Source organism: Somniosus microcephalus, chromosome 34, assembly GCF_052327205.1.
Source record: "Somniosus microcephalus isolate GS21.2 chromosome 34, FLI_Smic_1.0, whole genome shotgun sequence".
NCBI lineage: Eukaryota > Metazoa > Chordata > Chondrichthyes > Squaliformes > Somniosidae > Somniosus > Somniosus microcephalus.
Genome location: NC_141020.1, coordinates 17,438,959 through 17,583,137, shown reverse-complemented (window position 1 = coordinate 17,583,137; position 144,179 = coordinate 17,438,959). Strand labels below are relative to the sequence as shown.

Sequence of the window (144,179 nt, the reverse complement as noted above, 5' to 3'; positions counted from 1 at the left end):
GAGGTTATGCACTTTGGCAGGAAAAATCGTAGAGCAAGTTATTATCTTAATGGCAAGAAACTGGAAAGTACTGAAGTACAAAGGGATCTGGGGGTCCTGGTGCACGAAACTCAAAAAGGTTAGTATGCAGGTACAGCAAGTGATTAAGAAGGCCAATGGAATGTTGGCTTTCATTGCTAGGGGGATAGAATATAAAAATAGGGAGGTATTGCTTCAGTTGTACAAGGTATTGGTGAGACCGCACCTGGAATACTGCATACAGTTTTGGTGTCCATACTTAAAGGACATACTTGCTCTCGAGTCAGTACAAAGGTGGTTCACTCGGTTAATCTCGGGGATGGACATATGAGGAGAGGTTGAGTAGATTGGGACTCTACTCATTGGAGTTCAGAAGAATGAGGGGCGATCTTATTGAAACATATAAAATTGTGAAGAGGTTGGATCGGGTGGATGCGGGGAGGATGTTCCGATTGATGGGTGAAACTAGAACTAGGGGGCATAGTCTTAGAATAAAGGGCTGCTCTTTCAAAACTGAGATGAGGAGGAACTACTTCACTCAGAGGGTGGTAGGTCCATGGAATATGCTGCCCCAAAAAGCTGTAGAAGCTACATCATTACATACATTTAAAACAGAAATACAGTTTCCTAGAAGTAAAGGGAATTAAGGGTTACGGGAGCAGGCAGGAATTTGGACAGGAGTCTAGGTTCGGATTGAACATGGCCCTATGGGTAGCGGAGCAGGCCCAGGGGCCGTGTAGCCTGCTCCTGCTCCGTGTGTCTAATTCTGTTAGATTCAGGAGATGGTTCTGTGATAGTAGATTGGCAGTTAGGATCAGATCAGCCATGATCTTATTGAATGGCAGAGCAGGCTCGAGGGGCCGATTGGCCTACTCCTGCTCCTATTTCTTATGTTCTTATGAACCGCCTCGAGAGCAAGTATATCTTTTCTTAAATATGGAAACCAAAACTGCACGCAGTATTCCAGGTGTGGCCTCACCAATACCCTATATAACTGCAGCAAGACTTCCCTGTTTTTATACTCCATCCCCCTTGCAATAAAAGCCAAGATTCCATTGGCCTTCCTGATCACCTGCATACTAACTTTTTGTGTTTCATGCACCAGGACCCCCAGATCCCTTTGTACTGTAGCACTTTGCAGTTTCTCTCCATTTAGATAATAACTTGCTCTTTGATTTTTTCTGCCAAAATGCATAACCTCACACTTTCCAATATTATATTTCATCTGCCAAATCTCTGCCCACTCACTTAGCCTGTCTATGTCCTTTTGCAGGTTTTTTATGTCCTCGTCACTCACTGCTTTCCCTCCCGTCTTTGTATCGTCGACAAACTTGGATATGTTGCATTCAATACCTTCCTCCAAATCGTTAAGAGATTGTAAAGAGTTGGGGTCCCAGCACTGACCCCTGTGGAACACCACTAGTTACTGATTGCCAACCCGAGAATGAACCATTTATCCCAACTCTGTTTTCTGTTAGATAGCCAATCTTCCACCCATGCCAGTATATTACCCCCAATCCCGTGATTTTTTATCTTGATCAGTAATCTTGTGTGGCACCTTGTCAAATGCCTTTTGGAAGTCCAAATACACTACATCCACTGGTTCCCCTTTATCCACCCTGTATGTTACGTCCTCGAAGAATTCGAGCAAATTTGTCAAACATGACTTCCCCTTCATAAAACCATGCTGACTCTGTCCTATTAAATTATGTTTATCCAAATGCTCTGTTACTGTTTCCTTAATAATGGACTCCAACATTTTGCCAACCACAGATGTTAGGCTAACTGGTCTATAGTTTCCAGCTTTTTGTCTACTTCCCTTCTTAAATAAAGGGTGTTACATTAGCAGTTTTCCAATCTGCCGGGACCTTTCCTGAGTCCAGGGAGTTTTGGAAAATAATCACCAATGCATCCACAATCCCTACCGCCACTTCTCTCAAGACCCTAGGATGTAGGCCATCAGGTCCGGGGGATTTATCCGCCTTAAGTCCCATTATTTTACCGAGTACCATCTCCTTAGTGATTTTAACCGTGTTTAGCTCCACCCCCCCCCCCATTGCCCCGTTTGTCCAGTGTTGGGATATTTTTAGTGTCCTCTACTGTAAAGACTGATAAATATTTGTTCAGTGTCTTTGCCATCTCCATGTTCCCCACCACTAGTTTCCCGGTCCCATCCTCTAAGGGACCAACGTTCACTTTAGCCACCCTTTTTCTTTTTATATAGCTGTAGAAACTCTTGCTATCTGTTTTTATATTTTTTGCTAGTTTACTTTCATAATTATCTTCCCTTTCTTAATTAATCTTTTAGTTATTGTTTGCTGGCTTTTAAATGCTTCCCAATCTTCTATCCTCCCACTAGATTTGGCTACTTTATATGCCCTTGTTTTCAGTCAGATGCCATCCTTTATTACTTTACTAAGCTATGGATGGCTGTCTTTTCTTTTACTCCCTTTTTCCTCAGTGGAATATATTTATCTTGAAAGATGTGAAATATCTCCTTGAATGTAGACCACTGTTCTTGTACCATCTTACACGTTAATCTTTTTTCCCCCCAGTCCACTTTAGTCAATTCTACTCTCATGCCTTCATAGTCTCCTTTATGTAAGCTCAGTACGCTGGTTTGAGATACAACTCTCTCACCCTCAAACTGAATTTGGAATTCAACCATATTATGGTCACTCATTCCAAGGGGATCCTTTACTAGGACATTTTTTATTAATCCTGTCTCATTACACAGGACCAGATCTAAGATTGCCTGCCCCCTGGTTGGTTCAGTTACATACTGCTCAAGGAACCCGTCCCTAATACACTCTATGAACTCTTCCTCAAGGCTGCCATGCCCAATTTGATTAGTCCAGTCAATATGAAAGTTAAAATCCCCCATGATTATAGCTTTTCCCTTATTACAAGCCCCAACTATTTCCTGATTTATACTCCAACCAACAGAGTTGCAACTGTTAGGAGGCCTATAGACTACACCCACTAGTGACTTCTTCCCCTTATTATTCCTCATCTCCACCCAAACTGTTTCACTATCCTGATCCTTTGACCCAATATCATTTCTGACTATTGCAGTGATTCCATCCTTGATTAAAATGGCAACCCCCACCTCCCTTTCCTTCCTAATTGTCAAATACCCTTGTATGTTTAGTTCCCAGTCATGATCATCTTACAGCCATGTTTCCATAATGGCCACCAGATCATACCCATGTGTAGTTATTTGTACCGTCAACTCGTCTATTTTGTTACGAATGCTGTGAGCATTCAGATAAAGAACTGTCAAATATGTTTTTTGACAATTTATTCCTGCTTTTACCCCTTTTACTACTTTAACTTTATTATACATTCTGTCCCTGACACACACTGGTTTTTAATTTCCCCACTGCTACCTTGCTCTATTGCCTTCTCCGGTCATTTTTATTTTTCGCTCTCTTAAAACCTCCCCCCCCACTAATTAGTTTAAAGCCCTCTCTACAGCCCTAGTTATTCAATTCGCCAGGATTCTAGTCCCAGCACTGGCCAAGTGAAGTCCGTCCCAACGGAACAGCTCTCTCCTGTCCCAGTACTGATGCCAGTGTCCCAAGAAGCAAAACCCATTACTCCCACACCAGTCTTTGAGCCACACATTTAACTCTAATTTTATTTACCCTAGCCAAATTTGCACGTGGCTCAGGTAGTAATCCAGAGATTATTACCCTTGTGGTTCTGCTTTATAATTTGGCCCCTAGCTGCTCAAATTCCCTCAGCAGAACCTCTTTCCTTGTCCTATCTATGTCATTGGTACCAACATGGACCACGACAACTGGATCCTCCCCCTCCCACTCCAAGTTTCTCTCCAGCCCAGAGGAGATGTCCTTAACACTGGCACCGGGCAGACAACACAGCCTTTGGGACTCGCACTCTCGGCTGCAACGAACCCTATCTATCCCCCTAACGATACTATCCCCTACCACTACAACATTTCTTCTAACTCCCCCCACTTGAATGGCCCCCCGCTCCACGGTGCTGTGGTCAGGTTGCTCATCCTCCCCGCAGTCCCCGCTTCCATCCTCACAGGGAGTAAGAGCCTCGAACCTGTTGGACAAGAGCAAGGGCTGTGGCTCCTCCAACACTACCTCCTGGATCCCCGTACCTGCCTCACTTCTAGTCACACCATCCTGTCCCTGGCCACGGACTACATCTGAATTAATTAATCTAATTGGTGTGACTACCTCCTGAAACAGAGTCCAGGTAACTCTCCCCCTCCCTGATGTGTCGCAGTGTTTGAAGCTCAGACTCCAGCTCATCAACACGGAGCCGGAGTTCCTCGAGCAGCCAACACTTACTGCAAATGTGGTCACCGTTTACATCAATGGTGTTCACCAGCTCCCACATATTGCAGCAGAAACACATCACCTGCTCTCCCATTCTATGTAATTAATTTCTTCTGAATTCCCCATTTGATTTCTTGGTGACTATCTTATATTGATGCTGTAGTTATGCTCTTCCCCACAAGTGGAAACATCTCTGTATCCACTATCAAAACCTTTCATAATTTTAAAGACCTCTATTAGGTCACCCCTCAGCCTTCTTTCTCCCCACCCCCACCCCCACCCCGCCAGAGAAGAGACCCACCCTGTTCATCCTTTCCTGATATGTATAACTTCACATTTCTAGCATCCCTGTAAATCTTCTCTACACCCTCTCCAGTGCCTCTATCCTTTTTATAATATGGCGACCAGAACTGCACACAGTACTCCAAGTGTGGTCTAACCAAGGTTCGATACAGGTTTAGCATAACTTCCCTACTTTTCAATTCTATACCTCTAGAAATAATCCCTAGTACTTGTTTTGCTTTTTTTTAAATTATAAATGGCCTTGCTAACTTGTGTTGCAACTTAGTGATGTGTGTATTTGTACTCAGAGATCCCTTTGTTACTCTACCCCACCCAGACTCCAAGTAATGTGACCTCCCTATTCTTCCTACCAAAATGTAATACCTCACATTTATCTGTGTTGAACTTCATTTGCCAATATGCCCATTCTGCAAGTTTATTAATGTCCTCCTGTAATTTGTTGCAGTCTTCCTCAGTATTGACTATCCCCCCAAATTTGGTGTCACCTGCAAATTTAGAAATTGTGTTTTTGATTCCAAAGTCTAAATCATTAATGCAAATTGTGAACAGTGGTCCCAGCACTGATCCTTGTGGACCACTACCCACGTTCTGCCACTGAATAGTTACACTTTACCCCTACTCTCTGCTTTCTGTCCTGAAGCCAGCTAGCTATCCATTCTGCCACTTGTCCCCTGACTCTGCATTCTCTGACCTTGTTCATCCATCTATTATGGGGTACCTTATCAAAGGCCTTTTAAAAATCTAGATAAATGACATCTACTGCATTACCATTGTCTACTCTCTCTTACCTCTTCAAAAACTTCAATGAGGTTGGTCAAGCAAGACTTTCCTTTTTGAAATCCATGCCAACTATTCCTTATATTTTTGGTTTCTAGAGGTTCTTCTATTTTCTCCTTTAGTAGGGATTCCATTATTTTTCCTACCACCAATGTTAAGCTGACTGGTCTATAATTCCCTGGACATGTTCCATCCCCCTTCTTGAATATAGGCATTACGTTAGCTATCCGCCAGTCCTCTGGCACTACACCTTTTTCCAACAAATTATTGAATGTGTAGTAATGCCTCTGCTATCTCTTCCCTAGATTCTTTCAAAATGCGTGGATGCAAAAATAGGGGTTTTTATCCTCTGAGCTTGATTAGTTTATTTAATATAACCCCTCTGCTTTTTTTTTGCACTTATTTCATTACTAATCTCATCATCCAATGTCATGTCCACCTGTCCCATCTCCCTGGTAAATACTGAAGCAAAATAATTATTTAATATTTCTGCCAGCTCTCTATCGTTACCTGTGGTATTATCCTGTCTATCCCTTAATGGCCCTAGTCCCATCCCAACCTTCCTTTTTTTTAATGGATGTGCCTGTAAAATATTTTACTATTTTGTTTTATGTTCCTCAATGATTTAATTTCATAGTTCCTCTTTGCTTTCCTAATTGTTTTGACTTCTCTCCTATTCTCTTCATATTAGTGAACCAGATGGGTTTTCACAAGTCCGATGCTAGGTTTTTATTCCAGATTTATTTAACTGAATTTAAATTCCCCAGCTGCTGTGGTGGAAGTTGAACTCTTGGCTCCAGTTAAAGGTTGAAAAACCAGCCCTACTTCTAGTTTAGATCCCTTTCAGTTTCACAGCAAAACCACCAAATACAAAATATTTCACTCAAGTGCACATTTTCCAAAACAGGAGTCACTTCATCTTTTAGGTCTCTAAACAATGATAAAGATAAAAGGTCAAGAACAAGAGACCAACTAGTAATTAAAGTAAGCAAAGTACCTGTAATACTCTTTACTGAAAAGAATGTTAATAACCAAGTAGTACCTCACAGAAGGCTTCCTCTGTCACCTCTGGAGGAGCATTGAAGTAATGTAGGACATTGCTTGGGTGCTGGATTCGGTTCTTGCTGGCTTGCTCGGGAGTGGTGAAGCGATTGTTTCTGGAGCCAGAGAAATCCTTGAAACTGCAAGAGCCATCTTCAAGCTCATATGACTGACCAGCCATTATAGCCTGCTGCTTGGACACGCTGGATAGGAAAAAAACTAGTACATCAGTAAGCACAAACATTTCCAAACACAAGCCCCTTTGCTGCATACAATTGCATCCTCCTTTCATGGAGGACCTGCCTCCCCACACTAAACAGCTGACAATTTTTACCATCTTTAGTGACTGTACCAAGCAGGTACTAGCATTGCAGTTATACCCAGCCCAACAGGCTGAACGATCAAACGCCCTGGCTGAACGGTTCTCGCCAACCTCCCAAAGGGACTTCGCCAGGAATTAGGATGGAAGCCTCAACAAAGCCTCCATACTTGTACTTCAAATCAATCCAATTTGGAAGATACTCTCCAGGTCCTTCACCAGTGCTGACAAGACCTCCATCCCAGATCGCAGAAGGGATCTGATCTTAGTCAACCCAAGGGTTTGCAGTGCCAACCTGCCGCTCAGTTATCCCTTCCACACATTACTTGTAACATCTTAAATATAAGATCAAATTGTCCAAGGTTACTAGCACTTAGCAGATCTCAAAACATGGATCAGACTAGGATCTCCCACTCCCAGCTGGTGGCAGCTCCCAATTTTCACACTTTTGCCTTGAACTATTGTGCAACGACACAACTTTTAACCAAGCACGCATTTTAAAGATAAAATACCACACTCAGCTTCTACAAGGGAATCAAGATAGGAGTGAAACGCCGGAAGGGTTTTGGCAGTCAAAGCACTGATCCAATTCCAGTTATTCCTTGAAGTTATGAGAAGTGATCAGTTGGCCCCAATGTTCCCTCCCCCTCTACTTTCCCATACAAATTTCAGAAGTTGGCACCTACCAAACATTTAATTTTTGGTCAAACATGTAAGTATTATTCAAGTGGCTGATGGCACGATCCACAGCGAATCCATCGCCCATCTCTACCATGGCAGCGCCTGGCTTACTCTTCATGAATTTCACCTGAATAAGCAAGGGGGGGAAAAAAAGTTAGTTACTTTGAAAGCACAGGACTAAAGTCACTTAGCTCAATCACCGTAGACTATCCAGTCAATCCCGTTTTTGTACCAAGATAAATTTGCATTGCCGAGATGAAAGCAGTCATAAACCGAATGGCAAAAAGGCATTTACAGTATCATCTATCCAATGAAATAGGGGAAGTTTATTCACATTAATTACATGGCCTCAACTGAAAATCTGAGGAATAGACATTTACATTCTCTCCCTCTCCCAAAAACCACGTACCTTTTCCACATTTCCGTACAAGCAGAAGATGTTGAATACTCGGTCACAATTCATCCTCGAAGGCTCCAACCCATAAACCATCAGCACTGGACTTTCTGCTTGAGGACCATACTCTGGTGGTGGTGGCGGCGGAGGAGGACCATATTGAGGCCCATAGCGTTGACTGGGTGGGCCCCTGTGAGGACCCCCCACTGGCGGTGGGCCTCCCATCCTACGGCGCTCATAATGGGCAGGTGGACCATAATCATCATCTGGATAGTGACTATATCCTCCTTGTGGGGCTCCTTAGGAGGAAATCAAAGCAGATTTAGGAGGCATGCTCGGTTTGAGAAGTTAGCTCGGTGGAAAACTCTCAGTAACTGATCAAGCTACAACGGAGACCAGGTTTGAGAGATTTCCGCCAAGACATTCTGCATTATATAGTGAGTCATACTGCCGCTCACCAGCTGACAGGAACTGTGCCCACACAAGGTAGGGTAAAGACAGTGGCAATTCTTCAGTGATTGAGGGGGATAGGCTGTTCCCTGTACAAATTCCAGATATACCACAAGGAGTGCTCCCAAGCAAAAACATTCAGCATTACTAACCAGAGCGCTGGTTGACTTCTATCTGATGGCACATGTGCTGAGCTATGCCATGCCATGTCGGATTCCCTGTTCAGTGCCAAGTCAACCAATTCCAGCTGTAGCATTACTATCATTGGCCTGGTCACAAGAACAAAGGAGATGCCAAAAACCAAACTGATCGCCAGTGAATTCACTCCCATTGGCGGCTATCCAGCAACCCTGCTGCGAGTATTGTACCTCAAAACAAGGGCAGGATCAAGTGCACCAGCCAAGGTTACAGGTGAATGGTCACTTGGGCAGCAGACAACATACTAAACGAATCACAAATGGCACCCAACAGAAATCACCACATTAAAGTGGGGAAGGGGGGGGGGAAAAAAAAAATCAAATACTTTTTCTCTGAACCTTTTCCAAAAGGGAGGGAAAAAAAATTAACTATCGAGTAAATCAAGATAGCCTTCATGGTCAGCCAGGCACATCACGCCCCCGCACCAGCTCCAATTCTCACCGTACTCAGATGGATGATCGCCGAGCAAGGCTGGTTGCCGCTGTCGCTTGTTAGGATCTCCTACAAAAGGGGTGCGGGAAAATAAAGTTAAATTCATTTCCCAAGCTACCAATGGCACCCAAAATAAATTACAACAGAAAAGTCACAGAGCAAATATTGAAGAGGAGAATCAGCACTCAGTACATTAAGAGTATTACAAATTTTTTTCCAACAGTACAGAGATACATATTTAAGACTTTGGCTTTGAATTTTATACAACAGTGTAATCTAACAAATCTATTGCCACAAAGGTTCAAGCATAAAAAGGTCTACTTACAGCCAGAGTTAGAGAACAACGTCCATGTGCACAAAATTTCTGCATTTTTTCCTTACCACCCAATGCTTCAACAGCAACTTATTGCAGTTTTGAAAGATGGCGCCCCAAACATATGCTTCAACCCTGCATTACACGTTTTACAGCAATGAATAGAAATTTTTACAAAGGCAGTACTAGCTTCTAACAATTGCATCTAGCAACAATTTCTTAAAACGTTCACAGTTCAGGTAAAAGAGATTCTTCACAGATGTCAAATGGTTCAAGTAAAAAGTTGTGAATATGAAAACCCAGTGTTCCTCCATGTCGCTCTCCTGAAAGTAGTGTTGGATGTGTTGGTCTTGGGCTTTGTGGTAACAAGGCTTACTTGGGAAGGATCTGTGTACATCTCCCACATAGGTGTCCAAAATGAAGTAGTGTACCATTGGTAATGTATCATTTGTGCAGCAAAATGGCTGTACTGATGTGCCTCACACAATGTGTCTCTTATCCCTCCTGTTGAAGCTGCATGTTGCCGAGTATCATCTGTTTATGGCAGATGTCTGAATGTTCTCTGAAATGTAGGAATGTAGAAAACGGGTGTTTCGGCAGGTTGGGTTGACTGGTGGAAGGAACTCGGCATGTACTTCAAGTGCGCTGTATGAATGCACTCGTCTTATGACGAAAACTCCTCTAAAGCAAAGTGAGGGAAAAACCCGAGACAATTCTGTATCAGTTCACATGAGGCAGTGTTTTTGACCTTTTATTTGAAGAAATCTTGAAAATGAAAGCGTTACATCTCTTGCGAATATGCCTCATTTTGTCTGCCTCCATTACCTTCACTTCAGAAGTCTAGGAAAATGGTGGTTTGCCTCACAGTATGTAAGTCATGGCATGTCGTATCGTTGTGGCTGCAGGGTAATCTTGGGTCAATGTATGACACTCGATGTATTGGACCAGGTTTTTGTTCTTGTTCAGTAAGGAAAGAATTCTGCTGGCTTCTCCAGAAAGATCTGCCTATTACTGCTGCAGTGTGTGCCCTTACCCAGCAAATGGTTTGATTATATAATGCAAGAGCAGAGTTTAAAATTAACTTGACTACTAGCACAGTTCAACATTTAACCAAAATAAATCATTCCTGTTTGCTTTATTTCAATCATACACAAATAGCCACAGCTGAACATCTTTAAAGGCTCCGAACGCACCAGATTCACATCAAAAAGATATCTGCAAACTTGCTAGAGTTGCTGTTAATTTTAAGCTATGCATATTTGGTTTCCCCAAATAGTGGGTCACACATGTGTACCCCATTTTTAAAGGCATTATATAATAGCAATTCTGCATTAGATGTGCTCATTACAGGTGAATAGTGCACTGCACGTACAATCTTCATTACACCCAAATAGAACTCTACTGTGCATTAAATGAAGGAATCCCATGAAGTAATTATACAAGATTGGTTAAATACATGCTGCTGCAATTTACAGTCACCATTTGGGCTGCCAAAATCTCAGGTTTGACTTTCCGCTTTTGTTCAATGAAAATGATGAATTACATTGGGGCACTGATTAAAACATACCCATCTTAACATTAAAACCCACGCACATGACCACTGCAATTAGAAGAGAACCATGGGTTGGGCTAAGAAGCCACTTTGCCACGATGTGAACTAGCAGCATGTCTCCCAACCTCACTCAATGGCAACTTCCAACATGCACATCAGGTAATACACTGGGTGGGCAGTCAGTCATTAAAAGTATTCTGTAATTGGCATCGGAGTCAGTAACATAAAATCAGGGTGGATTCAAAAGCTAAAATCAGACGTTAAAACAGCTCGACTTACAAAAAGTCAAGATAGTTAAACACCAAGTTCTATTTTCACTTACTTGGCAATTGGTAACCAAATTAAAAAACCTCATCCCAAAAAACACACCTCCCAGTGACTACTATTGAGAGCAGCCACAGCAGAAATGCTGTTACTCCATATATTGCCCTGCATTGAAGCTTAGTGATTAACTTCATACACAGAAAAATGAGGTTAAATGAAATTTGCTCAACTCTTTAACCCAAGTGCATACAAATGAGGAACAATGCCAAATTAGCAAAATAAAGTCTTCCCGCCCCATCCTTGGGAGAGTGGAGGATTTCCAGGTGCTTCAGTGAGGCAGTGGAAGGCTTTTCACAAACCAAGATGCTCTGTGCTCAACACAAAACACACCCAAAGGCCACTGCTCCTTTAAAGGGCAAAGTAATGGGCAAGATTTATAGCACCAATTTAACAGAAACCATGTCCAGGACATCTGGCTGCAGAAAATGAATACACCTCAGTGCCTGCAGTTTAGAGAAGGATACACAGCGATACGAAGCCAGTTAGCAATTAGCTGGAGCCAGCGGCTTTGCTACAAACTTTGTGGGGGAAATTTTAGGTTCTATCACCTAAATTCAGATCTTTACGTCCATTCCAGAGGTGTTCAGAGAGTCTATGCTTTGGGTGCAGTCCACAAAAAAAAGTCAATGCAGACACTGCAATAACTACGTACACCGCCAGCCCACCAAGTGGAACGGACGTATCGATCGCCAGGAAAGTCAAACCTTGTTATGGGGTGTGCAAAAGATGAAAAACTTCCAGCAACATTCTGCTTTGACACACACAAGTGCAGTCACAGTGTAAGGAGTCAGTTTGAAGTCAGAAAATATTTTAGACACAGGCCCCCTCACCCAGCAAGCACATTATAATTGAAGCTGCATGCCACCACAAACCCTCACTGAAGAGTTTTAAACTCACAGATTACCCATTACAGAAATCCCTCGGGGAAATATGAAAGCTTACACAAGTGGCACGCAGCAGTTATGATCAAGTAGAACATTCAGGGAACACCAAATGTAAATAATGTGTTAAACGGGGGCACAACTCCCAACAGGCCCTTAATTGCCCATTTATAGCTCTGGAACACTGTGCATTGTGCTGGTTGCTTCACACCTGTCCAACCACATTCTAGGTGATCAAGTCACAAGTCACCCTTTCAGAACACACTTTACCGAAGAAAATAAAACTGCTGCAAAGATCAAGTAGTTCTACACAGCAAAGAGCAGAGGGTTGGAGCAAAGCACTTCAATGAAAAGCTGCATTGTCTTGTAATCTGGATTTCATTTGAATAGAATGTCTTCTGCAAAGCAGATTAGAAAAAAAAAGGAAGCTTCATTTGTAAATGGGATGGAGATCAAGGCTTTGATGGGAGGCCATCTTAGATTGGGTTACAAAAACATGCTTCACACCCATTTAAGATTTTACTGGCTTTCAGGGAATAATTCTCCTTCCGTGCATGTGTACGTAGTCATAATAGAACCTCTGATCAGCACTACCACTCTGCCAAAAAGCCCTTTGTGATCAACTAGTTTGTGTTACTGTTAGATGAATGCAGCTTATGGGGCAGCTATTTAGTGCAAAAAGACAAGCTGCATAGATTACTTTAAATTTTGCTGTTTAGCAGCACTTTCTTTATAGGCTTGTTCCGGAAATGTGGACGACACGGTCAAGTCAGGATTTATTGCCCATTCCTAGTTGGCCTGAGACCGAGAGCCATGTGTCTGCTCTCCTAGTCCAGTGCCACAACCACTAGGTTACTATACCCATGGCATATTGGTAAGATTCAAGATCTGGTCTTCATTTTGTCATCCTGGCCATTGGTTTCCACTCATCTCCTTCTGTAGTAACACTTGATGACATTTCAAACCAGCACCAGAAAATAACAAAGTTCCAACCTACACATGTACTTTCAATGATTCCGAAACCTTAATCCAGACAATTCTGAATCATTGATAATATTTTTTAAAAAGACTCAGTCCTGGAACCAGCCGTGTCACTGGGATTTCAAATGGGTTTTTAAAAAATGTACTCGTGTGGATCGAATTTGTTCCATTCAGAGAGGGGGAAGGCCGTAAAAATTAATCCAAAATTCAGCCTTGAATTGCAGCATTGGAGGTTACTTAGAGGTGCTAAATGGGATGGGAAAGGTAAAGGCTTTAAAGTAAATGCCATGGGGACAGAGGCAAACTAGTTAAGAGGCAAATTTAGAGATCGACAGATCAACCACATGGAATGGACACATGGAGAGTAGTGGGAGTGACAACCCCCGTAACCATTTAACAACCCGATGCAGCAATGGAGAGGGTGGTAGAGACACTTAGTTTATACTATCCAGAAAGAACCCAAGATGGGCCAAATAATCTTGCCAATCTGTAATTATCTTGACGTGGAATAGGCAGCTGGAACAACTCCACTGTGAACGTGACCACTACCCAGTGAAGTATAGCAAAAGATACAAAACCAGTGATTCTGCAAGATCTCACTCCCTTCATTTCAAAAAAGCCCCCTCTATTCAAGTTTCAGAAACTCAGTCAAAAATCACATCCTGCAGTGCAATTATCCAATTCTAAAAGCAAGGAGCCCCAATAGCCTCACTAAACATGCTGGCTTCACAACCAGAATATTGAAAGTGCCACCAACTCCTGCTAATCAAACCCAGACCCAACAGCTACATTTTGGGCGAGATGAGGAGCTGTATTAGGTTTTGGCAACAGAAGGAAAAGCAGTTAGCTGCTACAAATATACCACCCTGGAATCACAGTGCAGGTAGCTGCTGGGGATAAAAGCATGTGAATAACCTTGCCTTGCTGATCAAGTTAAAGAAAACCCACGTACACAAGAGGAGACAGTGCATTTCAAGTGGAGAAACGAGTGTGCACTGACTCAAATTTGAGCTTGCTCACGCTCAAGGTGGATCTACACCCAGAAGTCCCATCTAACTGAAAAGCAGGACATCTAAAACACACCCCACCTTTACAGGTGTGCAGCTATCCAAGCCAGGGCCCCACATTTACTGTGCAGTCGTCAAGAACTGCCACCTTCCGCCCCACCCCACCAACCAAATAAAAAAATGTTTAAAAGTGAAAGCTGAAACACAATTTCAGGTTAAAAATAGAAACATTGTGCCATGCAACAAAGCTACCCCAATCATATTAAAACTTGCCGGCAGCCGAATGGATGATTAAAATAGCCAAAATGCACCTAGTCTTGCCCAAGTGCTTGCCAGTTGAGCTAGTCTCAGCTTCCACATCCATCAAATTCACTGGGAATGAAAGCGATACACCAAAGTAGGAGCCCACCACCATAAGACGGGGCAATCAGTTGTTAGAAGTCTATGTGGTGCAGAATTCCAATGTTGCTGGAAGCTTTTCTGAATTTTATTAACTGACAGCACCAAAGTTATAACCGTAAAATATGGTGTAGGGTTAGATGCAAATGCAATTTGCAAACAAAAGTGGGAATGTGTCAAATTTAAAACATTAAGAAATTAATTGTGCATTCATTAAATTTATATTACCTTGTCCGCCCAAATTAGGATTGGTATAGTCCCAAGTGTCCTGATCATTTTTGAAGACATTCAAACGAGTAGGCTATAGAGTGGAATTCAAATTAAATTAGTTCAATGAATTGAGCAAGCAAATATCCGCCTTCCAGTTAACAGCCATGATCCGAGCCAAAAAAACTAATGCAGTGTCCTTGTGCAACATAAAGTAAGCTCAGCATCACCTCCGTGCACACACTGCTGAGTGACAGACCAAACTGCGAACAAATTACTAATACCTGCATACTACAGGTACTCCATATACATATATAATCCTAACCTGCCCTCTTGAGCATCCCTGATTATAATCACTCAACCTTCGGTAGCCGTGCCTTCTGCTGCCTGGGCCCCAAGCTCTGGAATTCCCTGCCTAAACCTCTCCGCCTCTCTCTCCTCCTTTAAGATGCTCCTTAAAACCTACCCCTTTGACCAAGCTTTTGGTCACCTGCCATAATTTATCCTCATGTGGATCGGTGTCAAATTTCTTGTCTTAAAATACTCCTGTGCAGCGCCTTGGGATGTTTTACTACGTTAAAGGCGCTATATAAATACAAGTACAGGAAACTTTGGTTTATCCGGAGGTTATATGTCCGGAAACCTCGATCGAACGGCAGAAATCGGCAGCCGTTTTGGTTAGTTTTTTTTCTTCTCCTAGCATTTTTTAAAAATAAAAACAGTCAGGCTCTGGAAAGCATCTCTGTAGCTTAGCAACAGCTTCAGAGATGTTTACAAGCTGTTGCTAAGCAACAGTGTTTGTTGTCAGATACGGAGATGAAAACCTCCGTATCCTTCAACATTAGCGCTGGTCTGTCCGGAAGTTTTGATAGATCAGCAGCAGCTCGGTCCCGTCGGTGCCGGATATCGCCAAGTTTCCTGTAGTTGTTGTAATATTGCTTTCTCAAAAGATAATTTAAGTAGAGGCTTAAGGCTTTCTAAGCGTGGTACTGCATTTAGATCTCCCCAAATTGCTCTTGCAACACCTTAAGACTTCAGAAATGGCATTTTCAGCATATAACTGAATTTCAGCCTCAACACCTCACTTCACTACAAGTCAGTTCTCTTTAGCACTCATTGGTCAGTATGTTGAATTTGGCAGGCAACTTACCTTTGCATACTCAATCTTCAAAGTACAACATCCAGAGTAAATGTCTGCTCCATTGAGGGATGCTTTTGCTCTCTGAGCACTCTGCACAGAGTCAAATGTGTCTCAAGTTAAGGTAAACAAAGGTTAAATAGAAAGCACGCCAGTTGCCTACCAATCACTAGCGTTTGATCAAAGGATAAGACACTGCAAACACAAGCGTTGATATATCCCATCAGCTGTTACAATGAAGCTATCCCTCTCTTCTACTCCCAGCAAGAACCTATTAAAAGCTTTGTGGCCAGTTACGTTATTGGTATTTAAGAAAGGTTGTACCTTTGATTAGAACTTCAGTAAAACAAAATTAGAAAAACGTCCCAAAGTGCTTCACAGTCAAAGGAGTTATTAGATGGGGTGACCAAAAGCTTGGTGTAAGAGGTGGCCTTGAAAAAGGTTTCAAAGAGAAACGAGAAGCTATGGGGGTGATTGTTGGGGTTCCAAAGAGAGGGGTCTCATCAGCTGATACGCTGGTGCCAATAGTGGAGCGAAGAGGGTGTGTACAAGAGGCCAGTCAGAAGAACAGAGAGTTGAGAGAGGAGGGGGGGGGGGGGGGGGAGAGAGAGAGAGAGAGAGAGGACTGCAGAGATAATATGGGGCATGGCTGCAAGAGGATTTAAACACAAGGATAAGAATTTTAAATGAGGCATTTAGGCATTTGGGGATTAGGAGCCCATGTAGGTCAGCATGGCAGAGGTGATGGATAACTGAGACTTTTGGGGGGGGGGGGGGGGGGCTGCAGTTTTTTGGATGAGCTGGTCTGCAAAGTTCAGCCAAAGGCAGGTGGGCTGAAGCCAAGGTGGAAAGAGGCACGGTTGTGGGAACAGGCAGCCATAAGCTCACCTCAACATCAAATAAGAGGTGGAGGCCGAGAACAGTCTGGTTCAGCCGGAGACAGTGGGCCGGGACTAAGCGGGGGGAGGCCAAAGTCTTTCTTCTTGGCTAAAGAATATTGCTACTCATCCAAGACTGGGATGTTGGACAAGCAGTCAGACGACAGACAGTGAAAGGGTCAAGTAGAACATAGGCCTACATGTGGAATCAGACACCATGTTTCTGAATTTTGGGGGGGGGGGGGGCAGGATAGATCCAGGCCCCTCCCACTTTCCATTCTTCAACCACCCAAATAACTTATCTCCTCACCCCTCAATCCCCTGCTTAAGCTGCAACTCAACAAATACAAACCCAGCATCTGGTGCAGCCAAACTGCTGATCCAGTCACACACTCCAGTTCATTTATTTGCAACTATCACGAGTCAGCCAAATGTGCCTATTAGGGATTTGGTGAAAGCAGAATCTGAATGGAACAGCAAATTCCTTCAAATGCTTTCTACACACATTCCCTCCCATGTTCAGCGTTAGCACTGAAAAGGATATTCCACCATTGCCTGGACTCCATTCTTCCGAAATATTACGATCCTTTGCACAGGTCCACATGGATTGCATATAGTATACAAAACATCCTGAAAGATAAAAAAAAAAATCGATTTGTCACAAGGGGTTTAGAATAATGCATTCACTCAACTTTGCCCCTCCCCCACCAAACCAGCATTTGGGAGAGCAAGGGGGAAAAAGACCCACGACGATAGAAACCCATGTTGAGGCAAAACCCCCAAATCTCTCCTCTCTCTCCCCCCCCCCCCCCCCACTACTTGATTATATCCTTCCCAGCTCTGAGGAATCCTTCAGTGTCATATGGATCAGAGTAAAATACATACAGTAAAGCTCACGCTGACTAAGTGTATTAAAACAGATCATTTTCAGGAAGATTTCACAGTTTATAATCTTCAAAACCAACACTCACTTCACCTTGCTCTGGATTGCCCACACCACACAATGCTGCAATAAATTAAAGTGACGCACCGTTGTAACCGGATAGATGGGGTTCATCACGGTGAAGAGCAATATGTTGTTCACATTTCTGGAATCATCAGAGTCGCCAGGCCTGGAAATTTTCTGACTGGTAGAGTAGTTCACAAAGGCAGGCTGGGCGCCTACGTAGATCTGGCTTTCAACTGCAAAGTTCACGCAGGCACATGCGCCATTCAGATCCTCAAACTCCACCAGCGCCTGCCTCTTCTTGGGCATCATCACCACATAGCTGCAAACCCCCCAAAAAATTGACATTAGCTTTCTGTACAACGTGTGCACTTATCTTTTTAAACAAGGAGCACTCTGCTCGCACTGCATACCAGAGTTCAACATTTTCCAATAGCTTCACCCCTTACCACAGCTTGGAGTCATGATCTATGCAAGCCCAAGATGTAGCAAAACCAAAGTTCTAGAACCGAGTTCAGCTATACCAGAGTGCCATTAAGAGTTAAGCCTGCACAAGTAGGCAGAAACATTTTCCAAGTACTGTGTTAAAAAAAAAAAAAAAAAAAAAATTTTCACACCAGCTTGTACATCCACCATTGCAGTTATCTAGAAAATTAGGACCAACAGCTCCGAAAGCAATGATTAGCAAATCTGGATATTAAACATGAAACAGCAGTTCCTAGGTTTCATATCTCAAAAGGTCAATTATGTAACTGTCTTCCAAGTGTGAATGCCTGAAATGGTGCTGTCCAAGAAATAGGAAACAACTTATGCCAATAATGGAAATTCAAGTAGGAATATACGTTAGCTGACGAGCAAGTGCTCAGAATACTGGGCAGCTAAAAGTGTCGCCACAATTTCAGTGATGTGCAGTGAGTGTCAGTGAAATTTCTGTAGTCAAAAAAGACTTGCATTTCTATAGCGCCTTTCACAACCTCAGGACGACCCAAAGCGCTTTACAGCCAATAAAGTACTTTTGAAGTGGAGTCGCTGTTGTAATGTAGGAAACACGGCAGCCAATTTGTGCACAGCAAGCTCCCACAAACAGCATTGTGATAATAACCAGATAATCCATTTCAGTGATGTTGAGTGAGGGATAAATATTGGCTAGGACACCAGGGACAACTCCCCAGCTCTTCAAAATAGTGCTGTGGGATCTTTTACATCCACCCGAGAGCAGACGGGACCTCGGTTTAACGTCTCATCCGAAAGACGGCACCTCTGACAGTGCAGCGCTCCCACAGCACTGCACTGGGGTGTCAGTCTAGATTTTTGTGCTCGAGTCTCTGGAGTGAGACTTGAATCCACAACATTCCGACTCGAGAGGCGAGAATGCTACTCACTGAGCCACGGCGGACAAGTGATTAAACTGGGTCGACTTTGCTGCTCATTGCTGAAGTTCAATATGAAAGCCACTGGCACAGGTCACAATCACTGAAGGCATACCTGAAACAGAGAACCTACCAACAAAGCACAGCTGCGATACTTGCAATGTGAAGGAAGCTAAATAAATGTGCGTCATTCCTTTCTACTTCAATTTTTTTTTTTTTTTTTTTTTGCAGCTGGCAATTCATATTATTGCCCAGATATTGATTTAATGAGGCTTCTTCCAGTTTACACAACTGTGGCAGTTCCCCCCACTACGCCCTTGTGGCACAGCATTTATGACCAAAGTAAATGTCAATAATTCCTGCATCTAGAGCTTGGTATCAGCTGCCTCTGGCACTCGAGCGTTAAGACTTCAGAACACTCCCCACTCTGAAATTACAGACATCAACCTCTTTGGCATGTGATGGGTAAAAATGCACCCCCATTGCCCATTCTCCTGTAAAGATTGGTAAGGACCTCAAGCAAAAATACTTGCAAGTATTTCAAACAAGAATTCTTTAATCACTTTCTTGAAAACAAGGTTTAAATTTTACATTTGTTACAAACTTTGTACCATTAAGTTCACAGCTTCCTGGAGAAAGCATTAACAGCCAAAAGGACTTTTGTATTGGGGCAATTTAGTCCGTTTTTTTGATGGCGTACTACTTCATTCTTGCTCGCTACTTGGTTCTGCTCCCCATCTTTTCTGTTAACATTTGTTACATTTTATGAATGAGATCTGAGCCAATGGGCTGCAAGAAATTTGCTTACGCATGAGAGTTTCCAGACAAAGCACTGTGCGCGCATGCGTGTAATTGCACTACCCTGTGATTTGCTATTACCAAGGTTAAACATTTGCCTTTTAATTGGACAAGTCATGCGCTAGTTTTTTTTTAGTTTTTTTATAAATGTTACCTGACAAATGAAGCTAGACACAATTGCCTCTGCCTTGGGGGCAATTAGCTGGATTCATGTCAGTAAGCAGAATGTCAATTCTACTTTAAAAAGTTGAGGAAAGACATGTGCATCTGAGAAACTAGGTCAGTGTAGTTCGTACAATGCTCAGAAGGACTGTCTATGGACAAGAGCAGGGAGACAAAAAAACTGCCCGATTTCCAAGATTGCCCGTTCACCAATTTTTCGGTGTTGCCACTGATGCATGCACCTAGTAACCTCTTGCTGCAAGTTGTATGTGTGAGCGAACAGTAGCCAGTTTGAATAAGTACCTCTACAGCAAGAGATCAGTTGCAAACTTTCAAATATTTCCATCAGGCAAATTGCCATCTTGTCTCAACTCGAGCAGCTTACCTGATGGCACCAAACTCCTGCAGCGCCTCGACAAGGTCTGCCTCCATCACGCCATCAGACAGCCCTCTGACATGTACCACAGGGGAAGGGGACGGTTTGTGAGGATCTTCAAGATAGCTGCCATCCTGTTGCTGCAAGGGAAACGTGACGTTAGACACTATTTAGAAACTGCATTTCCCCCCCCCCCCCAATTTGCCAGCGGGAAAGCAAATGTACTTTCAGAATTTGCCCGCAGCCAAGTGAGATGACCTTTCTACCCACCCCTTTAGTTTAGATACACTTTGCTGTGAATCAATTTTTTTCAGAATTCAGAGCAATAAATATCACTGGTACCCTCGGCTTGCTGCCTCTTTGTCCTCTTTTTAGAGCGAGTAACATACTTGAAGCTTAAATTACCACACAATAAAACACAACCCAAGCACCCTGTCGAAGAAAGCAGGGAACCCACAAATTAGAACAGCTTGCAACAGTCAGATTTGAAATTATGCAGCATCGGGTCAGACCCGTGCCGTGTGTGGTTCTTCACCTCAGGAACATGGGAAGCAAAATCAAGGCCAGGATGACGGTGTTAATGTCTTGTGGTTGGTGGCAACAGTCTCATGCATGCGCCGTCTCAATCCAGTTAGGAATGCCATTACAGCACTACTCCCTAATATAACACTGACAGGCAATCTCACCAACAGGTAACAGAATGCTTTACAATAATGGGTTTTAAATGGTTAAAAGTACTGAAGGCACTAAAACAGAATGTAGAATTATATTTTTAAGATAGAAAGGAAGTAACAGATTTTTAAACTAGTTTTGGGATAGTCACAATTATCAATTTTTGCATAAAAACTGCAAAGCAGTGGTAATCTTGATAATTGGGCATACGAGTCAGGTACGCGATTGGCTTAACATTTAAAAGGTTAGAACTGAAATGAGATTGACGAAATGCAGGAGTTCTGGTTATCACAAATGCACAAGAGGCCAGAATTGGAGGAGCGCAGATGTCTTAGAAGGTTGTGGGGCTGAAGGAGATTACAGAGATAGGGAGGGGGGGCGAGGCCAAGGAGGGATTTAAAAACAAGGATGAGAATTTTAAAATCGAGGCATTGCTCAACCAGGAGCCAATGTAGGTCAGAAAGCACAGGGGGTGATGGGCAATGTTCCCCCTAGTCCTGCGCAGGTCGCTGGAAAAGATACAGCGCATGCACAGCCGCACAAATTTAAAAGGGACGACGCATCAAAAAAGAGGGGGAACAATGGTGATGCGTGAATGGGACTTGGTGCGAGTTAAGATACGGGCAGCAGTTTTTGATGAGCTTAACTTTATGGAGGGTGGAAAATGGGAGTCTGACCAGGAGTGCGTTGGAATAGTCAAGTCGAGGGGCAACAACAGGCACGAGAGCTTTAGCAGCAGATGAGCTGAAGCAGGGGCAGAGTCAGGCAATGTTAGGGAGGTATAAGTAGGCGTTTTAGATATTTAAATTGATTGATGATTTTTCCTAGCACAAAATGTCTCCATGTGTTACTTATTACTGAATAATTAGAATTAATATACTGTAGAATCCACAGGTACATCCAAGCAGAATCCACACATCCCAGTCATGGCTGACCTCATTTCAGAAACAATGATTTGCCTAAGGATGCATCCCAACAGGAAAATATTCTACCTATATGGACAGAAAGGGATGTCTGCCCTGAAGACAATTTGAAGAGCAGATATATACGGAGACTCCATTCAAGACAGACAAAATGTCACTGCATAAAATGAAGTTCTTTAAATGCAAAACTGTACACTTACATACCATGCCTTTGTACTGCACAAACGTGAAAATATTGGCTTCTTGGGGTTGGAGAATTTGTCAAGATTTTAAGACTTGATTTTTTTTTTTTAAGAAAATAAAGCCAAAAATAATCAATTACTCCCAGAACAGCCTAATGCAATGCAGAAAACCAGATTTCTCAAATTGTGCTGGGGTAAGAGAAGACAGCAAAAATGAAAGGAGGGTGAAAAGCAAGTTTCAACTTTACTGAAAAGCTCTGACCGCCATCCATTTTTTGGAGTTAACCAAGTATCACAGCACACAGGGAAACCGGTAACCATTACCAAGTCTTGAACTAGAGCCACACAAGCAAAACACCACCTCTCAAACTGCCTAAAGGCAATTACACACAAAATCCCTCACTACAGTTAACAGCCCAGATTATGTAGTGAACCAATCTGTCCTGCTCCACACCATACTCCCCACCCCTCCTACCAAAGTCCTGATGTAGGTTGGCAAGAACCAAGATGTTCCTATATATCCCAGCAACACCTTCCAGACACCACGTAAGTGCATAGGGAGGGACTATAAACATTCTTAATTTCACTCGCATCAAATGAGTGAACAAAAAAAACACACACGTAGACAAAAGCAATTGACAACTCAGCTTGCCTCGCCACGACACATTCAAGACAAAAAAGCCTTGCATTTCTATTGCACCTTCCACATCCTCAGGATGTCCCAAAATGCTTTTGAACTGTAGTCACTGTTGTAATGTAGGAAACATTTGCACACAGCAAGCTCCCACAAACAGCAATGTGATAATGACCTGTTTTAGTCCAGACTCAATATGGAGTTCAACAACTTCAGATCATAACCTCAGCCCCTATTTTATAATTTTTATCCACACTTTTGGTTTGTGACTTTTCCTTTTTTTTCCCTCTCCCACACGGCAGCTGTCTTTCACTCGGCCAGCACATTTCACACTTCATTTAGAGCCAGTTTGTTTCTTTACCTATCCTATTACTATCTCGTCTCACCTTGAATATCTCTTAATCGCTTCTTTCATCCCCTCCCCCATTTCCCAGCCCCCAAGCTGCCTTTTGTTTCATTTCCTGCCTTTTCTCAGTCCTGACGAAGGGTTTCGACCCAAAACGTTGACTATTTCTCTCTCCACGGTTGTTGCCTGGCCTGCTGAGTTTTTCCAGCATTTTCTGCTGTAGTGATGTTGATTGGGGAATAAATTTTTGGCCAGGATACCACAGATAACGCCCCTGCTCTTCTTCAAAATATTGGCCATGGGATCTAGCTGGAGAGCGCAGACGGGGCCTCGGTTTGAGGTCTCATCGGAAAGACAGCACCTCCGACAGTGCAACACTCCCTCAGCACTGCACTGAGAGCGTCAGCCTGGATTTTGGTGCTCAAGTCTCTGGAGTGGGACTATGAATCCACAACCTTCTGACTCAAGAGGTGAGAGCGCACTACCCACTGAGCCACGGGGGACTGACAGACCAACTGATGTATGAGAGATTGGGTCGATTGGGCTTATACTCGCTGGGAGTTTAGAAGAATGAGAGGGAATCTCATTGAAACTTATAAAATTCTAACAGGATTACACAGACTAGATGCAGGAAGGATGCTCCTGATGGCAGGGGAGTCCAGAACCAGGGGTCACAGTCTAAGGATAAGGGGTAAGCCATTTAGGACAGAGATGAGGAGGAATTTCTTCACCCAGAGAGTGGTGAACCTGTGGAATTCTCTACCACAGAAGGCAGTGGAGACCAATTCATTAAATATATTCAAGAAGGAGTTAGATATATTTCTTAAGGTTAAATGGGGAGAAGGCAGGGACAGGGTACTGAGTTTGGATGATCAGCCATGATCTCATTGAATGGCGGAGCAGGCTCGAGGGGCCGAATGGCCTACACCGCCATTCCAACGCCTGGTCTTCCTCAGGAGATTGAAGAAATTTGGAATGGCCCCCCAGATTCTCACCAACTTCTACCGGTGCACCATCGAGAGTATCTTGTCCGGCTGCATCACTACCTGGTATGGCAACTGCACCGCCATAGACCGCAAGACTCTACAGATGGTGGTGAAAGCTGCACAACATACTATAGGAATTAAACTACCTGCTGTGCAGGATATCTACCCCGAGGGGTGCCGTGGGGAAGACCCTGAGAATCATTAAAGACGTGAGCCACCCCAGCCACAACCTCTTCGCCCTGCTCCCGTCCGATAAGAGATACCGAAGCATACGGTCTTGTACCAGCAGGTTTCGAAACAGCTTCTACCCCCAGGCCATAAGACTCGAACGAATAATTTATTATTGTTTTTATTTATTATTACTGTATTTCTATTAGCATTTTTATCATTGCTATGCCATATTTATATTCCAATGTTGGGAGGACGCGTAAAAATCAACATTTCATTTGTGCAGTACACACATTTGCTGCATATATGACAAAAAATTGAATTGAAATATGTTTCTATGCAGAACTGGGGGCGAAGGCACATTAAAACTAAGAGCCCACATGCGGGAGAGCATAGCATGGGCAACCCAAGGTCGAGTGCGAATGCCACGTCCCAGAACACACGCACACACACACTCTGCCGGCAGCATTCGCCTCCTCTCCCTCTCCTCAAACCCCCACCCCAAGTATTGAACCCGGCTAAAGGCTGCGATGAGCCATCCGGCTAACTGCGCAAGGCCCACGCGGTGCTGTGGGCGGGAGGAGAAACCCTAATGGCGGCGAGCGGGAGGCTGGAGGAAAAGGGACCGCCAACCCAACCCCGGGGAAGTGGGGGGGTGGGGAAATCCACCGCCCTCCAGCACCACAAAAAGGCCGACTGGGCCTCAAGGAACCGCCTTTTGCCGTCGTCAGGACAATGGCGGGCGCTGGGAGTAGGCCGCAGGCCTCTCAGTCGAAGTGGCGCTAGTGAGCCATTTTCCCCGCTTCAAACCCCCCGCCGCGGCGGCCTTTCGGTATTTATCGTCCATCAATCCGGGCCGCTTCCGGCCTCCGATCGCTCTTACTCGGTTGGCATCGTTCTCGGTCCGCTGGCGTTTCGGTGCGCGCCCGTCGTACACCTGCTGCCTGGTCGCCATCTTCTCCTCAACTCCGCCACTCGGAGACAACATGGCGCCCGCCAATAAATAGTCCAGCGGTCGCTCCCCTCTGGCCCCGCCCCCCACCCCGGTCCGCGACCATTGGTCAATCCCGACCAAGCGCCCGCCCCTCCACCTCTCGACGTTCTCCACTCCGATTGGCGCTCCAGGACAAAGCGCCGGCTGCGGCTTCGCACCGATTGGCAGCTGCTGACCAACGCCCGCCCGCTCTCGCCTCCGATTGGCGGCTTGGCGACCACCCAGGGCGCGGGCCGCCTTTTCCCGCACGCCGATTGGTGGGCTGCACGTCGCTCAAGGTAACAAAGTTAGCTCTGTTGGAAAGGTCCCGGCGGAGCGCCATGTGGCCCCTGCACAAAAGGCCAGGACCACTGGTTAGAAACATGGAAGATAGGAGCACGTTAGGCCCCGCTCCGCCATTTAATGAGATCATGGCTGATCATCCAAATTCAGTTCCCTGTTACTGGTGACACTGCATTTTTCTACATCTTTTATTTGGTGATTGTCATCCCCAATAAGACATTAAACAACCAATAAACCGCAAATTAAACCAAATTTAAAGGAAATTTTAACAAATCAAATCAATATTTTGGTTGTGGGGGGGACGGGGGTGATGCAGCATTCCAGTCCCTCCGGTGCCCACCGGTCGCGGAAGGCCTCAAGCGTACCGGCAGAAATCCCGTGTGCTCCACCTCCAGGGACACCCGGGCGCGAACATTACCACGGAAGAGAGGCAGACCCCTGGTTCTGGACTCCCCGACCATCGGGAACATCCTTCCTGCATCTAGTCTGTCTAGTCCTGTCAGAATTTTATAAGTTTCAATGAGATCCCCTCTCATTCTTCTAAACTCCAGCGAGTATAAGCCCAATCGACCCAACCTCTCCTCATACGTCATTCCTGCCATCCCAGGTATCAGTCTGGTGAATCTTCGCTGCACTCCCCCCATGGCAAGAACATCCTTCCTCAGATAAGGCGACAAAAACTGCACACAATACGCAAGGTGTGGTCTCACCAAGGCCCTGTACAACTGCAGCAAGACATCCTTGTTCCTGTACTCGAACCCTCTCGCTATGAAGGCCAACATACCATTTGCCTTCTTAACCGCCTGCTGCACCTGCATGCTTACCTTCAGCGACTGGTGCACAAGGACACCCAGGTCTCGTTGCACTTCCCCTTCTCCCAATCTATTGCCGTTCAGATAATAATCTGCCTTCCTGTTTTTGCCACCAAAGTGGATAACCTCGCATTTATCCACATTATACTGCATCTGCCATGCATCTGCCCAATCACCCAACCTGTCCAAATCATACTGGAGTTTCTCGGCATCCTCCTCACAGCACACACGCCCACCCAGCTTTGTGTCGTCTGCAAACTTGGAGATATTACATCTAGTTCCCTCGCCTAGATCATTAATATATATTGTGAATAGCTGGGGTCCTAGGACCAATCCCTGCGGTACCCCACTAGTCACTGCCTGCCCCTCGGAAAAAGAGCCGTTTATTCCAACTCTTTGCTTCCTGTCTGCCAACCAGTTCTCTATCCAAGTCAGTACCTTGCCCCCAATCCCATGTGCCTTAACTTTACATGCTAATCTCTTATGCGAGACCTTATCGAAAGCCTTCTGAAAGTCCAAATACACCACATTCACTGGTTCTCCCTTATCTATTCTACCAGTTACATCCTCAAAAAATTCCAGTAGATTAGTCAAGCACGATTTACCTTTTGTAAATCTATGTTGACTTTGTCCGATCCTGTCACTGTTTTCCAAGTGCTCTGCTATTACATCTTTTATAATGGACTCTAGCATTTGCCCCACTAACGATGTCAGGCTCCTTCAGACCACAGAAATTGCAGGCAGCCCGGCATCCGTGAACCTGTGAATGTCTCTACAAAATGCCACCCCACCACCCCAAGTTGAGGGAAGTTTTATCTTCCCAAGGAGAGTTTTCAAATAAAATATGACACCTAGCCACATAAAAAGATATTAGAGAAGCTAGGATTGTTCTCTTCAGAGCAGAGAAGGTTGAGAGGAGATTTGATCGAGGTGTTCAAAATCATGAGGGGTCTAGACAGAGTAGATCGAGAGAAACTGTTCCCATTGGCGGAAGGGTCGAGAACCAGAGGACACAGATTCAAGGTGATTGGAAAAAGAACCAAAGGCAACGTGAGGAAAACTTATTACGCAATGAGTGGGTAAGATCTGGAATGCATTGCCTGAGAGGGTAGTGGAGGCAGATTCAATCGTGGCTTTCAAAAGGGAATGGGATAAGTACCTGAAGGAAAAAAAATTGCAGGACTGCGGGGAAAGGGCGGGGGGGGGGGCTAGTAGGACTAGCTGAAGTGCTCTTGCAGAGAGCCAGCACGGGCTCGACGGGCCGAATGGCCTCCTTCTGTGCTGTAACCATTCTATGATTCTATGAAAATACTGCAGATGCTTGAAGTTCTCAGTGGGTCAAGCAGCATCTGTGGAGAGGGAAACAAGGTAACATTTAAGGTCGATGACCTTCATCAGAACTGGGAAAAAGTTAGAGATGTAAGAGGTTTTAAGCAAGTGCAGAACCAGGGAAAGAGGGGAGGGGAGGAAAGAACAAAAGGGAAGGTCTGTGATGGGGTGGAAGGCCGGAGTGATTAAATGACAAAAGGGATGATGGTGCAAAGCAAAAGGAGATGGTAATGGCTCAAGTAAAGAAATAAAAGATGGTCAGGGGGAGGTACAAATGGCAACAGCAGAATCATTACCAACAGCTGCTGTCCAAAAAAATGGGGGCAGTGGTTAAGATCTGAAATTGTTGAACTCAGTGTTGAGTCCAGCTGTAACCTGCCTAATCGAAAGATGAGGGTCTGTTCCTCGAGCTTACGTTGAACTTCATTGGAACAGTGTAGGAAGCTGAGGACAGAGAGGTCAGAGTGGGAGTGGGATGGGGAAACCATTTTAAGCAGTATTATGACATTTATTTAATGAAATGATACAGAGTGATAAATACATGCTGTACCAGTTACTGGGTGAGTTTACACATTTTATCAACCTGAAAATGACGCTGCCTCAGATTTCTTAAAATGGATTGAATACTACACCAGCCTTAATGTCTGCTTGCTGCTCCAGTAGCAGACACATACCGTTGAGGTGTCCTGCTTACATCATGCAGGCAGCAGAGCCCACAGTCTGATAGGCCACAATGGAAAAACATGCGACAATCAGTCATCGGAAATGCTGCCCACTTAATTAGCACCTCTGAGTCTGCTGAGACATCAGATACATGAAAATTAAATAAGTATCCTCCTCAAATCATTGAACACTGCATTTTACACTCGGATACCTCACTGCAAGCTGTTTACACTGGTGGCTAAAATTGTATCAATTTTTGGTTGTGCAGGAAGCCGCCTGTACAAATCTGTTAGGAAAATTGCTGCTGTTTTCTTCCCTGACAGGGTTTGGATTTGCGTGATTCACTCTGCTTTACGTTATTCAAGGAAATCTAGCTTTACTAGGTGCTGCAAACAGGTTGGTCTAGTACTGTCCAATCTAAAAATAACATACTCACTACGCAAAACATTCCTCCAGTTTCTCCTAACAAGCACCAACTCTTTTGTGACTTCATCTACACCGTCAAAAAAGCAAGCAGAGCCCAACCACTGCCCAAAACAAACATGAATGAAACACTTGTAGGTATTCATTGGTTCCATGGAGCTCGGAAATACTGGAGATGTGGGCCCTCTCCTGAAGATCAATATGACAGGTTCATGCATATAGACCAGCCTAACGTCCATCCCCCCACCCCATTAAAAGAGGGGGTAGCCAACGCTACTGGAGCAGGGGGTATGGTAGCATAGTGGTTATGTTATTGGACTAATAATCCAAAGGCCTGCACTACTGATCCAGTAGAGGAAAGTTCAAATCCCACCACAGCAGCTGTGAAACTTAAATTCAGTTCATTAAATAAATCTGGAAATAACAAACTAGTATCATGAAACTACTGGATTGTCATAAAAACCCATCTTGTTCACTCATGTCCTTTAGGGAAGGAAATCTGCCACCCTTACCTGGTCTGGCCGATATGTGACTCCAGACCCACAGCTGTGGTTGACTCTTAACTGCCCTCTACAGTTCAAGAAGGCAGTTCACCACCACCTTCTCAAGGGCAATTAGGGATGGGCAATAAATGCCAGCCTTGCCAGCGACACACACATCCCATGAACGAATAAAAAAAAAAGTTAGATAACACCTTGCCTCAGATTCCTACAATGGCTGGGTGAGTGGCAAACATGGCCACACTTTTCTGCCTGCGCAACGCTAGACACATAAACACATTTAATTCAAGAACTTTAGGTCATAACCACGGCTCCCATTTTCTCGGACAGAAAGTGCTGGTAATGGTTCTACTGTTACCATTTGCACCTCCTCTGGCACATCATTTGTTTCTTTATTTGCCCCATTACCACCCCCTTTTGCCTTGCCCCATCATTCCTTTTGTCATTTAATCATTCCAGCCTATCACAGACTGTTTGTTCTTCCCTCCCACCCGCCTTTTCCCTGTCTCCGTACTTGCTTATAAACTGTTATCAAGGGCATAATAGGGGCTGGAGTAGGCCATACGGCCCCTCGAGCCTGCTCCGCCATTCAATAAAATCATGGCTGATCTTCTACATCAACTTGAGGATGTAACTGGTAGAATAGATAAGGGAGAACGAGTGGATGTGGTGTATTTGGACTTTCAGAAGGCTTTCGATAAGGTCCCGCATAAGAGATCAGCGTGTAAGAACATAAGAAATAGGAGCAGGAGTAGGCCAATCGGCCCCTCGAGCCTGCTCCACCATTCAATAAGATCATGGCTGATCTGATCCTAACCTCAAATCTTCTATCACTCTCCATCCCACCCGAACCCATGTGATCTCCCGGGAGAGGCGAAAAACCAGATAAAAAACCCAATGGCCAATTTGGGAGAAAAAATCTGGGAAATTCCTCTCCGACCCATCTAGGCGATCGAAACTCTTCCAGGAGATCACTCTGTCCCTATATTTTCTACAGTACTTACCTTCTGTAAAGGCGATCTCCACCCCAGCCAGGAACAGGAATAAAACCATCTCGTGAAATCTAACACAGAATTAGAACATAAGAAGTAGGAGCAGAAACAGGCTACACGGCCCCTGGGCCCGCTCCACTACCCACAGGGCCATGACCATTCCGAACCTAGACTCATGTCCAATTTCCTGCCCGCTCCCCGTAACCCTTAATTCCCTTTACTTCTAGGAAACTATCTATTTCTGTTTTAAATTTATTTAATGATGTAGCTTCCACAGCTTTCTGGGGCAGCAAATTCCACAAACCTACCACCCTCTGAGTGAAGAAGTTTCTCCTCATCTCAGTTTTGAAAGAGCAGCCCCTTATTTTAAGATTATGCCCCCTAGTTATAGTTTCACCCATCATTGGGAACATCCTCACCGCATCCACCCGATCAAGCCCCTTCACCATCTTATATGTTTCAATAAGATCGCCTCTCATTCTTCTGAACTCCAATGAGTAGAGTCCCAATCTACTCAACCTCTCCTCATATGACCACCCCCTCATCCCCGGGATTAACCGAGTGAACCTTCTTTGTACTGACTCGAGAGCAAGTATGTCTTTTCTTAAGTATGGACACCAAAACTGTATGCAGTATTCCAGGTGCGGTCTCACCAATACCTTGTATAACTGCAGCAATACCTCCCTATTTTTATATTCTATCCCCCTAGCAATAAAAGCCAACATTCCATTGGCCTTCTTGATCACTTGCTGCACCTGCATACTAACTTTTTGAGTTTCGTGCACCAGGACCCCCAGATCCCTTTGTATTACAGTACTTTCCAGTTTCTTGCCATTAAGATAATAACTTGCTCTATGATTTTTCCTGCCAAAGTGCATAACCTCACACTTTCCAGTATTGTATTCCATCTGCCAAATCTCTGCCCACTTACTTAGCCTGTCTATGTCACTTTGCAGGTTTTTTATGTCCTCCTCACTCACTACTTTCCCTCCCACCTTTGTATCATCTGCAAACTTTGATATGTTACACTCGGTCCCCTCCTCCAAATCGTTAATATAGATTGTAAAGAGTTGGGGACCCAGCACTGACCCCTGCGGAACACCACTAGTTACTGATTGCCAGTCTGAGAACGAACCATTTATCCCAACTCTCTGCTTTCTGTTAGAGAGCCAATCCTCCACCCACGCCAGAATATTACCCCCAATCCCGTGATTTTTTATCTTGAGCAATAATCTTTTGTGTGGCACCTTGTCAAATGCCTTTTGGAAGTCTAAATACAATACGTCCACTGGTTCTCCTTTATCCACCCTGTATGTTACTTCCTCAAGGAACTCAAGCAAATTTGTCAAACATGACTTCCCCTTCATGAAACCATGCTGAGTTTGTCCTATTAAATTATGTTTATCCAAATGTCCCGTTACTGTCTCCTTAATAATGGACTCTAACATTTTACCAACCACAGATGTTAGGCTAACAGGTCTATAGTTTCCAGCCTTCTGCCTACTACCCTTTTTAAATAAGGGTGTTACATTAGCAGTTTTCCAATCTGCCGGGACCTTTGCTGAGTCCAGGGAGTTTTGGAAAATTATTACCAATGCATCCACAATCCCTACCGCCACTTCCCTCAAGACCCTAGGATGTAAGCCATCAGGTCCAGGGGATTTATCCAGCTTAAGTCCCTTTATTTTACCAAGTACCACTTCCTTAGTGATTTTAATCGTATTTAGCATCGGCGGCAGTTCAAACCGGCAGCAGTGAGCGAGGAGCAGCCCGACCAGAGCGGGCCTGCATGGGAACACTGAGCATCGGCGGCAGTTCAAACCGGCGGCAGCGAACGAGGCCCGACCAATTCAACAACAGGGGAGAGAGGTAAAAAGTAATCAAAGTGTGACGTCACCAGGAAGCAGGTAAGTGATTGGCTGGTGAGTATTTCTCTCTTTTTTTAAACTTTAACTCTGGTTTATAGTTTCTAAGTTCTCTCTGGTGTAGCAGGGACTGTTGGTAAACCAGTTAACTGTCGTGTAATTAGTGGGATTGATTGATTTAATTTAAATTCAATTAATTAAAGGGTAATTCATGGCAGGACAGACGGGCCCCGTGATCTGCTCCTCCTGCGATATGTGGGAAATCAGGGACACTTCCTGTGTCCCTGACAACTACATGTGCAGGAAGTGCATCCAGCTGCAGCTACTGACAGACCGCATTGCGGCGCTGGAGCTGCGATTGGATGCATACTGGAGCGTTCACGATGCTCAGGACATCGTGAATAGCACATTTACGGAGTTGGACACACCACAGGTAGAGGTTGGACAGGAAGAAAGGGAACGGGTGACCAACAGGCAGAGTACTAGGCGCAGGCAGGTAGTGCAGGGGTCCCCTGTGGCCATCCCCCTCTCCAACAGATACACCACTTTGAGTACTGTTGGGGGGGATGGCTTATCAGAGGAAGGCAGCAGCAGCCAACTTCCTGGCACCAGGGGTGGCTCTGCTGCACAGAATGGGAGGAAAAAGAGGGGTAGAGCTATAGTAATAGGGGATTCAATTGTAAGGGGAATAGATAGGCGTTTCTGCGGCCGCAAACGAGACTCCAGGATGGTGTGTTGCCTCCCTGGTGCAAGGGTCAAGGATGTCTCCGAGCGGCTGCAGAACATCTTGGAAGGGGAGGGTGAACAGCCAGTTGTCGTGGTGCATATAGGCACCAACGATATAGGTAAAAAGCGGGATGAGGTCCTAAAAGCGGAATATAGGGAGTTAGGAGATAAATTAAAAAACAGGACCTCAAAGATAGTAATCTCAGGATTGCTACCAGTGCCACGTGCTAGTCAGAGTAGAAATAGAAGGATACTTCAGATGAATACGTGGCTAGAGGAATGGTGCCAGGGGGAGGGATTCAAGTTCCTGGGACATTGGAACCGGTTCTGGGGGAGGTGGGACCAGTTCAAACCGGACGGTTTGCACCTGGGCAGGGCTGGAACCTATGTCCTAGGGGGAGTGTTTGCTAGTGCTGTGGGGGAGGGTTTAAACTAAAATGGCAGGGGGTTGGGAACCTGAGCAGGGAGACAGAGGAAAGGGAAACAAGGATAAAAGCAAAAGATAGGAAGGAGAAAAACAAAAGTGGCAGTCAGAGAAATCAACGGTTTAAATCAAACATGGCCACAGTAAATAATAATTCTAATAGGTCTAAGAGCGTTAAAAAAACAAGCCTGAAGGCTTTGTGTCTTAATGCGAGGAGCATTTGTAATAAGGTGGATGAATTGGCTGCGCAAATAGAAGTAAACAAATACGATTTAGTTGGGATTACGCAAACGTGGCTCAAGGAAGGCCAGGACTGGGAACTCAACATCCAGGGGTATTCGATATTCAGGAAAGATAGGCAAAAAGGAAAGGGAGGTGGGGTAGCATTACTGGTTAAAGAAGGGATTAACACAATTGTAATGAAGGATATTAGCTCTGATGAGGTGGAATCTGTATGGGTAGAATTGAGAAATACTAAGGGGAAAAAAACGTTAGTGGGAGTGGTTTATAGACCTCCAAACAGTAAGGCGGAGGTTGGGGATGGCATTAAAAGAGAAATTAAAGAAGCGTGCAATCAGGGCACAGCAGTCATCATGGGTGACTTTAATCTACATATAGATTGGGCCAACCAAATGAGTAACAATACTGTGGAGGAGGAATTCCTGGAGTGTTTACGGGATGGTTTCCTGGACCAATAAGTCGAGGAACCAACCAGAGATCAGGCCCTCTTAGACTGGGTATTATGTAATGAGAAAGGATTAATTAGCAATCTTGTTGTACGAGGCCCCTTGGGTCGGAGCGATCATAATATGATCGAATTCTTCATTAAGATGGAGAATGAAGTAGTTGACTCGGAGACTAGGGTCCTCAATTTAAATAAAGGAAACTACGATGGTCTGAGGAGCGAGTTGGGTAGGATTGATTGGGGAATGGCACTCAAAGGGTTGACGGTGGATAGGCAATGGCAAACATTCAAAGACCGAATGGATGAACTACAGAATTTGCTCATCCCAGTTTGGCATAAAAATAAAACAAAAAAGGTGACCCAACTGTGGCTAACAAGGGAAATTAGGGATAGCATAAGGTCCAAGGAGAGGGCATGTAAATTGGCCAGAAAAAGCAATAATCCTGAGGATTGGGAGCAGTTTAGGAGTCAACAAAGGAGGACAAAGGGATTAATTAAGAAAGGGAAAATAGAATATGAGAGTAAGCTTGCAGAGAACATAAAAACTGACTGTAAAAGCTTTTATAGATATGTGAAGAGAAAAAGATTGGTGAAGTCAAGCGTAGGTCCCTTGCAGTCAGAATCGGGGGAATTTATAATGGGGAACAAAGAAATGGCAGACCAACTAAACACATATTTTGGTTCTGTCTTCACAAAGGAGATCACAAATAACCTCCCAGAGATGCCGGGGAACATAGGGTCTGATGAAAGGGTGGAACTGAAAGAAATCAGATTTGTAGGGAAATGGTGTTAGGAAAATTGATGGGACTGAAGGTCGATAAATCCCCAGGGCCTGATAATCTACATCCCAGGGTACTTAAGGAAGTGGCCCTAGAAATAGTAGATGCATTGCTGGTCATCTTCCAGAACTCGATAGACTCTGGAACGGTACCCATGGATTGGCGGGTAGCTAATGTTACCTCACTATTCAAAAAAGGTGGTCGAGAAAAGGCGGGGAATTATAGACCGGTAAGCTTGACATCGGTAGTGGGGAAAATGCTAGAGTCCATTATAAAAGATGTAATGGCAGAGCACTTGGAAAGCAATGACTGGATCGGACAAAGTCAACATGGATTTACAAAAGGTAAATCATGCTTGACTAATCTACTGGAATTTTTTGAGGATGTAACTGGTAAAATAGATAAGGGAGAACCAGTGGATGTGGTGTATTTGGACTTTCAGAAGGCTTTCGATAAGAGATTAGCGTGCAAAATTAAGGCACATGGGATTGGGGGCAAGGTATTGACTTGGATAGAGAACTGGTTGGCGGACAGAAAGCAAAGAGTTGGAATAAACGGGTCGTTTTCCGAGTGGCAGGCAGTGACTAGTGGGGTACCGCAAGGAGCGGTCCTAGGACCCCAGCTGTTCACAATATATATTAATGATCTGGACGAGGGAATTGGATGTAATATCTCCAAATTTGCAGATGACACAAAGCTGGATGGGAGGGTAAGCTGTGAGGAGGATGTCGTGAAACTCCAGCACGATTTGGACAGATTAGGTGATTGGGCAGAAACATGGCAAATGCACTATAATGTGGATAAATGTGAGGTTATCCACTTCGGTGGCAAAAACAGGAAGGCAGATTATTATTTGAATGGCAACAGATTGGGAGAAGGGGAAGTGCAAAGAGACCTGGGTGTTCTTGTACACCATTCGCTGAAGGTAAGCATGCGGGTGCAGCAGGCGGTTAAGAAGGCAAATGGTATGTTGGCCTTCGTAGCAAGAGGGTTCGAGTACAAGAACAAGGATGTCTTGCTGCAGTTGTACAGGGCCTTGGTGAGACCACACCTTGAGTATTGTGTGCAGTTTTGGTCGCCTTACCTGAGGAAGGACGCTCTTGCCATGGAAGGAGTGCAGCGAAGATTCACCAGGCTGATACCTGGGATGGCAGGAATGACGTATGAGGAGAGATTGTGTTGATTGGGCTTATACTCACTGGAGTTTAGTAGATTGAGAGGGGATCTCATCGAAACCTATAAAATTCTGTCAGGCCTGGACAGACTAGATGCAGGAAGGATGTTTCTGATGGCCGGGGAGTCCAGAACCAGGGGTCATAGTCTAAGGATAAGGGGTAAGCCATTTAGGACTGAAATGAGGAGGAATTTCTTCACCCAGAGAGTGGTGAACCTGTGGAATTCTCTGCCACAGAGGGCGGTGGAGGCCAGTTCATTAAGTATATTCAAGAAAGAGTTGGATATATTTCTTAAGGCTAAAGGGATCAAGGGATATGGGGAGAAGGCAGGGACCGGGTACTGAATCTGGATGATCAGCCATGATCTCATTGAATGGCGGAGCAGGCTCGAAGGGCCGAATGGCCTACTCCTGCTCCTATCTTCTATGTTTCTATGTTTCTATGCTCCTCTCCCCCTAGAGCCCCCTGTTTGTCCAGTGTTGGGATATTCTTAGTGTCCTCTACCGTAAAGACTGATACAAAATATTTGTTCAGCGTTTTTGCCATCTCCATGTTTCCCACCATTAATTTCCCGGTCTCATCCTCTAAGGGACCAACATTTACTTTAGCCACCCTTTTTCTTTTTATATAACTATAGAAACTTTTGCTATCTGTTTTTATATTTTTTGCTAATTTACTTTCATAATCTATCTTCCCTTTCTTAATCAATCTTTTAGTTATTTTTTGCTGTCTTTTAAAGACTTCCCAATCTTCTATCCTCCCACTAGATTTGGCTACCTTATATGCCCTTGTTTTTAGTTGGATACTATCCTTAATTACTTTACTTAGCCATGGATGGCTATCTTTTCTTTTACACCCTTTTTTCCTCAGTGGAATATATATTTTTTGGAAGTTGTAAAATAACTCCTTAAATGTACACCACTGATCATGTACCGTCTTACCCTTTAATCTATTTTCCCAGTCCACTCTAATCAATTCCGCTCTCATACCTTCATAGTCTCCTTTATTCAAGCTCAGCACGCTTGTTTGAGATCCAACCTTCTCACCCTCTACTTGAATATGGAATTCAACCATGTTATGGTCACTCATTCCAAGGGGATTCTTTACTAGGACATTTTTAATTAATCCTGTCTCATTACACAGGACCAAATCTAAGGTTGCTTGCCCCCTGGTCAGTTCAGTTACATACTGCTCAAGAAACCCATCCCTAATACACTCAATGAACTCATCCTCAAGGCTGCTCTGCCCAATCTGATTTGTCCAGTTAATATGATAGTTAAAATCCCCCATAATTATAGCTGTTCCCTTATTACAAGCCTCAACTATTTCCTGATTAATACTCCGTCCAACAGAGTTGCAACTGTTCGGAGGCCTATAGACTACGCCCACTAGTGTTTTTTCCCCTTATAATTCCTTATCTCTACCCAAACTGTTTCACTATCCTGCTCCTTTGACCCAATATCATTTCTCTGTATTATAGTGATTCCTTCCTTTATTAACATAGCCACCCCACCTCCCCTCCCTTCCTGCCTGTCCTTCCTGATTGTTAAATAACATGGTATGTTTAATTCCCAGTCATGGTCACCCTGCAGCCATGTTTCTGTAATGGCCACAAGATCATACCCATATGTAGTTATTTGTGCCATTAACTCATTCATTTTGTTATGAATGCTACGTGCATTCAGATAAAGAACTTTCAAATATGTTTTGTGACACTTAGTTCCTGTTTTTTCCCCTTTTACTACTTTACATTTTACTCCATACATAAGAACATAAGAAGTAGGAGCAGGAGTAGGTCATACGGCCCCTCGGGCCTGCTCCACCATTCAATAGGATCATGGCTGATCCGAATCTAGACTCACGTCCACTTCCCTGCCCTCTCCCCGTAACCCCTAATTCCCTTATCTGCTAGGAAACTGTCTATCTCCATTTTAAATTTATTTAATGTTGCAGCTTCCACAGCTCTCTGGGGTAGCAAATTCCATAGATTTACTACCCTCTGAGTGAAGATGTTTCTCCTCATCTCAGTTGTGAAAGGGCAGCCCCTTATTCTTAGATTATGCCCCCTAGTTCTAGTCTCACCCATCAGTGGAAACATCCTCCCCGCATCCACCCGATCAAGCCCCCTCACAATCTTATATGTTTCGATAAGATCGCCTCTCATTCTTCTGAACTCCAATGAGTAGAGTCCCAACCTACTCAACCTTTCCTCATACGTCAACCCCCTCATCTCCGGAATCAACCAAGTGAACCTTCTCTGAACCGCCTCGAGAGCAAGTATATCTTTTCTTAAATATGGAAACCAAAACTGCACGCAGTATTCCAGGTGTGGCCTCACCAATACCCTGTATAACTGCAGTAAGACTTCCCTGTTTTTATACTCCATCCCCCTTGCAATAAAAGCCAAGATTCCATTGGCCTTCCTGATCACCTGCTGCACCTGCATACTAACTTTTTGTGTTTCATGCACCAGGACCCCCAGATCCCTTTGTACTGTAGCACTTTGCAGTTTCTCTCCATTTAGATAATAACTTGCTCTTTGATTTTTTCTGCCAAAGTGCATAACCTCACACTTTCCAACATTATATTGCATCTGCCAAATCTCTGCCCACTCACTTAGCCTGTTTATGTCCCCTTGCAGGTTTTTTATGTCCTCCTCACTCATTGCCTTCCCTCCCATCTTTGTATCGTCGGCAAACTTGGATATGTTGCACTCGGTCCCTTCCTCCAAATCGTTAATATAGATTATAAAGAGTTGGGGTCCCAGCACTGACCCCTGCGGAACACCACTAGTTACTGATTGCCAACCCGAGAATGAACCATTTATCCCAACTCTTTGTTTTCTGTTAGATAGCCAGTCTTCCACCCATGCCAGTATATTACCCCCAATCCCGTGATTTCTTATCTTGATCAGTAATCTTTTGTGTGGAACCTTGTCAAATGCCTTTTGGAAGTCCAAATACACTACATCCACTGGTTCCCCTTTATCCACCCTGTATGTTACATCCTCAAAGAATTCGAGCAAATTTGTCAAACATGACTTCCCCTTCATAAAACCATGCTGACTCTGTCCTATTAAATTATGTTTATCCAAATGCTCTGTTACTGTTTCCTTAATAATGGACTCCAACATTTTGCCAACCACAGATGTTAGGCTAACTGGTCTATAGTTTTCAGCTTTTTGTCTACTTCCCTCTTAAATAAGGGTGTTACATTAGCAGTTTTCCAATCTGCCGGGACCTTTCCTGAGTCCAGGGAGTTCTGGAAAATAATCACCAATGCATCCACAATCCCTACCACCGCTTCTGTCCCTTCCTGACTCGTTCTGTTTTTTAATTTCCCCACTGCTACCTAAGTCTATGACCTTCTCTGTTGTCATTTCTGTTATTTGCTCTCTAGAAACCTCCCCCCCACTAATTAGTTTAAAGCCCTCTCTACAGCCCTAGTTATATGATTTGCCAGGACTCTAGTCCCAGCACTGGCCAAGTGGAGTCCGTCCCAACGGAACAGCTCCCTCCTGTCCCAGTACTGGTGCCAGTGTCCCAAGAAGCAAAACCCATTTCTCCCACACCAGTCTTTGAGCCACGCATTTAACTCTTTAATTTTATTTATCCTAGCCAAATTCGCTCGTGGCTCAGGTAATAATCCAGAGATTATTACCCTTGAGGTTCTGTTTTTTAATTTGACCCCTAGCTGCTCATACTCCTTTAACAGAACCTTCTTCCTTGTCCTATCTACGTCGTTTGTACCAACATGGACCACAACAACTGGATCCTCCCCCTCCCACTCCAAGTTTCTTTCCAGCCCAGAAGAGATGTCCTTAACCCTGGCACCGGGCAGGCAACACAGCCTTCGGGACTCCTGCTCTTGACTGCAGAGAACCCTATCTATCCCCCTAATGATACTATCCCCTACCACTACAACATTTCTTTTTACTCCCTCCACTTGAATGGCCTCCTGTACCACGGTGCTGTGGCCAGGTTGCTCATCCTCCCTGCAGTCCCTGCTCCCGCCCTCACAGGGAGTAAGAACCTCGATCCTGCTTGACAAGAGCAAGGGCTGCGGCTCCTTCAACACTACATCCTGGATCCCTGTACCTTCCTCACTCGTAGTCACACTGTCCTGTCCCTGACCACGGACTATATCTGCAGTAATTAATTTCATAGGTGTGACCACCTCCTGAAACATAGAGTCCAGGAACTTCTCCCCCTCCCTGATGTGTCGCAGTGTCTGAAGCTCGGTCTCAAGCTCTTTAACATGGAACTTGTGATCCTCTAGCAGCAAACACTTATCACAAATGTAATCACCGTGAGCCTCAATGGGGTCCACCAGCTCCCACATTTCGCAACAGTGACACATCACCTGTTCACCCATATCTGTGTGATTAATTAAATTTCTTATTATTAGTTATGAAGACCCTCTGCCCCGATATAGATGATAATATTACACCACTATTTAATAGGACTTACCAACTTAAAGGTATAGAAGAGAAGGAAGAGAACCTACCAACCAGCTGATCACCAACCTCCCTCGTGGAAGCTGTCTGGGGGACCTGTCCGGTTGAATTGTCTCGCTGCTCCGCGTCCGCAGTGTTGGATTAGCCTGAGAGAGGGAAGCAAAACAGAGCAAAAAGCACCCCCTCACCTCCCACTTGCCCGAACTCTGCCACTTACCAAACTCTACTTACACTCAATGCGACCGCACTCAGCGCTAACGAACTAAGCCCGCCCCTTTTTATACCCAGATTCTACTTCCGGTTTAAACTCCCCAACAGCTTAATTTACTCTAAAAAATTAAACTTACTTCAAATAATTCACTTTTTTACTCACTGAAATTCAGTAAATGCACTTAAAAGACTTTTTCTGCCACTTACCAAACTCTACTTACACTCAATGCACATTAAGGCACATGGGATTGGGGGCAAGGTACTGACTTGGATAGAGAACTGGTTGGCAGACAGGAAGCAAAGAGTTGGAATAAACGGATCTTTTTCCGAGTGGCAGGCAGTGACTAGTGGGGTACCGCAGGGATTGGTCCTAGGACCCCAGCTATTCACAATATATATTAATGATCTAGACGTGGGAACTAGATGTAATATCTCCAAGTTTGCAGACGAGAGATTGGGTCAATTGGGCTTATACTCACTGGAGTTTCGAAGAATGAGAGGGGATCTCATTGAAACTTATAAAATTCTAACAGGACTAGACAGACTGGATGCAGGAAGGATGTTCCCGATGGCCGGGGAGTCCAGAACCAGGGGTCACAGTCTAAGGATAAGGGGTAAGCCATTTAGGACTGAGATGAGGAGGAATTTCTTCACCCAGAGAGTGGTGAACCTGTGGAATTCTCTACCACAGAAGGCAGTTGAGGCCAATTCATTAAATATATTCAAAAAGGAGTTAGATATATTTCTTAAGGCTAAAGGGATCAATGGATTTGGGGAGAAGGCAGGGACAGGGTACTGAGTTTGGATGATCGGCCATGATCTCATTGAATGGCGGAGCAGGCTCGAGGGGCCGAATGACCTACTCCTGCTCCTATCCTCTATGTTTCTAACTCCACATGATGCCCTATTTCCATATCCCTTGATTCTGTTAGTGCCCAAAAATCTATCGATCTCAGTCTTGAATATACTCAACGACTGAGCCTCCACAGTCCTCTGGGGTTAGAGAATTCCAAAGATCTCCAGCTTCTTCCAGTTCTAATGAAAGGTCATCGATCTGAAACGTTAACTCTGTTTCTCTCTCCACAGATGCTGCCTGGCCTGCTGAGTGTTTCCAGCATCCGTGGTATTGTGCTTTTGTTTGAGCACAGGATACAATTAATTGAACCACCATTGGCAACCCACCATGACATGTACTGGCATAAGGTACCAGGTGGGCACAATGGAAACCCTATGTAGATGGGTTTAAAAGCTTAAGATTTTACCTTGCCTGCAAAGAAACAAATAAAAGCTTCATGTGTGGTTTTCCCCACTGACAGTGGAGGGTCATTTCAACAACGAGAAGTTGCATTTATATAGCACCTTTAACATAGTAAAATGTCCCAAGGCGCTTCACAGGAGGGTTAGAAACATAGAAACATAGAAACTAGGAGCAGGAGTAGGCCATTCGGCCCTTCGAGCCTGCTCCGCCATTCAACGAGATCATGGCTGATCATCCAAACCCTAGCACCCGGTCCCTACACCGACAGCCATCCCACCCAAGCCCTATCCCCGTAACCCCACATATTTAATCCCCCCTAACACTAAGGGCCAATTTTTATCATGGCCAATCAACCTAACCCGCACATCTTTGGACTGTGGGAGGAAACCGGAGCACCCGGAGGAAACCCACGCAAACACGGGGAGAATGTGCAAACTCCACACAGACAGTCACCCGAGGCCGGATTTGACACCGAGCCATATAAGGGACAGGGGACCAAAAGCTTGATCAAAGAGGTAGGTTTCAAGGAGCATCTTAAAGGAGGTTGAGGGGCGGAGAGGTTGAGGGAGGGTATTCCAGAGCTTAAGGCCAAAGCAGCTGAAGACATGGCCGCCAATGGGGCAGTGAAGAAAATCGGTGATCAACAAGAGGCCAGAATTGGAATAGCCAAGTCTAAAGGTATGGATGAGAGTTTCAGCAGCAGATGTGCTGAGGCAGGGGCAGATACGGGATATGTTACGGAGGTGGTGATGGAGCGGATAGAGGGACGGAAGCTCATCTCAGGGTCAAGGTTGCAAACAATCTGGTTCAGCCTCAGGCAGTGGCCAGGGAGAGGGATGGAATCAATGGCTAAGGAACGTAGTTTGTGGCGAGGACCAAAGACAATAGCTTCGATCTTCCCAAGCAGCGTGACAAATCAAAGGCACTGGAGGAATGTCATTCCATTTGATGCTGGTTGTAATCTACAGTAATAATGTTCTGTGAGATCATTTTTTCCCTTTCATCAGTGTGCGGAATGACACTCACCACAGTAAACTCCCCTTTTGTTTCTCTCTTCTCCCCCATCTCCCGCCCATTATTAATGATCACCACAGCCATATGCCAAGGCTCGATCCTTGGTCCCGCCTCATCATTGTCTACATGTGATTCCTGGTAACATCATCCACAGGTTCAGGTTGCAATGTGCACTGATGATACACAGCAAATTTATTGTCTCTTATCCTGACACAACAGCGCCACATACCAAAAGAAAGTTTGAAACCAGTAATAATCTTAATTGCCTGACTATTGAGAAATATCCATTTTATCTTCAGATACAGACAGTTTTTTGGAGTCCTAGAAAATCGTACAGGGCTGTGGATTTTCCTGTAACCTTTACTTCCCTGCTTTGCATTGCTTATTCCATGTGAGGTGGCTAAGAGGGGGGTGTGCAATGATCATCCCCATAATATCTCATCAAAGAATCTCAATAAAAAGCTTCTGGAAAGAATGCCTAAGCCTTATTATTTTGGAAGAAATAATATTTCGTCAAGGGCTGTAGAATGGTTACAGCACAGAAGGAGGCCATTTGGCCCGTCGAGCCCGTGCCGGCTCTCTGCAAGAGCACTCCAGCTAGTCCCACTCCCCCGCCCTTTCCCCGTAGCCCTGCAAATTTTTTCCTTCAGGTACTTATCCAACTCCCTTTTGAAAGCCATGATTGAGTCTACCTCTGCCACCCTTTCGGGCAGTGCATTCCAGATCCTAGCCACTCGCTGCGTAAAAAAGTTTTTCCTCATGTCGTCTTTGGTTCTTTTGCCAATCACCTTAAATCTCTGTCCTCTGGTTCTTGACCCCTCCGCCAATGGGAACAGTTTCTCTCTATTTACTCTGTCTAGACCCCTCATGATTTCGAACACCTCGATCAAATCTCCTCCACTAAGGCATGGGAGTCAATTATGGAAAAAATTGAAATTTTCAATTGCTGTAGAATATTAATAAACCAGTCCCAAATCAGTAAAAGCCTGCTCCCAAAGTCAAACCCCTCTTCAGTTGAGATCTGAAACTCACACCAATTACATTGACACCTCTTCACTTGCTTAGGGGGTCTAAAGGAGGTTTTGTGATTGACAGCACAGATCACTGGTTCAAATGAACTCCAATTACCGCAGCAACTGGGCTGACAGCCATTGAGAAAACACTGTTACTTTGTTAAATACGATTGGCTCAAAAGGGGCTTATCTTATCTTGAAGGTCATTTAAGTTTTTTTTCACTGGTATTCTAACAGAATAATCAGCACAGTATTCTTGTGTGTAATTATCTTACTTATAAATAAATCTATTAATTTTAGTCTTAACAGCGTGATATATAACTGTTTAAAAGACTTGCATTTATATAGCACCTTTCACAACCTCAGGACATCCCCAAAGCGCTTTACAGCCAATGAAGTATTTCTGAAGTGCAGTCACTGTTGTAATGTAGGAAACGCGGTAGCCAATTTGCACACAGCAAGCTCCCACAAACAGCAATGCAATAATGACCAGATCATTTGTTTTAGTGATGTTGATTGAGGGATAAATATTGGCGAGGACACCGGGGAGAACTCCCCTGCTCTTCTTCGAAATAGTGCCGCGGGATCTTTTACATCCACCCGAGAGAGTAGACGGGGCCTCGGTTTAACGTCTCATCCGAAAGACAGCACCTCCCTCAGCACTGGCACTGGGAGTGTCAGCCTAGATGTTTGTGCTCAAGTCCCTGGAGTGGGACTTGAACCCACAACCTTCTGACTCAGAGGCGAGGGTGCCACCCACTGAGCCACAGCTGACAATTAATTTAATAATGATTTTGCCACGTAATTTTATTTACTTAACCTTTCTAACTGTTGTATCAAGTCTGGTAAGAAGCTAATAATGGAATGCAAACTGGATTGCAATTAACAGTACTGGAAAACAGTCACGCAGTTCTTACGGATAACTGAATGAATTTGTTCTTTGCTTCATTACAATGCAGCATAACACATCTTTTTAAAGAGGCTGTGATACACAAAACTGTTTAGCGATTTCACTCTGAGAATCTTTAGGTCCATTCAGCTTTGCAATTACTTTCAGCTTATCAGCAAGAGAAAGAACCTTCTTCGTTTAGAGGTGGTGTGTTCCCAATACTCTGAGTTTCTACCACAGTTTGTTGCCCAAGTGTGTGAGGTGGATAAGTTATAAGCATGATGACAAAGTTTGAGCATTAACACCCAATAAAGGTAGTTTCACACCTGAACCAAAATGCTTGTCCTACCAATTGCCAAGATGGCTCGAGCCTTAGCACATGATCAGGTGAAAAAGACTCCGAAAATCACCAAATTGGTTACTAGGTGATTGTCACACTTAGATTAAAAAGCGCTTGTACAAAGAGTTGAACGCATCGATTGGCCTTAAAAAGAAAAAGACTTGCATTTCTATAGCGCCTTTCACGACCTCAGGACGTCCCAAAGCGCTTCACAGCCAATGAAGTTCTTTTTGAAATGTAATCATTGTTGTAATGTAGGAAACGCGGCAGCCAATTTGCGCACAGCAAGCTTCCCACAAACAGCAATGTGATAATGACCAGGCAATCTGCTTTTAATGATGTAGATCGAGGGATAAATATTGGCCCAGGACATCGGGGATAACTCCCCGGCTCGTCTTTGAAACAGTGCCACGGGATCTTTTACGTCCACCTGAGAGCGCAGACGGGGCCTCGGTTTAACTTCTTATCTGAAAGACGCCACCTCCGACAGTGCAGCGCTCCCTCAGTATGTTAAGGCTAGATTTTTGTGATCAAGTCTCTAGAATGGGACCTGAACCCACAACCTTCTGATCCAGAGGCAAGTGTGCCACCCACTGAGCCACGACCTTAACATTGGGTAGACCGAGGCAATCCAATGCTTAAGTTAATAAAGGCAGACGGTGGCAATTTATTTATTTCACAGAGACAGCTATCATTAGAATAGAAAAGGGATTTGGGCATGATTTTATTCTCCCAACCTTTTATTTTATCAGTTACTCATTTAAGCGGGCTTACCTGTACCACCTGTCACAACGAACAACAGCACGTGGTGGGAGGTTCTCTAGCAAGTAATCCTGTGGTAATAATCGTTAACCCTGTGCCACACTCTTCCATTCACGACATGCACACAAGGGCAAGGGGGCTCAGTGCGTTCATGGAGACTGCCCTTGGAGTCGCACGCCAGCTACAGTCCCATTTCAAAACAGTAGACCAATTATAGAGGCCTCTGGGTGAAGTTGCTCTCCATTTCTTTGAGGTAGGCGGCTATTTATGTGGCTTTCCAAGACAAGTAGACGTTTGCAATACTCCGGGTATTAACTCCTTGTTATAGTTTCCCAGAGCTGATAGCCATCTTGGATAGAACTCCACACATTTAGGCGTTTGGATTGGAGCTGGCACTGAATCATGAATTCAACTGAGCATAAGAACATAAGCAATAGGAGCAGGAGTCGGCCATTCGAGCCTGCTCCGCCCTTCAATGAGATCATGGCTGATCTTCTGCCTCAACTCCATTCACCGGCCCTATCGCCATATCCCTTGATGCCCTTACTAGTCAGAAATCTATCGACTTCTGTTTTGAATATACCCAATGACTGAGCCTCCACAGCCCTCTGGGGTAGAGAATTCCAAAGATTCACCACCCTCTGTGAAGAAATTTCTTCTCATCTCAGTCCTGAATGGCTGCCCCTTTATCCTGAGGCTGTGGCCCCTGGTTCTGGACGCCCCAGCCAAGGGAAACATTCTCCCAGCATCCACCCTATCGAGCCCTGTAATAATTTTGTAAGCTTCAATGAGATCCCCGGCGTTTGGAGCCTATTGGGTCAGGAAGAATATCCTTTTATTCTGTGCGTGCCATATCCCACACAGCATAACAGATCGACCAACTTGACCTGCAGCACCACCACACAACTAAATTAGACTTTTCTTTAAAAAATAGTTAGATCAAGGCAATAATGGCCAATAAAGAGGTGTGTGGCTTCTTTTTGGGTATCGTGGCCCTTGCTGATTCATACAATTCGTATGGCAGCAGAGACTTGAGAGTCCTGCCCAGTCAACAAAAAACTCACATTTATATAGTGCCTTTCACAACCTCAGAACGTCCCAAAGCACTTTACAATGAATTAAGCATTTTTGAAGTGTCCTCACTGTTGTAATGTAGGAAACGTGGCAGCTAATTTACGCACAGCAAGCTCCCACAAACACCAATGTGATAATGGCCAGATAATCTGTTTTAGTGATGTTGGTTGAGGGATAAATGTTGACCAAGACACCAGCTCTTCTTCAAAATAGTGTCACGGGATCTTTTACATCCACCGGAGAGGGCAAATGGGGCCTCGGTTTAACGTCTCATCTGAAAGACGGCACCTCCGACAGTGCAGCACTCCCTCAGCAGTGCACTGGGAGTGTCAGCCTAGATTTTTGTGCTCAAGTCTCTGGAGCGGGACTTGAACCCACAACCTTCTGACTCAGAGGTGAGAGTGCTACCCACCGAGCCACGGCTAATACCAAGTCCCAAAAAAGAGGTCCTATCGCTTTTTACACAAAACTTGGGACAAGCAGTCTGACAAATCAAACACGAGCAGCAGGTGTATTAGAAGTTGTGATGCTCCATGGGAACCGAGATTTCTGCAATCTGGAGGTAACCGTATTCCATTCAATGGCCAGTTGCCAGAACTTCCCTACTTAATCTGGTTTAGTTAAAAAGTCAGTGTCGCCAGGAACACCTGCTGTTCAGAGAAAGACCAGGGTGAATGTATGGAGGGCATTCTTAGAAGACAGGTGGCAGTGAACCAAACACTAATACAATAGCAAAATACTGCAGATGCTGGAAATCTGAAATAACAGAAAATGCTGGTAACACTCAGCAGGCCAGGCAGCATCCGTGGAGAGAGAAACAGAGTTAACGTTTGTATTAGTGTTTGGTTCCCTGCCACTTCTCTTCTGGGAATGCCCTCTATGCATTCATAAGAACATAAGAAGTAGGAGCAGGAGTAGGCCATACGGCCCCTTGGGCCTGCTCCGCCATTCAATAGGATCATGGCTGATCCGAACCTAGACTCACGTCCACTTCCCTGCCCGCTCCCCGTAACCCCTAATTCCCTTATCAGCTAGGAAACTGTCTATCTCTGTTTTAAATTTATTTAATGTCGCAGCTTCCACAGGTAGCAAATTCCATAGATTTACTACCCTCAGTGAAGAAGTTTCTCATCTCAGTTTTGAAAGGGCAGCCCCTTATTCTAAGATTATGCCCCCTAGTTCTAGTCTCACCCATCAGTGGAAGCATCCTCCCCGCATCCACCCGATCAAGCCCCCTCACAATCTTATATGTTTCGATAAGATCGCCTCTCATTCTTCTGAATTCCAATTAGAGGCCCAACCTTTCCTCATAAGTCAACCCCCTCATCTCCGGAATCAACCAAATGAACCTTCTCTGAACCGCCTCGAGAGCAAGTATATCTTTTCTTAAATATGGAAACCAAAACTGTAGGCAGTATTCCAGGTGTGGCCTCACCAGTACCCTGTATAACTGAAGCAAGACTTCCCTGCTTTTATACTCCATCCCCCTTGCAATAAAAGCCAAGATTCCATTGGCCTTCCTGATCACCTGCTGCACCTGCATACTAACCTTGTTTCATGCACCAGGACCCCCAGACCCCTTTGTACTGTAGCACTTTGCAGTTTCTCTCCATTTAGATAATAACTTTACTCTGGTCTTTCTCTAAACAGCAGGTGTCCCCGGAGACACTGACATTTTATCTAAACCAAATTAAGTAGTGAAGTTCTGGCAACTGGCCATTGAATGGAATAAGGTTAGCCAGAGTTAATGAAGGTATCTGGGTGTGGTAGCAAAATAGTAGCTCTGCATTGTCCCAACAGAAACCGGTTAATCAGCAAGCACAATCATCCCATTTCAGGTCCAGTCTTGAGACAGGATTATGATGAGCAGCTCATCACCTTTACCAATAGTTTCAAGACTCCTGGCATGAGATAATATAATCACTGCATTTATGTTCAGAAACCAACTGTGCTGCAGGGTTAAATACAACAGGCGCTGCTTGTATACCATCAAGAGGCTCCTATTAAACCCAGATCCACTTAGGGCAGGCAAAACTAAATCTGCCACGAGGCTCAGCTGGAGTCTGAACTCCGGACAACAAAGATGGCTGCTATTTTAGGTCGGTCAACCGGTTAGAAATTGAAAAATCCATTGGATTTGAGATCCTGAATCCTTCTCGTCCCCCAAAAGGCAGTGGATGATGGGCCAACTGAAATTTAAGACTGAGATGGATATATTTTTGTCAGGAAAGGGTATCAAGGGATATGGATGAAAGGCGGGTAGAGAGAGTTGAGGTAGAGGTCAGCCATGATTTAATTGAAACCAGGATCCCGCTTGCCTCATCTTTTACATCACCGGCCTCTGCATTCGACAAGTCATCTGCCGCCACCTTCAACACAATTTCGCTGCCAAGCACATGTTCCCCTCCCCATGTTACCTTTGTTCACCCTTCCACTGGCACTTTCAAAGCAACAGCAGGAGCTGCAACACACGTCCATTTACCCTTTCCCACACTGCCACCGAGGGTAACAAACACTTGCTATACGAGAGAGTAATCCACAAATACCTCCTCCAATCTGATGTACATTGTTCATGGTGGGGCTACTTCTAAACTGGGGAGGCCAAATACCGATTTGGTGACCACTTCGCCCAACATCCCTGTTGTCTCCGCAAGTGTGACCTTGATCCCCATGAGGCTTGCCACCTTTAGCTCTCCCTCCCATTCCCACTCCGACCTCACCACCTTTGGCCTCGTACACTGTCCCAACAAAGCTCACCACAAACTTCGGGAGCAGCATCTCATCTTTCAGCTGGGGACTCTGCTGCCCTTTGGTCCGACGACCGGCTCCAGCAACGTTAGCGGTGTCCTCCATTTTCTCAGCAGCGGGGAGCTCGTGATGCGGGGTGGGTCTTTTGGTCCCCAAGGAAAGGGTAAGACTGTTCAAGGTTTGGTGAGGAGAACCTTCAGGAGAACAGAGTGCTGGCCAGGGTGTGGATCTTCTTGGCCCGGGCAGATTCACTGGGTTTCACTTGCACTTTCAGCTTTAATTTCAGACTGGTTTCATTTGAGCTCATTTCATTCCCTTTCCATTCTTTAATTTACATTGTTTGCATTCCCCAGCTCACTGACGATCTTTTACATCATCTAATAGCCTATTCACCCTCCTCTGGTGACTGGCGTATCTGATGTTCACACCTACTCCTTTTCTTTCACCATTTTGGCTGACCTGACAAAAATGCCCATTTATCTTTCAGCCTTTAGTTCTCGTGAAAGGCTTTCATCCAAAATGTCATAACTGGGCCTTTCTCGTTATAGATTCTGACTGGCCCGCATTTCCAGGCTGGGTGCATGCTTGTCTTGAGTGAGCTGTTGCCAAGGTACGTACACACAAGGTACTTTGAACAAACATTACAAGGACTCGCAAAGACTAAAAGAATTGTTTTTATTAATACTTTATAGCTGTAACACAAATAGTGTCGTTTTATGCAGTGCGGGGATCTTCCAATAATTCAACAAGTCCAAGCAGTTGCTCGTACACACTAACCACGAACACATTCCACATTTCACTAACCATTCATTCTTGGGAAAACTAATAAAAAAACTGCCCTTGTACTGGAAAACATACGAATTCCATTTCACGGGTCACCACACGTTACAGCGTTTAAAAAGGAAACAAAAGCAAAAAAACACCTGAAACAAAACCAGATACATCAAAAGCAGTGATCAGCCTTGTTGTGTCCGTTCCCAGCGCAGCATCTTGTTAGGCAGTCGAGAAACACAGCTTCAGTGTGAAGAGGTCAGGCCCATCTGTTAAATTTAAAATTTTCAGAAAATTCAAGGAAAGAAAAATAGAGACACATTCAACATTAGTAGGCAATGTGGCCATCAAATCTTACTGATGCCCAGTTCTGTAACAACACATCTATGTGTGAGTGCATTGACTGAAGTCCAGAACAGTTCCCTAGTGAGTGCGGCACAGTGGGCTAAAGCAGCAGACTGGCTGGAAACATGCCTGAAATTCCCCCCCACAGAGGTTTTTGGCTAATTTTTTTCCCTACTCCTGGCTCGACAGACACCTTTGCACAGGGCCCACTCCTAAGCTGCTCACCACCCCCCTCCAGCTGGCTGCCAGTGCGTACCACAGGACATCCAACCAGACCTCTCCTGCGATCTACTTCTCCCTCTCCATCCCAACAAAGATGCTACAGCCTCTGTGCTGTATCTTCCTGCTCGCTGCAGCTCAGATTAGTAACCGAGTGGATTGCGTCTCCAAACTCCACCCCATCTATCTATCTGGCACACTGAAGCTTAGTCTCAGTGCACACTCACTGCCCTCTCCCCAAACAAGGGAATTTTGTTTTCCATCAGTTTACTCTCCTGAAGACACCGACTGATACACTGGAGTACATTCCATGGGCCCCAGCAGGCCCTTCAAATCCCACCCCTTCGTGAAACTTTACATACAGTTTACAGCACAGAAACATGCCATTCGGCCCAACGCCGGTGTTTATGTTCCACACGAGCCTCCTCCCACTCTCCTTCAGATCTAACCCCATCAGCACATTCTATTCCTTTTTCTCTCAAGTACTTATCTAGCTTCCCTTTAAAGGCTAAATGCTATTCACCTTAATTACTCCCTGTGGTAGCAAGTTCCACATTCTAACCATTCTCTGCTTAAAGAAGTTTCTCCTGAATTCCTGATTGGATTTATTAGTGACTATCTGATATTTATGACCTAGCTTTGTGGAAACATCATCTCTACGTCTACCCTATCACCCCTTCACAATTTTAAAGACTTCTATTGTGTCGCCCCTCAGCCTTCTCTCGGCTAGAGAAAAGAGCCCCAGCCTGTTCAGTCTTTCCCGATAGTTATAACCTCAGTTCTGGTATCATTCCTGTAAATCTTTTTTTGCACCTTTCTAGTGCCCCTCTCATTTTTTAAGCTTAAATACCAACACGCCCTCCCTCTCACCTACCACTGCCTGCAGTCAAATCCCATTACGAAAGTCAGCAGCAGATTACATCAGTCAAAGGGCAAAAATGTGGGATCGGAAATAGGTTGCTTGCCCAATGGTTTAGGTTCCATACATCAACAGATTAGCTATGAATAAGCAGCCCCCAAATAATATTTGCAAGGTTCAGAATCGTTTACAGCGGCTAGGTTAGCACTACTGTACTAATGTTATACTTCATTAAAAACAACATACCGGGATTTTTTAGCCTGTAGTGATTAAGCATAACCAACGCCTCGAAAGCATCGCTCTTCGTTTCATATTCCAGGAGGCCAGAAGAACTCTTCTCACCTACAAAAGGAGAATTTGGGGGCGTTAACATGAACTTTTTTGGTTTCAATTGGATAGATCTAAACTCCATTTCTGACATCTTGTATGGATCAAGAAAAAAGTGTAGCAACATCATAAATCTGCTGCTCCCAATCAGGAACTTACTGCTTTTCAGAAATAATCCAAACGAATACCTGTCCACTAAACATACTGCCACCTAATGCACCAATACAGCCCATTACTTAACACTCAGTGATGGTCTCCATGTAAGTGGACAGCAGCCTTGAGATATCGCAACTGAATTACCCCAAAATGAGGCATTTCCAAGGTTTACACTATGCTTGGAACTCAGTACATTCATTTCAAGTTTCCACTATGGTTCTTCATGGGGGAAATGAGAGAAAACATGCATTTATATAGCGCCTTTAACGTAGTAAAACGTCCCAAGGCGCTTCACAGGAGTGTCATAAAACAAACTTTGACACCGAGCCACATAAGGAGATATTAGGGCAGGTGACCAAAAGCTTGGTCAAAGAGGTCGGTTTGAAGGAGCGTCTTAAAGGAGGAGAGAGAGGTAGAGAGGCGGAGAGGTTTAGGCCGGGAATTCCAGAGCTTAGGGCCCAGGCAACAGAAGGCACGGCCGCCAATGGTGGAGCGATTAAAATCGGGGATGCGCAAGAGGTCAGAATTGGAGGAGCGCAGATATAGAATAGAATCATAGAATAGTTACACGGCACAGGAGGCCATTCAGCCAGTCGAGCCTATGTCGACTTTCTGCAAGAGCATTTCAGCTTGTCCCACTCCCTGCAAATGTTTTTCCTTCAGGCACTTATCCAACTCCCTTTTGAAAGCCGTGATTGAGCCTGCCTCCACCACCCTCTCAGGCCGTGCATTCCAGATCCTAACCACTCGCTGCGTAAAAAAGATTTTCCTCATGCCGCCTTTGGTTCTTCTGCCAATCACCGTAAACCTGTGTCCTCTGGTTCTCGACCCTTCCGCCAATGGGAACAGTTTCTGTCTAGATAGAAACCTCATGATTTTGAACACCTTTGTCAAATCTCCTCTTAACCTTCTCTGCTCCAAGGAGAACCACCCCAGCTTCTCCAGTCTATCCACGTAACTGAAGTCTCTCATCCCTGGAACCATTCTTGTAAATCTTTTCTGCACCCTCTCTAAGGCCTTCACATCCTTCCTGAAGTGCAGTGCTCAGGAATTGGACACAATACTCCAGTTGAGGTCGGACCAGTGTTTTATAAAGTTTCATCATAACGTCCTTGCTTTTGTACTCTATGCCTCTATTTATGAAGCCCAGGATCCCGTATGCTTTTTTAACCGCTTTCTCAACCTGCCCCGCCACCTTCAACGATTTGTGCACATATACCCCCAGGTCTCTCTGTTCCTGCACCCCCTTTAGGATTGTACCCTTTAGTTGAAATTACCTCTCCTCGTTTTTCCTACCAAAATGTATCACTTTGCACTTATCTGCATTAAATTTCATCTGCCACGTTTCCAGCCATTCCACCAGCCTATGTCCTCTTGAAGTCTATCACTATTTTCTCCTCACTATACTTCCAAGTTTTGAAATAGTGCCCTGTACACCCAAGTCCAAGTCATTAATATATATCAAGAAAAGCAGTGGTCCTAGTACCGATCCCCTGGGGAACACCACTGTGCACGTTCCTCCAGTCCGAAAAACAACCGTTCACCACTACTCTCCGTTTCCTGTCACTTAGCCAATTTCGGGGGTTGAGGAGCTGGGGAGATTACAGAAATAGGGAGGGGGGAGACCATGGAGGGATATGAAAAGGATGAGAAATTTAAAATCAAGGTATTGCTTAACCGGGAGCCAATGTAGATCAGCGAGCACAGGATTACGGGTGAACGGGACTTGGTGTGAGTTCGGACACAGGCAACCGAGGCTTGGAAGACCTCAAGTTTACGTAGGGGAGAACGTGGGAGGCCAGCCAGGAGTGCGTTGGAATAGTCAGATGAGCTGAGGCAGAGGTGAAGACGGGCGATGTTACGGAGGTGGAAATAGGCGGTCTTAGTTGTGGCGCGGAAGCTCGTTTTAGGGTTAAATATAACACCAAAGCTGTGAACAGTCCGGTTCAGCCTCAGACAGGTGCTAGGGAGAGGGATGGAGTCAGTGGCTAGGGAATGGAGTTTGTGGTGGCGACCGAAGAAAAAGGAAATCATGTTCAATTTATCTACGGGAAAGCATCTTTTATTTCTTGACTTGTTCCATTACCACCCCCTTTTGCCTTGGACTATCATCCCTTTTGTTATTTAATCACTCTTACCCTCCGCCCCATCGCAAACCTTCCCCTTTGTTCGTTCCTCTCCCCGGCTCTGTACTTGCTTAAAAACCTAATAGCTAACACCTTCCAGTTCTGATGAAAGGTCATCGACTTGCAATGTTAACTGTTTCTCTCTCCACAGATGATGCTTGACCTGCTGAGTGTTTCCAGCATTTTCTGTTTTATTACAAGTAATATGGGTGGCGATTCTGGTTTTTAAAAAAAAAAAGGTTCTCCTTTATCGTAGCATTTACAATGAAAACCGAACACTAACGGAACCGCACAAAAATGACATTTCAGAATAGAATATATCTGTTTGAGCATCAAGGACAAATAAACATTAACGCAGGATACTTCAGCAACTGCCACATCAGTTGTGCCGATTTGTTCTGCTTCCTCACTTTAACCAATTTTTCCTCAAGTTTAAATAAAATAACAGTGTCTCCCCCATACAGGAAAGAAGTGATAACTCTCCCTTTCACACTGAAGAGTTAACGGTATAGTTATTCGCTTCAGGAGATCAATTAAGAGCAGATAAACTAATAGCTCGATAAGCACGTCTTTTATGGAGTGGCGCATACAGATCGAATTCCATGTTTGTGGCAAGTTAAGTGGCCTCAGCTGGCGTGGATGTTAAAGAGCTACTTTTAGCCTGTGTGCCTCCGGCCTGAGTAGGGTAGAAATTAAGACAGGGTTTTTTTTTTTTTTTGCTCGATTGCCAGTGAACTCTTTTGGAAAGCACTCATGTCGATGTCAAGAGGAAAGAAAAAGACTTACATTTATATAGCGCCTTTCAGGATATCCCAAAGCGCTTTACAGCCAAAGAATTACTTTTTGAAGTGTAGTCACTGTTGTAATGTAGGAAACCCGGCAGCCAATTTGCACACAGCAAGCTCCCACAAACAGCAATGTAATAATGACCAGATCATCTGTTTTTTATGCTGTTGATTGAGCGCTAAATATTGGCTAGGGCCCCGGGGATAACACCCCTGCTCTTCTTCGAAATAGTGCCATGGGATCTTTTATGTCCACCTTAGAACTCAGACGGGGCCTCAGTTTAACGTCTCATCCGAAAAACGGCACATCCGACAGTGAAGTTCTCCCTCAGCACTGCGCTGGAACGTCAGCCTGGATTTTTGTGCTCAAGTATCTGGAGTGGGACTTGAACCCACAACCTTCTGACTCAGAGGCGAGCGTGTGCTACCAACTGATCCACGGCCGAAAGGACCAGACACTGGAGTGATGCTCTCCATAGATGAATAGACTGCCAGTGCCAGATACACACAGACTAAAGCACAGCAAGTGTCACTGCGTTTTCGGAGAGAAAGGAAGAATATTGGCTTAAAAAGAGGGGAGGGGATGTGGCCTGCTGTTGGTTGGTACGGACATGGCCTGCTGTTGGTTGGTACGGACATGGCCTGCTGTTGGTTGGTACGGACATGGCCTGCTGTTGGTTGGTACGGACATGGCCTGCTGTTGGTTGGTACGGACATGGCCTGCTGTTGGTTGGTACGGACATGGCCTGCTGTTGGTTGGTACGGACATGGCCTGCTGTTGGTTGGTACGGACATGGCCTGCTGTTGGTTGGTACGGACATGGCCTGCTGTTGGTTGGTACGGACATGGCCTGCTGTTGGTTGGTACGGACATGGCCTGCTGTTGGTTGGTACGGACATGGCCTGCTGTTGGTTGGTACGGACATGGTCTGAATCAGCATCAGCAGCAAAACAGCCTGGGATGTGGGTCTGGTTCTAAATCAGGCTCTGCAACACAGTGTAGCTAGGAGACATTGGCTGGAGGAATGCCAGACAGACTTTCTGTGGGTGCGTTGTGCCTTCTGCAAGTGCGCTACTTTTGGTTACATGTGCATTTTATTCCAGCAATGCTGTTGGTGACAAACTATGACTAAAGATGGAACTGGAGAGCCATGTGCATGAAATGCCGGGTTTGGAGCCGAGTGGTTTTTATTTTGAGTAACATAGCACGGTCTGATCTGACATCCACTGTTCACTAGCTAAATCAAGGCCCACAGAAAACAGGCTGCCATTGTTCCAATGGCTCATTTGTTAAGGAGCATGTACGAGGGTCATGAATCCAAGTTCAGCTCCTGCTTTGTGCCAAGTTAGCCGATGATAGCGGGGATGTTACAACCATGTACCTAAAAAAAAACTGCTACGGTTCCCCATTCCATGTCATGAAAGTGTGCACGTGGACAGCATTGGGCCAGAATGCTCACCACAGTTGAATAACATGCCGAGATGAAGAATGACCACTTGGGATGAGCCCTTATCACTGTTTTGGGGGGGGGGGGGGGGGTTCTGGGCGAGAGGAGGAAGCAGAAGACAACCATGCAGTGTTAACAGCGAGGAAGGCAGGAGCTTCTGACAGTTCCATCTTTAGTCATAGTTTGTCACCAACAGCATTGCTGGAATAAAATGCACATGTAACCAAAAGTAGCGCACTTGCAGAAGGCACAACGCACCCACAGAAGGTGGTTTCAACCCTCACCTCCGACAGCAGGAACACCAGGTGACCTGCCAGAGGTAAAGGCAGTCAAAACACATGCCTTAAACATCCCTGCCTGCCCACGTGCAGGCGAGAGAGAACAGATTTATAAAGGAAAAGGAAGGTGGCACTCAACAGAACAGTCACCGATTTTAAAAGTGCCGAAACACATTTTCATCTCACTGGCTGTTACAGGATCTGCCGGGCAATACCGACAGGGGTGGTTTCCTTCACAAACGTTTCTGTAATCCTAACATTCCACACGGTCATCGACTCGGATCAGCCAGATTGCTCGCAGTTAACGAACTGCCAGACAGATCCCATGAGCTAGCAGAGTCTCTCTCCCTCTAATCAAGACCTTTATTCCTCGATTTTAAAATTCTCATCCTTGTTTTCAAATCCCCGCATGGCGTCGCCCCACCTAATCTCTCTAATCTCCTCCAGCCCTATAATCCCCCCTAGACCTCTGCGCTCCGCCTATTCTGGCCTTTTGAACATCCCCGATTTTAAATGCTCCACCACTGGCGGCCGTGCCTTCAGCTGCCTAGGTCCCAAGCTCTGGAATTCCCTTCCTACATCGCTCCACCTCTCGACTTCTCTTTCCTCCTTTAAGACACTCCTTAAAACTTACCTCTTCGACCAAGCTTTTGGTCATCTGCCCCAACATCTCCTTATATGGCTTGGAGCCAAAAAAAATTGATAACAGAAGATAGGAGCAGGAGTAGGCCATTCAGCCCCTCGAGCCTGCGCCACCATTCAATGAGATCATGGCTGATCATCCAAATTCAGTACCCTGTCCCTGCCTTCTCCCCATATCCCTTGATCCCTTTAGCCTTAAGAAATATATCCAACTCTTTCTTGAATATATTTATTGAATTGGCCTCCACCGCCCTCTGTGGTAGAGAATTCCACAGGTTCACCACTCTCTGGGTGAAGAAATTCCTCCTCATCTCAGTCCTAAATGGCTTACCCCTTATCCTTAGACTATGACCCCTGGTTCTGGACTCCCCGGCCATCAGAAACATCCTTCCTGCATCTAGTCTGTCCAGGCCTGACAGAATTTTATAGGTTTCAATGAGATCCCCTCTCAATCTTCTAAACTCCAGTGAGTATAAGCCCAATCGACCCAATCTCTCCTCATACGTCATTCCTGCCATCCCAGATATCAGCCTGGTGAATCTTCTCTGCACTCCTTCCATGGCAAGAACGTCCTTCCTCAGGTAAGGCGACCAAAACTGCACACAATACTCAAGGTGTGGTCTCACCAAGGCACTGTACAACTGTAGCAAGACATCCTTGTTCCTGTACTCGAACCCTCTTGCTACGAAGGCCAACATACCATTTGCCTTCTTAACCACCTGCTGCACCTGCATGCTTACCTTCAGCGACTGGTGCACAAGAACACCCAGGTCTCTTTGCACTTCCCCTTCTCCCAATCTATTGCCATTCAAATAATAATCTGCCTTCCTGTTTTTGCCACCAAAGTGGATAACCTCACATTTATCCACATTATAGTGCATTTGCCATGTTTCTGCCCAATCACCCAACCTGTCCAAATCGTACTGGAGTTTCACGACATCCTCCTCACAGCTTACCCTCCCACCCAGCTTTGTGTCGCCTGCAAATTTGGAGATATTACATCCAATTCCCTCATCCAGATCATTAATATATATTGTGAACAGCTGGGGTCCAAGGACCGATCCTTGCGGTACCCCACTAGTCACTGCCTGCCACTCGGAAAACGACCAGTTTATTCCAACTCTTTGCTTTCTGTCCGCCAACCAGTTCTCTATCCAAGTCAATACCTTGCCCCCAATCGCATGTGCCTTAATTTTGCACGCTAATCTCTTATGTGGGACCTTATCGAAAGCCTTCTGAAAGTCCAAATACACCACATCCACTGGTTCTCCCTTATCTATTTTATCTGTGAAGCGCCGTGGGACGTTTTATTATGTTAAAGGCGCCATATAAATATAAAGTTGTAAATGCAAATGTAAAATCTTTCATGAGTGACTGAGACAACTCAATCAGGCTAGCAGATTTACTAGGGCGCTGTCTGGTATGAGAAAATACAAGCTTGAAGGCAGACTTGGAAAAACTGGGGCTTTTTTCATTAGCTCAAGTCTTTCTAGTGTTTAAAATGATGGGACAGTGGTAGACAGAAGCAGATTGTTTCCAGTAGTTGATGCGTCTAGAAAAAGAGGCCATAGATACAAGACTAAATACAAGAGGTTAAGAACAAAGCAAAAGAAACTTCACCGCACAGTCGGGAGGCTGTGGAATTCACTTCCGGAGTCAGTACTGTAACTAAGTCAACATTCAAGATTAGATAAGTATTTTTTTTCATGGTCTGATGGAACTTTCAGGGAAATTTTACACAGAATTTACAGCACAGAAACAGGCCATTTGGCCCAACTGACCCGTGCCAGTGTTTATGCTCCACACGAGCCTCCTCCCACTCTACTTCATCTCATCCATCAGAATATCCTTCTATTCCTTTCTCCCTCATTTACTTATCTAGATTTCCCTTAAATGCATCTATATTATTCACCTCACTTACTCCTTGTGGTAGCGAGTTCCACATTCTAACCACTCTCTGGGTAAAGAAGTTTCTCCTGAATTCTTTATTGGATTTATTAGTGAGCGTCATGTATTTGTGAATATAGTTTTGGGCTCCTCCATAGGTAGAAACATCTTCTCTACATCTACCCTATCAAACCCCTTCATAATTATAAAGACCTCGATTAGGTCACCCCTCAGCCTTCTCCTTGCTAGAGAACAGAGCCCCAGCCAGTCAGTCTTCCCTGACGGTTATAACCTCTCAATTCTGGTATCATCCATGTAAAACTTTAGATGAAGGAAAAGGAGCTAAAAGGACATGGCAACAGGATTGGTGAATATGATTAGGGCAATATGCTCATGTAGAGGGTAAAGGCCAACACAGACTGGTTGGGCCAAATGGCATGTTTTCGTGTTGTAACTGCTATATATCTCTATGTCCATAGGCACTGAGTGCATTAGATTGTGATGCACCTCCCCAGCCATTCACTCTCTCTTCTCCGGGCATGAACTCAGAATCAGTCAGTCAGTCACTGGAGCCATGTGGTCCCACATCTCATACAGGAGATCGCAGCCTCGCTGGAGATGACAAACAGGAAGTAGTTCTGACGAGTGAATGCTACCATTCCATGCCAAATAGCGACCTACTTGGGATGAACATTAAGTCCCCCACTGGGGAGTCAATACGAGATGGATCGGGTGCCTGGTACAGAACTAATACTCATGCAGCTTCTCCCCATTGACTCATTGTTACCAATGACATGAAGTCTACTCTCCGCTCACCACTCAGTGAACTGAAATTTAAATGATTAGGCACTAAATGAAGATTTGTTTCATATCCAGTTCTGGCTAAGATTGAGAAGCCAATATTCGTTTTTCTTTTAATTACGGAATTATATTAAGCCTACGTGACTCAGCACAGCTTCAAGCCGACATACACGTGGAGCAGTATCGATCTCCCAGCCACTGGCTGCCGCAATAATTCTCGGACCTAATCTTTAATCTACACAATAGCAGCTATGATTTATTTTGGAGAAATGAACTATCTTGCTAAACACGATTAAAATCACTAAAGAGATGGTACTCGGTAAAATAATGGGACTTAAGGCGGATAAATCCCCCGGACCCGATGGCCTACATCCTAGGGTCTTGAGGGAAGTGGCGGTAGGGATTGTGGATGCATTGGTGATTATTTTCCAAAACTCCCTGGACTCAGGAAAGGTCCCGGCAGATTGGAAAACTGCTAATGTAACACCCTTATTTAAGAAGGGAAGTAGACAAAAAGCTGGAAACTATAGACCAGTTAGCCTAACATCTGTGGTTGGCAAAATATTGGAGTCCATTATTAAGGAAACAGTAACAGAGCATTTGGATAAACATAATTTAATAGGACAGAGTCAGCATGGTTTTATGAAGGGGAAGTCATGTTTGACAAATTTGCTCGAATTCTTTGAGGATGTAACATACAGGGTGGATAAAGGGGAACCAGTGGATGTAGTGTATTTGGGCTTCCAAAAGGCATTTGACAAGGTTCCACACAAAAGATTACTGATCAAGATAAAAAATCACAGGATTGGGGGTAATATACTGGCATGGGTGGAAGATTGGCTATCTAACAGAAAACAAAGAGTTGGGATAAATGGTTCGTTCTCGGGTTGGCAATCAGTAACTAGTGGTGTTCCGCAGGGGTCAGTGCTGGGACCCCAACTCTTTACAATCTATATTAACGATTTGGAGGAAGGGACCGAGTGCAACATATCCAGGTTTGCCGACGATACAAAGGTGGGAGGGAAAGCAGTGAGTGAGGAGGACATAAAAAACCTGCAAAAGGACAGACAGGCTAAGCGAGTGGGCAGATGGAATATAATATTGGAAAGTGTGAGGTTATGCACTTTGGCAGAAAAAATCAAAGAGCAAGTCATTATCTAAATGGAGAGAAACTGCAAAGTGCTACAGTACAAAGGGATCTGGGGGTCCTGGTGCATGAAACACAAAAAGTGAGTGTGCAGCAGGTGATCAGGAAGGCCAATGGAATCTTGGCTTTTATTGCAAGGGGGATGGAGTATAAAAACAGGGAAGTCTTGCTGCAGTTATACAGGGTATTGGTGAGGCCACACCTGGAATACTGCGTACAGTTTTGGTTTCCACATTTAAGAAAAGATATACTTGCTCTCGAGGCGGTTCACTCGGTTGATTCCGGAGATGAGGGGGTTGACGTATGAGGAAAGGTTGAGTAGGTTGGGACTCTACTCATTGGAATTCAGAAGAATGAGAGGCGATCTTATCGAAACATATAAGATTGTGAGGGGGCTTGATCAGGTGGATGCGGGGAGGATGTTTCCACTGATGGGTGAGACTAGAACTAGGGGGCATAATCTAAGAATAAGGGGCTGCCCTTTCAAAACTGAGATGAGGAGAAACTTCTTCACTCAGAGGGTAGTAAATCTATGGAATTTGCTACCCCAGAGAGCTGTGGAAGCTGCAACATTAAATAAATTTAAAAGGGAGATAGACAGTTTCCTAGCTGATAAGGGAATTAGGGGTTACGGGGAGAAGGCAGGGAAGTGGACGCGAGTCTAGATTCGGATCAGCCATGTTCCTATTGAATGGCGGAGCAGGCCCGAGGGGCCGTATGGCCTACTCCTGCTCCTACTTCTTATGTTCTTGTCACTAAATAAAGCCATTATTTTTGCAGCTGGATTAAGCACAGAAATCCCCACATGTTTATAATGTTGAGTTTCTTTCAGCAGTGAGCGGGTCACTGGCTGCTTTTATACTGGGGCTTTTTTTTTTGTTTTTTTTTTTTGAAGAGGGTTCAAGCACCGACTCCTGACACGTGGATCTCAGTCGCAAGCCCGGAGTAAACTCGCTGGATTCGCGAATGCCAGCAACACTGGATTTTAAAACTCACCTCAGTGAATGCACAAGTTTACACTGGGTTTGCCACTGTATATTGAAAGCAACGCTCCCGCTAGGCCGCACAGCGGTCTGGAGATCCCGCGCAGGCCGCTCACCGGCTTTTAAAATGGAAGAAACCGCGCATGCATGAAAATCTGAATGGGCCCACGCAGCCAGTTAAAGGGACCGCACACAAAAAAAGGGAACATTGATTGGAAGCCTGCATATTATTCCCCCCCCACATTAAACCCAACATAAAGGCAGCTATAAAAACACACTGAACTCTTGGCTAAAGGCACTGGCAAACATTTTTGCCATGAAAGAGCAGTCAGTGACAACCAATCGCTAGGAGAGTTTTCAAATCAGTTGGTGTATCGGCAAGGTTGTGTGTATTCATGCTAAAAAGGTGCTATTGAAATTACACAAAGTTGTGCCAGGAAACAGGGTGCCCAGTGCTTTTAGGGGCGGGCAATAAATTCAGCCTGGCCAGTGCCTCACACATTCAAGTAAAGAAAAAACTTACACCGCAGACTAATGCTGATGGCAAACTGGCGCCGTAAATGGCAGCTGCACACCAACAAAAGACAGCTTGGCGCCTTTGACAATAATTCAAACAGCGTGACAACCACACCCAGCCATCCCAATACTGTACAACTGCAGTCAGAGGTGGACACTATTTTGGTCACCAGTGGATGAAGGACTTGCACCTAACCGCCGTACAGCCAGCAAAGTGGCTGCTTGTGTGGATCTTCCCCAACCACCGGGAAAGGGACTGTAGCCAGAAAGCTTGCAGAAAAGGCTCCGCAAAATAAACTTGGAGGTTTCTACAGCATTGGAGCTGGAAGCCAGGGCTGTATTGCTGCATTTTTTCAGTATAAATACAATTCAAATAGCGTGACAACCACACCCAACCATCCCAATACAACTGCACAAAAGACATTTCCCAGCAATCGAGTAATAAAGTAGCTTGAAACTCCATAAATGGCCAACTCACTACAATAAACAAAAGGATCAAAGCCGTAATTCACTCGAAGCCTGCTGGCTTCATAAAATATTTGAACATTGCTTCTGGCTTTAGAAGTAGTTTGGATTACTAAATACTTGTTGCTAAAAGGGCTCCTCTTTCCATTAACAAAATAAACTACACCATAAGCTTACATCCTGCAAAAGGAGTCATTCGGCAGTGATCTTGGGTTAGATGAGTTACAAATATTATGAGCTTTGCTCTTTCGTCTTGGTTGAACCACTCCAGCGAGATTTCAGCCTTGTAATCACATCCAGGTGACCAGTCTCCATTAACAACCATCACCTCGATTGCACTTTTGCCTCCGAGTTAGGTGTAGGTTCAAGCCCCACTCTCGGACTGACAATCGCCCGCGCCTCACACACGGTTAAAAAAGAGATGGCGGCCGCACAAGTCTCTCTCGCTCTCTCCGCCTCGGTTGTTTCCCGCGGGCAGGGGATCGCCAGTTCCACATCAGAGATGGCACAGGCCTCTGAGCAAATAAGAAACCCAACCTCTCAGACGGGAGCAGGAGTTGGAAAACTTACTTATATAGCTATGAGGAAAGATTGGATAGGCTGGGGTTGTTTTCTTTGGACAGAGGAGGCCGAGGGGAGATTTAATTGAGCTGTACAAAATTATGAGGGGCCTAGGTAGAGTGGATAGGAAGCACCTATTTCCCTTAGCAGGGGACATAGATTTAAAGTAATTGGTAGAAGGATTAGAGGGGAGTTGAGGGGAACTTTTTTCACCCAGAGGGTGGTGGGGGTCTGGATCTCACTGCCTGAAAGGGTGGGAGAGGCAGAAACCCTCATCACATTTAAACAGTACTTGGATATGCACTTGAAGTGCCGTAACCTACAGGGCTACGGACCAAGAGCTGGAAAGTGGGGTTAGGCTGGAGAGCTCGTTTTCAGCCGACACAGACACGATGGGCTGAATGGTAAATTTCTATGATTCTATGAAATATGAAAAAAAAAGGAATTCCTCTGAGCGAGACAGTGGCCCTTGGAATCAGAAATCTAATCAGAAATGCAGAGCTGGTTTTAATACAACCAAGTTTTATATGCTCCACAACATTTGTAAACCTCGATCTCCTGTATTATTGCACATGGGGAGTTAATAGAGGATTGGACCAGGAAGTGTAGCTATAATTCAGGCCCCACTTTCAAGTCACAGATTCTATCCTTATTTTCATATCATAGAACAGCACAGCACAGGAGGCGGCCATTCGGCCCTTTGAGTCTGCGCTGGCTCTTTCGAAGAGCAATCCAGTATTCCTGCAATTTTTTCTCCTTCAAGTATTTATCCAATTCGCTTTTGAAGCCTACTATTGAATCTGTATCCACCACCCTATCAGGCAGCGCATTCCAAATCCTAACCACTCGTTGTGTAAAAAAGTTTTTTCCTCATGTCGCCTCTGGCTCTTTTGCCAATCACCTTTAATCTGGGCCCTCTCGTGATCGGCCCTTTAGCCATTGGAAACACAGAAACATAGAAGATAGGAGCAGGAGTAGGCCATTCGGCCCCTCGAGCCTGCTCCACCATTTAATGAGATCATGGCTGATCATCCAAATTCAGTACCCTGTCCCTGCTTTCTCCCCATATCCCTTGATCCCTTTAGCCTCAAGAAATATTTTAACTCCTTCTTGAATATATTTAATGAATTGGCCTCCACTGCCTTCTGTGGTAGAGAATTCCACAGGTTCACCACTCTCTGGGTGAAGAAATTCCTCCTCATCTCTGTCCTAAATGGCTTACCCCTTATCCTTAGACTGTGACCCCTGGTTCTGGACTCCCCCGCCATCGGGAACAGCCTTCCTGCATCTAGTCTGTCTGTTCCTGTTAGAATTTTATAAGTTTCAATGAGATCCTCTCTCATTCTTCTAAACTCTAGCGAATATAAGCCTAATCGACCCAATCTCTCTTCATACGTCATTCCTGCCATCCCAGGAAACAGGATCATTATAGATTTCTACGCCCACACTGATGATTGAAACTGCATACGCAAACTGGTCATGCTGAACGAACATTGGTCCCGATATTTATGGGAAGGGAGCGGGAGCAAACGTCAGCGGCCGGGAAACACAGTGGTCCTGTTGACTTTAACTGCAGGGCTCATCTGAATTTAAAAAACTCAGTTTCCTGCACGGCAGTCAAACTAAGAATTTAACCCCCTGCTCGCACTGCCCACCCTGGAGTTTGGGGGGGGGGGGGGGGAAATGCCACCCATTGTCTGCCAGTAGTGGCATAGGCAGCACCTACACTGTCGAGCGAGTGTATTTACAGCCTAGCAGGAAACTTTCACTATAAATATGGGCATTGGATCTTCATGGAAAAAGTTGACAGGAAATGTGTGCAGATGCAAGAAAATTATTATAGAACTACCTATATAAATTTGTAACGAAATCCTTGCTCATTACTGACCCGAGATCGTGAAGATTACTGAAAGCGGCAATTGTAGAATTAATTTGTAGCCGACACCCATTTCAGAACGTATTAAAATACCGTGTCCCAATAAATGCTGGTGTACACACCCTCCTCCCCACCCCGATGGGAATCCGCCCTTACACCAGTTTCCAGCAGCACGAATTAAATGGTTTACAAATAGTAAATCTTTATTAATCCAGATCACTGGATTAAAATTACACGATCAGCTATCATCTGTAATCCATCACATCCTACTTCCCCACCCCACCCGCCAGGTAAATACTTAAAACTCAAATTCCACCACAGGAAAACAGACGCTATTGGGAAAGGGAAATGAAGTTGGGGCCTACCTTGATTTCCTTTTGATCCAGCTGGAGCAGGTTGGAAAATGCCAAAGACCATGAAAGAGAGCACACAACATTTAGTCAACTGCAGGCTTTCCCCCTCCCCTCCTACCCAAGAGAATTCATATACAACCTACAGCACATAAGCTATTACACAAAACTACAGTGCCAGGCAAGTGTGAGAAATAATTCCTACTAAGGGGACATCAGCAATGCTCCCGCTAGGGTGCAGTGCGCCTGGCCGCACAGTAATCTGAAAGGTCACACGCAGGCCGCTCACCAGCTTTTACATTGCAAATACTGCGCACGCGCAGAAATTTAAAGGGACCACGCATTAAAAGAAACCGGCTGTGCAGAAAGCGCAGCTTACAGGGAACGTTGGACATCAGGTCTGTGCATTTCGGGAAACAAATTTACTAAGATAACATGAGAAGAGTTTCTTTTGTCAGGTTTATTTAAAGATCCTAATTCTTCAATGCACACGAGCTAAAATACAGCAGGAAACTGCCCAAAAGTAGAATGCAGATAGTTTCCTCAGTTGTCTAGTAGATGCATTGCAACAAATCTCACTTCATATCTATTGCATTTGCTCCATTAAAGTGCATGGACACAGAGCCTTCTGTGGAGCACGGAAAAGAAAAACTACAGAGGATTGGGGCAAGTGCACTGAAGTTCCCCTTTAAAAACATTGACAAGTGCATTTATGAACTGAAAAAAATAAAATCGCAAAAGTCCTTAGAGATCTATTTAATGTTCATTTTTTTTTTTAGATTCATAGAAACTTACAGCACAGAAGGAGGCCATTCGACCCATCGCCCCTGCGCCGGCTCTGAAATTAATTTGTAGCCGACACCCATTTCAGAACGTATTAAATTACCGTGCCCCAATAAATGCTGGTGTACACACCCTCCTCTCCACCCCGATGGGAATCCGCCCTTACACCAGCTTCCAGCAGCACGGATTAAATGGTTTATAAATAGTAAATCTTTATTAATCCAGATCACTGGATTAAAATTACACGATCAGCTATCATCTGTAATCCATCACATCCTACTTCCCCACCCCACCCGCCAGTTAAATACTTAAAACTCAAATTTCACCGAAGGAAAACAGACGGGCCCAGAAATTCGGGTCCCAACGCGTGAGCACGCACGGGGTACTCACGCGTAGGCCCAACGAAAGTGCCGGTTTCGTGCATGCACTGCGCATGCGCGGGAAACCGGCAATTCCGTTCCCCTGAAAGAAGGGGTTAAGAGGTAGAACACGTGCGCGGGAGAGGCTGCGCGTGCGCATCGAACTTGCGTTTTTTTGCCGGGAGGCCTGCTTTTAACAAGGTAAGTGGTGAATTAATTAAAATGAAAACATTTTTTCCCCACAGGTTTATTATTTTTAAATACATTAAAGAAAGGCAAGTTTATTTTTAGCACTTAGAAAATGTAATTAATTTTTTCAAAAATTTAAATTATTGTTTAATTAGTTATTTCATGTAATTTATAGTTATTTTAAAAATGTGATATTAAAAAAAAATTTTTGTGAAGATTTAGTGATGTTTTGGGGCTTATAGTATTTATAGGTTTGACAGCTCTTCCTGTCAAACTTATGAATGAAGCATTCCCTGCTACCATTGGCTCTCCATGGCCCACGTGATCCCAGGGGACGCATCGAACTAACTGCGCCCCTGGGATACGCAAGCACTGCGCGCCAGCAGTTGGAGGGGGCCCAGGATCGGAATCCCACGAGGCTCACAGCTCAACGGCCGGCGCGCTAGGTAAGTGCAGGTCGGGGGCATGCACCCGCGGGAAGCCCCCGACCCGAATTTCTGGGCCACGATATTGGGAAAGGGAAATGAAGTTGGGGCCTACCTTGATTTCCTTTTGATCCAGCTGGAACAGGTTGGAAAATGCCAAAGACCATGAAAGAGAGCACACAACATTTAGTCAACTGCAGGCTTTCCCCCTCCCCACCACCCACCCAAGAGAATTCATATACAACCTACAGCACATAAGCTATTACACAAAACTAGTGTGCCAGGCAAGTATGAGGAATAATTCCTACTAAGGTGACATCAGCAATGCTCCCGCTAGGGTGCAGCGCGCCTGGCCGCGCAGTAATCTGAAAGGTCCTGCGCAGGCCGCTCACCGGCTTTTACATTGAAAATACTGCGCATGCGCAGAAATTTAAAGGGACCACGCATTAAAAGAAACCGGCCGTGCAGAAAGCGCAGCTTACAGGGAACGTTGGACATCAGGTCTGTGCATTTGGAGAAACAAATTTACTAAGATAACATGAGAAGAGTTTCTTTTGTCAGGTTTATTTAAAGATCCTAATTCTTCAATGCACACGAGCTAAAATACAGCAGGAAACTGCCCAAAAGTAGAGTGCAGATAGTTTCCTCAGTTGTCCAGTAGATGCATTGCAACAAATCTCACTTCATATCTCTTGCATTTGCTCCATTAAAGTGCATGGACTCAGAGCCTTCTGTGGAGCACGGAAAAGAAAAACTACAGAGGATTGGGGCAAGTGCACTGAAGTCCCCCTTTAAAAACATTTCGACAAGTGCATTTATGAACTGAAAAAATAAAATCGCAAAAGTCCCAGAGATCCATTTAATGTTCTTTTTTTTTTTTTAAGATTAATAGAAACTTACAGCACAGGAGGAGGCCATTCGGCCCATCACGCCTGTGCTGGCTCTCTGAAATTAATTGTAGAATTAATTTGTAGCCAACACCCATTTCAGAACGTATTAAAATAACGTGCACCAATAAATGCTGATATACACACCCTCCTCGCCACCCTGATGGGAATCCGCCCTTACACCAGCTTCCAGCAGCATGGATTAAATGGTTTACAAATAGTAAATCTTTTATTAATCCAGATCACTGGATTAAAATTACACGATCAGCTATCAACTGTAATCCATCACATCCTACTTCCCCACCCCCCGCCCCCCCGCCAGGTAACATAGAAACATAGAAGATAGGAGCAGGAGTAGGCCATTCGGCCCTTCGAGCCTGCTCCGCCATTCAATGAGATCATGGCTGATCATCCAAACTCAGTACCCTGTCCCTGCCTTCTCCTCATATCCCTTGATCTCTTTAGCCTTAAGAAATATATCTAACTCCTTCTTGAATATATTTAATGAATTGGCCTCCACTGCCTTCTGTGGTAGAGAATTCCACAGGTTCACCACTCTCAGGGTGACGAAATTCCTCCTCATCTCAGTCCTAAATGGCTTACCCCTTATCCTTAGACCCCTGGTTCTGGACTCCCCCGCCATCGGGAACATCCTTCCTGCATCTAGACCTGTTAGAATTTTGTAAGTTTCAATGAGATCTCCTCTCATTCTTCTAAACTCTAGCGAATATAACCCTAATCGACCCAATCTCTCTTCATACATCATTCCTGCCATCCCAGGTATCAGTCTGGTGAATCTTCGCTGCACTCCCTCCATGGCAAGAACATCCTTCCTCAGATAAGGTGACCAAAACTGCACACAATACTCAAGGTGTGGTCTCACCAAGGCCCTGTACAACTGCAGCAAGACATCCTTGCTCCTGTACTCGAATCCTCTCGCTATGAAGGCCAGCATACCATTTGCCTTCTTAACCGCCTGCTGCACCCGCATGCTTACTTTCAGCGACTGGTGCACAAGGACACCCAGATCTCGTTGCACTTCCCCTTCTCCCAATCTATTGTCATTCAGATAATAATCTGCCTTCCAGTTTTTGCCACCAAAGTGGATAACCTCGCATTTATCCACATTATACTGCATCTGCCATATCGGCCAACCTGTCCAAATCATACTGGAGTTTCTCTGCATCCTCCTCACAGCACACATGCCCACCCAGCTTTGGGTCGTCTGCAAACTTGGAGATATTACATCTAGTTCCCTCGTCTAGATCATTAATATATGTTGTGAATAGCTGGGGTCCTAGCACCGATCCCTGCAGTACCCCACTAGTCACTGCCTTCCACTCGGAAAAAGACCCGTTTATTCCAACTCTTTGCTTCCTGTCTACCAACCAGTTTTCTATCCAAGTCAGTACCTTACCCCCAATCCCATGTGCTTTAACTTTGCACGCTAGTCTATTATGCGGGACCTTATCGAAAGCCTTCTGAAAGTCCAAATACACCACATCCACTGGTTCTCCCTTATCTATTCTACCAGTTACATACTCAAAAAATTCCAGTAGATTAGTCAAGCATGATTTACCTTTTGTAAATCCATGTTGACTTTGTCCGATCCGGTCACTGTTTTCCAAGTGCGTTATTACATCTTTCATAATGGACTCTAGCATTTTCCCCACTACTGATGTCAGGCTTACCGGTCTATAATTCCCCATTTTTTCTCTACCACCTTTTTTAAATAGTGGGGTTACATTAGCTACCCTCCAATCCATGGGAACTGTTCCAGAGTCTATAGAATTTTGGAAGATGACCAGCAATGCATCAACTATTTCTAGGGCCACTTCCTTAAGTACCCTAGGATGTAGATTATCAGGCCCTGGGGATTTATCGGCCTTCGATCCCATCAATTTCCCTAACACCATTTCCCTACAAATACTGATTTCATTCAGTTCCTCCCTCTCATTAGACCCTATGTTCCCCGACATCTCTGGGAGGTTATTTGTGTCCTCCTTTGTGAAGACAGAACCAAAGTATGTATTTAATTCGTCTGCCATTTCTTTGTTCCCCATTATAAATTCCCCTGATTCTGACTGCAAGGGACCTACGCTTGACTTTACCAATCTTTTTCTCTTGACATACCAGTGGATGTGGTGTATTTGGACTTTCAGAAGGCTTTCGATAAGGTCCCGCATAAGTAAATACTTCAAAACTCACAATTCCACCGCAGGAAAACAGACGATATTGGGAAAGGAAAATGAAGTTGGGGCCTACCTTGATTTCCTTTTGATCCAGCTGGAGAGGTTGGAAAATGCCAAAGGCCATGAAAGAGAGCACACAACATTTAGTCAACTGCAGGCTTTCCCCCTCCCCGCCCACCCAAGTGAATTCATATACAACCTACAGCACATAAGCTATTACACAAAACTACAGTGCCAGCCAAGTATGAGGAATAATTCCTACTAAGGTGACATCAGCAATGCTCCCGCTCGGGTGCAGCGCGCCTGGCCACACAGTAATCTGAAAGGTCCCGCGCAGGCCGCTCACCGGCTTTTACATTGCAAGTACTGCGCCTGCGCAGAAATTTAAAGGGACCACCCATTAAAAGAAACAGGCCGTGCAGAAAGCGCAGCTTACAGGGAACGTTGGCCATCAGGTCTGTGCATTTGGAGAAACAAATTTACTAAGATAACATGAGAAGAGTTTCTTTTGTCAGGCTTATTTAAAGATCCTAATTCTTCAAATCACATGAGCTAAAATACAGCAGGAAACTGCCCAAAAGTAGAATGCAGATAGTTTCCTCAGTTGTCCAGTAGATGCATTGCAACAAATCTCACTTCATATCTATTGCATTTGCTCCATTAAAGTGCATGGACACAGAGCCTTCTGTGGAGCACAGAAAAGAAAAACTGCAGAGGATTGGGGCAAGTGCACTGAAGTTCCCCTTTAAAAACATTGACAAGTGCATTTATGAACTGAAAAAAATAAAATCGCAAAAGTCCTCAGAGATCCATTTAATGTTCATTTTTTTTTTTAGATTAGTAGAAACTTACAGCACAGAAGGAGGCCATTCGGCCCATCGCGCCTGTGCCGGCTCTCTGAAATTAATTGTAGAATTAATTTGTAGCCAACACCCATTTCAGAACGTATTAAAATAACGTGCACCAATAAATGCTGGTGTACACACCCTCCTCCCCACCCCGATGGGAATCCGCCCTTACACCAGCTTCCAGCAGCACGGATTAAATGGTTTACAAATAGTAAATCTTTATTAATCCAGATAACTGGATTCAAATTACACGATCAGCTATCATCTGTAATCCATCACATCCTACTTCCCCACCCCCCACTTAAATACTTAAAACTCAAATTCCACCGCAGGAAAACAGACGATATTGGGAAAGGGAAATGAAGTTGGGGCCTACCTTGATTTCCTTTTGATCCAGCTGGAACAGGTTGGAAAATGCCAAAGACCATGAAAGAGAGCACACAACATTTAGTCAACTGCAGGCTTTCCCCCTCCCCACCACCCACCCAAGAAAATTCATATACAACCTACAGCACATATGCTATTACACAAAACTAGTGTGCCAGGCAAGTATGAGGAATAATACCTACTAAGGCGACATCAGCAATGCTCCCGCTAGGGTGCAGCGCTCCTGGCCGCACAGTAATCTGAAAGGTCCCACACAGGCCGCTCACCGGCTTTTACATTGCAAGTACTGCACATGCGCAGAAACTTAAAGGGACCACGCATTAAAAGAAACCGGCTGTGCAGAAAGCGCAGCTTACAGGGAACGTTGGACATCAGTTCTGTGCATTTGCAGAAACAAATTTACAAAGGTAACATGAGAAGAGTTTCTTTTGTCAGGTTTATTTAAAGATCCGAATTCTTCAATGCACACGAGCTAAAATACATCAGGAAACTGCCCAAAAGTAGAACGCAGATAGTTTCCTCAGTTGTCCAGTGGAGAAAAAAAACGGGGAATTATAGACCGGTAAGCCTGACATCAGTAGTGGGGAAAATGCTAGAGTCCATTATAAAAGATGCACTTGGAAAACAGTGACAGGATCGGCCAAAGTCAACATGCATTTACAAAAGGTAAATCATGCTCGACTAATCTACTGGAAATTTTTGAGGATGTAACTGGTAGAATAGATGAGGGATAACCAGTGGATATGGTGTATTAGGACTTTCAGAAGGCTTTCGACAAGGTCCCGCATAAGAGTCTAGCGTGCAAAGTTAAAGCACATGGGATTGGGGGTAAGGTACTGACTTGGATAGAGAACTGGTTGGCAGACAGGAAGCAAAGAGTTGGAATAAACGGGTCTTTTTCCGAGTGGAAGGCAGAGACTAGTGGGGTACCGCAGGGATTGGTGCTAGGACTCCAGTTATTCACAATATATATTAATGATCTAGACGAATGAACCAGATGTAATATCTCCAAGTTTGCAGACAACACAAAGCTGGGTGGGCGTGTGTGCTGAGAGGAGGATGCAGAGAAACTCCAGTACGATTTGGACAGGTTGGGTGATATGGCAGATGCAGTATAATGTGGATAAATGCGAGGTTATCCACTTTGGTGGCAAAAACAGGAAGGCAGATTATTATCTGAACGGCAATAGATTGGGAGAAGGGGAAGTGCAACGAGACCTGGGTGTCCTTGTGCACCAGTCGCTGAAGGTAAGCATGCAGGTGCAGCAGGCGGTTAAGAAGGCAAATGGTATGCTGGCCTTCATAGCGAGAGGATTCGAGTACAGGAGCAAGGATGTCTTGCTGCAGTTGTACAGGGCCTTGGTGAGACCACACCTTGAGTATTGTGTGCAGTTTTGGTCACCTTATCTGAGGAAGGATGTTCTTGCCATGGAGGGAGTGCAGCGAAGGTTCATCAGACTGATACCTGGGATGGCAGGAATGACGTATGAAGAGAGATTGGGTCGATTAGGGTTATATTCGCTAGAGTTTAGAAGAATGAGAGGGGATCTCATTGAAACTTATAAAATTCTAACCGGACTAGACAGACTAGATGCAGGAAGGATGTTCCCATGGCAGGGGAGTCCAGAACCAGGGGTCACAGTCTAAGGATAAGGGGTAAGCCATTTAGGACTGAGATGAGGAGGAATTTCTTCACCCAGAGAGTGGTGAACCTGTGGAATTCTCTGCCACAGAAGACAGTGGAGGCCAATTCATTAAATATATTCAAGAAGGAGTTGGATATATTTCTTAAGGCTAAAGGGATCAAGGGATATGGGGAGAAGGCAGGGACAGGGTACTGAGTTTGGATGATCAGCCATGATCTCATTGAATGGCGGAGCAGGCTCGAGGGGCCGAATGGCCGACTCCTGCTCCTATCTTCTATGTTTCTCGATGCACTGCAACAAATCTCACTTCATATCTATTGCATTTGCTCCATTAAAGTGCATGGACTCAGAGCCTTCTGTGGAGCACGGAAAAGAAAAACTAGAGGATTGGGGCAAATGCACTGAAGTTCCCCTTTAAAAACATTTCGACAAGTGTATTTATGAACTGAAAAAATAAAATCGCAAAAGTCCTCAGAGATCCATTTAATGTTCATTTGTTTTTAGATTCATAGAAACTTACAGCACAGAAGGAGGCCATTCGGCCCGTCGCGCCTGTGCTGGCTCTCTGAAATTAATTGTAGAATTAATTTGTAGCCGACACCCATTTCAGAACGTATTAAATTACCGTGCCCCAATAAATGCTGGTGTACACACCCTCCTCCCCACCCCGATGGGAATCCACCCTTACACCAGTTTCCAGCAGCACGGATTAAATGGTTTACAAATAGTAAATCTTTATTAATCCAGATAACTGGATTAAAATGACACGATCAGCTATCATCTGTAATCCATCACATCCTACTTCCCCACCCCCGGCCAGGTAAATACTTAAAACTCAAATTCCACCGCAGGAAAACAGATGCTATTGGGAAAGGAAAATGAAGTTGGGGCCTACCTTGATTTCCTTTTGATCCAGCTGGAACAGGTTGGAAAATGCCAAAGACCATGAAAGAGAGCACACAACATTTAGTCAACTGCAGGCTTTCCCCCGCCCCGCCCACCCAAGAGAATTCATATACAACCTACAGCACATAAGCTATTACACAAAACTAGTGTGCCAGGCAAGTATGAGGAATAATTCCTACTAAGGCGACATCAGCAATGCTCCCGCTAGGGTGCAGCGCGCCTGGCCGCGCAGTAATCTGAAAGGTCCCGCGCAGGCCGCTCACCGGCTTTTACATTGCAAATACTGCACATGCGCAGAAATTTAAAGGGACCACGCATTAAAAGAAACCGGCCGTGCAGAAAGCACAGCTTACAGGGAACGTTGGACATCAGGTCTGTGCATTTGGGGAAATAAATTTACTAAGATATCATGAGAAGAGTTTATTTTGTCAGGTTTATTTAAAGATCCGAATTCTTCAATGCACACGAGCTAAAATACATCAGGAAACTGCCCAAAAGTAGAACGCAGATAGTTTCCTCAGTTGTCCAGTGGAGAAAAAAAACGGGGAATTATAGACCGGTAAGCCTGACATCAGTAGAGTCATAGAGTAATACAGCACGGATAGAGGCCCTTCGGCCCATCGTGTCCGCGCCGGCCATCAAGCCCTGTCTAATCTAATCCCATATTCCAGCATTTGGCCCGTAGCCTTGTATGCTATGGCATTTCAAGTGCACATCCAAATGCTTCTTAAATGTTGTGAGGGTTTCTGCCTCCACAACCCTTTCAGGCAGTGAGTTCCAGACTCCAACCACCCTCTGGGTGAAAAAGTTCTTTCTCAAATCCCCTCTAAACCTCCCGCCCTTTACCTTGAATCTATGCCCCCTAGTTATCGACCCCTCTACTAAGGGAAAAAGCTCCTCAGCATCCATCCTATCTATGCCCCTCATAATTTTGTACACCTCAATCATGTCCCCCCTCAGCCTCCTCAGCTCCAAGGAAAACAAACCCAACCTGCCCAGTCTCTCTTCATAGCTGAAGCGCTCCAGCCCTGGTAACATCCTGGTGAACCTCCTCTGCACCCTCTCTAACGCGATCACATCCTTCCTGTAGTGTGGCGACCAGAACTGCACACAGTATTCCAGCTGTGGCCTAACCAGTGTTTTATACAGCTCCATCATAACCTCCTTGCTCTTATATTCAATGCCTCGGCTAATGAAGGCAAGTATCCCATATGCCTTTTTTACCACCTTATCCACCTGTTCCGCCGCCTTCAGGGATCTGTGTACTTGCACACCCAGATCCCTCTGACCCTCCGTCTTGCCTAGGGTCTTTCCATTCATTGTGTATTCCTTTGCCTTGTTAGTCCCCCCAAAGTGCATCACCTCGCACTTTTCCGGGTTAAATTCCATTTGCCACTGTTCCGCCCATCTGACCAACCCATCTATATCGTCCTGCAGACTGAGGCTACCCTCCTCGCTATTTACCACCCTACCAATTTTTGTATCATCCGCGAACTTACTGATCATACCCTTTACATTCATATCCAAGTCATTAATGTAGACCACAAACAGCAAGGGACCCAGCACCAATCCCTGTGGTACCCCACTGGCCACAGGCTTCCAGTCACAAAAACAACCTTCGACCATCACCCTCTGCCTTCTGCCACTAAGCCAGTTTTGTATCCAATGTGCCAAGGCACCCTGGATTCCATGGGCTCTTACCTTCTTGACCAGTCTCCTGTGCGGGACTTTATCGAAGGCCTTACTGAAATCCATGTATACCACATCCACTGCGTTACCCTCATCCACACACCTAGTCACCCCCTCAAAAAATTCAATCAAATTAGTCAGACATGATCTTCCCTTGACAAAGCCATGTTGACTATCCCTGATTAATCCTTGCCTCTCCAAGTGGAGACACATTTTGTCCCTCAGGATTTTTTCCAATAATTTTCCTACCACTGATGTTAGGCTCACTGGCCTGTAGTTCCCCGGTTTTTCCCTACTACCCTTCTTGAATAATGGTACTACATTAGCGGTTCTCCAGTCCTCTGGCACATCCCCTGTGGCCAGAGAGGTCCTGAATATATGTGTTAGAGCCCCCGCAATCTCCTCCTTTGCCTCACACAGCAGCCTGGGATACATTTCATCCGGGCCTGGGGATTTATCCATTTTTAGGCCAGCTAAAACCGCCAATACCTCCCCCCGCTCGATGTTAATATGTTCGAGCATATCACAGTCCCCCCGCCCTATTTCTATGTCTACATCGTCCTTCTCCATAGTGAAAACAGACGCAAAAAATTCATTCAGAACCCCTCCTACATCTTCCGGCTCCACACACAGATTGCCACTTTTGTCCCTAATGGGCCCTATTTTTTCCCTAGTTATCCTCTTACCCTTAATATACTTATAAAACATCTTCGGATTTTCCTTTATTTTGCTTGCCAGTGTTATTTCATGGCCCCTCCTTGATCTCCTAATTTCTTTTTTAAGTATCCCCCTGCACTTTTTGTACTCCTCTAGGGCTTCCTCCGTCTTTAGCCTTTTGTATCTACCAAAAGCCCTCCTTTTTTTCCTAATCCATTCCCGTATATCCCCTGACATCCAAGGTTCCCTGTGGTTTTTGGAACCACCCTTGACCTTTACGGGAACATGTTGCCATTGTATGTTCTCAATCTCCCTTCTGAAAGCCTCCCATTGCTCCGATGCGGATTTTCCTACAAGTAGCTGATCCCAGTCCATTTTGGCCAGATCCTGCCTTATCCTATTAAAATCGGCCTTCCCCCAATTTAGAACCTTTATTTCCGGCCCATCCCTGTCCTTTTCCATGGCCACCTTAAATCTTACCATATTATGGTCACTATCACCAAAGTGCTCACCTACTAGCACTTTTTCCACTTGGCCGGCCACATTCCCGAGAATTAGGTCCAGTACCGCCCCCTCTCTTGTAGGACTTTCTACATGCTGGCTCAAAAAGCTCTCCTGGATGCACTTTAAGAATTCTACACCCTCTGAGCCTTTCACACTCTGACTATCCCAGTTAATATTGGGGAAGTAGTGGGGAAAATGCTAGAGTCCATTATAAAAGATGCACTTGGAAAACAGTGACAGGATCGGCCAAAGTCAACATGCATTTACGAAAGGTAAATCATGCTTGACTAATCTACTGGAAATTTTTGAGGATGTAACTGGTAGAATAGATGAGGGATAACCAGTGGATATGGTGTATTAGGACTTTCAGAAGGCTTTCGACAAGGTCCCGCATAAGAGTCTAGCGTGCAAAGTTAAAGCACATGGGATTGGGGGTAAGGTACTGACTTGGATAGAGAACTGGTTGGCAGACAGGAAGCAAAGAGTTGGAATAAACGGGTCTTTTTCCGAGTGGAAGGCAGTGACTAGTGGGGTACCGCAGGGATTGATGCTAGGACTCCAGTTATTCACAATATATATTAATGATCTAGACGAATGAACCAGATGTAATATCTCCAAGTTTGCAGACAACACAAAGCTGGGTGGGCGTGTGTGCCGCGAGGAGGATGCAGAGAAACTCCAGTACGATTTGGACAGGTTGGGTGATATGGCAGATGCAGTATAATGTGGATAAATGCGAGGTTATCCACTTTGGTGGCAAAAACTGGAAGGCAGATTATTATCTGAAAGGCAATAGATTGGGAAAAGGGGAAGTGCAACGAGACCTGGGTGTCCTTGTGCACCAGTCGCTGAAGGTAAGCATGCAGGTGCAGCAGGCGGTTAAGAAGGCAAATGGTATGCTGGCCTTCATAGCGAGAGGATTCGAGTACAGGAGCAAGGATGTCTTGCTGCAGTTGCACAGGGCCTTGGTGAGACCACACCTTGAGTATTGTGTGCAGTTTTGGTCACCTTATCTGAGGAAGGATGTTCTTGCCATGGAGGGAGTGCAGCGAAGATTCATCAGACTGATACCTGGGATGGCAGGAATGATGTATGAAGAGAGATTGGGTCGATTAGGGTTATATTCGCTAGAGTTTAGAAGAATGAGAGGGGATCTCATTGAAACTTATAAAATTCTAACCGGACTAGACAGACTAGATGCAGGAAGGATGTTCCCGATGGTTGGGGAGTCCAGAACCAGGGGTCACAGTCTAAGGATAAGGGGTAAGCCATTTAGGACTGAGATGAGGAGGAATTTCTTCACCCAGAGAGTGGTGAACCTGTGGAATTCTCTACCACAGAAAACAGATGAGGCCAATTCATTAAATATATTCAAGAAGGAGTTAGATATATTTCTTGAGGCTAAAGGGATCAAGGGATATGGGGAGAAGGCAGGGACAGGGTACTGAATTTGGATGATCAGCCATGATCGCATTGAATGGCGGAGCAGGCTTGAAGGGCCGAATGGCCTACTGCTGCTGCTATCTTCTATGTTTCTATGTTTCTCGATGCATTGCAACAAATCTCACTTCATATCTATTGCATTTGCTCCATTAAAGTGCATGGACACAGAGCCTTCTGTGGAGCACGGAAAAGAAAAACTAGAGGATTGGGGCAAATGCACTGAAGTTCCCCTTTAAAAACATTTCTACAAGTGCATTTATGAACTGAAAAAATTAAATCGCAAAAGTCCTCAAAGATCCATTTAATGTTCATTCTTTTTTAGATTCATAGAAACTTACAGCACAGAAGGAGGCCATTCGGCCCGTCGCGCCTGTGCTGGCTCTCTGAAATTAATTGTAGAATTAATTTGTAGCCAACACCCATTTCAGAACGTGTTAAATTACCGTGCCCCAATAAATGCTGGTGTACACACCCTCCTCCCCACCCCGATGGGAATCCGCCCTTACACCAGCTTCCAGCAGCACGGATTATATGGTTTACAAATAGTAAATCTTTATTAATCCAGATCACTGGATTAAAATGACACGATCAGCTATCATCTGTAATCCATCACATCCTACTTCCCCACACCCCGCCCCCCCGCCTGGTAAATACTTAAAACTCAAATTCCACCGCAGGAAAACAGACGATATTGGGAAAGGAAAATGAAGTTGGGGCCTACCTTGGTTTCCTTTTGATCCAGCTGGAACAGGTTGGAAAATGCCAAAGGCCATGAAAGAGAGCACACAACATTTAGTCAACTGCAGGCTTTCCCCCTCCCCGCCCACCCAAGAGAATTCATATACAACCTACAGCACATATGCTATTACACAAAACTACAGTGCCAGGCAAGTATGAGGAATAATTCCTACTAAGGGGACATCAGCAATGCTCCTGCTAGGGTGCAGCGCGCCTGGCCGCGCAGTAATCTGAAAGGTCCCGCGCAGGCTGCTCACCGGCTTTTACATTGCAAGTACTGCGCATGCGCAGAAATTTAAAGGGACCACGCATTAAAAGAAACCGGCCGTGCAGAAAGCGCAGCTTACAGGGAACGTTGGACATCAGGTCTGTGCATTTCGGGAAACAAATTTACTAAGATATCATGAGAAGAGTTTATTTTGTCAGGCTTATTTAAAGATCCTAATTCTTCAAATCACATGAGCTAAACTACAGCAGGAAACTGCCCAAAAGTAGAATGCAGATAGTTTCCTCAGTTGTCCAGTAGATGCATTGCAACAAATCTCACTTCATATCTATTGCATTTGCTCCATTAAAGTGCATGGACACAGAGCCTTCTGTGGAGCACGGAAAAGAAAAACTACAGAGGATTGGGGCAAGTGCATTGAAGTTCCCCTTTAAAAACATTGACAAGTGCATTTATGAACTGAAAAAATAAAATCGCAAAAGTCCTTAGAGATCCATTTAATGTTCTTTTTTTTAAAAGATTTATAGAAACTTACAGCACAGAAGGAGGCCATTCGGCCCGTCGCGCCTGTGCCGGGTCTTTGAAAGAGCAGTCGTGCGTATTCCGGTTTATTGTCCGTAACCCTGCAAGTTCCTCATCCTCAAGAACCCGTCTAACTCCCTTTTAAAATTATCGATGGAATCAGCTCCCACCACCTTTTCAGGTCGAGCGTTCCAGATCCAGACAACTCAAATCTTTGGTTATAATGTAAAGTATTTGTCCCTCCAGGTTCAAATAACAAATCAAAAAGAGTGGCGAGACTGAAGAACATCATTCTCCATGATTAGTTTTGTGATAATAGCTGTTATTTAGCAGCCAATACATGATACATTAATACATGAAGTATACCTGACAGAAAGACAGCAATATATCTCGTAGATAATAAAACACCGCTTAGAATCATAGAATAGTACAGCACAGCAAGAAATTAGGAAAGCAAATGGTATGTCGGCCTTTATTGCAAGAGGATTTGAGTATAAGAGTAAAGACGTCTTACTGCAATTATACAGGGCCCTGGTGAGACCACACCCGGAGTATTGTGTACAGTTCTGGTCTCCTTACCTAAGGAAGGATATACTTGCCATAGAGGGAGTGCAACGAAGGTTCACCAGACTGGTTCCTGGGATGGGGGGATTGTCCTATGAGGAGAGATTGAGTAGACTAGGCCTATATTCTCTAGAGTTTAGAAGAATGAGAGGTGATCTCATTGAAACATACAAAATTCTTACAGGGCTTGGCAGGGTAGATGCAGGGAGGATGTTTCCCCTGGCTGGGGAGTCTAGAACCAGGGGTCACAGTCTCAGAATAAGGGGTCGGCCATTTAGGACTGAGATGAGGAGAAATTTCTTCACTCGGAGGGTGGTGAATCTTTGGAATTCTCTACCCCAGAGGGCTGTGGAGGCTCAGTCATTGAGTATATTCAAGACAGAGATCGATAGATTTTTGAATATTAAGGGAATCAAGGAATAGTTCAGGAAAGTGATGAGGTAAAAGATCAGCCATGATCTTATTGAAGGGCGGAGCAGGCTCGAGGGGCCAAATGGCCGACTCCTGCTCCTATTTTTTATGTTCTTATGTAAGGAGGCCATTCTTACATGACTACACTGCTAACACCAGCTTATATAGCAGATTGGTACCTTTGCTTCCTGTAAAAAGGAAAAAAAAAATAAACCAACATGCTTGAATGTTGCACCAATGCTTTGGATCTCTCTCAAATTATTCCCAGCATAGCAGGCAATTTAAAACCGAAGTTTGGGAGGGGAAAATTTAAAGGTGTCTCACTGAAGGTTAGAATACTAACAGTGCATTCTGTGAAAATATCATGCACCTGCCATCAACGTTCCGCTAAGCTGAGCGGTCTGCAGGTCCCGTGCAGGCCGCTTAACGGCTTGTCAGTGGGAGATTTCACGCATGCACAAATTTTGAATGGGCCGCGCAGCCCAAAATATAAATTAGGGGGCACATTGCCCGATCATTCCTCGAGTTTTATTGAAATCCGAGCGACAGCACTGCTCCAAGGTTAACCCGAGCTATAAAAAAGGAATTCTTAGAACAAGTCACTTACTTTTCCCACTGAAAAATATAATACTTTTAGGCTTCTTCACACTAACTTTGTCGGATATCTGGAAATAAAGTGAAAATTTACCAGCCTGGTCTCGGCACAGACATTCAGTAGTTGCGGAACAGACACAACCCAGGAAATCGGACATATGGAGCAAGCAAACATCAAATGCAAAGCAAATATAAAACTGCACTTTAGTCTCCCTACCTGCTCGGTAGAGGCACCACTTGTTATATCCCAGCCACCCTCGCACTCAAACTACTGTGTCTCCTGGAGCAGTAATTGACCCATTTTAGGGTGCGAGAGAGAGAGGTGGATGCTGAGAGGATGTTTCCCCTAGTGGGGGAATCTAGAACTAGGGGGCAGAGTTTCAGAATAACGGATCGCCCATTTAAGACGGAGATGAGGAGGAATTTCTTCTCTCAGGGGGTCGTGAATCTTTGGAATTCTCTACTCTGGAGCACTGTGGAGGCGGAGTCACTGAATATATTCAAAGTGGAGATTGGCAGACACTTGAACTACAGGGGAAGTCAAGGGTTATGGGGAGAGAGCGGGAAAGTGGTGTGGAGGCCAAGATTGGATCAGCCATGATCTTATTGAATGGCGGAGCAGGCTCGAGGGGCCAATTGGCCTACTCCTGCTATGTTCTTATGAGGTCTGCCTCCCAACACTCATGGATTGCAGAAGTGTGACCGCAAGTATCAAGCAAGGGCATCAAAGGCGGATAAAGACTCAGCAGTCGGATGGATGCAGCCCCTGGGAGTCGACGACACGAGACTCCAGACCCCATGAAATCTCATGGTTTCAGGCCAAGGAAATGTCCTGCTGATGGCGATCTACTGCCTGCCTCCATGTTAAACATCCCTAGAGGAGGTTCTGAGGGAAGCAAAGGCACAGAACGTACTCTAGGTTTATTTCCCCACGTTAAGGTGCACATACTAAAAAGCACTAGACCTGAAATCCATTTAATGATCATTTGGTTACAATGTAAAAATATTCCTCCCTCCAGATTCAAACAACAAATCAGAGTGAGGAGACTGAAAATCATCATTCTCCGAGATTAGTCTTGTGAGAATAATAGCTATATTTAGCAGCCAACATCAGTGGGAAATCTAGGGTTGTGATCCTTTGTAATTCTCTACCCCAAAGGGCTGTGGATGCTCAGTCGGTAAATATATTCAAGGCGGTGATTAGTAGATTTTTGGACTCTAGGGAAATCAAGGGATATGGCGATAGTGCGGGAAAGTGGAGTTGATGTAGAAGATCAGCCATGACCTTATTGAATGGCGGAGCAGGCTCGAGGGGGCGAATGGTCAACTCCTGCTCCTATTTCTTGTATTCTTAAGCCTCGGGAGGGAGCACAATGGCCCAGTGCATTGGTGCGCCATGGCAGAGGCTGGGGGCTTTCAATCCTGTGCTGCTTGGCATCCGTAATTTTGAGAACAAGGTACAGGAAACTTGCCGATATCCGGCACCGACGGGACCGAGCTGTTGCCGTCCCATCAAAACTGCCGTACAAACCAGCGCTAATGTTGAAACATACGGAGCTTTTCAGCTCCGTGTGAATCAACAAACCCTGTTGCTTAGCAACAGCTTCAAAACAGTCCGCGCAGCTTAAAAGCGTCTCTGTAGCTAAGCAACAGCTTCAGCCAGACGCTTGCAGAGCCTGACTGGAAAAAAAAAGCAACGAGAAGTAAAAGAACTTATAGGAAACGGCTCCTGAATTCTGCCGGTAGATAGAGCTTTCCGGACATTTAACCTCCGGTTAAACGAAAGTTTCCTGTACTGCTAAGTAGACGCCTGCTGCCTCCACAAGAGATACATCTCAGAGAAAAAAAAAATATTAAATACAAACCTGGTGGAATATCTCTTCTGTAATGGCTGGAGGAGCACTGAAGAAGTGCAGCATGTTGTTGGGCTTCTGAATTCGATTTTTGGCAGCTTGTTTCAGATTTGTGAAGCGGTTGTTTCGGTTGTTTGAGTAATCCTTGAAACTACAAGAGCCCTCTTCTAACTCAAACGACTGGCCAGGAACGATTACCTTCTGTTTCGATACACTGCGGAGGGTTGGAAAACAATCCTCAACAACACATTCACAAATATCGGGCAAAATTACTGGGTCCAAGAACCACAGACGCCACAGTTTTCTTACCACACGTTTATATGCTGGTCAAACAGAAAGTTTTCGGTGTTTAGGCATGTGAGGGCCCGGTCTACTGCAAATCCATCCCCCATCTCCACCATGGCAGCTCCAGGTTTGCTTTTCAAGAATTTAACCTGCAGATACAGATTTATAGTCTTTAATGCACAGTTGAAATGTGCTTCTTTTTTTTAAAAAAAGGCCGAAAATTGGAACTCTGATGGTACAGTGATGCAATTTCTCACGCTACACCACACCTTGGGAGGGGAGAAGTCAGAAAAACATCAGGAAATTTGAGGACAAATTCGGACTTCAGGGTTCTCCCGACAGTTGGCCAACAATTATCCATCAACCATCAGTAAAACAGATGATGTGGTTGTGTAATAAAAACAGAAAACGCTGTAAACACTCAGCGGGACAGGCAGCATCTGTGGAGTGAGAAACATAAGAAATAGGAGCAGGAGTAGGCCATACGGCCCCTCGGGCCTGCTCCGCCATTCAATAGGATCATGGCTGATCCGAATCTAGACTCACGTCCACTTCCCTGCCCTCTCCCTGTAACCCCTAATTCCCTTATCTGCTAGGAAACTGTCTATCTCCATTTTAAATTTATTTAATGTCGCAGCTTCCGCAGCTCTCTGGGGTAGCAAATTCCATAGATTTACTACCCTCTGAGTGAAGAAGTTTCACCTCATCTCAGTTTTGATAAAGACTGTCAGGTCATCGACCCGAAACGTTAACTCTGTTTCTCTCTCCACAGATGCTGCCTGACCTGCTGAGTATCTCCAGCATTTTCTGTTTTTATTTCAGATTTCCAGCATCTGCAGTATTTTGCTTTTGTATTCTGTGGTTGTGCATCTCATTTCTGTTTGTAGGATCTTGCTGTGTGCAAATTGGCTGCCACATTTTCCCCAACTACATCCAGCAATAACTACATCTCAAAAGCAATGTTCCCCCATATTTTTTGTGTGCGCACACGGCCCCTTTAAGGGGCTGCATGGCCCAATCACAGATTCGTACACGCGAGAAATTTATCAGAAAAGCCAGTCCCGGGGTTGCGCGGCCACGCAGCTTAGAGGGAACGTTGTTCAAAAGTACATCTATATCTATCACAAATATGCCCAAGATCATAGATAGGATCAATAACTTAGCTTATATGATTCCATGGCAGTTTTCTGCACTTGTGGATCGAGATGTCACAGCAGTGCAATTTTGAGACTCACTGTAAAGTCTCCCAAACTAATAATGGAACAAAAGGAGGTGGCTATAAACTCAAAAGAGCAAGCCACAACCAATTTCAGACTTTCAAAAAGCCATCGTGATAGACAAGTCGAGACAAACATACCTTATGCACATTGCCATAAAGACAGAAGATGCTGAACACTTTGTCTGGGTTCATCTTCTTCATATCTAGCCCATAAACAATCAGCACTGGACTATCAGCCAGAGGACCGTAATCGGCATGGAGTGGAGGTGGTGGCGGTGGAGCTCCATATTGAGGGGTGTAGCGCCGTGAAGGTGGACCTCTACGAGGACCTCCCACTAGAGGTGGCGGTGGTGGAGGACCCATTCCCCTGCCTTCGTAATGATGTGGAGGAGCATAGTCATCATCTTCATCGTAAAAGCCGTGGTACGATGGAGGGTAGCCACGACCTGGCCAAAGCGAAACAAATACATGGTCAGAAACACGACTGAAGTAAGCAAAAGAATATGCCAGTTTAGGATAAAAACTGAGCTGGTGGTCTTGCCCCTGTTGGGCGATATGACTGGTTCTTGGGAACCACATGATCACTACTGCGCATCAGCTTGGCTCAGTGGCAGTAATCGCGCCTCAGTCAGGTGGTCACGGGTTCAAGCCCCACTCCAGGAGCCGAGCACATAATCTAGACCAATATTTAGTACAAGAAACTCTTTTTTATCCGGCACCGACGGGGTGCCGGTTTATCAAAAAGTCCGGATTACAGAGAGGTATAGTAAAAGGTACGAGAGCCCCGTACACGGCCACAGGTCCAGGCTTCCCTGTTGCATACCAACAGGTGCAGGAACCCCGGCCACAGATCCAGGCTTCCCTGTTGCATAGCAACAGGTGCAGGAACCCCAGCCACAGACCTAGCGTCCCTGTTGCATAGCAACAGGTGCAGCAACCCCGGTTACACGGCCACAGATCCAGGAACGGCCACTAATATGAAGTCAAACTTACCTGAACCTACTCCTGAATTTTGCCGGTTAACAGAGATTTCCGGTTATTTCAGGTGCCGGTAAATCGAGAGTTTCCTGTACTGAGGGATGTGCTTCATTGTCAGAGGTGCTTATGTTAAACATGTGCAGGTAGAAGTAAAACATCCCATGGCACTTTTTCAACAAAAAGCAGGGAGCTCTCATAGGCAACATTTACCTCTCAACCAATCAACTGGTCATTTACCTTGCTGCTATTTGTGGGACCTTACTGTGCGTACACTGGCTGCCTCGTTTCTCTATGCAACATTAAAAGGCAATTAATTGGCTGCAAAGTGTTTTGGGGCGATTGAAAAAACGCACGTCCTTTCTTTTACATTTGATCATCCGCACCCTCTTCTGACAACTTGTATTTATATAGCGCCTTCAATGTAGTAAAACGTCCCAAGGTGCTTCACAGCGATATCAAAAGACAAATAATTTGACACCGAGCGACATAAGGAGAGCAGGTGACCAAAAGCTTGGTCAAAGAGGTAGGTTTTAAGGAGCTTCATAAAGGAGGAGAGGTAGAGAGGCGGAGAGGCTTATGGAGGGAATTCCAGAGCTTAGGGCCTAGGCAGCTGAAGGCACGGCCGCCAATGGTGGAGCGATTAAAATCAGGGATGCTCAAGAGGGCAGAATTAGAGGAGCGCAGATATCTCGGGGGGGTTGTGGGGCTGGAGGAGATTACAGAGATAGGGAGGGGCGAGGCCATGGAGGGATTTGAAAACAAGGATGAGAATTTTGAAATCGAGGCATTGCTTAACCGGGAGCCAATATAGGTCAGCGAGCACAGGGGTGACGGGTGAACGGGACTTGGTGCGAGTTAGGACACAGGCGGCCGAGTTTTGGATCATCTCAAGTTTACGTAGGGTAGAATGTGGGAGGCCAGCCAGGAGTGCATTGGAATAGTCAAGTCTAGAGGTAACAAAGGCGGGGATGAGGGTTTCAGCAGCGGATGAGCTGAGGCAAAGACGGAGATGGATCCCCAAGCATGTGCTTAGCTACACCAATCTGATCAGAGAATCATAGACCACAACAGAGGATAGTCGTTATGGTCCCACACCAAAAACTGGGCATTTAGGTTGAAATAACTAACCATTTAAAAGTTGCAAGTGAAAATCTGAACCAACTTCAAGCATTTAAAAATCAAATTCTAATGGAGGTTTTAACTCAGTTGAAGGCCAGGCCATCGTCAAACTCTGAATAGCCCCTGCGACAACATTTATGAGGGACCGCGGAAGTTATCTAATTCAGAGGCAGACTCGATTGTCCAAAAAAAAGGCACTCCAATATATGCATAATGAAGAAAGTTTAACACAAGGGTGTTAGTAATCTTTTAACATGCTATTTTTGGCAGGCATCGAGTAGAGACCAGGCACTATGCCTGGGGAAGCTGCTCTTATGGGCCTGTTTGTGACAAGTTTAGATAGCCACTGACTCTTAGGCACTTGGCACAATGCAGGGAGAAAATACACAGTAGAAAATAACCCACTGCAGTTCTTTATGGTTTATTACATCGCTTTAAAGAAAAGTATACTGGGACTACAAGAAAGTCCTTCTGACAAAAAACACTCAAAACACTCTCGGGTAGCACTTGCGCCTGAGTCAGAAGGTTGTGGGTTGGAGTCCCCACTCCAGAGACTTGAGCACAAAAATCTAGGCTGACACTTCAGTGCAGTGCTGAGGGAGTGCTGCACTGTTGGAGATGCCGCCTTACAGATGAGATGTTAAACCGAGGCCCCGTCTGCTCTCTCAGGTGGACGTATTATTTCGAAGAGGAGCAGGGGAGTTATTCCCAGTGTTCTGGCCAATATTTATCCCTCACCCAACATCACAAAAAACAGATTATCTGGTCATTATCACATTGCTGTTTGTGGGAGCTTGCTTTGTGCAAATGTTTCCTACATTACAACAGTGGCTACACTTCAAAAACACTTCAAAAGCACTTCAATGGCTGACAAGCGCTTTGGGATGTCCTGAGGTCGTGAAAGGCGCTATAGAAATGCTAGTCTTTCTTTTTTTTCACATCCACTGCCAGTGGTGCAGCAGTGTGTGATAGGGCCAGTGAAGTCTTTTTTTGCCTTTTCAGGTGGAGGGTTAAAGGGAAGCATTAAGGCAAGAAAGGACTCGTCAGTCAGTTTTCGATCTTTCTGTGAAATGACTCCTACAATGGCCATGGGGTTTTCTCCATTAAGCAGCTAAGTGATACAGATCACACGTTTGATCCCTGCTCCGTGATGAGATAGCATATTCTATCCAATCTCCACCCCACGGAAACTGGCCTTACATACAGGAAACTTTCGATTAACCGGCCCCTAAATAACCGGAACGCCCTATCCACCGGCAAAATTCAGGAGTTGGTTCAGGTAACTTTTTTTAAACTTTTAGTTACTTTTTTTTTAACTCTATTTGTTGCTTTGCAAGGGTGTAGCTGAAGCTGTAGCTAAGCTAGAGACGCTTGCAACTTGGGCTGATTGTTTTGAAGCTGTGGGTTTGTTGCTTTATACGGAGCGCTGAGCTCCGTATCTTTTACTATAGCGTTCGGTTATCCAGAATTGTTGATGAACCGGCAACACGTCGGTCCCGTCCGTGCTGGATACCAGAAAGTTTCCTGTATATGGTACAGCCGACAACAGTAGCAGGCTGTGCAATGAAGCAATATCACACACACAAGACTTTCCCCTGCAAATATTCTGCCAAGTCCTCAGGATAGCCAACACCCAGAGAGCTAAAAATGGAGATTCCAGTAACTGTTAACTTTTTAAGGCTACACCAATCATTTGAAAGATGAACAATTTCAGAGCATTGTGGGCCTCCGTTTGAAAAGAGAAGCTGGGAGTTTTATAATGATTGCACAGGTTTAAAAGATTTTAAGTGGCACTGAGCTATTGATACAGCACATTATTCCATGGAGTGGTAGGGCTGTTATGCGAGATTTCATCCAATGAGGTTAGTACGTCTACCCACTCTTGACAATGATACAAGCAATTCCATGTTTTGATTGTGACTATTCAGTACAGTACAGATTTTATTCCTTTCCTGGTGAAGTCGGGCAAAATTAGAATGAATGTCTGGGACTCAAACTCACAAGCCTCTGGACTAGAATCTAAAGCAATCATATGTGCTGGGTATGCACACATTTTTAAATTCAAGACGGAGAGAGCGATCGATCGAGTGCATTACGCGCTTGAACTGGAGCAACAAAAAGACAGAACACTGTCCTGACACAGGGATTTTCCTCGTGTACGATCAGAGCAGGTCATTACTCACCAAAGCCAGATGGAGCATCGCCAAGTAAGGCGGGCGGTCTTGAACGCTTGTTTGGAGGTTCTGGAATAGAAATAGAAAAAAGCTAACAAACAAATCACATCCGGCATGAATAAAGTATTAAAAATTGTTACGCATGAAGTCCCACTTTCAGCACTAGATTAAGTAGCTTTCCCCAAGCATAAACAGTAAACTGAGTTATCAGAAGGCAAGTTAAAAAGTATATACAATAAGACCATAGTTTGCACAAAAGAAGACAGAACTAATACATAAATGAGTCTACTTACAGCAGTGCTAGGGCACAAGGTCCAAGTGAACATTATCTTACCACTTTTATGCCTCAACAGCAACAAATGGCAGTTTGAAAGATGGCTCTCCATCAAACATACGGTTGCAAGCAGATTCGACACAGGCTTGAAACTTCAACCCTGCATCATACGTTTTACAGTAAATGAACACCATAGAAACAAAAGATTACAATTAGAAAGAATTCTCTACACATCATAGTTCTTTATTTGCATTTTAAAAGCTTACAGCACACAAGAGGCGATTACAGAAGAAACGCATTTTTAACATTTGAAAGGCTGCAGGTCAGAGCGTGAGAAGTGACTTAAGAAAAGCTGTTCTTCTGTATCTGAGCCCTCAAGTAGCAGCAACCCCAACCCGCTGTTGGTTCTTTTGGAAGTTTGTGTATACATTTCCCGCACTGGTGTCCATTGTATAAAAAGTGAGCAGTGTCTACATTTTTTAAAAAACTAACTAGTGACAATAGCTTATGCAAATGTAACTATTCCCACACAGTAAACACTGTGGGCCATGTTTCAGAACAGGTTCCAGGGAGTAAAATACAATTTGAAACTTGATCCGTACATGAATACATGGAATGATAATGTATCTGCATTGCTAGTTGACTTTTTTTTTTCTTTTTTTTTAAGATAAGGCATCAGGATTAGCTCCAACATTTGCCGCTTTTTAATGATCAAACTTGGCCAGTGACCATATCTGCAATAAGCTTGTTGAATTCAAGTTCAGCCAAACCTAAACGACCAGATCAGTTTAGAAAACACCATTGGAGAGGCTTCCAAGTGGGTGAGCCGAGTCCACAGGGTCAATCTCCTGTCTGTACTCGGTTTATTTCAACTGGGGCAGTGGCAGGGGGCAATTAAGCTTCAGCATCCTTTGGGGAGCAGGAAGAATATTAGTCGGGGGGGGGGGGTCTCACTCCCCATGGCTTTCCCACAACCTCTGCTGGAAACGCACGGACATCGGGCGAGGACAAGGGTCAGGCTTGGCAACTGTGACGCCCAGGCAGTTGAGTAGCCTGCTGACATTCACTGTAGCCTTCAAGACTCACACGTGAATAGCTGCTTGGGAAAGATACTCAAGTACACGCCAGCGTGCAGCTCAGGCAAACACAGAGCTGGGGAGCAGAGAAAATTGGAAGGAGAAACATATACCTCAACAAATAAGCATCTCCCTCCTAGATTTACCAAAGTTCAAGGGCCCACGAGGGAGAAATTTAAAGAATTTTAAGTTATTAAAGATGAGCCACTACTCCTACTATCTAAATATCTTGTATAAATATAATTGAGGTAAATAAGTAACAAATCTCGACATCACATTAAATCAACATTCCCATGAGGACATGTTATTAAAATGGGTTTAGCATTTCTTCACATCTATCTGCAGTCTGCTGCTCCCCAACCTCCAATATCCCTTTAGATGACTTACAGGGTGGGGTGGGGGGGTGGAAAAGGACACCATGTCTACTCAGTGGAGCCTATGTTCTCCATTCCATGGGAGTGCGCAGCACCATCAGGGCTCGAGAAATACACTTCTGTTAAGCCAGTTCTATATTGGGGTCCACATGCCCAGAACTGTTTGGCTGAACTATGGAATTCAGCTCAGGCATTCCATGGCCACTGCTGCACACCAGTCTGTGTAGTTTAAAAGAGGCTAGATAATTTCTTAAAGCATCTTACAAGGCAGAAAATACTCAGAGGGCTAAACGGGGATTACCAATGCATAGTTAAGAGCCGCTAACAGTTTGGTATTTCAGAAATGGAATCCAGAGCGGTTGATACATTACATATATAGTTTCCAAGTGCCAACTTGTTGCGAGGTCCTCCCCCTCAGTTTGGTCTTGCAAGATACTTTTGAAAATTATGTAGTCCCATTTAAAACAATAAGGGCAACTAAATGCTCAAGAAAGAAATCCCTCGGAAAAAATTGCCGAGAGAAATGATCCCAGAGATCAATCAGGATGCTGTTTATTTATCAGAACAGCTCGAGACATGCAAATGCCACTGGAAAGAGAAATACCCACATTTGACAGAAAAAGATCACCCCCCCTCTGCCCATACGTGACCATGGTATAAATGAATGTGCACGGTAGATTGAATATGTACAAGCTGAGGCAGCTCTTGGAACAGTGCAGTTTATAGTGAAAATCTGGTAGAGCATTCGGGATTGAGGTGGCAGTCACTGTTCAAAGTGTGTATAGACGGACAGAGCTGCAACATAAAACCCACCACTAGTGACACCGTGGGATTGGAATGAAGACGTGCATCTACTTCTGCGCAGCTTGCGATGGAAGCACCATGTCACCTTGTTTCTCTTATGTAATGTTATCTTTGGATGCACAATACACATGCAGACAGAAGCGTTCCCATTCCCAGAATCTGAGCTACATAAGGTTTGCTGAAATTAGGCTGAAATGGGAAGGGCAAAGGCCATATAAATATACTGCATTTCTCAACAGAGCATAGATTTGGAAAGATTAATTTTAAGCCAGCTTGTATGTCAACAAGGTTGAAAGAGTCACCATTACTAGTCATAAAGACGAGGCTTCTCAACAAACTACAGGCGCCTGGAAACATTACGAGATCCATGCGCCACTTTTCCATGCCTCCCTGAAAAAAAAACTTCGCCACTGGCATCAATGACCCTCCAGTACCCTGCCCTGGTGACCTTTCTATGTAAGAATCCTGAAAGTGATCATTTTTCCCTTGCAGGAGATTAGAATGGAAAGAAAAAACCCAGACCAGTCCTCACCAGATACCTTGACACATCCAAATGGGCTCACAGGAATCTTGCCCATTCCCCAGCATGGGAATACTAAACAGTAGCACTCCCACTACCCTGGCTACATTAACCCAACTCAGCAAGGATCAAACCCGGGATCTTCTCAGTCAGTAGGTTGTGTGTGACGTGCTACTGAGAGTGGGAGAATTTGGACGACGCACACATTATTATAGGGGTCATTCATCTTCCCATCATCCCTACCACCTGTTCTCTTTCCCCTGGCATCATCCCATGGAAGCACAGGAGATGCAACAAGTGCCCATTCACCACTGGCCAGGACCTCAAACACTCCTTCCGGAGAAACAGCGATGTACACGTACTTCCTCCAACCCAGTATGCTGCTCTACATTGGGGAAACAGTGTAGATTAAGCCAGCACTTGCTGAACAATCCCGCTCTGTCCGCAAGTGCAACCGAACTTCCTGTCCTTCTCCATTTCAATTCACCAGCCCACTCTTGTCTATGACCATCTCCATTATTCCAATAAAGGTCAACACAAGCTCAAGGAACAGCACCATATCTTTCTACTAAGCACCCCGCTGGCTTAATATTGACTAACAATTCCAGATCTTAACTACAGCTCCCATTATCTCTCTAGCAATAGGTGCTGGCATATGGAATGGTTGGGGGAGGGAGGAGAGTTAGAGGTCGGCGCTTGGGCTGGGAACCTGCCAACGGAACACAGTGTTGGCAGGGACTGCACCCTTGGCGTCGACCTGTTTTTTCCCCCCTACCAGGATCCTGGGCTACCGGAGTCTGTTTTGCTTTAAAGAAAGAAAAGACTTGCTTTTCTAGAGCCTTTCATGACCACCAGACTTCCCAAAGTGCTTTACAGCCAAGGAAGTACTTTTTGAAATGTAATTACTGTTGTAATGTAGGAAATGCAGCAGCCAATTTGTGCACAGCAAGCTCCCACAAACAGCAATGTGGTAATGACCAGATAATCTGTTTTAGTGATGTTGATTGAGGGATAAATATTGACCAGGACACCAGGGGGGGAACTCCCCTGCTCTTCTTTGAAATAGTGTCATGGGATCTTTAACGTCCAGCTGAGAGGACAGACGGGGCCTCGCTTGAACGTCTCATCTGAAAGATGGCACCTCAGACAGTGCAGCACTCCCTCATGGGAGCGTCAGCCTAGGTTTTTGTGCTCAAGCCTCTGGAATGGGGCTTAAACCCACAACCTTCTGACTCAGAGGCGAGGGTGCCACCCAGACACGGCTTTGCCAGTTTTTAATGCTGCCCTTCAACATGTCTATCCCCCCCACCCTCACACTTTAGTTATTCCCACTCTCCCATTTTTGATTTTCCTCATTATGACACCCATTGCCTCATGCTTATACCACTTCACTATCACTTATTTGCCACATAAGCACGTTGCATGTCATTCTATTTCTTTTCCTACGTGTGCGTCTTGTGTTCCGGCCACAATCTGTCTCCTTTTTAAATGCTATTCCTCTGACAAAGAGTGAAAGCCTGAAAAATTTGCTTGTTCTCTCCACAGATGCTTCCTGCTGCCGGATATTTTTTGTGCTATTTAAATGGGCACTGTGGCACTGTTTTACACAAATACACAATGTTTCCTATGTTACAAGTGACTACACTTCAAAAAGTACTTGATTGGTTGTAAAGCGCTTTGGGGCATTCTGAGGTCGTGAAAGGCGGTACAGAAATGCAAGTCTTTCTTTCAAGTTTTAATAGCATATGCAAGTGTCGACACTTTGGCTTAAAATTAACATCCAGAAAAATAGTAGCCAGCTGTTGTATTGAGGGCAGAATTGTTGTTTAATGCACCCTACTTTCACATGGACATTTAAATGGGACTTTCAAACCTTGGTTCTCAAACTACATTGCATAAATAGGGTGACATGCTGCCCCATGCGCCACACAGAAAGTTTACAAAAAAAAATTAAACCCAGACAAAAAAAAAGGAAGACAGGGTTTTATAAAAAGTTCCGACCGTTCAGTTCTTTTAATGTTTAGTTGCCCTTGAGCTCTCCTCACATACCCTTAGCACTGACTGTACCTGCTCACAGATGATAACAGAATGGACTTCTCCTGCAGAAGTGACTGGTTCTCTGGCTGTAGAATGGTCTGCCCAGTGGAAGGAACTGGTATCCTTCACAGATTCTGTATGATTGGAGTATTTAGTGCAAAAATAGCATTCTGTACAGGTGGAAAAACTTGAGAGTCTCAGTGCACGCCGGGTAGAGTGAGAAAGTGTCACTTTTTTTGTTGTTGCAGCTAACAGGGAAAAGAAGGCTTTGTAGATGAATGATTTCAGTGTCTTCAACTTGTTAGAGGTTGGTGAGGTAGGTTATAATGTAAAAGAGGGCATATTTGAGGTGAATTATTCAGGTATTTCATGGTCTCGACAGCTTGACGAGCATCCTCATTCATTGTGTTTTCTTGTGAGTACATGGTGATCACATGGATTATCTTTCTCCCCCTCTCCTTTTGCACAGTGCTAGCTATGTGACAACTTGTGCGTGCAGTCCACGTCCAGCGACGGTAACGCTCATCGTTAATAAGTGTATATACAAATCTTGTATTGTAGTCAGTGAATAGAGGCTGTTGAGAAAAAGCTGAAGGTTCGCTGTACGAAAAGGATAAGCTTCCAGCAACCTTCGATTTCTGGTTAACACACTGGGAATGGCTGGCACGTAGTAAAAATCCAAGATTCAGCACAACAATTAATGGAAACAAACCAGAAACCATACTGGGGCCTCGTTTCCAATTGCGGGGAGCTTTTCAGTAAAGGAATACAGGACCTAAAATATTAAAAAGGGACACTACGGCTGTGCCACAAACATCTACCGTCCGAGTTTGTGGTGACCGATTAAAGCTCATAACCTCAAACAGAACACAATAGCGGTTTAATCCCCATTTAGATTAGTCTTCCCAAGCTCTAGATTGCCGGAATTACCAGTGGATTCAAATTAAAGAGCAGTGTCAACAAGGTGATCCAACCCCAGAGTATACGTGGCACACCCCTCTCTGCAGAGAAATGTTCAACGTTCCTACGGAATTAATGTGATGATTTTGTTCACTGAATGAATCAATCTCGATGGGCAGATTTTTTTAAAAATGAATTAAACACCACTGTATGATCAGTACTATTGTGGGGACATGGAGGGGAGGAGAGCAAGAGGGGAAAAATAGTAAGAAACTGAATTTCCTCATTCACTTCCTCAGGCATAGTAACAAAGGACAGACATGAAAATAGCATTATACATACATTAATTTGTAGATTATATTTTCACCATGTAAGGTTCTTGAAAATGACTGTCAATGTGTTAAGTGTGAACACAGTAACATAAAAATATTGCAGCTGTGTGCAGAGCATTTACACTCGGAATAGCAATGAGGTGACTGGTTAATGCTCAGACAAATTAACAGCTAATTTTGGACAGGAACCGGGAACCGTGAGGAAATCCCTGCCCAGATTTGGTGTAAAGAAGCATTTGAAGAACTGAGGTGACATTATTCACAGACCCACAAAATGAACTCCCTCACTTCACAGCACACGTGAACTGTTAAAAACCACAGACAGTAGCCAGGCTGCTAGTCGCAAAATACCTCTACATACAATAACCACATTGAGGTGGGTTAGATATCGTGTCATTTTGTAATGTTCAACTGCAGAGGACTGAGAAACTTATTAATTAGTCTCAGATCAGCAGATATGTCAGTGATCCCCAAGAGCAGCAAGTCTGGCTGGTCCTGTGCAAATCACAAATGCAAAAGAAATATCACACCAGAGTTACTGGCTGTCATTTTAGGATTGCAGTAAGCTATCCAATAGCTTTACAACACAGAATATTGGCAGGTATATGACAGACTCATAACAAGAGCCAACTTTTTTTTTTTTTAAAATATTCATTCACGGGATGTGGTGTCGCTGGGAAAGCCAGCATTTATTGCCCATCCCTAATTGCCCTTGCGAAGGTGGTGAGCCACCTTCTTGACAACTGAGTGACTTGCTAGGTCATTTCAGAGGGAAGTAAAGAGCCAATCACATTGCTGTGGGTCTGGAGTCACATATAGGCCAGACCGGGTAAGGGTGGCAGATTTCCTTCCCTAAAGGACATTAGTGAACCAGATGGGTTTTTACGACAATCCGGTAGTTTCATGGCCACTGTTACTGATACAGGAAACTTTGTGCTATCCGGCACCGACGGGACCGAGCTGTTGCCGTCCCATCAAAACTGCCGGACAAACCAGCGCTAATGTCGAAACATACGGAGATTTTGAGCTCCGTATCTGGCAACAAACCCTGTTGCTTAGCAACAGCTTCTAAACAGTCGGCCGTACTCTCTGTAGCTTAGCAACAGCTTCAGCGAGACCTTACAGAGCTTGACTGTTAAGAAAAAAGCAACAAAAAGAAAAAAAAACTAACGAAACGGCTCCTGATTTTTGCCGGTGGCTCGAGCTTACCAGATATTTAGCCTCCGGCTAACACAAAGTTTCCTGTACTAGCTTCCAGATTTATTTAATTAACGATTTCATTTCCCCAGCTGCTGGGGTGGGATTTGAACACAAGTTGAATTGAAATCAATGTAATATGTCAAACTTCATGAAGTGGTTTTGAGTCTTTTTAAACAGCAAACTAGTGGCAAGGTTAATAGCCAGTGCATTGCATTAAAGCCCATTCTGAAGACTAAATTTGTAACTGCGTCAGTTAATCGAAGGGTAAATCAACAGTTTATTGGGTAAATGTATTAGAGATATTTTGTAATGCATTCCCACACAGTAAAATATTTAGGTTTTCATGAAGTCATAACTTCATCACACGTATTGATTAGATCAAAAATTCACAACCACATTGTGGACCCAGTGAGGTGTGTTAATAAATAAGAGCTAGAAACTGCAGGAGTCAAATCATTGCAGAACATAAAACCAAATTCACTCAGCAGTTAGCCTGAATCTATTACATGAGGTGCTCAATTCCGCCCCACCCCACAATAGCAGCATTCTGAGTGCAGTGTTGTCACTAGGGTTTCAGTCGAACATAGTGAGTGTGAAATGTTTGTACAATCCCACTTTTAACGGTGAAAAACACCCACTACAATCCTGCCCTGCCGAACTTGGGTGGCATCTACAGAACTTTATAAGCTGCACATTAGTGTGAGGTATTGGTGGCAGTCGTGACGAGAGATATTTGAGGTTATGAATTTAAGTGTCACGCTACAAGCCTGTTAGCACAATATTAAAAAGGTACAGGAAACTGTGTGCTATCCGGCACCGACGGGACCGCGCTGTTGCCGTTCCCTCAAAACTGCCGGACAAACCAGCGTTAATGCTGAAGCATACGGAGCTGCAAAGCTCCGTATCTGGCAACAAACACTGTTGCTTAGCAACAGCTTCTAAACAGTCGGCCGTACCTTGGAAGCGTCTCTCGCTTAGCAACAGCTTCAGAGAGACTTCGCAGAGCCTGACTGTTGAAAAAAAAAAGCCACGAGAAGAAAAAAAACCTAACAAAACGGCTCCTGATTTTTGCCGGCGGCTCGAGCTTGCCGGACATTTAGCCTCCGGATAACACAAAGTTTCCTGGATATTGGTTTGAGTATGATTTTGATAGTGCATCAGCACCAATAAATGATCCCTAGTGACAACACCCAAGGGAGCAAACAATATTGTGTATTTGCATATGGTTCATAGCTGGGTGGGCCACTGCAAGTGCTGTACAAGTAGTTCAAAATCCACATCAGTGCAATGTCATTAAATTCACTTTAAATACTGTTTATTTGTGAAGACTCAAGTGATAAAAATTTGAAAGGAAGCATAAACTGCAGTTAGTGTGGGTGTCCGAGTGCTTGAATGACTGCTACATTATCACCTTGCTCACACCAATCCTAAACTACATACCCCAAACGTGGCAGGACTGGGTAACCCCATTCCCAACATCGAGCAGACCACCAATATTGCTCTTAAACCAGGGTGCTGGAAGCTTAGCTGAGTGTAGATTTAAGATTTAACCTTTGACCACCAACCACAATTGAAGAGTTTAGGGCCCAGGTTGGAAAAATCTTTGCCCAATGCAGTGCTAATTAAATATTAAACTGCAGAACAGGGGGCAAGAAACAGTTACATTAAATGTGCATGTGGAACAAAGATACAGCGTTACTTACTGCTCAATCTAATACTAGGTGACTATAGCTGACCGGTATGAATCTAAATTACTATAGTATTATATTCCAGGACTGAAAGAAATGAGATAGGACAACCAATCAGGCGGCTTCTGATGTCTCAGGAGGAAAATGCATTGCCTCATGTGAATCTGCGCCCGAGACCAGGAAGGCTGAAGTTTCGATAGCTGATTTGTGCTGAGTTAGTCCTCAGCCAGGGCTCAAAAATTACAGCTGGCAAACAATGTTCCCTCTAATTTTTATTTTAGGTGCGCGGTCCCTTTAACTGGCTGTGCGGCCCATTCAAATTTTCGTGCACGCGCAGTTTCTTCAATATAAAAGCTGGTGAGCAGCCTCCAGACCGCTGCAGGGCCGCGCAGCTTAGCGGGGATGTTGCTGGCAACCGCGAGTTAGAAAACCGGTAAAAAGGCCAGTCGCATTCCTGATCACTAACCGGTATGTACAGAAAGGGTGAGAAAAGATGGTCAGGCCCATTGATGCTCAGTTATCTAGCTGCATGGCGCAGCCGTGTGCTGAACCCTCCCCAACTACTAGTAATACTAATCCCTAGGCAAGGCAAAACAAACATCTCAGGAGAACCATTGCCAACCCCAGTGAAGCTCCAATCGGGGTTATTTGAAGACAATCGCAAGTGTCAGCTGTGGCTCAGTGGGCAGCACACTCACCTCTGGGTCAGAAGGTTGTGGGTTCAAGTCCCACTCCAGGGACTTGCGCACATAAAGTTAGGCTGACACTCCCAGTGCAGTGCTGAGGGAGCGCTGCACTGTTGGAGGTGCCGTCTTTCGGATGAGACATTAAACCGAGGCCCTGTCTGCTCTCTCAGGTGGACGTAAAAGATCCCACGGCACTATTTCGAAGAGGAGCAGGGGAGTTCTCCCCGGTGTCCTGGGGCCAATATTTATCCCTCAACCAACATAACAAAAACAGATTATCTGGTCATTTTCACATTGCTGTTTGTGGGAGCTTGCTGTGCGCAAATTGGCTGCCGCGTTTCCCACATTACAAGTGACTCTGCTTCAAAAGTACGTCATTGGCTGTGAAGCGCTTTGGGACATCCAGTGGTCGTGAAAGGCGCTATATAAATGCAAGTCTTTCTTTTCTTTCTTTAATGTTTAACTAACACACACGTCTGTGTCTTGGCAAGACCACACCAACTGTGTACAGTTTTTGTCTCCTTTCCTAATGAAGGATATACTTGCCTTAGAGGGAGTGCAACGATGGTTCACTCGACTGATTCCTGGGTTTGGAGGGGGGGCTGTCCTATCAGGAGATCGAGTAGACTAGGCCAATATTCCCTAGAATTTAGAATGAGTGGTGATCTCATTGAAAAACATAAAATCCTTAAGGGGTGGACAGGGCAGATGCTGAAGAGTCCAGAACCAGGGGTCACAGTCTCAGAATAAGGGGTCAGCCATTTAGGACTGCGATGAGGAGAAATTTCTTCAAAGGGTTGTGAATCTTTGGAATTCTCACCCCCAGGAGAGCTGTGGATGCTCAGTCGTTGAGTATATTCAAAACAGAGATCGATAGATTCTTGGGCGCTAAGGGAATCAAGGGATATGGGGAGAATGCGGGAAGGTGGAAGATCAACAGTTGAGGTATAAGATTGCCATCTTATTGAATGGCAGAGCAGGCTTGAAACGCCGAATGGCCTACTCCTGCTTCTTACGTTCTTATGTTCATGCTGCTATGAGTCTTTACTTTCTAAAAAGAAAACCTTTTAAAAAATCCGTGTCTGAGCCCTAGCTCCCTATGTGCCAGAGTGTTTTCATTTGCCCAGCTATCCAGGGCAATCCACAGTGCGCCCAGGGCTCCGAGAACCTAATCTAGTTTTACTTGGCTACTGCTTTTTTTACCCACTATCACAGCATTCTCCTTATCTTCAGAAGACAGTAGAATTATACTAGACTTGGATAGAGAACTGGTTGGCAGACAGGAAGCAAAGAGTTGGAATAAACGGGTCTTTTTCTGAGTGGCGGGCAGTGACTAGTGGGGTACCGCAGGGGTCGGTCCTAGGACCCCAGCTATTCACAATATATATTAATGATCTAGACGAGGGAACTAGATGTAATATCTCCAAGTTTGCAGACGACACAAAGTTGGGTGGGCGTGTGTGCTGTGAGGAGGATACCGAGAAACTCCAGTATGATTTGGACAGGTTGGGTGATTGGGCAGATGCAGTATAATGTGGATAAATGCGAGGTTATCCACTTTGGTGGCAAAAACAGGAAGGCAGATTATCTGAACGGCAATAGACTGGGAGAAGGGGAAGTGCAACGAGACCTGGGTGTCCTTGTGCACCAGTCGCTGAAGGTAAGCATGCAGGTGCAGCAGGCGGTTAAAAAGGCAAATGGTTTGTTGGCCTTCGTAGCGAGAGGGTTCGAGTACAGGAACAAGGATGTCTTGCTGCAGTTGTACAGGGCCTTGGTGAAACCACACCTCGAGTATTGTGTGCAGTTTTGGTCACCTTATCTGAGGAAGGATGTTCTTGACATGGAAGGAGTGCAGCGAAGATTCACCAGACTGATACCTGGGATGGCAGGAATGACGTATGAGGAGAGATTGGGTCGATTGGGCTTATACTCGCTGGAGTTTAGAAGAATGAGAGGGGATCTCATTGAAACTTATAAAATTCTAACAGGATTAGACAGACTAGATGCAGGAAGGATGTTCCCGATGGCGGGGGAGTTCAAAACCAGGGGTCACAGTCTAAAGATAAGGGGTAAGCCATTTAGGACAGAGATGAGGAGGAATTTCTTCACCCAGAGAGAGGTGAACCTGTGGAATTCTCTACCACAGAAGAGAGTTGAGGCCAAGTCATTAAATATATTCAAGAAGGAGTTAGATATATTGCTTAAGGCTAAAGGGATCAAGGGATATGGGGAGAAGGCAGGGACAGGGTACTGAGTTGGGATGATCAGCCATGATCTCATTGAATGGCGGAGCAGGCTCGAGGGGCCGAATGGCCTACTCCTGCTCCTATCTTCTATGTTTCTATCCACAGTGCGCCCAGGGCTCGGAGAACCTAATCTAGTTTTACTTGGCTACTGGTTTTATTACACACCATCACAGCGTTCTCCTTATCTTCAGAAGACAGTAGAATTATACTAGCTTTTAAACTTGGCCTTTTACCTGACAAACAAGTTGTAAAAGAGAAAGTTAATAAATGAGACCTTGAGTGAAGCTGATCTTTAACCCTTAAACTACCTTGACAGAACTGAAGAACCCCACAGCATGCTTCAAAAAACGCATCACTTTTGCCATAGCTTCAATGTCTTCTCCCTCAAGAACTTGCCACGTCTCTGGAAGCACTGTCGTGCACCCATACAAACCTATACCTGCTCCTGATCATTTTTCGGCTAGAAAGTATACACACGAGAAGGACGGGCACTGGCTCAGCTAGCCCCTTTACAACTGAATAACCCGCTCACACACACCAATGGGTCACTTCAACAAGGTACCAAAAGGCCCATGAGTCAGTGCCTTCAGAAGAGAAAGGAAAGGGAGGGAGGGGAGGGGGGGGGGGGGGAGGGAGGAGAACTTATTTCCTTAATGCAATTAATTTCTCAGCCAAGTTTGGCCATGGACACAAATACTTTCATTTATATAGTGCCTTTAACGTAGGAAATCGTAGTCCCAAGGCACTGGAACGTAAGCGGATAAAAAGTCACGCCGCACCAAAGAAGGAGATATTAGGGGGGGGTGACCAAAAGCGTGGTCAAAATGGTATGCTTTTAGGAGGGTCTTGAAGGGGGAGAGATTTAACGTGTTCCTATGCGAGGCAGAGGTTTAAGGAGGGAATTCCAGAGCTTCGAGCCTTTACGGCTGAAGGCACAGCCGCCAATGGTGGGGTGAAGGAAGTGGGGGGGACGCACAAGAGGCCAGAATTGGTGGAACACATAGTTCTCGGGAGGGTTGTAGGAGGTTACAAAGACATAACAACATAAGAAGTAGGAGCAGGAGTAGGCCATACGGCCCCTCGGGCCTGCTCCGCCATTCAATAGGATCATGGCTGGTCCGAATCTAGACTCACGTCCACTTCCCTGCCCTCTCCCCGTAACCCCTAATTCCCTTATCTGCTAGGAAACTGTCTATCTCCGTTTTAAATTTATTTAATGTTGCAGCTTCCACAGCTCTCTGGGGTAGCAAATTCCATAGATTTACTACCCTCTGAGCGAAGAAGTTTCTCCTCATTTCAGTTTTGAAAGGGCAGCCCCTTATTCTAAGATTATGCCCCCTAGTTCTAGTCTCACCCATCAGTGGAAACATCCTCCCCGCATCCACCCGATCAAGCCCCCTCACAATCTTATGTTTCGATATGATCGCCTCTCATTCTTCTGAACTCCAATGAGTAGAGTCCCAACCTACTCAACCTTTCCTCATACGTCAACCCCCTCATCTCCGGAATCAACCGAGTGAGGGACGAGGCCATGGAGAGATTTGAACACGAGGATGAGAATTTTAAAATCAAGGACACTCCTCTGTTCATCTGACAACCAGCAGTGGCAGAAGGCAGAGGGCCACAAAGTCAACTCAACTTGAGCAAAAATGAAAGGCTGCTTCAAAGTGAGGAATGAAGAGGACGAAGTTATAAAAAGCCAACCATAAACCTTGTTCGAAAATCTCAGGCTTGCAATTTGTTCGCACTAAGCCTACTCCAGGTGCTTATATTCCTGTATTCCACATACACAAATACTTTGTACAAGTTATTGTTTTCCCCAGCACTCCAATTAAGTGTGGCTGAAGGTCAGAGGTTCTGGTATAGGCTTGCAAACAGAAAATAAAACTGAATAAAAGCAGAAAGCAAAGACAAGTTGTGCAAGAGAGAACAGTAGCGATACTCTAATTATCATTTTACCTGGTCTACCAGGGTTAGGGTTTACGTAATCCCAGGTGTCAGCATCATTCTTAAAGACATTTAAACGGGTTGGCTGCAACAGAAAATAAGGAGTTATATGCACCAGTAAGTCTACTTCGTAGAAGAGGCCCCAATATGAGGATGGCTCAAAAATGGCAGAAAATCTACTTCCAGCTAATTTAGCACACCGTTTTAGGATTGTGGAAAGGTAATGAAATCGATGTCGCTCACGAGACAGAATTCTGCAGGCAGGTACAACTACAACATACCATGATTCCCTTAGAAAGTGGCCCCAGCAGAATTTGAGCTTGTAATCAGATTTGGGTGGAGCAAACCATTCCACTGCCCTTTTCCAGTTTTTAGTGAATTCAATAGGAACAAACTGGATGAATTTTACACGAGTAAAAGCAAGAAATTGCATAAACATTTAGTAAAGCTTTGCATCAAGGACACAAGGAAAAGGTTGCGTCTATTTGCAACACCAGATTTCTGATTGGTCCCCTTGGAGGACAAGACCAGATTTCTGATTGGTCCCCTTGGAGGACAAAATACACCCAGCAATTTATCTAGAATATGTAATTAGATCCTGCCTGCCTAAGTAATCAAGTACTTTGCAATGTGCAATCACAGCACAAGGAAAATTAGTCACCGGATGGGTCACTAATTAAACCCATCACCCAGCTGGCTATGCAGCTAAATGACGTGAAGACTGCTGCCATTTAACACCCACGACTGGGATTAGATTGCTACGCTTCCAGACACCATTCCGCTTCACGTAAACAAAAAGATTAGCCCCGAAGCAGTTAACCCAAGAATGGAGGATAACCCAACCTGCTATTGTTCCTAACGGCCTGTGGTAAAAGCACAGAATGGCACCATGTCACACAACCACAAGGTGCCAGGATCAATCTCTGGTATGTGTCAAATTAATTGAAGTCTGCCAGGACAAGATTCGCCACTGCAATTGGCTTCAGTACCCTGAGCTAGGAAAGGGTTTAAAAAAATAAAACAGGCAAGATTTCTTCCACTCATTGCCACTGAACAGCAACCTGTTGCAAAGCACGTGTGCGGGTGCCAGAGGACAGGATCACGCTTAGTTAGCTGGGGCGCCCTCTACAGTCAAACAGCCCAGCAACACTCACGGTCTAGGCTTGTAGATGTAGAATATCCATATGGGCAAGGCAGCAGGAGAGCTGCCCTTGGAACCACACCCAAGGAGTCAACAGCTTCAGGAAAGGACGAAGGTGGGGGGGGGGGGGGGGAAGTTAATTAAAGGATTGGGGCAGGGGAAGAAGCAAAAGGTTTAAAAAATAAAATTAGAACAGCTGCCAATAGATTCCAGTAACCCAGAACAAGGAGAACAAACGCAGCACCGGACGGCTCTACTGCCATATATCAAACAGAATCTTTCCATGCACGTTGTGCATCGTACCGCGTACACTTACCTTCGCATATTCTATTTTCAAAGTACAACATCCAGAATAAATATCGGCACCATTGAGAGATGCTTTGGCCTTCTGTGCACTTTGAACAGAGTCAAATGTATAGCGAATGAAGGAAAATACACATATATACACATTCTGCAATAAAAGTGACACACTGAACATTTTCAGCAGAAGCTCCCCTCAGTGGCGCAGTGGGTAAATGCACCAGTGTAATGTACCAAGCAGATGACACCGCTCAGTGTACTACTGAGCCAAGCAGTTGAGGAAAGTCCTGCTCTGTCACAGGCCAATGATCTTAACTGGGGAGGTGTGGTCGAGGAGCTAACAATTGGTCTCAGTGTCTGTGAGCTCTGTTTTTTGGCGTGCAAGGAAGGGGGGGGGGGGGGGGGGTTGGTTGAAGCTAAACAGCCACGATTCCTTTTGTTGTTATTCAACAAACTCTGCTAGAAAGTGGACTCCGAACGAGAACAGAATGAGGCTCGGCTCAGAGGCGAACCCACAGTTAAATTGCCGGCCAGCACTCACCACTTCAGGCCAAGGAAATGGGAGCGCTGCCAGTATCCACAGAACTGCACATCAGAACACTCAGCAGGAAGGGAAAGAAATTCAATTTTTTAAAAGTAGCTAAGTTACAAAAATATACCAATTATTTCAGTAAATTGGCTATCCGATAGTAAATATATCTATATATACAAACTTCCCCCTTTATATTCTTTCCTACAAGTGTTTACCAACAATCTTATGAAAACTGGACATCTCAGCTACTCCCGTTCGACTTGCCAGCCGTGGCTCAGTGGGTAGCTCCCTCGACTCAGTCAGAAAGTTGTGGGATCAAGTCCCACTCCAGAGACTTGAGCATGGTTCAGGCTGACACTCCAGTGCAGCGTTGAGGGAGTGCTGAGCTGTCAGAGGGGTCATCTTTCAGATGAGATGTTAAACCGAGGCACCCCCCGTCTCTCAGGTGGACGCAAAAGATCCCGTGGCACTATTTCGAAGAAGAGCAGGGGGAGCTCTCCCCGGTGTCCTGGCCAATATTTATCCCTCAGTCAACATAACAAAAACAAGATTATCTGGTCATTATCGCATTGTTGTTTGCGAGAGCTTGCTGTGCGCAATTGGCTGCTGTGTTTCCTACATTACAACAGTGACTACACTTCAAAAGTACTTCATTGGGATGTCCTGAGATTGTGAAAGGCGCTATAGAAATGCAAGTCTTTCTTTTTGCATTTCAAAAAAGCCACTGCCTCCCAATGAAACAGTAGTTCACAGCACACAAGGAGGCCATTCAGCCCAACACGCATGCCCAGGCTCTCAGTTATCCATTAAGTCCCATTCCCCATCCCTTTCGAAAATATTCATTTTCAAATATTTATCCACTTTCCTTTTCAGAGCCATCAGGGATTATGCTTTGGGTAAAATTCTAACCTCTCCCTTCATGATCTTAAACCTCCCTTTAATTACTGACTCACTGAACAACTTAAGTTATCAAACCCCCTCAAGTTTGAACACCTCTATCAGATCAGATCAACCCTTCTGTGTTTCTAATAAGAGAACCAGTTTCTCTAGTAACTAAAGCCTCTCATCGCTGGTATCATTTGGTGAATCACTTCTGCACCCTCTCCATAGCCTGACAGCTTTGCTAAAGTAAAGCATCCAAAACTGGACACACGATTTTAACTGCAGCCTAACCAAACATTTGTATAGATTTAGTATTACCTCTGCTTTTGAACCAGATTTCCTAATATATAAAACTCAGGTTCCTTTATTTTTATTAAACAAAGCAGCTTTGTCAAACTGTCCTCCCACTTTCAAAGGTCCGTGTGTCTGAACCCCGAAGTTGCTCTACTCTTTTTAGAATTTCTTTGCTCCATTCAGTGCATTAGTGAGCTCCATATTCACTCCTCCAAAATGCATCACATTTCTCCACATTAAACGTCTTGATATTTAGCTGCTAAATCTACTAACCTGTCTGCATCCTCCTAAAGTCACAGTCCTTTCATAGTTAACCACCTGCGCTATTTTTGCGCCATCTGCAAGCTGATATTCATAGAATCATTGTAGAAACTTAACAGCACAGGAGACCTCCATTCAGCCAGCAGTTGTGCTCAGTCCTACACTCCCTGCTTTCTGCCCGGAGCTCAGAGTTCCTCATCCTCAAGTACCTGCCCAACTCCCTTTTAAAATGATTTATGGAATCAGCTTCCACCACCTTTTCAGGTAGTGTTCCAGATTTTGAAAAATTCATTCACGGGATGTGGGCTTTGCTGGCAAGGCTGGCATTTATTGCCCATCCCTAATTATCAAGAAGGTGGCGGTGAGCCGCACTGAGTGGCTGTTAAGAGTCAACCACATTGCTGTGGGTCTGGAGTCACGTATCGGCCAGACCGGGTACAGACAGCAGATTTCCTTCCCTAAAGGACATTAGGGAACCAGATGGGTTTTTACAACAATCTGGTAGTTTCATGGTCACCATTACTAATACTATACTAACTTTTTGATTCCAGATCTATTTACAGGAAACTTTCGTTTAACCGGAGGTTAAATGTCCGGAAAGCTCTATCTACCGGCAAAATTCAGGAGCCGTTTCCTTTAAGTTTTTTTTACTTCTCGTTGCTTTTTTTTCCCCCCTAGTCAGGCTCTGCAAGGTCTAGCTGAAGCTGTTGCTTAGCTACAGAGACGCTTTTAAGCTGCGGCCGACTGTTTTGAAGCTGTTGCTAAGCAACAGGGTTTGTTGATTCACACGGAGCTCAAAAGCTCCGTATGATTTAACATTAGCGCTGGTTTCTACGGCAGTTTTGATAGGACCGAGCTGGTGCCGTACCGTCAGTGCCGGATACCAGAAAGTTTCCTGTAATTGAAATTCCACAGCTGCCGTGGTGGGATTTGAACTCACGTCTCCAGATCATTAGTCCAGGCCTCTGGATTAAGAGCCCAGTAACATTACCACTATGCTACCGTACCTCTAGATCCTGGCAACTGAGTGAAAAAAAATTTCTCTCATCTCCCCTTCAGATCTTTTTGCCATTGATTTTAAATATATAACCTCTGGTTATTGACCCACTCGCCAGAGGGAACAGTTTTTCTCCATCTACTCTATCAAAACCTTTCATCATCTTGAAAACCTCTATTAGGTCACCTCTTAACCTTCTCTGTTCCAAGGAGAACAGTCTGAACTTTCCCAACCTCCCCTCATAACTGAAGTCCCGCATATCAGGATGTTTCCTGGTAAACCTCCTCCGGACCCTTTCTAAAGCATTTACATCTTTCCTAAAGTGTGGTGCCCAGAGTTGTCCACAATACTCCAGCTGAGGCCTAACCAGTGATTTGTAAAGTAAAGCTGTGTACCTTATACCCAAGTCTAGACACAGCATTGTTTATGTTTGTGTCAGCTGTGGCTCAGTGGGTAGCACTCTCGCCTCTGAGTCAGAAGGTTGTGGGTTCACTGCAGCGACTTGAGCACATAAATCTAGGCTGACACTCCCAGTGCAGTGTTGAGGGAGTGCTGCACTGTCGGAGGTGCCGTCTTTCAGATGAGACGTTAAGCCGAGGCCCCGTCTGCCCTCTCAGGTGGACGCAAAAGATCCAATGGCACTATTTCGAAGAGCAGGGGAGTTCTCCCCGGTGTCCTGGGGCCAATATTTATCCCTCAACCAACATAACAAAAACAGATTATCTGGTTATTATCACATTGCTGTTTGTGGGAGCTTGCTGTGCGCAAACTGGCTGCTGCGTTTCCCACATTACAACAGTGACTCCACTCCAAAAGGTACTTCATTGGCTGTAAAGCGCTTTGAGACGTCCGGTGGTCGTGAAAGGCGCTATAGAAATGCAAGTCTGTCTTTCTTTTTCTTTTACCTGCAGCCCAAAAGACATCCATTCACCACTGCTGTGTCTGTACTTTAATCAACTTCCTATCTATGCTGCCACATTTCCTTTAACAGTGTGCCTTAATTTTATCAACAAGCCTCCCAATGTTAAGATTAGACTTATAGAATGAATAGACAAAAGCACTAGAAGCCACTGACCTACTGGCGTAAACCTTAAAAAAAATACATGTTACAGTACTGCCATTTGGAAGGGCAGTATTGGCAAGTACATTATTCCCGGTTAGCGCTCAAGTTAATGTCACTGTGAAGGTGGCAGTTAATAGCAACCAATATACAAGCTTGCCCTTGTGGCCAAACACCCAAAATGTAACTGGCCTTGGGAACAGCCAATCACAAGAGCAGACAGCTCAAAAATACTCCCTTAATGCACTGCTTCAAGACTGAGCCTAAAGGATATTCCACCATTGCCTGAATTCCGTTCTTTCTGAAGATCACAATCCTATGAACAGGCCCACATGGATTGCAAATAGTGTACAGAACGTCCTGAAAAACAAGGCAGTTGCAGAGTGTAAACGCTTTCACTCTCACAGCACACATTCAAATTCTCACAGGACTGCAATTAAAGCACTTCCCAGGAAGCAGGCAAATGAACAGAACACTACGCACAATTAATGAGCTTGATGTGATTGAGATTCTTAAAAAAAAAAGAGGGCATACCATAACAGGATGTCCCAGCTTTGTGTATTAATCGGCCGCATAAGCCCATACCATGGAGCCTCAGGGACCAAAAGTTTAATCCAACATTGCTACTTATATTTCAATTTACTGATACAAACAGATAATGGCCCAGAAATTCGGGTTGGGGGCTTCCCGCGGGTGCAAGCCCCCGACCTGCACTTACCTAGCGCGCCGGCCGTTGAGCTATGGGCCCGCGTGGGATTCCGATCCTGGGCCTCCTCCAACTGCCGGCGCGCAGTGCTTGCGTATCCCAGGGGCGCAGTTAGTTCGAAGCGTGCCCTGGGATCACGTGGGCCATGGAGAGCCAATGGTAGCAGGGAATGCTTCATTCATAAGTTTGACAGGAAGAGCTGTCAAAACTATAAATACTATAAGCCCCAAAACATCACTAAAACTTCAAATAATTTTTTTTTAAAACATCACATTTTTAAAATAACTATAAATTACATGAAATAACTATTTTAAACAATAATTTAAATTTTTGAAAAAATTAATTACATTTTCTAACGGGGCTAAAAATAAACTTACCTTTCTTTAAAGTATTTAAAAATAATAAACCTGTGGAAAAAATGTTTTAATTTTAATTAATTCACCACTTACCTTGTTACAAGCAGGCCTTGCGCCTGCTTTTTAATATGTCTAACTCCTGGAGACTTACCCTCCCGGAGAAACCTGGAGAAAAAACATAACTTCGATGCGCACACGCTGCCTCTCCGGCGCACGTGTTCGACCTCTGAACCCCTTCTTTCAGGGGAATGGAAGTGCCGGTTTCCCGCACATGCACAGTGCATGCACAAAACCGCCACTTCCATTGGGCCTACGGGTGAATACCCCGTGCGTACTCACCTGTGGAGACCCGAATTTCTGGGCCATTAATGTTCTGATCTAGGAGCAACAAAAATCAATCAGGAAAAAAACAGCAAATAAGGAATAGAAGCACATATAGAACAGAGCTGCCTGGGCTTAGGGGTCTGGATTGTCCGGACTTGGGAGCTACACATGACCCACAAGCTGTACCTTGGGCATTCCTGTGCTAAAACCTCATGTTGGAAAGTACGCTCTATAGTTGTTAGTGTGCATCGCATCCAACTAATCCCAAACACTTTGCTATGCTGCAAGTAGCAATGGACTCGAGAGAAACTGCAGCGTAGTCGCTCAGCCCTCTACATGCAGCACGGACTAAAAAGTCAAATGTTGCTGTGCGATTATAATTGGCAGATCAGTGGTTCTGCCATAATCAATTAAAAAAACATCGCTCCTTTAAAATGCCCGAGAGACTCAGGACAGTCAAAGGACTTTGGCTTCGAGCCCAGATGGTCTTAGAAAATCAACTGCAATATGAAAGGCCGCACAGATGCTGGTACTGAAAACTAAACTTGATGCTAAACCCTCCTAGGCGGTCGCTAAAGATCTATTTGAAGAGGAGCCGGTAGTTCTTCCTGGCAAAGAACTAACGTGGGGTTTGCTGCCAGGCACAGGGTCAAGCAGGACAACGAGGCTGTGCACCATGAGGTTCAGCGTGAGCTGGTCTCCGGAAAGGAAGGAGGGAACCAGGGGCTGTGGCACAGAGCTTCTGGCAGCAGCCGAACAGAACGGCTTTGGTCCTGCTGATGTTTAGTTGCAAAACATTCTGGCCCATTCGCATCTCTATCAGGCAGGAAGTCGGACAGCATAGCCTTGGGGTCAAGGGTGGTGTGGAAGCTGGGTATTACCAGCAGCAACGGGTGGGGTGGGGGGAAAGGCCGACAGGACAACATTTGCTTAGTTTTGTCCTTTGGTAAGCTACCCAAACCACGATCTTGGGAGTGCTGAAAACATCGCCCAGCTTCTGCTAAACTTACTGTATTGATGGGGTAAATAGAGTTAGCAATGTTGATCAATAGGACATTATTGCTTTTGGAGTCATCGTCCTCTGGCCTGGCAATTTTCTGGCTTGTGGAAAAGCAAATGTAGGCCAGCTGTCCCGCAACGTAGATGGGGTTATCTGCCGCGTAGTTCACGCAGCTACACGCACCATCGATGTCCTCAAACTCAACCAGTGCTTGCTTTCGCCTCGGCATCAGCATCACACAGCTGTGAACCAAACACAAGGGCTGTTAATAGCAGGGCTGCGGAATTTAAAAAAAAAAAGCATTCAGTCCGTCTTTGTGGAGCACAACATTAGATCACCACTAGAGGCAAACCTGCGCCTGGAGTAAGCAACCCGCGCCTGGAGTAAGCAACCCGCGCCTGGAGTAAGCAACCCGCGCCTGGAGTAAGCAACCCGCGCCTGGAGTAAGCAACCCGCGCCTGGAGTAAGCAACCCGCGCCTGGAGTAAGCAACCCGCGCCTGGAGTAAGCAACCCGCGCCTGGAGTAAGCAACCCGCGCCTGGAGTAAGCAACCCGCGCCTGGAGTAAGCAACCCGCGCCTGGAGTAAGCAACCCGCGCCTGGAGTAAGCAACCTGCGCCTGGAGTAAGCAACCATTCAACTCAGGTTTAGGGAGGAAACGTTTGTGAATCCTTCCAGCACTGGCTTGCACTCCAGACCGACCACTGCTGGATCGAGACTGACACCATCGTACATTAACTTAGGTCGTCCCTCGTCCGCTATGTGACATTTCCATTTCTTGTACAGGAAACTTTCGATTAACCGGCCCCTAAATAACCGGAAATGTCGGTTAACCAGTAAAATTCAGGAGTAGGTTCAGGTAACTTTTATTACTTTTTTTTTACTCCATTTGTTGCTGTGCAAGGGTGTGGCTGCAGCTGTTGCTAAGCTACAGAGACACTTGCAACTTGTGCCCATTGTTCTGAAGCTGTTGCTAAACAACAGGGTTTGTTGCTTTATATGGAGCTCTCAGCTCCGTATCTTTTACTATAGCTTTCGGTTATCCGGAATTTTTGATGAACCGGCACCACGTCGGTCCCGTCCATGCCGGATAAAAGAAAGTTTCCTGTAGCAGGCATTCATCCTCTTAAGATTGTTGTTTTAGTTGCATTTGCACTGAAATATATAGTTTTTTCACACACACTAGGAACTGGGTTGACACGACCCCGACTCATTCATTTTTCAGCTTTTAGAGTAATGTTCAACTCAATCAGAATTGAACTTCAAAGGAGAATGGACACTATGGACAAGTCCTGATGCTAAACATCTGGACTGGCCTCGCACGTTCTACTCTTTAGGATATCCAAAACTCGGCTGCCCGTGTCCGAACTCGCACCGAGTCCCGTTCGCCCATCACCCCTGTGCTCGCTGACCTACATTGGCTCCTGGTTAAGCAGCGCCTCGATTTAAAATTCTCATTCTTGTTTTCAAATCTCTCCATGGTCTCGCCCCTCCCTAGTTCTGTAACCTCCTCCTGCCACCCCCACCCCCCCCAACCAAGATCTCTGCGCTCCTCTAATTCTGGCCTCGAGCGTCCCTGATTTTAACCGCTCAACCATTGGTGGTCATCCCTTCAGCTGCCTGGGCCCCAAGCTCTGGAATTCCCTCCCTAAACCTCTCCGCCTCTCTAACGCTCTCTCTCCTCCTTAAAGACGCTCCTTAAAACCTACCTCTTTGACCAAGCTTTTGGTCACCTGTCCTAATACAGGAAACTTTGTGATATCCGGCACCGATGGGACCGAGCTGTTGCCGTCCCATCAAAACTGCCGGACAAACCGGCGCTAATGTTAAAACATACGGAGCTTTTGAGCTCCGTATCTAGCAACAAACCCAGCTTCTAAACAGTCGGCCGTAGCTTGCAAGCATCTCTGTAGCTAAGCAACAGCTTTAGCTAGGCCTTGCAGAGCCTGACTGGTGAAAAAAAAGCAACGAAAAGAAAAAAAACTTACTGAACCGACTCCTGATTTTTGCCGGTGGCTCGAGCAGTTAACCTCCGGATAAACCAAAGTTTCCTGTATCTCAAGTGGCCCGGGGTCAAATATCGTTTTGCAACACTCCTGTGAAGTGCCTTGCGACGTTTTACGTTCAAGGCGCTATATAAATACAAGTAGTTACTGAGCACAGTATTGTGTAAGCCCCATATTTAGACATTTATCCAACATCCTTTTTGCACAAGAGTATGATAGCATTATACACAGCTCAGCTTCAATTTTTTTGTGATGAAGCCACCAAAATAAGTGTGAGGTACAATAAAATGCTTCAGCAGCATTTGACATCAAATTCTGGATTGGTTTACAATTCTGAGTTTAATAGGATGCTCTTGATCCTGACCATCCCATCTATGTAGTTTTAATAATGTAGTATACAGTACTCTAAGTATAATGTGACATACCCTGCAGAGGACCAAAGGAGGAAGAAAACTTGCATTTGTAAAGCCTTGCACAACCTCGGGCCGCCCCAAAGCACTTTACAATCAATTAAGTATTTTTGGAGTGTAGTCACTGCTGGATTGCAGCAAACAAGACAGCCAATTTGTGCACAGCAAGGCCCAATAAACAGCAATGTGATCAACAACCAGATACAGGAAACTCTTTTTTTTAAATCCAGCACCGACGGGACCGGCGTGGTGCAGGTTTATCAAAAAGTCCGGATTGCAGAGAGGTATAGTAAAAGGTACGAGAGCTCCGTACACAGCAACAAATCCAGGCTTCCCTGTTGCATAGCAACAGGTGCAGGAACCCCGGCCACAAGATCCAGGCGCCCCTGTTGCATAGCAACAGGTGTAGGAACCCCGGTTACACGGCCACAGATCCAGGAACGGCCACTAATATGAAGTAAAACTTACCTGAACCTACTCCTGAATTTTGTCGGTTAACAGAGATTTCCGGTTATTTAGGTGCCGGTAAATCGAGAGTTTCCTGTAATCTGTTTTTTAGTGGTATTGAGTGAGGGATAAATGCTGGCTAAGACACTGGGGAGAACTCCCCTGCTCTTCAAATATTGGCACGGAATCTTTTACATCCAACTGAGGGGGCAGACGGGGCCTCAGTTTAATGTCTCACCCATGAGGCGGCACCTCCGACAGTGCAGCGCTCCCTCGGTACTGCACTGGAGCATCAGCCTACATTAGGCGCTCAAGTCTCTGGAATGGGGCTCAAACCCACGACCTTCTGACTCGGAGGCGAGAGTGCTACCAATGGGCCAAGCTCGACACCTAAACCATAAAAAGTGCAACCTTCACTAAATGCCAATAAAACTTTTGGTTAAAAAAAAAAGGTGCAAATTCCCGACCTCAGCCGAGCAGAAACGTCACTCAAAAGGAGAAAACTGCCACTATGTTTTGTGGTGTGGAGGTGCCGGAGTTGGACTGGGGTGGACAAATGTAAGAATACATGTTTTGTGTATAGTGCTCTCTCTCGAGCACTTGCCAGATTGCAAGTAACAGAAAGTACAGGAAACTTTGTGATATCCGGCACCGACGGGACCAAGCTGGTGCCGTACCATCAAAACTGCCGGACAAACCGGCGCTAATGTTAAAACATACGGAGCTTCTGAGCTCCGTGTGAAGCAACAAACCCTGTTGCTTAGCAACAGCTTCAAAACATTCGGCGCAGCTTGCAAGCGTCTCTGTAGCTAAGCAACAGCTTCAGCTAGACGCTTGGGAGCCACGACTGGAAAAAAAAAAGCAACGAAAAGTAAAAAAAAACTTCTGAACCAACTCCTGAATTTTGCCGGTGGATAGAGCTTTTCGGACATTTAACCTCCGGTTAAACGAAAGTTTCCTGTAGCTAACATCAAGGCTACACGTCCTTCGTCTGTTGATTCAGATATTCCAAAGACTTAGCAACAGACATCTTACACCAGGTCAGCATTCTGCCCTTTAACATACCTGACACTGCCAAAATCCTGCAGAGCCTCCATAAGGTCGACTTCCATTACTCCATCCAACAGCCCTCGGACGTGGACCACAGCAGATGGCAAAATCTTATTGTGGTCTTCAGGACCGGCATCCTGAAGTGAAAATGGGTCAATTGTCGATCATACTAGCACTTCACAGTAATCCAGTTACTTACTGAAGATTTTCTATGCAATTGAATGGCCCTTTATCTGATCACTTGTTGCAAACAGGGCTCATTTCACTCCTTTGCAGTCTTATAGAAACATAGACGATAGGAGCAGGAGTAGGCCATTTGGCCCCTCGAGCCTGCTCCGCCATTCAATGAGATCATGGCTGATCATCCAAATTCAGTCCCCTGTCCCTGCCTTCTCCCCATATCCCTTGATCCCTTTAGCCTTAAGAAATATATCTACCTACTTCTTGAATATATTTAATGAATTGGCCTCCACTGCCTTCTGTGGTAGAGAATTCCTCAGGTTCACCACTCTCTGGGTGAAGAAATTCCTCCTCATCTCTGTCCTAAATGGCTTACCCCTTATCCTTAGTCTTGCCAATCAGCACAGTATTAATAGAAGACAACTCTACAAATTACACTCATGTCACTCCCTTCAATTACTTAGCTCCTAGATGAACTGCGCAGTGCGGTAACCACCATACAGAATAGTGAGTATGGGTGTTAGTCAGCAGTGCTTTAATATGGGAGCCGGGGGGGGGGGGGGAAAACATGAACCTGCATTCCCAATCTCCATTCTTATTGCTGATTGAAGTATGTGCATACAAAGTGAGCACAGTACTCCTTAGTTAAATAATCAGCCAGCACACACTGTTCAAGCCCACACGAAGAATAATGAATTGGACAAAATACGGCAGAGCTAAGCAGCACCGAAACTACATCCCATTAGCCAGTGGGGAAATCACTTTTGCAGGGGGAGGAGCATAAAGAAGAAACCATCCACATTAAGTAGTCCTTTGTGGTGGAGCTAGCGCTTAAAAGGCCTCAATCAGAAGCAGAATGTTTTCCCTCAAAGAAAGGGTGAGGAGAAGGTTCCTGAGCACTATTTACAATCACAAGTGTACAGAAACGTCAAGGTTAGCCTCTGCACTCAAAAATCAGCTAAAGTTCCCACTTCGGATCACTATTCAGCACCCCGGGATAGCATGCATATCTGAACTTCAGAGGCAAGGATAGCATTGGACTTGAATGATGCCTCGTCCAAGTAGCCATTCCATTCCTCATGTTCAAATCAAGTCCCTGTAGGTGATTTGCCATGGGCAGCATAGAATAGTATAGCACAGGAGGAGGCCATTCGGCCCATCGACTCTGCGCCAGCGCTTTCGAAGAGCAATCCAGTTAGTCCCACTCGTTCCCCATATCCCTGCAGTTTTTTCACACCTTCCAGCAATGGGGATACGAGCAGGAACCACATCTGATTTTTGCACCTCCATAACCATTTGTACCTCAGCCTTTAAGATTGAGGAGGAGGAATTTCCTCAATCAGAGGGTTGTGAATCTTTGGAATTTTCTACCCCAAAGGGCTGTGGGTGCTGAATCATTGAGAATATTCAATAGATAGATTTTTGGAATCAAGGGATACAGAGATTGGACGGGAAAGTGAAGTTCAGGTCGAAGATCAGCCATAATCTTATGGAATGGCGGAGCAGACTCGAGGGTCCGCATGGCCTACTCCTGCTCCTAATTCTTACGGTGGACTTCATCACTACGCATTGGGGGCTCACGGGTGAGTGAGTGCAGCCCTGACCTTTACCAGTCTTGCAAAATTGAGGCCGAGGGACCAGCCAAGCATGTTTGGTACGGATTAGATTCTGATTACAGGCAGTAGCATCAACAATGGCTGGGTCACTGGACTCAACACTAACAGCTATCTGCTTTGTGCATTGTTCTTATCTCCTTTGTCACAAATGACAAAGGAACTCTTTACAGTTAATCAAAGTCAATGGCCCTACTCCTGCTCCTAATTCTTATAACCCAGAGACAGTGAGGTTAATTATAGTACCCCAAGATTTTTTAAGCATGCGTTGCACCACAAGTACTTTTTTTTTTAAACATTCAGAAAGTATAAACCACACAACATTGAAATTATAAATGCACAACATGGGTTTCAAAAGGAAAGAACCCACTTTTAGGTTTATTTGAATTATTTCTTTTTATTCATGGCAAAGTCTGCATTTATTGCCCATCCCTAATTACCCTCGAGAAAGTGGTGCTGACCCACCGCCGTGAACCGCTACAGTCCATGTGGTGATGGAGCTCCCACAGCGCTGTTATGCCTCTTTGTAGTGACCGAGTGGCTTGCTAGGCCCTTTCGGAGGGCAGTGAAGAGTCCACCACATTGCTGTGGGTCTGGAGTCACATACAGGCCAGACCGGGTAAGGACGGCAGATTTCCTTCCCTAAAGGGCATCAGTGAACCAGATGGGTTTTTTACGACAACCCTCCTGGTGCTGAGTTTCATGGTCACCATTACTGACACTAGCTTTTTAACTCATAGAATGGTTACAGCACAGAAGGAGGCCATTTGGCCCGTCAAGCCTGTGCTGGCTCTCTGCCAGAGCTCTTCGGCTAGACTCTCACCCCCCACCCCCGTCCTTTCCCCATAGTCCTACAAATTTTTTCCCTTCAGGTACTTATCCAATTCCCTTTTGAAAGCCACGATTCACACAGCGCATTCCAGATCCTAACCACTCGCTGCGTAAAAAGTTTTTCCTCCCGTCGTCTTTGGTTCTTTTGCCAATCACCTTGAATCTGTCTCCTCTGGTTCTCGACCCTTCCGCCAATGAGAACAGTTTCTCTCTATCGACTCTGTCTAGACCCCTCATGATTTTCAGCCCCTCCATCAAATCTCCTCTCAAGCCCACTCTGCTCTAAAGAGAACAACCTCCCCAAAGCCTATCCACATAACTGAAGTTCCCTCATCTCTGGAACCATTTAGGACTGAGATGAGGAGGAATTTCTTCACCCAGAAAGTGGTGAACCTGTGGAATTCTCTACCACACAAGGCAGTGGAGGCCACTTCATTAAATATATTCAAGAAAGAGTTGGATATATTTCTTAAGGCTAAAGGGATCAAGGGCTATGAGGAGAAGGCAGGGACAGGGTACTGAGTTTGGATGATCAGCCATGATCTCATTGAATGGGGAGCAGGCTCGAGGGGCCGAATGGCCTACTCCTGCTCCTATCTTCTATGTTTCTATTCTTTTCTGCTCATGATTTTGAAATTATAGATTTATTTAATTCTTCAGCTGCCCTGGTGGGATTTGAACCCGGGCCTCTCGGATCATTTACAGTCCAGGTTTCTGGATCACTGGTCCAGCAGCAAAAACCACTGCGCTGCCGTTCGGCTGCAGCGAATGTCGCTCGAACTCAGCACCAAGGGGGGCTGGTGAGCAGAGGCTGGCCTTGTAACGGGCAGGGGTTGAGTTGCCAGGGGGGTGGGCCCAGTTTAAAGCAAGAGGCCCACCCGCCTAGGCCTAGAAGCTCCTTTGTCCATCTTGGATAGAAGAAGGGGGCGGGATGAGGCGGCCGTTAGTTCCCTCAGTCACCCCCCCTCCCTTCCCCGGCCGCCACGGTAAAAACTAGACGGCGGGAGGCCTGAAACCCTCGGCAGCCGCTCACCCTGTCAAGCCTGAAGCGCTTCGCTTGGTGTCTGCCCGCCATTTCCCCCGTTCCGACTGAACAATCGTCGGCGGCGCCTCACACACGGTTAAAAGAAAAATGGCGGCCGCACAAAACTGGCCGCCCCCCGACAGGACGTCATGACGTCAGGACGCCGGCGCGCCTTCCTCCAATCAGGCTCCCGCAGTTCGCCCGCGCCGTTTCCCCACTCTCGACTCTGATTGGCCCGAGGGGAAGCCCAGTCATCACTTGGGGCGGCATGAGTTTTCATTCATGAAATATTGTGGCATCGTCAACGCATGGGGGGTGAAAACATGCAGGCGGTCACATACTGCAAATAGACGGAAGTAGTCCTTTGTCGTGGAGCCAGCCTGTACCCGTACCAAGAAAAGACAGATTAACACTCGTGGTCTAAACCCCCCTTCATCGGAACTGAATAAAGTTTACCCCAAACTTTAGCCTGTCTTTTCTCTCTACAAATGCTCATTGATCCCATCTCCCAGTCAGAAGGTTTTTTTTTATTTTAAAATGTGAACATTTTACAGTGAATGACATTACAGAGCTCCATTCTCAGTCTTTTGTACAAAGTCACAAGCCCTCATGCCTACAAGGCAGGGGTCCCAGTCTACAAATTGATGATGTGATCTCCAAGCTTCTTGGTCGTCTTCACTTGTTCATGCAGATAGCGGGTCTCCAGGAATTCACACAGATGAGGGTCGGCACTCCCAGCCAGAAGGTTGCGGGTTTGAGTCCCACTCGAGCACAAGATCTAGGCTGACACTCCCAGTGCATTACTGAGGGAGTGCTGCACTGTCGGAGGTGCCACAAACAGCTTCTTCTTCTTCTTATCACCGTGATAATGGCCAGATAACCTGTTTTAGTGGTGTTGATTACAAACTAACTATTGGCCAGGACACCGGGGAGAACTCTGCTGCTCTTCTTCGGAATAGCACCGCAGGGTCTTTTATGTCCAACTGAGAGGACAGTTGGGGCCTTGGTTTAAGTTCTCATCCGAAAGACGGCGCTCCCTCACTGGAGTGTCAGCCTAGATTTTGTGCTCATGTCTCTGGAGTGGGACTCAAACCCATAACCTTGTGACTTAGTGTGAGGGTGCTACCCACTGAGCGATGGTGAACATGGCTGTACCTATGCTCACAGGCAGGTCATGCTTTCACTATTTTTGCAGCCCAGTTTCAGTGAGCGGTAGTGGGCTATTTATTTAGTATAGCTGGGGGGGCCCCGGCGTTGCCAGGGCTGTTTTGGGCCGGGCGGTTTAAATCGAGTCCCAGGCTTTGGGGCCTGTCTGTCTGTCCCTGTGTGAATCTGCTGCCGGGCAACGTTTTAAATCGAGTCCCAGGCTTTGGGGCCTGCCTCTGTGTCCCTTTGTGAATCTGCTGCCGGGCAACATTTCTACCTTTTAATAGCTTCAAAGATGTAAGTGAAAGTACTTATAAAACGTTTTTGGTAAATGTGATGTTATTTTTAAAAGAGATACTAACTTTTTAGAAGCTGGATTAGCAGATTTTGAGCTGGAAGTAGTGAAGCAATGGCTGCCCGATGCCTGAGTTGAAAAGCATTAGTCCCACCCACAGACGCAGTGATTGGCCAACCATCAGGTGACTGAACTGTAGGATTGGTCAATCGTGACGACACAGGATTGGTCGAACTTGACATCAGTCAATCAATGCTATTAGCAGATAATGAGTTTAATTTTGAAGGTTTTTTGCATAACGCGCGAACAATTTTAGTCCGACCGAAAAGTAAATACGCTTATGACGGTTCTGGAATCGTCAGCTTTCTTTCGACGTAACGCACGTGTAGGTACGCTCTATAACTTTCGAGTTTATTCAAGACAGACAGACAGACGGAATGACAGACAGAAGTATCCTTTTATATATATAGATATGTAAACCTGGCGTATAATTCCAGCTATCTTACAGCATTGTCACCACTAGCATAAAAGACTGCGTAGGCCACCAGGTAGTTTAGTTATCTCTTTATTCTGATGAACCTTTATAAAACACTGGTTCGGCCTCAACTGGAGTATTGTGTCCAATTCTGGGCACCACACTTTAGGAAGGATGTGAAGGCCTTACAGAGGGTGCCGAAATTATTTACAAGAATGGTTCCAGGGATGAGGGACTTCAGTTATGTGGGTAGACTGGAGAAGCTGGGGTTGTTCTCCTTCGAGCAGAGAAGATTGAGAGGAGATTTGATAGAGGTGTTCAAAATCATGAGGGGGCTAGACAGAGTAGATAGAGAGAAACTGTTCCCATTGGTGGAAGGGTCGAGAATCAGAGGACACAGATTTAAGGTGATTGGCAAAAGAACCAAAGGCTACATGAGGAAAAATTTTACGCAGCCAGTGGTTAGTATCTGGATTGCACTGCCTGTGAGGGTGGTGGAGGCAGACTCAATTGTGGCTTTCAAAAGGGAACTGGATAAGTACCTGAAGGAAAAAAAATTGCAGGGCTACGGGACAAAGGCGGGGGCAGTGGGACTAGCTGAAGTGCTCGTGCAGAGAGCTGGCATGGGCTCGACAGGCCAAATGGCTTCCTTCTGTGCTGTAACCACTCTATGATTCTATTCATTCAGGGGATGCGAGCATCGCTGACAAAGGAAGCATTTATTGCCCATCCCTAATTGCCCTGGAGAAGGTGGTGGTGAGCCCCCTTCTTGAACCGCTGCAGTCTGTGCGGTGAAGGTGCTCCCACAGTGCTGTTAGGGAGGGAGTTCCAGGATTTTGACCCAGCAACGATGAAGGAACGGCCGATATATTTCCAAGTCAGGATGGTGTGTGACTTGGAGGGGAACTTGGAGGTGGCGGTGTTCCCATGCGCCTGCTGCCCTTGTCCTTCTAGGTGGTAGAGGTCGTGGGTTTGGAAGTTAGTAGGCATTCTCCAACGAGGTGGGACATTGTTTATATTTGTCCACAAGGACATTTATCATTGCCACAAAGGCTCCGTAGGTGAAGATTTGAGGGGCATGCTTGCTGTTTTGTTCAAAAGCGTTTGAGAAGCACCCAACTACAACATGGGCAGTTGCATCTTGATTGACAGTCTGTAGGGTTGGCCATGATATGGTGTCCAGTTATGGTCTGCTCAGATGATGATGGATATTGAGTGCAAAGGGCAGCTTCCATCAGCAGGCCTGCACCTCCTATGAATCAGAACTTAACCTTATGTATAAAGTGATTGGGATAGCATGCTTCAGGGGTAACAATATACCCTTGTAAAATTCTCAACCTTGTTTTCAAATCCATCAACGGCCTCGCCCCTCCCCTATCTCAGTAACCTCCTCCAGCCCTACAACTCTCCGAGATCTCTGCGCTCCTCCAATTATAGGCTCTTACTCATCCCGATTTTCATCGCTCCACCATTGGCGGCAGTGCCGAAGCCCTGAGCTCTGGAATTCCCTCCCAAAACCTCTCCGCCTCTCTACCTCTCTCTCCTCCTTTAATCCGCTCCTTGAAACCAACCTCTTTGACCAAGCTTTTGGTCGCCTGTCTTAATATCTCCTTATTTGGCTCGGTGTCACATTTTGCTTGATAACGCTCCTGTGAAGCACCTTGGGAAGTTTTACTACGTTAAAGGCGCTATGTAAATGTTGTTGTACCACTAGGGTATATACTGGGAATATGGTGTTATTTTCAGGTGAAGCATGGTTAGAGGATAGTGAATAGCTGGACAAGGGAATACAGACATCAGTCCCCATTTTAAACTCCTACGTTCTCCTCTTATTTATGTGCACCATTATAAATTCCTTTGTCCACATTTATAATGGAAAGTGCCTCTGTAAAAGGTGTAATTACACACTCCTGCCAGTGGTGGCCCTGCAGCACTTCCATGGGCGGAAAGGTCGGTGGGTGCAATGACAACCTGACAATTTAAACAGACAGTTTTCATTATAAATGTGGATGTAGGAATTCATAATGGAAAAGAGTGACAGAACATGTAGGCAGTTTTAAGATTTTTAACATGTTATATTGTAGCGGTACCACCGAGTGTCCCTTACTTACCTACATAATTCCCTTTAACTACGTTTGTATAGAGTTTGCATGTTCGGGCCGTTGCCCCTTTAAGAACGCGACCTAACGCGAGCAAACGCGATGATGCGGGTAAACGCGGGCCGACCCAGCTCAGCCTCCCGCTCCCGCGACAATCGCCGGCCCGGCTCGGCCTCCCGCTCCCGCGACGGCCGCTGGCCCAGCTCGGCCTCCCGCTCCCGCGACTTCGGCCGCAACGGCCAGCTGCAGTGCCGGGTGCCGGGTAAACGCGATGACGTCGCGTCGCAAGTCACGTGACCGTCCCAAGCGCGGGCAAACGTGATGACGTCATCACGCAAGTCACGTGACTACCCAAGCGCGGGAAGAACGCGATGACGTCATCACACAATCCACGGGACTGCCTACTCAGTCCTCATGGCGTCTCCATCTGGTGAAGACCTATTTTATGGCTCTCCTGTACCTAGCTCTGCAACCTGTTTGAATTCCTCTGTTCCTGCATTAAAAACCTTTTTGATTGTTCTCCTGGAGTCAAACTCGATTATTAAGTAGGAATTCGTCCAATACCTACATAGGTGAACCCGAACACCTACAATATATTAATAGTTGAACAGAAAAGCTATGACAATTCGGAAAGCAGAGGTGGTTTTAGTGGAGGAGTTTCTCTGGGGGTTCAGGCTGGGCTGAGGAGGTGGAAGATGCCAAACTGAGCCACTGCAGCACCGCCACTGGTGGGAGGGTGCAATTACAGCATGAAAAGTTTACATAGGCAGTTTTAGTTGTAATAGAAAGTTTTAACAGAAAGAACTGGCATTTATGACGTCAGGACATCCCAAAGTGCTTTACAGCCAAGGAAGTGCGTTTGAAATGTAGTCACTGTTATAATGAAGGGAAACGTGGAAGGCAGTTTGAGCACAGCAAGGTTCCAGCAATGAGATCCGACTCAAGGATGAGACGTTAAACCGAGGCCCCATCTGCTCTCTCAAATGGATGTAAAAGATCCCACACCACAATTTCGAAGAAGAGCAAGGGAGTTTTCCTCGGTGGACTGGCCAATATTTATCCCTTAACCAATTATCACATTACTGTTTTTGGGATCTTGTTGTGCGCAAATTTCTGCCTCATTTTCTACATTACAACAGTGACTACACTTCAAAAAAGTACTTAATTGGCTGTAAAGTGCTTTGGGATTCCTGAAGTTGTGGAAGGCGCTACATAAATGCAAGTTCTTTCTTTCTTTAAATGTAGCCATATGAATTTATAATCAAAAAAGTTGATACAGGAATTGCAAACAGATTTTTAATAAAAAAGAACTTACATTTATACAGCACCTTTCGTGTCTCAGGACGTCCCAAAGTGCCTTACAGCCAATGAAGTGCAGTCACTGTTGTAATGAAGGGAAAGTAGCAGGCAATTTGTGCACAGCAAGCTCCCACAAAGAGCAATTAGATAAATGACCAGATCATGTGGTTTTTTCCAATGTTGATTGAGGGATAAATATTGGCCAGGACAATAGGGAGAACTCCCCTGCTCTTCTTTGAAATAGTGCCACAGGATCTTGTACATCTAACTTGAGAGAGCAGACAGGGCCTCGGTTTAACACCTCATCCGATAGACGGCACCTCCGACAGTGCAGCGTTCCCTCAGTACTGCACTTGAGTGCAGATTGTTGTGCTTGAGTCGCATGGAGTGGGATTGTGAACCCTCAACCTTCACTAACTCAGAGGTAAGGGTGCTACCCACTGAGCCACATGACCTCAGGACATCCCAAAGTGCTTTACAGCCAATGAAGTACTTTTGAAGTGTAGTCACTGCTGTAATGTGGGAAATAGATATGTAGATATTGGTCAGGGCGTCAATATATTATAGATAGATTGTCAGATGCAAACTTATACAATGCCAAGATAAATTGGCAGATAAACAGTGACACTGGCCCTGAAATTCCATAAAGTTTTTTCCCGGGCTTCAGCCAAAGTTACCACAGGAGACAAAAAGTACCTCTGTGGAGTTTCTGGACCACTGTGTTTAACTCACACAGATACTTTCAACCATTTTCTGAAATTGCTAGGACACATTGTTCTGGAATTCTTGCTGTTCCTTTTCACATTGCTTTAGCTGAACCTTGGATCCACATAACACGGGTATACTGTCCTCCCTACGTGTATGTGTCTGTACGCAGTTAGACAGCCAGCCAAACTCCTTTCAATAATGACATGGGAGTCAGGATGTAGCGTCCAAGCTCCGGTGTTTAACAATGCCACACTTGCATGAGGTCAATGAAACAATACAAATCAGTTGCATTGGGTTGGAGTAAAACTGAGAAAGAAAAAAGAAAGAAATGCACCTTGTTACATACATGAGATATAACTAACATCTAAACATGAATATGTAATGAAACCATTCAACTCACAGGCAATGCTTTCGAAGGCGTAACAATGTAAGATTACAACGGATTAACTTGCAGCACGCTCCATGCTGATGTGACCTCTTTGTTTGCTATCACTATAGTACTTCCTGTTGAGTGACCCTACTGGCCATTGCCATTTACTGCCACCTACTGGCGGCAACAAAACGAAACTCCTGCAATTATAAGGCAGAACAACGGGCATCCATGTCCCTGGAGCTCCAACTTGGCACAAGGGCCTTAGATGTATGGCTGGACTAAGTGAACTGAAGGTAGGGAGAAAGCCTGCAGCAAATATTTCTTTTTATTCATTTATGGGATGTGGGCGTCGCTGGCAAGGCCAGCATTTATTGCCCATCCCTAGTTGCCCTTGAGAAGGTGGTGGTGAGCCGCCTTCTTGAACCGCAGCAGTCGTGGTGAAGGTACTCCCACAGTCTGTTAGGGTTAGGGTTAGGGTTAGGGAGGGAGTTCCAGGATTCTGTCCCAGCGACGATGAAGGAACGGCCAATATATTTCCAAGTAAGGATGGTGTGTGACTCGGAGGGGAACTTGGAGTTGGTGGTGTTCCCATGCGCCTGCTGCCCTTGTCCTTCTAGGTGGTAGAGGTCGCGGGTTTGGGAGGTGCTGCCGAAGAAGCCTTGGCGAGTTGCTGCAGTGCATCTTGTAGATGGTACACACTGCAGCCACGGTGCGCCAGTGGTGGAGGGAGTGAATGTTTAAGGTGGTGGATGGGGTGCCAATCAAGCGGGCTGCTTTGTCCTGGAAGGTGTCAAGCTTCTTGAGTGTTGTTGGAGCTGCACTCATCCAGGCAAATATACAAGAACCTGAGCAGCTTATTAGTCAAAGTTTCACAAAGTCTTACAAAGTATTTACAGCACAGAAACAGGCCATTCGGCCCAAACTGGTCCGTGCCGGTGTTTATGCTCCACACGAGCCTCCTCCCACCCCTCTTCATCTCACCCCATCAATATATCCTTCTATTCCTTTCTCCCTCATGTACTTATCTAGCTTCCCCTTAAATGCATCAATGCTATTTGCCTCAATTACTCCTTGTGGTAGCGAGTTCCGCATTCTAACCACTCTCTGAGTAAGAGTTTCTCCTGAAATCCCTATTGGATTTATTAGTGACTATCTTATATTTTTGGCCCCTAGTTCCGTCTCGGCTGCAAGTGGAAACGTCTTTTCTACGTCTACCTTATCAAACCATTTCATAATCTTAAAGACCTCTATCACATCACCCCTTAGTTTTCTCTTTTCTACAGAAAAGTGCCCCAACCTGTTTAGCCTAACCTCTCAGTTCTGATATCATTCCAATAAATATTTTTTGGCACCTTCTCCAGTGCTTCTATATCATTTTTTTACTATGGAGGCCAGAACAGGTTTCAGCACTCCAAGTGTATTCTAACCAAGGTTCTATACAAGTTCTGATCAAGAATAGACCATCCACAAATGACAAACATCTTACAGGACATCCTAAACCCTTTCTCAGCAGGACCATAATCAATATTAATTATTTTGATCACCCAGGTGGATAGAAAATGAAAAATAACAGCTCGTCTCCCCATCTGGGGAGTTGCTTTTGAAATCATGGTTGGTACAAAGCCAATTAGAATGCTGTCATATGGCATTCCCCCTCGCCTCCCCGTGTGAGATGTTACATTTTTCATCAGCAAACCGTCACATTGCTAACAAATGTCACCCAGACTATGTCGTTAACACGGAATGCCTCCAGGCAGAATTGCATCTTCGCTCCATTTCAAGAAAAACGAGAAATGAAATCCTAGCTTTCATAGATTCATTTTTAATTCCCAGTGTATCGCTGCAGCTAAACATTCACACCAACAGATATAATACATGAAGATTTTATCACATCACACGTCTTTGTCCCTCGCTCTCTGAGTGCGAGTCACCCTCACTTGGACATTCACCAGGAGGTGCTGCGATGCTGCTGGCGCAACCTTGGAGTTTGTTTAATGCATTAACATTTAAGACAGTGCCAAAGCTCCTTTAATAAAGTGAAAAGCACAATAATCACTGGAATTAATTACAATTAATTACACCAGACAAATAATGTAACTTTTCCTATCAGTGGCCCTGTTATCAATGTTTGAGTGCCTCTAATTAGTGTCCTCTTGGAGTCAGCCTTGGCTCAGTGAGAGCGCTCTTGCCTTTGAGGTTGTGGGTTCAAACCCCATTTCAGGACTTGACCACATAGTCTAGATAGATACTTTTTTTTGGGGGGGGGGAGGTGGTTTAACCCTTCCCAGTCTGTCAGTGGAAACTGGCTTGGCAGTTAGAGTGCCCTGGGTGGCTTAGCTGCCCCGATCCTTCCATCCACAATTTTAACTCAGGTTTCTGGGCAGGCAGCTAAGCCAGCCGTCCAAAGCCGATGAGGTCCTAATGACATCACTCAGATCCTGACCACATTTTAACTGTCGACTCACCAAACCCGCGACCTCCACCACCTAGAAGGACGAGGGCAGCAGGCGCATGGGAACACCACCACCTCCAAGTTCCCCTCCAAGTCACACACCATCCTGACTTGGAAATATATCGGCTGTTCCTTCATCGTCGCTGGGTCAAAATCCTGGAACTCCCTCCCTAACAGCACTGTGGGAGCAGCTTCACCACACGGACTGCCGCGGTTCAAGAAGGCGGCTCACCACCACCTTCTCGAGGGCAATTAGGGCTGGGCAATAAATGCTGGGCCTTGCCGGCGACGCCCACATCCCGTGAATGAATAAATAAAAATGTTTTTAAAAGTGTCAGCCGTGGCTCAGTGGGTAGCGCTCTCGTCCCTCAGTCAGAAGGGTGTGGGTACATGCCCACTCCAGAGACTTGAGCACGTGATCTAGGCTGACACCCCCAGTGAAGTACTGAGTGGGTGCTGCACTATCGGAGGTGCTGTCTTTCGGGTGTGTCTGTCTGTCTGTCATTCTTTCTTTCTTTCTGTCTGTCTTTCTTTCTGTCTTTCTTATATCTTATACTCACCTTCCAGGAGAGAGTTGCTGACTGGGAGCCCCAGGCACTGTTTAACCTGCTGTACCTCAGATCTCAGACAGGTGTGCTCTCTCAGTTGTGTGAGGTTATACTGATGCTGGTGGAGTTCAGTTCCTATTGAGATTCAGTTCTGGCACAAGCACGACTGTATAAATAGGGTGCTAGATACAAAACTCACTGGGAGCAGGAGAGAGATGCAAAGAAATACAAGCCAGGCCTTACAGTTCACTTTATTTTACTGCACTCTGGGCTAGCTAGTGCCAAATTACAGACCCATAAACCGCCCCAAAACCATTCATGTAAGATTCTTCCAGCCTGCAGACTGAAGAAAGGGGGTTTCTTTATTTAGCTCCATTCCTCTCATTCCACTGAGCCCCGGTACAGACTGCTGTTACCTGCTGTTGTTCCTAATCCATCCTGCAAATGTAATGTGGTAAAAGAGGCCTGGGAACAAGGCAACTCCCTGTCCTCGGGCTGCAGTACAGTGGGGACAAAAGATATTTCAACAAACAGAGGCAGCAGTGAGACTTTGTGCCTGTTCCTGGGACCTCCATCCCAGAGTCGTGGAGCTCAGCAAGGCCTGACTTCTTCACTGAATTCACAACAAATCTCCATCTCTGTGGCAATGTAATGAATGAGATATTGATTCCCGAAATGTATGGGGACATTTGGAAATTGGGAGGGGAGGAGGATGATTTGATTCCTTTGTCTTTGGGAGCTCCACCGACAACCTGGCACACGTAGGTACACACACACACTCACAAACACACGCACACACTCACACACACACACGCACACACTCACACACACACTCGCACACACACGCACACACTCACGCACACACTCGCACACACACTCACAAACACACGCACACACTCGCACACACACTCACAAACACACGCACACACTCACACACACACACGCACACACTCACACACACTCGCACACACACGCACACACTCACGCACACACTCGCACACACACTCACAAACACACGCACACATGCACACACTCGCACACACACTCACAAACACACGCACACTCACAATCACACACAATCACACACAAACACACTCACAATCACACACCCACAAACACACTCACAATCACACACTCACAAACACACTCACAATCACACACCCACAAACACACTCACAATCACACACTCACAAACACACTCACAATCACACACTCACAAACACACTCACAATCACACACTCACAAATACACACTCACAAACACACACTCACAATCACACACTCACAAACACACTCACAATCACACACTCACAAATACACTCACAATCACACACCCACAAACACACTCACAATCACACACTCACAAACACACTCACAATCACACACTCACAAACACACTCACAATCACACACTCACAAACACACTCACAATCACACACTCACACACACTCACAATCACACACCCACAAACACACTCACAATCACACACTCACAAACACACTCACAATCACACACCCACAAACACACTCACAATCACACACTCACAAACACACTCACAATCACACACTCACAAACACACTCACAATCACACACCCACAAACACACTCACAATCACACACCCACAAACACACTCACAATCACACACTCACAAACACACTCACAATCACACACCCACAAACACACTCACAATCACACACTCACAAACACACTCACAATCACACACCCACAAACACACTCACAACCACACACTCACAAACACACTCACAATCACACACTCACAAACACACTCACAATCACACACCCACAAACACACTCACAACCACACACTCACAAACACACTCACAATCACACACTCACAAACACACTCAAAATCACACACTCACAAACACACTCACAATCACACACCCACAAACACACTCACAATCACACACCCACAAACACACTCACAATCACACACCCACAAACACACTCACAATCACACACTCACAATCACACACTCACAAACACACACTCACAAACACACATACAAACACACACACTCACAAACACACGCACTCACACACACTCACAAACACACATGCAAACACACATGTAAACACACATGCAAACACACACACTCGCACGCACACTCAAACACACTCACAATCACACACTCACAAACACACTCACAATCACACACTCACAAACACACTCACAATCACACACTCACAAACACACTCACAATCACACACTCACAAACACACACTCACAATCACACACCCACAAACACACTCACAATCACACACTCACAAACACACTCACAATCACACACCCACAAACACACTCACAATCACACACTCACAAACACACTCACAATCACACACCCACAAACACACTCACAACCACACTCTCACAAACACACTCACAATCACACACTCACAAACACACTCACAATCACACACCCACAAACACACTCACAACCACACACTCACAAACACACTCACAATCACACACTCACAAACACACTCACAATCACACACCCACAAACACACTCAAAATCACACACTCACAAACACACTCACAATCACACACCCACAAACACACTCACAATCACACACCCACAAACACACTCACAATCACACACTCACAATCACACACTCACAAACACACACTCACAAACACACATACAAACACACACACTCACAAACACACGCACTCTCACACACTCACAAACACACATGCAAACACACATGTAAACACACATGCAAACACACACACACACACACTCACAAACACACATGCAAACACACACACTCACAAACACTCATAAACACACATGCAAACACACACTCACAAACACATGCACACACGTCCACCTGAGAGAGCAGACGGGCCTCAGCTTTACTTATAAAGGATTGTTAAAAGTATGGAAAAAAAATTAACCCAGGAGATTATGTTAAATTAAACAGATTAAAAAAGAAAGACTTTTGTAATGTATGTACCTTTAAGGGAGAGAACTACTTTTTACAGCTCCTGTATACTGTAGTACCGGCAGTGACCACACCTGTATATAAACCCTGTGTAGTGATCTGTACATTTAGTTCTAGAGTAACCCTCATTCAGTAAACACCTGTTGTACCGTTTCTCCTGCAGTCTGTGTCTTATTATACACAGACACAACATTGGCGATGAGCAGATTCGAACCTACCTGCAGCTCTGCATCACCTCCCAGGGATTCGCTCCTGGAGAACAGCGGAAGGAGGTCGAGTCCAGAAGCACGGGCGTCGACCACGGGCAACCGCCCAGTCATCCAGCGGAGATTTGAGCATCGCAGGGGAGGCTGTCGAGAGCCAGGCTTGGCTTTCCAGTCACGGTGGTCCAGCGAAACGGGCTGGCAACAGGTACTGCGCAGACCCTTCCCGGACAGCGGCGGCTAGAGCCGACCGAGCGGCACAGAAAAAGGCCGAGCAGCGTCGACGGGGGAGAGAGAGAGGGCAGAGCGCACAGGGCGCAGCCAGTGTTCAGGACCGAGCGGCGTCAACGGGGAGAGAGACGAGAGAGAGCAGAGCGCAGCCGGTGTTCAAGGGCCGAGCAGCATCAACGGGGGAGAGAGGCGAGAGAGAGCAGAGCGCAGCCGGTGTTCAAGGGCCGAGCAGCGTCAACGGGGGAGAGAGGCGCGCAGGAAAACGTGAGGCGCTGCCATTGCCACGAGGACCGCAGAGAGCGGCATTGGCAGCAGCGCAGGAGCAGTGCACGAAACCCACAGGGCGTCGCCATTTGCCACGAGGACCGCCGAGAGCGGCGTTGGCAGCAGCGCGGCAGACGCCATTTTAAGCCACAGCGGGGAAGAAAGGAAAGCGCGGGAGACGCCATTTTAAGCCAGTCTAACCACACCCAAAAATGCCGAAGAGTGGCAGTATCACAGCATTCGACAATGAAGTCGAAGATTGGACGACATATGTCGAACGCATAGAAGTATACTGCAAGGCGAATGAAGTGCCAGATGACAAGAAAGCGCCGGTATTGTTGAATTCAATGGGTGCAAAAACGTATGGCTTACTACGAAACCTAGTAACCCCAGAGAAGCCAGTAGAAAAGGATTTTGAAAACATAGTGTCAATCCTACAGGACCACTTAAACCCCACACCGCTGCTGATAGCAGAAAGATTTAAGTTTCACAAAAGGAACCAGCATAAAGATGAAAGTAATGCTGAGTATTTAACGGAACTGTGCAAGCTATCGAAACACTGCCAGTTTGGAACGGGACTAGCAGATACTTTAAGGGACAAGTTTGTGTGTGGGCTTCAAAGTGAAGGAACCCAGAAACAGCTTCTATCAGAAAAGGATCTTACGCTGGACAAGGCTTTCAGCATTGCAGTATCACACGAAGCAGCAGCACGGGGCGCTGCAGAGATACAATGGAGACCGCAAGAACATGGCACAAATGAAATGTCATACGGAACAGTGAAGTGCTATCGCTGCGGCAGAACAACACACGACCATAATGATTGCTGGTTCAAGGACAAAGTGTGCAGACAGTGTGGAAAAGTAGGACACATAGCAAGAGTCTGCAGGTCGGGAAAGAAAACCAGCAGCAAGAAATCTCCACAGGAGAAGTACAAGAAGGTACATAAGGTGACGGAGAGTAGTTCAGACGAACAGAAAAGTGATACAGACTCCGGAAGCAAGGAGCTGGGTTGTCTGAAACTACATAATGTGATCAAAACGGAGGATCACCAAACTATCTGGGTCACGCTCAAGATAGCAGGAGTCCAAGTGAAAATGGAATTGGACACAGGATCAGCCCTAACAGTCATAAACCGAAGGGACTACAAGCGGCTATTCTCACATATACCCTTGAGAGATACAAAGATTGTCTTGAAGACGTACACGGGGCAAAAAGTTTACCCCAAAGGAAAAATAAGGGTGAACGTTATATATAATGGCAAGGAAACACCAAAAATGGACCTATATGTATTGCCAGATGGAGGACCACCACTACTAGGACGTGAATGGATCCGGAAGATACAGCTAGATTGGCATTCCATACAAGAACTGACTGTAGATGCCAAAAAGGATGACGACGTCACATCTGGACGACTGTCAAAAATGCTAACTGACGCACAAAAAGTGTTCCAGCAGGGACACTTCCTCAAAATAGAGGAAAATGCAAGCCCAAAGTTTTTTAAGGCCAGACCGGTACCTTATGCGATCCGCCCAGCCGTCGAAGCAGAGCTGGAAGGTTTGGAACGTTCAGGAGTACTGTCCAAAGTGGACTGGAGCGAGTGGGCTACACCCATCATTCCTGTAATGAAGAGGTCGTTGAGTAATACGCCTGGGAAACCAAAGAAGGTTCGCATCTGTGGGGACTTTAAGGTGACAGTGAACCCAGTCCTTCACACTGTACAATATCCGCTTCCGTGGATTGAAGATATTTTCGCCTCGCTATCTGGAGGGAAACGCTTCACTAAGATTGATCTGGCCCAGGCGTACCTGCAAATGGAGGTAGAAGAAGCCTCGAAACAGTACCTCACGATCAACACTCATAAAGGACTCTACCAATACAACCGGCTGGTGTTCGGGGTAGCATCAGCTCCGGCTATTTGGCAAAGGGCAATGGAACAAGTCCTGCAAGGGATTCCAGGGACCCAGTTTTATTTGGACGACATCCTGGTCACGGGCGAAAATGACAGTGATCACCTCGCCAACCTGGAGCAGGTGCTCACTAGATTGAAGGAATGTGGGCTCCGAGCTAATCGCCACAAATGCGAGTTTTTCCAGAAGCAGATCTCGTATTGTGGCCACGTTATTGATAAAGAGGGGTTACATAAGTCCCCTGAAAAGATTGAGGCAGTAGTCAAGGCTCCAGCATCGGAAAATGTGTCACAACTGAGGTCGTTCCTCGGGCTGGTGAACTACTACCATAAGTTCTTGCCGAATTTGTCTACAGTACTACACCCACTGAACACCCTACTGCAAACGGGGGTACCATGGAAGTGGAGTGACGAATGTAAACGAGCTTTCCAGAAGAGCAAAGCATTGATCACATCAAAAGAGGTGCTGGCTCATTTCAACCCAGCACTACCAATTCAGTTGGCGTGTGATGCATCACCCTATGGCATTGGAGCTGTGCTGTCGCACAAATTCCCGGATGGCTCGGAGAGGCCAGTAGCCTTTGCGTCTCGGTCACTAACCTCAGCCGAGCGTAACTATGCCCAGATTGACAGGGAGGCCCTCAGCCTAGTGTGGGGAGTGAAAAAGTTCAATCACTATCTGCACGGGCAGAAGTTCACCTTGCTGACTGACCACCAACCACTTCTCTCCATCTTTAATCCAAAGAAAGGCGTTCCGGTGATGACTGCGCAACAGCTACAAAGATGGTCCCTTTTTCTAGGGGCGCACCAATATGAAATCGAGTATAAGGGCACGAAACAGCATGGAAACGCTGATGGGCTATCACACCTGCCACTGCCTACTGCAGAGGAAGCACCAGCAGTGGATCCTGTCGAAATATTTCATTCGACTATAATTGAATGCTTGCCAGTAACTAACGCTGGTATAGAGAAGGAGACCCGAAATGACCCGACACTGTCTCGGGTATATGATTTGACGGTGAAGGGATGGCCAGCACATGGCGACTCACTGTTGCCAGCATTCTCATCCAGAAGAGAACAGCTGTCAGTATGCCAGGGGACCTTGATGTGTGGATCCCGAGTGGTAATTCTACCCAAGTTAAGGGAGAGAGTGCTCAATGAGCTTCACGAAGGTCATCTGGGAGGGGTGAAAATGAAAAGCCTTGCTAGGGCTTATGTGTGGTGGCTGGGGCTCGATCAGCAAATCGAGGACCTGACAAAGAGCTGCTCAGGATGCCAGAAGGTCCAAAATGCACCACCACATGCCCCTCTACACCCATGGGAGTGGCCCTCATCTCCATGGCAACGGGTGCATATTGATTTTGCTGGTCCATTCATGGACTCAATGTTTTTAATAGCCGTGGATGCACACTCGAAATGGCCTGATGTCATCAAAATGTCCTCCACCACCACGGAGAAAACTATTGCAGTCCTATGGACCATTTTTGCCAGGAACGGCTTGCCAGAGCAGATTTGCTCTGATAACGGACCACAGTTTGTGTCCAAAGAGTTTCAAAGGTTTATGAAAAGGAATGGGGTAAGGCATTACACATCCGCCCCGTATCATCCAGCCACAAATGGATTGGCTGAGAGGTTCGTAGAAACCTTTAAAAAAGCAGTAAAGGCCATGTGCGATGACGACATTCCACTGCAGCATAAGGTGGACAATTTCCTGTTAGCCTACAGAAATGCGACACATGCAGTCACCAACCAGGCCCCGGCCATGATGTTCTTTAACCGAAGGTTGAGATCTCGTCTGGATTTGCTCAGACCAAATGTACGAAGAGATGTTGAGAGTAAGCAATTCCAGCACATCAATGAGAAGCCGACAAGGAGCTTCAATGTAGGGCAACCAGTCTTGGCCCGCGACTACCGAACAGAGAAATGGCAACCAGGAACGATATGCACACGGCAGGGGCCACTAATGTACACAGTGGATGTTGGGGAGAACATTGTGAGACGCCATGCTGACCAGATCCTAGAGTCACAGGAACGAGTCAACCCCATGTCTCGGCCATACGTACCTGGTGAGGAACCCGACGTACAGGTCGCATCTACCTCAGAAACAATAGCATTGGAAGCTGATGAATCAACTGACGACAGGGTGCTAGAATCGCCTCCGCACCAAGAGCGAGACACTCGGGAAAGGCGTTATCCAGAAAGAATCAGGAAGCCTCCCCAAAGACTGAATTTATAAATAGACTATTTCCAGCTAATGTTGCATGTTAAAAGTGTTAATTGTAATTAATTTGATATTTAATTGTTAAATGAGTGTTATGGTACTGTTAATCTAAAAGGGGAGGAATTGTAATGTATGTACCTTTAAGGGAGAGAACTACTTTTTACAGCTCCTGTATACTGTAGTACCGGCAGTGACCACACCTGTATATAAACCCTGAGTAGTGATCTGTACAGTTAGTTCTAGAGTAACCCTCATTCAGTAAACACCTGTTGTACCGTTTCTCCTGCGGTCTGTGTCTTATTATACACAGACACAACAACTTTCATTTCTACAGTACCTTTCGTGACCACCAGACATCCCAAAGCACTTTACAGCCAATGAAGTACTTTTTGAAGTGGAGTCACTGTTTTATGTAGGAAACACAGCAGCCAATTTGTACACAGCAAGCTCCCACAAACGGCAATGTGATAATGACCAGATAATCTGTTTTAGCGATGTTGATTGAGGGATAAACATTGGCCCCAGGACACACTCCCCCTGCTCTTCTTTGAAATAGTGCCATGGGATCTTTTACATCCACTTGAGAGCAGACAAGGGTCTTGGTTTAACATCACATCTGAACGACAGCACCTCCAACAATTCTACCAGTGTTTGGAGTGGGACTTGAACCCACAACCCTTACTAACCTGAAAGGTGAGTGTGCTACTTACTGAGCCATGGCTGATACAACCCAGACCCAACCTAGTAAAAGGTCATTTGAGGACCAGTATCAGGAAATGTTTCTTCATATCAAAAATGGTCAACGTGTGGACTAGACTCCAGATGGAGGAATAGAGGTTAAAAACCCTGGAATTGCTTAAGGAACAACTTGTACTACGATGTGGGGAGTTATCCCCGGTATCCTGGCCAATATTTATCTCTCAACCAACATAACCAAAACAGATTATCTGGTCATTATCACATTGCTGTGTGTGGGATCTTGCTGTGCGCAAATTGCCTGCCGCGTTTCCTACATTACGACAGTGGCTCCACTTCAAAAGTACTTCATTGGCTGTAAAACGCTTTGAGACGTCTGGTGGCCGTGAAAGGCGCTATATAAATGCAAGTTTTTCTTTTTCAGACGTAACCTTCAGAAGAGGAGGGCAGAAAATTGGAGTCAAATTAAAGGATCGCAGGTCACAGAGTTCAAAAGGCTCAACTGCCCCACCTCGTGCCTGCCTTGCTCTCTTTTCCAATCCTCGTGAAAGGACATCAGTGAGTCACACTCATCAGGTTCTAACCCGTTGAGATCTTTTGTCAAATTTCAATCCACTGACATTGAAATCGATGCACTCTGAATTTCCACACCGACACAGTTAAATAAAATAAAACAGGCCCACTGATGGCCTAGCAGGATTTTGGAGAATTTTTTTTTTGTTTCAAAAACATACTTTATTCATAAAAATTTGTTCAAATAAAGTCCACATCACCTTTCATGTGGTACAGGATTTTAGAGAATGCTTTGAATTAAAATGCCTGTGGCAGGTGGGTTCTTAAAGGGACCACACATGACTCCATTTTAATAATGCATTTGTAGTGTTTTTTTTTAGGTAGGCCCTCTTTAAGATCCTCTCCAGGCATGTACCACTCCCTACCAGTTAGGAGGGGGGGGGGGGAGGTGAGAGGTCAAAGACTCTGTTTCAGCAACACCCATTCGGGAAAAACTCCCCTCAACCCCACCACGAGTGGACACTTCTGAAAGGCGGTCTTAGTGAGTGTGGGGTCGTTCGAGCTGCCGCAGGCCTTGTTGACCTCGATCCTTTGACCCAGCCCGCTTGCATTGTTTGAGGTACTTTCTGCTGATTGGTTGAGAGTATAATGTCATAGTTCATCATTTCCAACAAGTCGCAGTCAGTCCCCTTCAAGTGTTGCTCAGTCTGGTGCCGGAGCAGCAGGTTGTCATAGCAGCAGGTTGAACATCACTGAGGCTCTGTGTGCGACTATAGGCCAGAGCAGGGCTCTTGAATGGCTGTTTATGAGAATGAGACAAAGGGTGCAGTATTTCAGTCTGGCATGCTTTCAATTATTCCCAGTCAGACAAAGAAATACAACACAGCACTGTCACTGAAAAAAAATAAGCCATACTCGGACTAAATATTGCTTCGATTGTATGATGATCGTTGCTTTTCCTGGCCGTGCACCCAACTGCTCAATGGAGATTTCCCTGGTTACCACTGATAAATTCGCAATGTTGTTGTTTCGTGTATCTTCGCACTCTTCCCTTGGAGAACAGTGTGAAGTAGTGGAAGGATTAACAGTCTAACACTCCTTCCATGGCCATCTTTGTACCAGCTGATAGGTCCAGTATGGCAGGAGGCTATTGTGGGGTTCCACAACCCCATACAATGAGGGGGGGGGGCACCCACACTCGCACCCACACCCGCACACACACACGGCGCAAGTATCCCGCCGGATGTCAACCAAGAATTCAGGGCCGAAGCTCCGGACACCACTTGATGAGACTGTCTGAAGCGGGGATTCAAACCCTGCCACCTTCTGACTCAGAGGTGGGAATAGTACCACTCAACCAAAAGCACACTCCATTTCCATTCACAAATTCAGGTCAATGATGCACATGAAGAAAGAAAACCTGCATTTCTATAGCGCCTTTCACGACCTCAGGCCGTCCCAAAAGCGCTTTACAGCCAATTAAGTACTTTTGAAGTGCTGTCACTGTTGTAATGTGGGAAATAGCTAATTTGCACACAGCAAGATCCCACAAACAACAGTGTGATAATGACCAGGTAATCTGTTTTAGTGATGTTGGTTGAGGGATAAATATCGGCCCAGGACACCGGGAAAAACTCCCCTGCTCTTATTCGAAATAGTGCCAAGGGATCTTTTACGTCCACCTGAGAGGGCAGACAGGGCTTTGGTTTAATGTCTCATCCGAAAGACGGCACCTCCGACAGTGCAGCACTCCCTCAGCACTGTTGGCCTAGATTTTTGTGCTCAAGTCTCTGGAGTGGGACTTTGAACCCACAACCTTCTGACTCAGAGGCAGGAATGCGACCAACTGAGTCACAGCTGACAAACATGTATGAGCATTTGTGGAGCCCAGTGTCACAAGGACAACTACAAGAGGATGCCCCTATTGAAGAACAGGCAGCCTGTCCAAAGTAAAAACGTGCGGTAGTAGTTTTAACTAAAAATTTCGTCTTTGATGCCAATTAAGTTGTGCGAGGCTTCAATGCCAATGGCCCAGAAATTCGGGTCGGGGGCTTCCCGTGGCTGCAAGCCCCCGACCTGCACTTACCTAGCGCGCCGGCTGTTGAGCTGTGGGCCCGCGTGGGATTCCGATCCTGGGCCTCCTCCAACTGCCGGCGCGCAGTGCTTGCGTATCCCAGGGGCGCAGTTAGTTCGATGCGTCCCCTGGGATCACGTGGGCCATGGAGAGCCAATGGTAGCAGGGAATGCTTCATTCATAAGTTTGACAGGAAGACCTGTCAAACCTATAAATACTATAAGCCCCAAAACATCACTAAATCTTCAAATAATTTTTTTTTAAATCACATTTTTAAAATAAACTATAAATTACATGAAATAACTATTTTAATCAATAATTTAAATTTTTGAAAAAATTAATTACATTTTCTAACAGGGCTAAAAATAAACTTACCTTTCTTTAAAGCATTTAAAAATAATAAACCAGTGGAAAAAATGTTTTAATTTTAATTAATTCACCACTTACCTTGTAAAAAGCAGGCCTTGTAACTCCTGGAGACTTACCCTCCCGGGAAAACCTGCAAAAAAAACGTAAGTTCGATGCGCACGCGCTGCCTCTCCTGTGCACGCGTTCCACCTCTGAACCCCCTCTTTCAGGGGAACGGGAGTGCCTGTTTCCCGCGCATGCGCAGTGCATGCACGAAACCGACACTTCCATTGGGCTTACGGGTGAGTACCCCGTGCGTACTCACCCGTGGAGACCCAAATTTCTGGGCCATAATTTCATGACTTCAGTTTGAGAATGTAACTTAGAGACATTCCCCCATCAGTATCCGACAATGTTACAATTGGCCAACTGGTTCGGTGCAAGTTTGCACCAGACTGGAAGATGGAGCAGAGACAGAGGGATCTGGACATCAAATGTTGCTTTAAAATGGGAATAAAGCGGTTTGTTTCATCAACCTTGGACTATAAAGAAACCTAAAACAAATTTTAAACAAGAAGATTACTGGGCTGGGTAGGAGCAGGGACGAGCGTCTAGAGGTAAGGCCGCAAACTCTGGCCGGACATAGTCCTGGAGGTTCCTTCACATGACCTCCTGCCTCCAACCACCCCGCCCCCACACTCCCGCCATTGGTCGCCCGACATGTCCATCCTCGCAGAGCCCCGCCTTCCTCCGCCAATCGTGGGAAAATTAACAGACTCATTGTTATCTGATTGGATGATTCTTGACTGTCAGTCAAACAGCAGTTTTATTGCCATGTCCAATATTTTTAGCAAACAAAAATATTCAAAGACTTAAAAAAAAAACGCAATTTAAAAAAAAAATGAGCCTGTGATTTTTCTCCAGGTGTTGTCGGTGGCAGTGTCCTAGAGATTAATCTCCGCAAGATCCTGCAAATCCATTGGCAGGATAGGCGCACCAACGTCAGTGTTCTTGCTCAGACCAACATCCCCAGCATTGAAGCTCTGACCACGCTCGATCAGCTCCGACGGACGGGCCACATCGTCCGCATGCCTGATACGAGACTCCAAAAACAAGCGCTCTACTCGGAGCTCCGGCACGGCAAGAGAGCCCCAGGTGGGCAGAGGAAACGCTTCAAGGACACCCTCAAAGCCTCCTTGAAAAATTGTAACATCCCCACCGACACCTGGGAATCCCTGGTCCAAGACCGCACAAAGTGGAGGAGAAGCATCCGGGAAGGCGCAGAACACCTCGAGTCTCTTCGCCGGGAGCAAGCGGAAGCCAAGCGCAGGCAGCATAAGGAGCGTACGTCAACCCAAGCACCCCACCCACCCGCCCCTTCAACCCAAGCACCACACCCACCCGCTCCTTCAACCACCATCTGCCCCACCTGTGACAGAGACTGTAGGTCCCGCATTGGACTCATCAATCGCCTGCGAACTGATTTTTAATGTGGAAGCAAGTCATCCTCGGTTCCGAGGGACTGCCTAAGAAGAAGAAGTAGAGAAGAATCTTCAATTCCTGGAGACTCCAGGGCCAATCCTGGAGGATTGGCAACCCTGGCTAGAGATGGGAAGGGGGCACAAGAGGAGGAGCTTCAAACCCCAAATTGTTGCTGCTTTGGTTGTCTATTAGGGCACCACATCAACTTTGTTCAATTGTTCGAGGCCTTGAATTCTAATGCATGTTATCACTGCTCTGTATTTGGACAAGCGGCCCTCCATGTCCCCCATCCTTAAAACAATTCTGCTTTGCTCCGTGTCACTAAGGAGACACTCGATGATTCAAATGGGCTTTGTCCAACACTACTGAACATGAGATTATATAAGGCTGAGCTAAAGGCAGGCACTTCATTTGTAAATAACTGATCAATAGGTAGCGCTTGTGCCTAGGAAACAAGGGCTCGTTATTGCTGCTGGTAGCCCATCCAAAAATAGCAAGCAGACTTCTGTTAGCCCTGGCCATTTACCATTTGCTATGTGGATAAGAAGTGGGAGTTAAATCAAAATGAGAAGAGTCAATGCTACCTAAAAATCTTCTTTGAATAGGATCGTTTTACATCCACCTGCAAGGGCAGACAGTGCCTTGGTTAACGTCTCATCTGAAAGGCGGCACCTCCGACAGTGCAGCACTGCCTCAGTACGGCACTGAAGCCTAGATTTTGTGCTCAAGTCTCTGGAGTGGGGCTTCTGACGTCGAGGCAAGAGTGCAACCACTGAGCGAAAGATGACACCTTATGAGTCTGACATTTTATGAGCCACTGGCTCGCATAATACAGCCCATTTCTTTTAGTACCCTAGGGTGACTACCATCAGGGCCAGCAGCACCCCGATCTGCTTTAAGAGCCCTAATTCTAGCGAGGATTATTTCCACATCCACTTCTGCGCAATTTTAGCACCTCTATGCAACAGCATTGGTAGCTCAGCATCATCTGCAGTAGTGATGAATGATTAAAAGTAATCCTTGAAAATCTTAGCTGTATCTTGGGACTTCACCCAAATCTGCCCTGAACTCTTGCTCAATGTCCCTATACAGCCCTTGATGGCTCTCCCATACAGCTACCAAGAAAACCTCAGCCCTCCTGTGTTCAAAATTAGGATGGGTTTTGATAGAGTAAATAAGGAGAAACTGTTTCCACTGGCAAGAGGGTCGGTAACCAGAGGACACAGATTTAAGGTAATTTGCAAAAGAACCAGAGGGACGATGAGGAGAATTACTTTTACACAGCGAGTTGTTATGATCTGGAAGGCTCTGTCTGTAAGGGCGATGGGAGCAGATTCAATAGTAACTTTCAAAAGGGAATTGGTTATATACAGCGTCAGCTGTGGCTCAGTGGGTAGCACACTCGCCTCCTCAGTCAGAAGGTTGTGGGTTCAAGTCCCACTCCCACATTAAAGCTAGGCTGACACTCCAGGGGAGTGCTGCACTGTCGGAGGTGCCGTCTTTTGGATGAGATGTTAAACCGAGGCCCCGTCTGCTCTCTCAGGTGGATGTAAAAGATCCCATGGCGCTATTGTCGAAGAAGAGCCCGGGAATTATCCCCGGTGTCCTGGCTAATATTTATCCCTCAATCTCAACATAACAAAACCAGATTATCTGGTCATTATCACATTGCTGTTTGTGGGAGCTTGCTGTGCATAAATTGGCTGCCGCGTTTCCCACATTACAACAATGACTACACTCCAAAAAAGTACTTCATTGGCTGTAAAGCATTTTGAGACGTCCGGTGGTCGTGAAAGGCGCTATATAAATGTAAGTCTTTCTTTAGTAATTGAAAAGAAAAAAATTGAAGGGCAATGGGGAACGAGCAGGGGACTGAGATTAACTGGAGAGCTCTTTCAAAGAGCCGGCACAGAGATGATGGGCCGAATGGCCTCCTTCTGTGCTGTATGATTCTACAATTCCGCTGTTTACACTTACCCAAAGGGACTGACTGCTGCTCAAGCTCTGCCAGTGCTCAGTGAGATTCCTGACCCAAAATGTCCACCTGTCTCAAAGTACCCTGGCATCAAGGAAAGGACCCTCAACTTCCCAACAGGGATCTCGGAGTACAAATACACAAATCACTAAAAGTTACGACGCAGGTTAGCAAGGCCATAAAAAAAGCAAACCAAGCACTAGGGTTTATTTCTAGAGTAATTGAATTGAAAAGTAGGGAAGTTATGCTAAACCTGTATCGAACCTTGGTTAGACCACACTTGGAGTACTGCATACAGTTCTGGTCGCCATATTATAAAAAGGATATAGAGGCACTGGAGAGGGTGCAGAGAAGATTTACAAGGATGATACCAGAAATGCGAGGGTATTCATCAGGAAAGGATGAACAGGCTGGGTCTCTTGAAAAAAGAAGGCTGAGGGGTGACCTAATAGAGGTCTTTAAAATTATGAAAGGTTTTGATAGAGTGGATACAGAGAGTGTGTTTCCACTTGTGGGGAAGAGCAAAACTAGAGGCCATCAATATAAGATAGTCACCAAGAAATCCAATTGGGAATTCAGAAGAAACCTCTTTACCCAGAGAGTGGTGAGAATGTGGAATTCGCTGCCACAGGGAGTGGTTGAAGCAAATAGTATAGAGGCATTTAAGGGGAGGCTAGACAAGCATA

The 144,179-nt window shown here is 45.4% G+C and overlaps 2 protein-coding genes across 26 annotated transcripts; both read right to left on the bottom strand.

The window, feature by feature from the left end:
* Positions 1 to 2,241: 2,241 nt before the first annotated feature.
* LOC147096835 (heterogeneous nuclear ribonucleoprotein L-like) lies at positions 2,242 to 25,206 on the bottom strand. Its single transcript, XM_085973512.1, has 10 exons — positions 25,053 to 25,206; positions 20,268 to 20,398; positions 17,637 to 17,874; positions 17,151 to 17,236; positions 15,741 to 15,837; positions 14,612 to 14,684; positions 8,936 to 8,995; positions 7,862 to 8,145; positions 7,458 to 7,579; positions 2,242 to 6,655 (listed from the first exon to the last, which is right to left on the bottom strand). Exons 1-10 carry the CDS (start codon positions 25,155 to 25,157, stop codon positions 6,436 to 6,438), a joined length of 1,416 nt encoding a protein of 471 aa, XP_085829638.1. The 5' UTR covers positions 25,158 to 25,206; the 3' UTR covers positions 2,242 to 6,435.
* Positions 25,207 to 50,240: 25,034 nt separating this feature from the next.
* LOC147096834 (heterogeneous nuclear ribonucleoprotein L-like) lies at positions 50,241 to 119,342 on the bottom strand. Of its 25 annotated transcripts, XM_085973485.1 has the most exons (20): positions 119,228 to 119,341; positions 115,586 to 115,707; positions 111,669 to 111,900; positions 109,547 to 109,632; positions 105,263 to 105,359; positions 103,818 to 103,890; positions 89,731 to 89,790; positions 85,589 to 85,896; positions 84,256 to 84,380; positions 83,959 to 84,160; positions 82,107 to 82,164; positions 79,760 to 79,780; positions 74,735 to 74,755; positions 72,183 to 72,203; positions 71,811 to 71,855; positions 71,032 to 71,052; positions 67,995 to 68,015; positions 66,139 to 66,159; positions 52,023 to 52,118; positions 50,241 to 50,622 (listed from the first exon to the last, which is right to left on the bottom strand). In XM_085973485.1, exons 1-20 carry the CDS (start codon positions 119,267 to 119,269, stop codon positions 50,576 to 50,578), a joined length of 1,719 nt encoding a protein of 572 aa, XP_085829611.1. In that variant the 5' UTR covers positions 119,270 to 119,341; the 3' UTR covers positions 50,241 to 50,575. The 25 variants fall into 25 exon arrangements, with proteins under 25 accessions (XP_085829611.1, XP_085829615.1, XP_085829614.1 ...); XM_085973489.1 differs by lacking the exon at positions 66,139 to 66,159; XM_085973488.1 differs by lacking the exon at positions 67,995 to 68,015.
* Positions 119,343 to 144,179: the final 24,837 nt, after the last annotated feature.

Excerpts from the sequence above, each read along its gene's own strand:
- LOC147096835 (XM_085973512.1), bottom strand. The coding sequence starts at position 25,157 with ATGTTGTCTCCGAGTGGCGGAGTTGAGGAGAAGATGGCGACCAGGCAG. Across the intron at positions 20,399-25,052 it reads CCGAGAACGATGCCAACCGA|CAACAGGATGGCAGCTATCT; the intron begins GTAAGAGCGATC and ends TTTCCCTTGCAG. Across the intron at positions 8,146-8,935 it reads CGATCATCCATCTGAGTACG|GAGCCCCACAAGGAGGATAT; the intron begins GTGAGAATTGGA and ends TTTCCTCCTAAG.
- LOC147096834 (XM_085973485.1), bottom strand. The coding sequence starts at position 119,269 with ATGGCGGGCAGACACCAAGCGAAGCGCTTCAGGCTTGACAGG. Across the intron at positions 85,897-89,730 it reads CGATGCTCCATCTGGCTTTG|GTCGTGGCTACCCTCCATCG; the intron begins GTGAGTAATGAC and ends CGCTTTGGCCAG. Across the intron at positions 68,016-71,031 it reads TGGATCAAAAGGAAATCAAG|CTGGATCAAAAGGAAATCAA; the intron begins GTAGGCCCCAAC and ends AACCTGTTCCAG.